Source organism: Triticum aestivum, chromosome 4B (genome assembly GCF_018294505.1).
Source record: "Triticum aestivum cultivar Chinese Spring chromosome 4B, IWGSC CS RefSeq v2.1, whole genome shotgun sequence".
Classification (NCBI taxonomy): Eukaryota; Viridiplantae; Streptophyta; class Magnoliopsida; order Poales; family Poaceae; genus Triticum; species Triticum aestivum.
Window position 1 is genome coordinate 267,594,205 of NC_057804.1, and position 144,179 is coordinate 267,738,383.

Consider the following 144,179-nt stretch of genomic DNA (forward strand, 5'->3'; position numbering starts at 1 on the left):
ATCTCTTCTCCCTCCCCCATTTCTCTCTTCTCAGTCGACGCCCGCCGAGCGATTAGATTCTGGCTATCCGATTTATTCAATTACAGTCCCACATGGCAGTGAAATTGCAAGACAATGCGTGTCCCCTCTGGTGGGCGGCGTGCGAGACGGACTGTTGGGGGTGCGATGCGTACGAGTCGTAAGTGTGGCGCCTTTTCCTTTAGAACTTGCGAAGTGTAACATTTTCGCGCGATCAATCGATAGAAATCTAGAACAAAATGACGAGGGTGGTGCTTTCCCGCTCGTTAGGCGGGCTAGTTTGAGTGATATGATGTGCTATAGTGCCGTCCACTTGCTCCATTTTTATGTAAGGAAGAGTTTACACTCTTACGCGGGAGGAGTGCGAGACACCGCAGATCTGATTTTGATCGAGGGATAACTGTTCCCTGCCTAATAATGGAGGACTGTTAGCGATTATAGCATGATAGTTAGGGCATCTCCAGTGCTGGCCCACAAATTTACACCGACATCTATCCTAGGACACAGATGGATGCCATCTGATGCTTCCCGCATACCTTTCGACAACTATATGAACTAACCGGACGAAATTCATTACATTTTCGCACAAACCGTACTAAAACCTACTATAAACCTAATCTAAACGATCACCGGCGCCCGCCCACCATGTCCGGCCATGAACCCGAGAAAGTCGGCCATTGCCTTTGCCTCCTCCTCACCCTCCTCGATAACCTCCTCCTCCGGAGCACAAGGTTCTGAATATTTCCTCCTCCACGTCGCTGTCAAGCGACTAATCGGCCGCCGATGTTTACCCCATCAAGCTTGGCGTCGACTGAGTGGAGTAGCGGGGGCCTTCCTGGGACCAGAGCAGTGGCGACCTACCATGTACTACTCTTCCTTGCTGCCAGCTGCGCCCGCGCACGCGCGCTGGCTTCGTGGTCGTGGCGGCGGAGGGCGGCCGAGGGGGGGGTGTGCCGGCGATCTCCTTCGTTTGCTCCTGCGACAGTACATCGAAGAGAGCTTCGGAGCGCACCCGGAGCGGAGCCGCCGATGTCCCTCATCTGCTCCTGTGACAGTACGTCCAAGAGAGCTTCGGAGCGCCAGGAGGCCATGGTTGGAGTGGTGCCAATAGAAGGAGGGACTAGGGGAGAATAAGTGTTGGTCTTTGGCTATGGCTGGGAGCTGGGGCTCAAGTTAATATAGAGGGAAAATGGAAATGAGCCGCGGCAGATGGATGGACAACTGGCGTCGGAGTAGGTTCGTCGGGCGTGAATGCGAACGCTGCTTTAGTGACTTAACTGCAGATGCGTTGTGTTACTGACATGTGGGACCAACGGGCATCCGACACGCATGTCAGTGACACACCAATTGCACCTGCAGTTAAGTCCGGTGAATGCGGCATTGACATTCTGGAGAGACGGTGACCGTTTCAGGCGGGAAGGGCGCGCTAGCGATGGAAGGGGTTTCGGTAGGCCAGGGCGGTCAGACACTGGCGTGGTGGTAAAGTGTGAACTCATGGATGACGAGCCTTTGAAGCATATGCGGCACGTATTGACAACCGCTCGTGTCGCCAGCTAACCTTCGACGACCACCATAGACACCACACAACCATGCATATATTGCGAATAATGGACGAATCGATCAGACACGCACTCGTGTGTAGTGGCACTAAGATCGGTCGCTCACGATAGTACATACTCCGTACCATACTACCATAGTACCCTCTCTATCTAGGTTGTTTTATAGATTGTCGTTGTGATGGACGATATACATGAGCAAGGCGCTCCGAGTATGACCGTTGGTGTTGACCTAGGTGAATACATGCTCGGCGTTCACGTAGGCCTCCATCAAACGTCTAAACAGTAATGTCAGGCACCGCCCGGGCGTGCAGGTGATGGGATCGCCGTTTGCGTTGTGCCATGAGCAGGACTTTGATTTAGAAGGTGACGTGCATGCATTAGCATGCTTTGACAGCGTGAGCATGAGTGTCTGACACGAAGTATTTCATTTTCATTTGGCTGACGAGGGTGCATTGCAGCGACGAGTCCGTGGTTTGATTCCCCACATACGCATAATTTTGGTTTTTACAGTATTTCTTTCTCCATTGACAGGTAGGCCCGCGTAGATAGATAAAGAACACGAGCTGATGAGGCGCATGCAGACTGTTTGACTGGTCAACCAGGCAAATACGGAGCTATACGCTGAGACAGTGACCGTATAATCACCATATCTCGTATACACTGATCAAAGTGAGCTACAAGACAAGTTCGATAACCGCCAATGCTTTTTACTTGGTAATAAATGACCAGGATTTAATGGGAATCCAAATTTCCTTCGTCTTCTGTCCTTGACCTCTTGAAAAACCAATGGACTATACGGTTGTCGGGCCACTCCACCCCAGAGCTCTCACGAAGCGTCATTCTTGCCACCGCGCCACACACTAACCGGTAGTGCAGCGATGGCATCCCGCCACGCCGAGTTCCTCGCCGCCCACGACGGCACACAATATGGTAGTGAAGCGATGGCATCCCACCGTGCCGAGTTCATCGTCGCTCGCGACCTCACAACTATGTGGGAGGAATTTGAAGATGTGAAGGCCGAATAGGCGGTAGAGCAAGAGGCGGCCAAAGCCGCACATAGGGAGCGGAAAAGTCAGAAAGCACTCAAGAAAAGATAGGCCTGCCACCGCAAGAAAGAAAAGGACGCACGCGCTACTGCGGAGAGGTTGGTGAAGATCCAAGCATAGTGGGGTGTCGCCAACAAAGCCGGGAAGGAGAACGACGGCATCTGACCAGCATGTGAGAAGTAGTAGTACTAGTAGTTACTGTGTGTGTCTATGTCTGAGTACGAGCATGTATCAGTAGTACTAGTTACTACTGTAGTTTTTAGAGAAAATTACTGGTACATTAGCCTAGACTAAATGGAAAAATTCCTATGCTATGGATCAAATGGCATCTCTTTCTCTAGAGGAATTGAGATGCATCTCATCTCACTTCCTATGATTTTCATATTTCTATAAAATTCCTATCCTGTGAACGAAAGGAGGCCTCTGTTGGAGTAACTATTGTAGCTAGTAGTACTGCTAGTACAATAATTTTCTTCAAGAAGCGGAATTCAACGAAGTCATGATGGTTCCTTCGTCCGAGCAACTTCAAAGTGGGAAGTGGGCCTGTGATTTGACGGCTCATTAGTCATTGTTACTGCGGCGCGACGACCGGGGTGACTCTCCCTTGGAGTTCTGTGTGCATGGCAAGTGGACCAGGATGGTCGACGTCCCACATGTTGGAAAACGGAAGTATTCTTTCCGATATAGAGGAGCAAGGAAACCACATGGTATAGTATCACTGCTGATTGGTTCTCAAAAAAATAGTATCACTTCTGATTTATAATTATTTTTTATTTCTGATGAATGCTAGCGTTTCAACTCTTATGACGAAGAGTGCAAAACACGACACGTGCTGGATGTCCCACACATCAGCGAAAGGAGTGGGACATGAACAGCGTGGTAGAGCCCAGCGTAAAAAAACAACATGGTAGAGCGTCTCCACTTCTTCCACTTCTGGGTTGGAGACCACACTTAGTAGTACTTAGTGGTATGAACGATACAACGTGCGACCTGGAGAGAAAGACACGTCTAGTTGGAAGGTCTCGAGGCATACACGTAAACAAATATAAAAGTTAATATGTGCCTCCAACTAATATAGTAGTAGTAGAGTACTTAGGCATGTACTCCATAACATCACCGTGCAGTACGTAGTAAGAGACAAATGTCGCCCAAGAGTTCCCTTCTCGACCTACTTTTGGGTGTTTGGTAGAGTGTATGAGTCCACACTTGTTTAGCACAAATACACTAGAAGCATGCATGAAGAGAGCATGCATGAAGAGGGGTGTTGAGTTGATCATGCATGAAGAGGGAACAACTATGCTGAGACGAGAACGCAACCAAACACACCCTATGTTCCACGCATGTTCATACCATTTGTGCCTTTCTACTTCACTTACTGTGCTACATTACTTAGGTCCGTCCACTACTGGGTACATATCCGTCTTGTAGTTCCAGTCCCACATGTTCTTCATATAAATGGAATGATCCTTGCATAACACGTGCACCTTGATGCTAGATGTCTCGCATGTTGGCAAAAGGATGAACAAAGCTCATGTAAAAAAATAGAGTGGAAGAACATAGATTCCCGACAATCGATAAGGAGCAAGGAACCTCGTGGTGGAGCGTCTGCACTCACAATATTTAATATTATTCAGCAAGATAAAATCAACCAATCATCTCCACAGTGGACTGGAATAGTACGAAACACGGCAGTCTAATGTAGTTACATCATACTAGTACATGGCTAACCCAGGCTATCACCATATCTCTTGGATTCCGTGTGACACCTATCTCTTGTAATCCAGCAGCATGTATCGCTTCTCGCTCCTCGTCTCTCTCAAAGTGCGGCGGGCTAGCATTTTTGCCGGCTATTGAGGTCGGTTAACACATCACATGTTAGCGACATGCCAAGAGCATTCTAAAAAAAATTCCTTTCACGTTCCGTTTTCAAAAAGAAAAAGAATCGTTTCACGTATGAATTTAACTGTATGCTTTGAGCAATTTGCATGTCCGATGCTGCTCCTGTTTGATACTCTAACTTAGCTAGAGGTTAGACTAACTCATGACTAACCCTGAACTAACTGTAGCCAAAGAGGTGTTTGGGTGACAGGGTTACATTGAAATAAATGCACTTGATGTAGAGAGAAAAATGATTTTTTAGTGGTCCCAATGAGAACTATCTCCAGTTAGCACCTATTGGGTGGGATAGTTTTTTTGGTGGGTTCGGTGCAAGTTGCTCCAATTTAAATCTCATGCTTGCATACTTTAGGGCTATTTGAGCCCCAACTAGCTCAAACTAACTCTAACCCATGGATCCAAACAGGGCCTATGGCCAGTCTCGACACGGAGCAGTAGCGTGCACCGGGAAGCGGCGCTCTTTCAGCCGTCGCGCCACTTCAAAGCCAGCGCCAGTGAGAGGTCGCCTCCGCTCTGGCCGGGCATTAATGCGGCACTGATGCTCCAGGGCGATGCTGACCATTTCACGCGGGAAGCGCACGCTGGCAAGGGAGTATAGGTTTTGAACCGTTTCAAGTGTAGTACTGGTAGTTTGCAAAACTACTCAATTATTGCACTCAGTTTCCTAAGAAATTGTGGTAAAAAAATGTTACTCTGCAGCCCGATTCCCTTCTCCTTCCTTTTCCACCTCCCGCGCACATTCGCGGGAAGCGACCGGTCAACTCTTATATAGGAGTGCTAGCACAAAAAGATGCATGCATGACCACTAAAATTTCCATATTAAAGCGCCGCTCCGGCAGGAGTATGGCGTATGTTGTTACCTTTGGCCGGGCCATGGCTACCCGGCGACGGCGACCAGAGAAGAGGCGGTGGGAGGGGAATGAATGCGGCTACTGTTTGGGTTCGCCTTCCGGCTTAAATAAATGCGCAGCATCACCTGTACCCGCGGGTGCACAAATTGTAACATACAGGTCTGCTTAAGTGGGCGTCACGTAACTGGTGTGTGTGAGAGAGATTCTGAGAGACTGAGTGCATGTGTGTGACTCTACTCTTCAGACATGTACTCAACCTTTTGGATCGGGATATAAGTATAATGGTATTTACTTTAGCTAGTGATTTACGTGGCCATGTTAATGTCATTGTGTAAAAAAATGTCACTTTCTGCTCGTGATTTGCATTATATAATTACAAGCAAGATGCTCGTGCATTGCACAGAAAATCAATATGCATTTTTTTTACAGAACATCTGTTGTGATTGACCCATGCAGGAGTAATCCCATGTGTAAAAACTAATGATATCTTGAGAATTTTATCGGAAAACTGGTATCTCGAGAATGTCATCAAAATAATGGAAGATGAGAGATAAGCTGAGGAGGAGTGGAGCGTGGTGGTGACTGGTGGTCGGAATGGGCGGAGGCATGGGGATGGATGGTGCTGGCAGGCGGCAGCGGCCACCATGCTAGATTGTTCCAGAGACTTCCTTTTTTAATTGCTGGGCAATGAGGTTGTGGGATATAAGGATGTGGAGAGTGGTGCGGGTATCTTTTGTAAAATTATCATAGTTTGCTTTCTATCCATCAGATATAGATCAGATGGTCTGTATTACAAGATGGCAGTCACACCATCATCGCCAACTTGTTTTTTTATAAGGGTACAAATGATATGTTTGCTAGCTACTAAAGTAAAGTGGAATTTGTCCATGTTATGCAAGTAAATTAAGGTGATTGTTTATCATACGAGTAAGGTTGGATGAAGGGTGGTAGGAACAAATGGTCCGCCTAGAGCATGTGTGTGTGAGATGGAGTCTTAGTGTGTGTGTGTGTGGGGTGTGTGTGTGTGTGTGAGAGAGAGAGGTGATGTGTATGGCAGAGGCCACCAACGATGGGGTGCGAGAGAGAAAATGCTCGTAGAGAGGGAAGAGAAGGTGTGTGAGCGTGAGAGGAGTCGACATCGAGAGAACGTGTTTGTTCGAGAGACACCGAGGAAGACGACTATATATCGATGATGCATGTAGGCGGGAATTAAACAAAGGGATGGTCTTATTGGTTTTGGGGATATAGGGGAAGAGTGAGATTGTTATGTGGGAGTGTGTGTTTTACCCATCCAGGCGGAAGTTATGTGCACACAAGAGCAGAACGATTCGATGTGGCATTAGGATTGAGGGTAATTAACTACGTATGGAGACCTAGAGTCCTTGAACGTGCATGTGTGAGAGGTATACATGTATACGTGGGATGTGTGTGTGTGCGCACGCGCATGACCAAGATAAAAGAAAGAAGACATAAGTCATAAGATCAACGACATGGGAGAGACGGATCGGTATGACAACATGCATGCATGTGAGAATGCAGGGAAGAAGGCACAACAATTGAGCATGTGTTTTTGTCTTTAGGAGACAGTGGCGTGGGCTGGAGCATGCATCTATGGCGAGCAGAGGGAGTGAGGCACAAAGATTGTGCAAAAGAGATCAACCTATAAATGCATATGTATGGAGAGAGATATATAGTGTGGGTGATAGGAAGCAAGACTCCGTGCGAGAAAGAAATGTTGATGGAGAAACTATAGATAGATACAGAGATGGAGATGCCAGCTAGAGGGACATCCGCTAGTTTGGTTGTTAGAGATGACCGCCGGGTGGTTTAGAGGGTGAAGTTATATATGTGTGTGTGAGAGAAAAATAAAAAGAGGGCACTTGACTGCATGTAGAGAGAAACATATGTAGTGTGCATGACAGGAATCAAGAGTGAGGGCGAGAAAGAAGGTTGATGGAGAAACAGATAAATAGGAAGATAAAGTGCTAGCTAGTGTGCGTTGGAGATAGGAGTCGAGTGGATCAGAAGGCTGAGTTATGTGTGTGGGTGTGAGAGAGATAGAGAGAGGGTGCATGTGAGTCACATACAAATAGATATCAGAGAGAAACGAGATCCCGAGAGACGGAGTTTTGTGTCTTAGAGAGAGAAAGATATTTCACAATGAGAGTGGTAGCTAGAGAGACATATGAGGGAACGCAAGATATCTCTAGGGAGAGAGAGTGTGTGTGTGAGCGACATGCAAGAGAACAATGGAGAAATATGAGACCCTGGGGGAGAGAGTTTGTGTTTGTGTGTGAGAAAGAGATATTTAAGAGGAAGAGTCGTAGGTTCTCATATCTAAGGAGCTAAAGACATCTCTGTATGAGGGGCGTGCGAGTGTCACACATGGGAATAGTAGAGAGAAATGAGACCCTGGGAGACAAAGTTTTGTGTTTGTGAGAGAGAAAGAGATTCCACATGGAGAATCATAGTTAGAGACACATAGCAGGGAGCGAGATATATTTAGAGAGAGATAGAGTGATGAAGGTCGAGGGAGAGCGTACCATCAGTGTGTTACGAAAATAAAAGATCATTATCGACATATACACGTAGCACGTGAGATACCTGAGAGACGATGAACGTGTATAGGTCCAAAGAGATAGTCCTATATAAGCATGAGTGATAGCTATATGAGACGAATATCTAGATTAAACGGGATTCAAATATTTAAAATGGAGATCACGACATCGATAATATCATAACGCAAATTGGTGTATCAAACATGCATATTCATGTGAATTTGGGAACACGTGTAATGTTGTATAGTTTATCAATATTGGTGATCCGTAGATTCTTTAATTACAAACAATGCATGGTTTTTATGCAATTAATGTCTAAACGGGATTACACTATATGTTGCATGTGTGAAACACATTATACATGTTTGAGAAGTAAAAAACCCGCATGAAACACACATTAATTGGAGACAGTTAGCGAGGAATGCATACATTGGATTTCAACATAAAGTGGTTTCAAATATTTGAAAATCCAAATTGATGGATACAACCTTATGAATCTGAGATCGTGCCATTTGTAAACCATATTTATGTATAAATGGTGTTGTCCTTTTGAAAGTATATATATATATATAATGATGTATATAGAATATAATTCCAATTGAAAATGGATACTGCCCGGAAAAAAATAGAATACAAACGGGATTCCAATTGAGTTGGCACGGTAAACGTGCACTCTGCAAAATTTGAATGAAGCGGGGAAAGTCGCAGTAACCGCCCGAACCCAAAATCTACAAGATGGAAATTACTACTGCCTATTCCTGCCACGCTAAGCCTATCTGATGGATTTCTATAGGTTTCGATAGGGGTAGGTTTGTAATTTCACCCAAACGTGACAAAACCGCCTCTCACCTAGATTCATACACCGTGGGCGCCAAAAACAAACTCTAGTAGGCAAATATTTGGTGTATGCGAGATTACCGTGCTATCCCCAACCGACTAATATTGCTGTGATGTAGTAGAAATTTGAAACGGGGGCTTAGTTTGTAAATTTCCTCGCATTTGTGACAAGTGCGCCCTGAATACATGGTTCCCCCCTTCCTCTCTACCTCCCTTTTCCCCATTCATACTCCGTGGGCGCAAAAACACCCTCTCCACCCCACCCTCCTCCGTCCGCCGTTGTACGCCACCCCATCCACCGCCCTCCTCCTCCACCATGCCGGAGCTGATACCCCGACGCCGCCGTCCATTGCAAGAGATCGACCTCTCTCATCCACGACTTCGGACCGGGATCCTTGCATCCCGTCCTCTCACTTCATCCCCACCGTCGTCCACCTGGCCGACACCGCTCCTATGACCATCTCGTCCACCGCACCCCGCCGCCACCGTCTACCCTCCTAGATCCGCTTCCATGCCGCCAACAACCATCACTACTACAACACCGTCAAATTCTCAGCAGATGCATGCATGACGCTGCACCAGAGGCGGTACTCTTTCATATCTGCTCAAATTATTTATCACAGCAAGAAAATAGATCACCACTGCTTTACTCCGATTTCTTGTCTTGGTTGCAAATTTGCCTTTGTCCGGTTTGCACCTTCAGATCCGCCATTACTCCCAATGCTTATGGTTTTCCCCTTTTAAATTCCACACTAGTTAAATCATAGTGGACTAAATTTCAAAATTGGTCAGTCAATTTTTCAGAGCTCACCGAAGTTCGCCAATGCAAACGAAGGGGCTCAGGTGGTTGTGGGGCCTCGCCGAACGAAGAAACTCGACGTGGGTGGGGGTTGAAGTGGGGTTGGGCGGTTGGGGTGGCGGAGGAACACAGGCGGTGGTGGCCGGTGGTAGGGCCGGCGGCCCGTGCGGTGTTCTGTATGGGAAGAATCAGAGACGAGGAAGAAGAAGGGTTAGGAGATGTAGGCTCTTCATCCAACCGCCTGAAATGGTCGAGAGACAGCTGGGAGTTGCATTCTTAATGTGCTATGGTTCATCATGTGTGGGCACTGCGCAACCAACATTTTATTATCCAAAATCTGCTTGCTCTTCTTTACCATGTTCCTCTTCCGTTCTTATTTAATATGTACTCTCTCCATTCCTAAATACAAGTCTTTGTATAGATTCCACCATGGACTACATATGGAGCAAAATGAGCGAATCTACACTCTAAAATGTATCTGGATACATCTGTATGTGATCCATAGTGGAAACTCTACCAAGACTTATATTTTGGAATAGAGGGAGTATGATAGTAGTACAGTATGTTCCTTGTACTGAAGATGAGCAGGGACATTTGCAGTGTAGAGGTTTATACGGTCAGTTGTGATGGACATTTTGAGCCTCTTTGATTCGTAGGATTTTGTAAACATAGGAATATGATTTGTAGTGGCCTGCCCACTTGAATCCTCTAAGAATAGCAAGGAAATGCGGGGAGTTGTGTCACCTTTGAGAGTTACACTGATATTAACAGTACCGCATCTTCACTTGAAGAGAGCTGGTATCCGAAGCCTTTCTAGCCGTACCAGCAATACTAGCACATATATTCCAGCAAGTTACAATTTGCTAATTTTACTCTAATGCTTAAGGATTTCCCATTATATCTACACTATGATCTGTGTAGCTGCTTTGGGTCGCACTAGCAGCAGTCCACTCTTGAAGCTAAACACTGAAATGACTTACAAAATTGGCACCAAGGCATTGAGTGCCATTCTGGATGCAATGAAACTCATACGCTCCCCACCTGTTGACTCTTGTTCAGAATATGATCCTAATGACTCTTGTTCAAAATTGCCACATATAGAGAGACAGCATGGAATTGTATTTCTTTGGGCGCTGTGATTCATCATGAGTAGGCAACCAACATTGTATGCAATGAAGCGGAACCTCAAGAATATGCTTCCTCTGCTGTTCTTTAACATGTTCCTCTTTGTTTACTCTGTATTTAGTATGTACAGTATGTTCCTTGTCAGGAAGGGGCACAGGGACATCTACAGTCAACAGCTGATAGAGCTGGCTATACGTGATCGATAGGCTTTGAATTACTAGAGGCAATACAAAACTGTATTTTCAAGCCATTTCCACTTTCCCGATTTATATATCGTGGTTATGGTGTACCCCTGTTATGTACACTATGATCTGCCTAGTTGCTGTGTGCTCTTGTTATCATGGTTTCGCAATACACTCTCTATACAATATATTATGAACCTATCATCTGCCAACTATCCTTAATTCTAGAGCCTATTTTTTGTGTACTTGTGCCAGATTATATAAATGCACGCACCATATTATAGCACACATGAGCTCTCTCATCAGAATCTAGCGATAGCACACAAGTGTTTATAGGGGCGCCCCTATATTAGAATATCATCTGCACTACAAAGATAATCTCACAACTATTTATGTTTTCATGCTTCTCAGATATTATATGCAATTACAGTGAAATATCAGAATCCGCGCATCAGAAGAATATTGTGGAACACTACAATGACTTACAAAATTGGCACCAAGGCATTCAGTGCCATTCTGGATGCAATGAAACTCACACGCTCCCCACCTGTTGATTCTTGTTTAGAATATGATCCTAATGACTATTCTAACCTCGAGGAGTCAAAGATGGTCTATCCTGTTCACCCATCAAGATGCCTATTCTAATTTGGCGAGGTTTTATTGATTGTGCATATCTTGCATATGTTGTCTTGCATTTCTTCTACTTTGTTGCACCGCCATCTTCTTAGTTTACTCATCATATATGTCGAGATGCCATGCCCATCCTTTATCAATACATATTCCATCTCTCATCATACCATGTTTTTCCACTCAAATGTTGTTCTTGTGCATCAAACATCAAAAAGGAAGAGGGTGATTGCCGAACCTGAAGGAGCACCAGCAAAGTCCTTGAAAAACGTGGTGGTGCCGAAGAAATCAGACAGCACCCCACTTATATTGGATGTACAACCAGTGACACAAAACGTAGGACCGACTCCAGTAGACTATACCCATATTTCACTAGCCACACCACTAGCCCCACCACACAGGACCTGCACTCCAGCAAAAGGTATACCGATTTCATTTTCCATAGCACCATCCGTAACACAAAAAAATCCCACTCCAGCAAAAAGTACAGCAAGTCCACTAGCGGAAGACCTATCCCAACTGTAGAGACGGCCAATTCCTGCAGATTGGAACCCCATTCCACTTATTCCCAGTTTAAAAGACAATGCTTTCAATGTTGTTAGGGACTACGTGCATATATTCCCATCATGGGAAGATTATAGTGAAGACAAACACCATTTTCACGTCTTCCTGTCCAACTTACGTGCATGTGCTATTATTCATGGTTATTATTTTCCTGTTTTCTACTAATTGAACACATCAATGATTTACATTACATTGTTGTAACTAGGCGAGGGTCAATCTGGATAGTCATGACGAGAAAAGCTTGCTTGTGCTTTTCAAGGAAGCATTGCAGCAGTATCGGTGTTACCTGAGGAAATCACACTTTGATGGCAAGTCTATAAACGAATTTCCGGTGAAGTCTCATCTGCTAAATTTAGAAGACATTGAATGGAAAAATCTTGTTATGCACTGGTCTCATTCCCAGGATGAGGTACTGTCTATGAAATCACATGACAATTTGAACTTCTACTTTTCCGCATGTGCCTTACAGATCTTTTTTGCAGGAAATCTGCTCGAAGAAGAATTCCTGTTTGAATAGAGCGAGATGATATCGCAAATATGCTGCCCGCTGCTTTGGTCTTGTTAGTACTTGTTGTCCTGTATCACCGTACTTGCATACATACCTGGTTCATTATGTGACAACATTATGCATGATAGCTTGCTTATCAATTGTTCGCTCCAAATTATCTGATCTGTATGAATGGTTACATTAGTGTAGAATATATCCAATGCCAATGAATTTTTTTAGCTCTGCATTATTCTTGTAAGTACATGATGTCCTTTATCAGTGTACTTATATTAACAGGTAGTTGTTCATGTACCATCACTCTGCAGCTTATTTTCCTTTGCCCTCCATTTTCTACACATCAGATCTTTATTTACTCTTACCATAAGGTTGGTACTGAAGAAGTTTAGCTGTGCATTGCTCTTGGCTGTGCCTTTTGCCTGTATTGCTGCACATACATTTATAGCTACTTGGTTATGTAGCATGACTCTTCATCTTATCTTAAATATTCTCCATTTTTCGTATATTATCACATCTATATTTACTCTTAACAAAATGTAGAATAAAGACAATGCTTATGAAGAAGATTCTATGGTAAACTTCTTGAATTGACCCCCCATCAGCATGGACAAGGGCTTTATAGAGCATGTCTTCACCAGTAATGTAAGTTTGTCCTTCTCAATCCTTCAAACTTTGTTGTGTATATTTGGTTAGGCATGAATGCAACAGCTATTTATTTTTGGTGTTTCCATCAAATTGCCTGTTTAAAGTTTATTATGTAGTTCATAAACAAAAGTTTGTCCTCCTCAATTTAAGTTTTCAGTTGTACAACCAAGTTCCTTCTTCATACCATGTAAATTAAACTATACAGAGCAAGTGATCTTCTTTTGCACTACATGTATGCTTCTGTTCTTCATCTGTAATCCAGTGGTGTGGTGAACCTACCCACTACAGCACAATGTCATATTCTGCAATGTCTTAACTATGAACAATGTCATATCATTCTACTATTATTTGAACCTTCTCTTTATTTGCCAATCTGAAATGGGATAAATTGACAACACACTAACCATTGATACTTATGTGTTCTTGATCTATAGTCCAGTGGTGACATGAAGCTGCCAACTCCTTCACAATGTCATTTCCTTCCATGTCTTGACCTGAACAATACCGTATTGTGTTAATGCAATTTTCAATTGTGTCACTTTATTCGTCAGTAAGAAATGTGATGAATTGTCAGCACTGATACTTTTATGCGCAAAACCTGTCATCTGCATGCTCGTTTATCTTTCAGAGTGAGGAAAACATAAGTGTTGAACAAGCGCAGTATCATCAGCTTGCTCAGCTGCTTGCGCTGCAGCTCCCCAGCAGGGCTAACCTTTCTTGAACTCTATTGAAGTGATGTCAGTTTTGTATATTATTTTTTCGGCGTGTTTATTTGCACTGGTGGCGATCTTTGATGCCCTGTGTATGTAATCTGTTGTCTGCTTGTGCTTTATTATAAAAGCGGCGAACTTTGATGCCCAATGGATGTAATATGTCGTAATTTCATTATTGTATAGTCTAGGTTTTTTCTTATTCACGATCCTGTAGTTATTTTACTGTATATATATCATGTCTTCGCAGTAAACCGGCCAAATCGTAAAATTACGGTACATAATCGGGCCGTCATGCAATCACGATGTATGATCCGCATCATGGGCCCTGTCATCTTGGTCCGTTAAAATTCCAAAAGTAAACTGGCCAACTAGTAGATTTGGGCCTTTAATAGGCCGAGTAAGCCCCGACCCTCTTTTCGCAAGAAAACTCAATGGGCTTTTAGGAGGCTGAGAAGTAGGTTGGGCCTGAAACGTGTCGAACAGCTCACGGGCTGGCAGCAGCCCAAAATGGACCCCGGCCCATGATTGTGCGAATCAAATCACAGTCTTTTAATAGGCCAAAATTGTCTCGGTCCTTGTTTAGCCCAATCAGATATCATCTACGAGCAGGCCGGATGCAAACCGGGCCGTAGTTCGGCCCAACTATATGACGGGCTTTTAACAGGCAGAAATTAATATAGGGCAGAAATGTTAAACGGGCCCTTAATAGGCTGAAACTAATATCAGGCTGAATTACTAAATGGGCCTTTAGCAAGTGTGTGCAAAAGCATAGCGTCCAGTTGACGGGCCGAATCTGATATGGGCCATAATTTAGCCCAAAGCCTCTTAAAGGGCCGAACCTGATCTGGGTCGTAATTTGGCCCAGAACGTGGTAGGCTTTTAACGGGCCGGATCTCATATGGGCCATTATTAGGCCCGGAACGTGGCAGACCATAAATGGACCGGATCAAATATGGGCTGGCATTTGGCCCAAAACATGGCAGCCAGTTAATGGGCCGGCCTACTAGGGTCCTCAAAATCCTGTAGGCCTACAGTTGGGCCGGCCCATTAATTTTGGCGAAATCTCGTGGCCCTTTAGCTAGGCCGGCCCATTATGATCCGCAAGAATCTTGTGGGCCTTTACCTGGGCCGACCCATTATGGCACAAAAAAATCTTGTGGGCCTTCACCTGGGCTGGCCCATTATGGCCCGCAAAATCTTGTGGGCCTTTAGCTGGGCCCACCCATTATGGTCCGCAAAATCTCATGGGCCTTTAGATGGGCCGACCCATGATGGTCCGCAAAATCTTGTGGGCCTTTAGTTGGGCCGGCCCATTTAAACTTGATGGTCCGGTCCACGTGTCAACATATCATAGGCGCGTCTCGCCCATTGGATGAGTGACACCTGTGCCAATGCGGAGCTGACATGTGTCTCCTCCAGCCAATGATGATTTTACACATGGAAAATCCCCATTGGTCGGGGCTGTTAACGGGTTATCGGATCCAAAACTCGACCCGATAGCTTAACAGTGTTTCGTTATGGTGGATGCCATGTGTCAGTCACCCTTGATGAAAGCGCTCTGTGATGCGCGATTTATCATCATGGAAGTGGACACTTCCGTGATGATAATTTTGGTAATGTCATGGAACACTTCTACGACATCATAGGTATGACTATCTTGATTCTGTCATAAACTCATCATGGATGTACATACATGAAAAAAAATGCGACCTACTGTGACAAACACGTATCATCCAGGAAGTGTATTTTTTTGTAGTGCAATATGTATAAGGAACAATGTACTAGCGGCAAAAGGCCATTCTAAGTTGTGTTGTACTACTAGTGGGGGGAGTGTATAGCTCGTTTAGTGGGTTCCATCCCAGCAGCATGCGCAACGGCCTTTTTTAAAATATTAACCTTGCTGCGAACCAATATTGTACACTAGTAGTTTGACTTTTGAGGTTCGACAGATGTGTCGCACCACAATCTGGGTACACTAGATAGCCCAGCCATGTGAACGGGTTTTATCTCCCATCATCTCGTAGCTCGCGTAATAGAGGAGTAGTATGTATAGTACTACTTACGTAGTAGTACTCCTACATATCAATTCACTGTGCAACGTTTCTCGCATGTGTGCTCCCCTAGCCGCACCTTGCTTGCTGCATCCTCATCAGATACCATCTTTAAACTAGCGCCTCCCAATTAAGCCCGAGGATCCAGAAAAGCCTGGCACCACATTGGGAACTATGCAATATGGCTCTGGATGTAAAGTACTAGTACTACTCTGTAGCTTCTGGCGTTGCACGCATGGACTTCGCTCCATTATTGGCTCTAAACTCTATAAAAAATTCCTCTTGACATGATTTGTTGTTTTGAAATGGAGGCAAAAGCTTTTCGTTATCTCATTAATTGTCAGGACCCCGACTCAATGTCAAACTGATCTAGCATGTAACACATCATATCACTTCGCGGCCTCACGCACAGTATTCCCACGGGTGCCACCTTACCTGGCCCGGGACCGTTTGCACCTTTTGGCTCACATATATGATAGTGTCGCTAGCATCCATATGATAAGGAGCCCGGGCTGACATGACTAGTCATAAACCCAAAGTGGCACAGACTTACAGGGACAGGCATCCATGACCGAGCTTCGAACGTGTCGGTCATCAGCAAGTGGGTCCGGGCTGTAGCACTGGGCTAGCAGGACTCTGGTAAACCGGGCTGTAGCGGGCTAACAGGACTCCGGTACTCAAAACGTGACATTTCCCCGAAGGGACAGACACAGGAACAAAGAAGGACACATGCCGGCCAGCCTAAGTGTTCCGGAGCAGTAGCAAGCTACCAAGGCTCAATGGAAACACTAGGAGACATTTCCCGGTAAGAGAGGCTACTAAAGATAAACAACTAGATAGTCAGATCCCACACATACCAAGCATTTCAATAACATACACACAATATGCTCGATATGTGCAATACAACATGGCATCACAAAAAGACTCTACGACTCAAGTATTTATTCAATAGGCTCCGAGGAGCGAGATATTACAAACAGGGGTCTCACGACCCAACATTCAGAGCATACAAGTCAAAGCACAAGCGGAAGCTATCATGTCTGAGTACAGACATCTAGAAATGAAAAAGGCTGAGAAGCCTGACTATCTACCAGATCCTGCCGAGGGCTCAAGATCGTAGCTGAGGTAACAAGCTAAATGTCGAAGTCCCACGTGGAACTACTAGTGAGACTGGAGTCTCTCTGCAAAAACATAAAATAGGCAAACGTGAGTACAAATGTACCCAGCAAGACTTACATCAGATCTATCTACATATGCATCATTATCAACAAGGGGACGATGGAGTTTAACTGCAGCAAGCCAGCTTTGACTCGGTGGCTATCCTGAACTACGACTGCAAGTAACTCTTTTGAGGTGGCGCACACGAGTCCACATATTCACCATATCAATACACCACTATGGATCCGCTCCCGTCTCCCTACGAGAATGCCATCCATAGCACTCACGCTTATCTTGCGTATTTTAGAGTATCCACTTTCACTTGTCTATGAACTATGCAAGGGGTCCAAGTTTCCATATCCGAGGAATCCGGCTATTCGAATAGATGATGTTAACCCCGCAGGGGTGTACTTCTTCACACACGCTCCCGCCACTTACCGCCCTGTACACGTCATGTACCTCGGCAACCTTCAAGCGGAAGCCGGGCGAGGGAGTCGGCCACGACCTGACTAACCGAACAAGTCTCTAGTCCAGGTTTATCGCCTATTCGGGTTCCATCCGCAAGGAGATCCGGCCGGGGTTCCCAAGCCCACCAACCGGGTGCCACTTGGTACACCGGGCCACTGTGCCTAGTCTGTCCCAAGCCCACCTGTACCGGGTGCCACTTGGTAGACTACTAACACTACCTACAAACACCAGAAACTAGTTGCAACTCCTGGACAGAGATCATGTTGATTAATAAGTCGAGAGGGGTCGAGTTACCGGAACCCAATGTGTGGTAGTAACTGGTCATGGATCACAAACACAGAACTCAGTTCCTGAAGACGGCTGCAATGAGACAACCCACCATGTACTCCTACATGGCCTCTCACCGCTACCTTTACCAAATCGTGTTCACACACTTAGCTCACACACAGTAGGACATGTTCACACGCCTCTGATTCATCCCCGATGAATCAGACCTGACTCAACTCTAAGCAGTAGCAGGCATGACAAACAAGCATGAATGAGTAGGCACATCAGGGCTCAAACAACTCCTACTCATGCTAGTGGGTTTCATCTATTTACTGTGACAATGACAGGTCATGCAAAGGATAAAGGGGTTCAGCTACCGCAGCAAGTAACAAATATGTCGTTGTTGTCCTAATGCAGTAAAAGAGAGCAGGAGCGAGAGAGTGGGATTTTATCGGAATGAACAAGGGGGTTTTGCTTGCCTGGCACTTCTGAAGATAATATAGCTCTTCATCGGTGTCATCGATCACATCGCCGGTACACGTCTATCGAGAGGGGACAATTACCGGCAAACAAGGAAGAACACAATCAATGCAATGCGACAATATGATGCATGAATGTGACATGGCAATATGATGTGATTTGAGCTAATGCAACTAGCTATGATTTAAATGAAGTTGGTTTGAATACAAGATTCAAATTCAAACTCCATATATGATTATTTAAATGCCTTTAATTTGTTTTTTCCAAAACAGAGGACAAACATTGTTCAAACATGCATGAAAATGGTACAGATGGATTCCTTGAATTTTTCTGATAATTTTTCATATATAATTTATTTAGTTTGGAGCTACGGTTGAATTTCTATGAATTTTTAGAAGTTTATACAATTTTCTGGAATTTTCTGAATAAAAATAATCCAGAAAATGATTTATTGCGTCAGCACTAGGTCATGCTGATGTCAGCAGGTCAACTGGGCGCCCCAGGTCAAACCTGACCTGTGGGCCCTGCGTGTCAGTGTCTGGACTAACTAACCTAATTAAGATTAACCCTAACTAACTTGGTTAGCCGGGCGGGGCCCCCATGTCAGTGAGTCAGTGGCTTAACTAGAATTAGTTATTAATTAACCAAAAGTTAGCAGGGGCCGGGCCCACCTGTCAGTGAGCCTGGGGAAGTCAAACAGGGTCAAATCCCGGGTCAGTGGGGTCAAACCCACCGGCGACATGACGCCGGCGAGGCCCGAGACGGCGGCACGAGCCGGAAACGCGCTACAGGGCACGGGCGAGGCTGTGCTTGGGCTCGTTGGAGAGCCCTTGCTGGTGCGCATCGAATGGTGGTGGTGGCCGTGCCTGTGGTGGCCGGTACCGACGACGGCGAGCTCGTGAGCGGTGGCCGGAGTTCGGCCAACGGCGGGTTAGGCGATGCAGGGCGCTAGGGGAGGCGTTGGTGCGTGCTACGTGCTCCTGGTGAGGTGTGGAGCACGGTGGTGTGCCCGGCTTCGAGCCACAGTGGCTCTGGCCACGACGGCGACGAGGCACGGCGGCGGCGAGCTTCAGCCGTGGTGGAAGGTGGAGCTAGGGGACGGGAACAGAGGGAGCGAGCAAAGAGAAGGCAGCAGGAGCTCACAGGGAGAACGATGAGGTGGTCAGCGAGCTCGGGGGCGTCTTCGGTGCTGCGAATCGAACGGCGGCGATCGCTGGCCGTGGCGATGAAGATGGCGGTGATGGCGTGGCTTCAGGGCACCCGGCGTCGCGTGCGTCGTGGTAGAGCTTCCCGGACCCAAGGTGGAGCTCGTGGCCTAACTGGCTGGGCGTGGGAATGCTGGTGGCTCCGGTGGTGCTCGTCGGCGGTCTCGGGTGCGTCCGGGGATGAGCGAGGGAGAGAGACAGAGGAGGGAGAGGGGATGCAGCGGGTGAGGGAGAAGAGTGAGGGGACACGGGGCGTCGTCGTGGCGTTGCTAGGAGGGCCAGGGAAGCAGGAGGTGGCCGGGGCGGTGTCGGCGCTCGCCACCGAGCTGCTTCGGTGCGAGGGGAGGAAGACGACAGGGGGGAAAGCGGCGGTGGGCTGGGCCGCTGGGGGAGCTGGGCCGGCTGGGCTAGACAGGTAAGCGCCAGGTAAGTTGCTGGGCTTCTCTCCTTTTTTTGTATTTCTGTTCTGTTTTCTTTATTTAATTCTTTTGCCACTGTTTTGAATTTAAAATAACTCAAACAATGCCAAAACTCCTGTGAATATTTTTATTTGGCTAGATGGACTTTTCCAAAAGCTCATAAAATATTTCAGGGGTATTTGAAATTATATTCTAGTTATATGAATATAATTCAAATTCAAATAGCTAATGATTTAAATTCAAAGTCCCAAAAATAAATCCTTTTAAAATGTTCATTATTTTTGGTTTGGATCAAAACCCTTGCCAAAAATATTAAACATCTAAGAAGAGCATTTTGGAACAATGAATGAGATTTTAGGGTTTTTGCCCTTCTTTTATTTAGGGTTTTGAGGCTTCTGAATTCCTCAGTTCAAGTTTCAAAAATTTAAACATGATGCACAGATGGAAGCAAGCATAGGACAGGCCAGAACTAGGGATGTGACAACTCACCCCCACTAAACAAGAATCTCGTCTCGAGATTCAAGCGTAGGGTAAGATGAAGGGGAAACGCAAACTAGTATAATCTTCACGATCCAGGTTGCACTTCGAATGAATGTTGATTCGATCACCATCATTGTCTCGAAGTCTTGCTCTGAGAAATCCTGCCAACATAACATGGAGAGAAGAAGGAGACTCTAGAAGGGTCGATCTTCTGGAAGATCGAACAACTCAGGATTAACTCACGGAATGAGACATAGCAACCTCTCTCGAGCTAAGACACTAAACATACATCCATGGGAATGGAGTGAAGCAGATGACGAAGGTTCACTAGGTAGACAATAATTCCACACTTAAGAAGGTGGTAAACGATTGTTAACGTAGCGAGGAGTTGAGTTGCCACAATACCATAACGGGGCACCTTAGGGAAGGTGACTTGTGGAAATATCCCCTTAAGTGGCAAAAAGAATTACCTTTGATTCAGAGATCATTGAAACTCTTTATACCAGCCTAAGGAAAATCTCGAGCGATCGTTTGGAGGGGTTCGGTAGAATGGCATACTCGGACTTGGATGATGTGGATTACCTTGTTGAAGACAACGTAATGGATGAATTTTCTTACCACCGGAAATGGAAGAGACCCATGGTAGAATGGCACATTGGCGGTGCAAGCTGGGAACGAAATGCAAATGCTGGGAATGATTCTGGTAACTGGGGAAGAACCCAACAATAGAAAGTGAATTCACTGTTTGAGAAGTTATAGCATAACCGAGGAAGTTGAGAGCAACCCTGGTTAATGCCTATGGTAACACCTAACGCTTGTGCGTGCTCTCAAGAACTTGAGCATTTCCACAATCATCAATGTTTTACCAACATCGGTGTCAAGGATCCTGGCAACACAACTTGCTACCATGATGAATGATGATGGATGATGCAGATGCAAAGGAAGATAAGACTTTCTCAGATTTCACCCTTGGCGGGGCCAAGGAAATAAAATCTGGATAATCGACCGAGAGACATTTAGCACTCCGCTTCTAATGTTCTCCTTGATGTGCTAGTGTATCCCATTCATAGATATGGTTTGATAACTAGAACATCAAGTAAAAGGTCGGACTTCGGGAGCAATAGAATCCATAAGGAATAGTTACGGAGGTAAATCCTACGAAATCCTTATGGGGATGTGGCCAATTTCTTCAATCAAGATACTACAATAATAGGTCTTCTGGCTGGGTGTGTTGGCCATGATATCCACTTAAACGGTTATCGAGGGACCAATATTATAGTTCTTGGGAAATGTTCCAACCATCATATCTGCCTGAGATTCAGACCTGGTTGGTGTCAGAATATTCCAGACTCATCGAGTCTAGGAAGAAAAATGAAAGTTTGCAACATAAATCGACGAGATAACGTTGCAAGATTCTCGGGGAATGAACTACGATAGTAAGCTCCAAAACATGAGCTGGTTCTGCTACAAACATGCGAACACGCTGTCCCAGACAAACATGACCACGTGGTAGTCTTATAATAAAACACTACCGAGTTCAGGTGGGGAACCATCAACGAGGATATCAAAATCCTTGCAGAAGGCATGCTCTTAAGAAGGAACTTCTTCTCCTTGAACAAATCAACCAGTGGCTTGGTGTGCTAGGGACCCATATAGAATGGAGGTTGCAAGTCTCCGAACCACAGAATACTTCGCACGTATGCATGACTGATTTGGGATGATTCCAAAGGAAACAACATTGACTTTCTCGAATCCACGGCGGAAACTTGCATCAAATGCACATGGGCTGGAGGAAGTGACTTCTTACATCGGAACATATGCTTCATGAACTAGCATGAAGAAATGCTTTCAAAAGTTTCCAACACTAGCTTAATGTTCAACAAAATCATGGAGGAGATAAGGATGTTGTCAATGGGCTCAACAACAATTCATCTAGGTTTCCTTTTAAAAGGAATTCCATAGTTAAGTGAACACGGTGATAGCATTGGTCAGACCAAAGATGTAATGGTGCATGCTCGGGGGATCAACCACGAATAAGACAACATTACGAGCATCGTTGGTACTGATTTGATTTGACGATAGCCCACACTCAAATCAAAGGATTGATAAGACAATAGGTCCAGCAACTGATCACAAGGACCAATCGATGAAGATATCATCTTTCTTCAACACACACTACACAAGAATATCCCTTTGGAACGAACTAAGTCAGGCAAGCTTTTATCTTCCAACTCTCCAAGTTGTTGTCTAGCTTAACCAACTAGCTCAGGGATATCTAACACCGATTCTTGGAGAGAAGGTGGTTCACAAGAAACCAACTTGATCACGAGCTCAACATAACAGTCATGGAACAACCTGGTAATACTCCCGAGAAGATATTCAGAAAATCACGAACCACCGGTATGTTACTAAGCTCGAGAACAATCTCGCTTTTGAGGGCAAGACGATATGATCAAATGAGTGAGGACTTGACAAGATCCTAACTCATCAATCGAAGGGTGCACCGAAATAAGGACTAGGTAGCACGATCAGTCTTAGAAGGATGATTCAAAAACCAACACGCTAAGAATGAAACTATTATCCTTTAACTACCAAGCAACGAAGTTGCTGGGAGTATTGATTTCACACATCACAATTCATTTGTCGGTATTCCGGTTGCATCAACACGAGGGCCGAGGAATGACTAATGATGGTGAGAAGTATCACTACGTCAAAATTCATGAGAGTTGGTGCAGTTCTCATGACAATTCTGACATAAAGGGGGTAATACTCCAAGGTAGAACAGAACCAAAAGCTGGATTGGCATTTGATCTGTGGAATACAACTACTTTGACCCAATCCTAGATATGGATGAGGTACTGGAGTTTGTTTCTCCAAGTCATTCAGGACAGAATGGCTTGACGGACCACAAGAGTAATAGGCATCGATAAACGAACGCACGCATACTCTTGACTATTAATTGATAGACGAGGGTCAGAATGCAACTAAGGAGAACAACTCAAAGGAACATATAATTTTCTGAGTTGTGGATGCATAGATTAGTATGTCGAACCAAGTTCAACATATTTCTTCCGGATAACCCATGCAGAAAGGTAGAACTGGCAGAGTCACGATTTATGAATGGAGAACTCCTCAAGAGTACTCTAATTGTGATCTTTTGATCCAATAAACATCTGCCATAAACGGGTCATAGTATTTGGAAGAAGGAAATACCACGGACCTCGAGGACTATCGCAAAGTTACTAATATCCTGAAGGAACTAGCAAACACTATCAACATGAAGTAAGTAGAGTGAATCTCGGGTTCAAAGCCCAAGGAGTAGAATACCTACTACTAAGTAGCATCACGGAATGCTTTCGAGAATAAAGGCCAGAATTATCACGCTAGGACACAAATCATGGCTAGACCACTAGATGATCCCTTGAGACACCTAGGGTCATAATAATAATTCCAACATAAATGTCAAGGCAATAGAATACCTCAGCTCAACAATTAGTGTGATTGAGCTGGCATAAAGGAACATTGAAACCAAAGGGAAAGAATTTTGCAAATGCATCAGACTATTTAGAAACCTGGGATGACTCGGACAGCATAACGACTGTAAATGCTCAGAAAAGATTTGAGACATACTACAAAATGGTGGCATAACCACTCAGAAGCACAATATCAAGGTTCCGAGATCAACAATTAACATACGGAAGTAGTAGGAACTGAACTGAGACTTAAATCCAACAATCTTATAAGTCTACTGATTAGTAACACGTGATCCTGATAGAAAGAAGAGATAGGCTAGTTCTTAATCACCGTAGGAAAGATAAGATGACTCAGATCAGAAGGGCATAAGGTATAAGGAGTAAAAGAGCCTTACGTTCCATCCCACAATCAATTCCCTTATATAACTAAAGAATTTCTAGACTCAACTTCGACCAGTTTGGCTTGGTAAACCTACAGGCAGTCAAGCTCTGATACCAACGCTGTCAGGACCCCGACTCAATGTCACACCGATCTAGCATGTAACACATCATATCACTTTGCGGCCTCACGCACGGTATTCCCATGGGTGCCACCTTACCTGGCCCTGGACCGTTTGTGCCTTTTGGCTCACGTATATGATAGTGTCGCTAGCATCCATATGATAAGGAGCCCGGGCTGACATGACTAGTCGTAAACCCAAAGTGGCACAGACTTACAGGGACAGGCATCCATGACCCAGCTTCGAACGTGTCGGTCATCAGCAAGTGGGTCCGGGCTGTAGCACTGGGCTAGCAGGACTCCGGTAAACCGGGCTTTAGCGGGCTAACAGGACTCCGGTACTCAAAGCGTGACATTTCCCCGAAGGGACAGACACAGGAACGAAGAAGGACACATGCCGGCCAGCCTAAGTGTTCCGGAGCAGTAGCAAGCTACCAAGGCTCAATGGAAACACTAGGAGACATTTCCTGGTAAGAGAGGCTACTAAAGATAAACAAATAGATAGTCAGATCCCACACATACCAAGCATTTCAATAACATACACACAATATGCTCGATATGTGCAATACAACATGGCATCACAAAAAGACTCTACGACTCAAGTATTTATTCAATAGGCTCCGAGGAGCGAGATATTACAAACAGGGGTCTCACGACCCAACATTCAGAGCATACAAGTCAAAGCACAAGCGGAAGCTATCATGTCTGAGTACAGACATCTAGAAATGAAAAAGGCTGAGAAGCCTGACTATCTACCAGATACTGCCGAGGGCTCAAGATCGTAGCTGAGGTAACAAGCTAAACATCGAAGTCCCACGTGGAACTACTAGTGAGACTGGAGTCTCTCTGCAAAAACATAAAATAGGCAAACGTGAGTACAAATGTACCCAGCAAGACTTACATCAGATCTATCTACATATGCATCATTATCAACAAGGGGACGGTGGAGTTTAACTGTAGCAAGCCAGCTTTGACTCGGTGGCTATCCTGAACTACGACTGCAAGTAACTCTTTTGAGGTGGCGCACACGAGTCCACATATTCACCATATCAATACACCACTATGGATCCGCTCCCGTCTCCCTACGAGAACGCCATCCATAGCACTCACGCTTATCTTGCGTATTTTAGAGTATCCACTTTCACTTGTCTATGAACTATGCAAGGGGTCCAAGTTTCCATATCCGAGGAATCCGGCTATTCGAATAGATGATGTTAACCCTGCAGGGGTGTACTTCTTCACACACGCTCCCGCCACTTACCGCCCTGTACACGTCATGTACCTCGGCAACCTTCAAGCGGAAGCCGGGCGAGGGAGTCGGCCACGACCTGACTAACCGAACAAGTCTCTAGTCCAGGTTTATCGCCTATTCGGGTTCCATCTGCAAGGAGATCCGGCCGGGGTGTCGCTCACGGCCCCAAACAATGTGTGCAGGGTTCCCAAGCCCACCGACCGGGTGCCACTTGGTACACCGGCCACTGTGCCTAGTCTGTCCCAAGCCCACCTGTACCGGGTGCCACTTGGTAGACTGCTAACACTACCTACAAACACCAGAAACTAGTTGCAACTCCTGGACAGAGATCATGTTGATTAATAAGTCGAGAGGGGTCGAGTTACCGGAACCCAATGTGTGGTAGTAACTGGTCATGGATCACAAACACAGAACTCAGTTCCTGAAGACGGCTGCAATGAGACAACCCACCATGTACTCCTACATGGCCTCTCACCGCTACCTTTACCAAATCGTGTTCACACACTTAGCTCACACACAGTAGGACATGTTCACACGCCTCTGATTCATCCCCGATGAATCAGACCTGACTCAACTCTAAGCAGTAACAGGCATGACAAACAAGCATGAATGAGTAGGCACATCAGGGCTCAAACAACTCCTACTCATGCTAGTGGGTTTCATCTATTTACTGTGACAATGACAGGTCATGCAAAGGATAAAGGGGTTCAGCTACCGCAGCAAGTAACAAATATGTCGTTGTTGTCCTAATGCAGTAAAAGAGAGCAGGAGCGAGAGAGTGGGATTTTATCGGAATGAACAAGGGGGTTTTGCTTGCCTGGCACTTCTGAAGATAATATAGCTCTTCATCGGTGTCATCGATCACATCGCCGGTACACGTCTATCGAGAGGGGACAATTACCGGCAAACAAGGAAGAACACAATCAATGCAATGCGACAATATGATGCATGAATGTGACATGGCAATATGATGTGATTTGAGCTAATGCAACTAGCTATGATTTAAATGAAGTTGGTTTGAATACAAGATTCAAATTCAAACTCCATATATGATTATTTAAATGCCTTTAATTTGTTTTGTCCAAAACAGAGGACAAACATTGTTCAAACATGCATGAAAATGGTACAAATGGATTCCTTGAATTTTTCTGATAATTTTTCATATATAATTTATTTAATTTGGAGCTACGGTTGAATTTCTATGAATTTTTAGAAGTTTATACAATTTTCTGGAATTTTCTGAATAAAAATAATCCAGAAAATGATTTATTGCGTCAGCACTAGGTCATGCTGATGTCAGCAGGTCAACTGGGCGCCCCAGGTCAAACCTGACCTGTGGGCCCTGCGTGTCAGTGTCTGGACTAACTAACCTAATTAAGATTAACCCTAACTAACTTGGTTAGCCGGGCGGGGCCCCCATGTCAGTGAGTCAGTGGCTTAACTAGAATTAGTTATTAATTAACCAAAAGTTAGCAGGGGCCGGGCCCACCTGTCAGTGAGCCTGGGGAAGTCAAACAGGGTCAAATCCCGGGTCAGTGGGGTCAAACCGACCGGCGACATGACGCCGGCGAGGCCCGAGACGGCGGCGCGAGCCGGAAACGCGCTACAGGGCACGGGCGAGGCTGTGCTTGGGCTCGTTGGAGAGCCCTTGCTCGTGCGCATCGAATGGTGGTGGTGGCCGTGCCTGTGGTGGCCGGTACCGACGACGGCGAGCTCGTGAGCGGCGGCCGGAGTTCGGCCAACGGCGGGTTAGGCGATGCAGGGCGCTAGGGGAGGCGTTGGTGCGTGCTACGTGCTCCTGGTGAGGTGTGGAGCACGGCGGTGTGCCCGGCTTCGAGCCACAGTGGCTCTGGCCACGACGGCGACGAGGCACGGCGGCGGCGAGCTTCAGCCGTGGTGGAAGGTGGAGCTAGGGGACGGGAACAGAGGGAGCGAGCAAAGAGAAGGCAGCAGGAGCTCACAGGGAGAACGATGAGGTGGTCAGCGAGCTCGGGGGCGTCTTCGGTGCTGCGAATCGAACGGCGGCGATCGCCGGCCGTGGCGATGAAGATGGCGGTGATGGCGTGGCTTCAGGGCACCCGGCATCGCATGCGTCGTGGTAGAGCTTCCCGGACCCAAGGTGGAGCTCGTGGCCTAACTGGCTGGGCGTGGGAATGCTGGTGGCTCCGGTGGTGCTCTTCGGCGGTCTCGGGTGCGTCCGGGGATGAGCGAGGGAGAGAGACAGAGGAGGGAGAGGGGATGCAACGGGTGAGTGAGAAGAGCGAGGGGACACGGGGCGTCGTCGTGGCGTTGCTAGGAGGGCCAGGGAAGCAGGAGGTGGCCGGGGCGGCGTCGGCGCTCGCCACCGAGCTGCTTCGGTGCGAGGGGAGGAAGACGACAGGGGGGAAAGCGGCGGTGGGCTGGGCCGCTGGGGGAGCTGGGCCGGCTGGGCTGGACAGGTAAGCGCCAGGTAAGTTGCTGGGCTTCTCTCCTTTTTTTATATTTCTGTTCTGTTTTCTTTATTTAATTCTTTTGCCACTGTTTTGAATTTAAAATAACTCAAACAATGCCAAAACTCCTGTGAATATTTTTATTTGGCTAGATGGACTTTTCCAAAAGCTCATAAAATATTTCAGGGGTATTTGAAATTATATTCTAGTTAGATGAATATAATTCAAATTCAAATAGCTAATGATTTAAATTCAAAGTCCCAAAAATAAATCCTTTTAAAATGTTCATTATTTTTGGTTTGGATCAAAACCCTTGCCAAAAATATTAAACATCTAAGAAGAGCATTTTGGAACAATGAATGAGATTTTAGGGGTTTTGCCCTTCTTTTATTTAGGGCTTTGAGGCTTCTGAATTCCTCAGTTCAAGTTTCAAAAATTTAAACATGATGCACAGATGGAAGCAAGCATAGGATAGGCCAGAACTAGGGATGTGACATTAATAAAGAAGGAAGGTCCAACAAACAAAGTTTGATTAGATACATTAGACCTCCACAAATGGAAGCAAAAATCCTTGTCTCGTTGTATTAAAGAACTCAAAAAAATGAACTCAAATGTTCTTCCCCCGTAGTAACCCTCGCTAATAAATAGGTTGCAAGTGTGTGCGTGAGAGGAGCGGCTGAGTAGGCCAACAACGCGCTTGAATAGAGCAGGGAGAGAGTACGCATGTGTACTTTCCCTGCATTGATAGTACAACGATGGTTCTAGAGAACAGTAGTACCCTCCCTTTGCAACTGTAGCACATTGGCCTAGAGATTCAAGAGTACAAAACTGGTGCACTATAGAAGTACAATATATAGAGAAAGTACTACTGCTACAATACTATGTACTATAGTACTAAATAATAACCGCACCATCACACTACAACTATGCGTGCCCGCATAACTTCCTTAATGAATGGACGAGGCCCTGCGGTTACGCTCTTATCTCTTCCTCGCCAGTTCCCCTCCCACCGAAGAGACCAAGGTAGTTCGTCGTTGTTGCCATGGATTTTCCAGACGGTTCTCCTCCTCATCAGGGCTGAGAGACCTTGGACGATGATCCTCTGGAAGAAATTGCACGCATCTCTAACTTCCTCACCTCCGCAAGACTTGGTGGTTAATGCACCAAATTTTTTTAAGATGGTTTGTAAATAGGCTTGAGAGAAGGCCATGCTTGTTGGTCTTCCATGCTTCCGCAAGGAGAAGGTTATTCAATGAAGCAATCCATTGAATTGTCCACCGCAACATGGTCGTGCTTGCATGTTGACTCCGCTAGAGTTGTCGATGTTGAGAGGTAGTCAGATTTTGTCTGATGAGCGTGTCAGTCATGGAGTTTGACCATGTAGTGTATATTCTAAATATAGTACTTAGTTATTCCATCCTGTAATTTGTCCTCTGCCCACGTCTTATATATAGGTTTGGGTTGGTGCCAACGGAGATTGGCTTACATACCTCTGGTCGCATACCACCATCATTTTGCACAACATCCACATCAGTGCAACCGTTCTCGTAGACCCCTTCTCCACCATTGGGATGGGCCTTCTAGACTGGCTAGGCTTGAATACATATGATGATGCCTGCATGAGATCGAATAAGATAGAATTTGTGGACCCACCGACAAAGCGACGCAACTACGATGATTACTATCTCATCACAATGTTCGACATAAGGATTGCCATCAATACAAATGGCCGTAATAGCAGATGCTGGAACATGTTGGCCGTGGCAGATTTGTACCCCTACACGTTCGAAGACATCGTGTGCCATGTAGGCCGCATCCTCACAGTCACAAGCCCGGGGACTTGTTTCATATGGATACCAGCCTACGGTACGGGAGATTACAAATGGAATGCACAAACCATCATTCGCATCCCTAACAATACTGCATTATTTTGCAGGGACCAGGCATCCCCTAATCAAAATAATATCACTGATCCTGGATGTGCATTTGCATCTGCAGTTCAGTCTAACCTGGAACCTTGTAGCTAACTTTGGCAGATTGCGATCAACTATCTCAGCAGTCATTACCCATGGTACCACTGATGTGCAAAAAGGTCACACGTTCTACCATGATCAGACCATCGCCATCTACCCGGGTATTCCATTTTCTCATTGTTGTGTGTTAGAGTATAGTAATTGTTAGTTCTTTTCTTTTGTTGACTGGGACATGTTTACCTACTAGTACTACAATTTAATATTAGATTTTTTAACCCTCTCGCCTTCTCTTTCATTGTAGTACTCGTAGTATGTCGCATGGATCGTCGGGAGTAGGAGTACTTTTTACCTATGAGGAAGCGTATAGCTAGACCCTTGAAGACTTGATCCCACTAGCTCCCACCATTTTTGTTTTTCCATGTCTTACTATCTCATCCATGTAGCCAAGAGTGGCTATACATAATAAGATGGTTATTGTACTTTCTATATACTGGAGAAGTACTACTTGCTGCACAATATTATTGAGTGCCATATTTGTGCATAGCATTATCATGCATGGACCTTGACCATATACGTCACCATGTGTCCAGATCTAAGATGTCTCGTGTACCATATGAACGGTGTCGAGTTCGACCCCCGCGATGCTATGTGGGAGCCGAGGAACACTCTTGGAGAGTACTCTCTTTTCATTAGGGACATCTACCCCATTGTGAAGCAGATGCCACCACTACTGCTGTATGCTACGAACGCGACACTACGATCAGAGAACCCTCAAGAAATTGTGTGCGATGCAATAATTGCAAATGGTGGTGTAAGAGAACCGTCTAAAATGTGCAAAACTTTTTGCGATGACGGATGCATCAAACACGGTTCATGTTTTTGTTGGGTGTGTGATGCAGGGCATATGGTTCTGTTCAATTAACTGTTTGCGATGAGGAGGAACCAAAGAAACGGACAGCCAGATGAAGGCGTGTGTGACAGACAGCAATACGGTTCACTCGGATGAACTATCTATGATTAGGCAACACAAAAGAAATGGTTAGCCAGATCAAGGTGTGTGCGATATACATCATGTGGTTCACTCGGATGTATTGTTTGTGTTGAGACAAGAGAACATAAACGGTTCAATATAACAAGATGTGTGTGATACGCGACAAACAGGTCTGTAATTAGAAATATGTTGGAAGACTGATAATAACACAAACGATTCCAGTTAACAAGTGTGTGTGTGGTGAGAAAAATATTGTTGGTATACAATTTTCAGCGATTGATGAAATCAGCACTGATGGGTTCCCTTGTTTAGTCCGCGTGCGATGTGATTTGCTTTGTCTACAGAGCATCAACATGTATACTTAAAAAGACAGCATTGCATAACCAAACTAAGCATACAATTACACAAGTGACTACACAAATAGCATTTTCACACACCAAAGAAAGCAATTACATGCATACTAAACTGGGAGAAACGGGGATCTAATCATAGGCAAAATTGTCCTTGTTGCAGGAATCCTTCATGTCTCTCTCCTCCACATAGGCAAAATTGCCATGTAATCAGGCTATAAGCCCACTATTGTAGTATTTCTCTTAGCAGCGTGGCGGACATACCTTGTGGGGTGGGAAGTGGCTTCGCTTGTGTGGGCGACAGAGGCCATCTCGGGTGGGTGCTAGGTTTGAGAGGACGGCCTTGTCATCAGTGTGTGACCTCTCTATGCCAACCGTTCTCTCCCCACTAGCATCTACGTGTACCGTGGCAACCGTCCACCACCTCTTCGCCTTTCCCTCTCGATTTGGAACTGTTGTCGCATGCTCTTCCTCCCTCCATTTGCCTTCACCCTTCCTTCTGCCATTGTTCATTCGTCTTCTCCATGGAGGGAATAGGCCAGAAACGACCCCGTTATTCTTGCCCCGATATGAAAGATAACGTGGTGGAGGAACTCATTGATCGGTGCAACGTCATCACCTCGGCTAGCATGGCCAGTTCGTTCATGTCCATTCTCGACTCTATAAATACGTTTCAGGCGCGGTTTGATCTCCCCTATCTTCTTCTCCATGACGCTGGCTGATACGTCTTGATCTTGCGTTGGTTTTCCTCGAAGAGGAGATGCTGATGCAGCAATAGTAGCGTAAGTATTTCCCTCTGTTTTGTATAACCAAGGTATCAATCCAGTAGGAGGCTCCTCAGAAGTCCCACACACCTACAAAAACTAACAAAGAACACGCAACCAACGCAATAAAGGGGTTGTCAATCCCTTCACGGCCACTTGCGAAAGTGACATCTAATAATGATAGTATGATAAGATAAATATATTTTTGGTATTTTATAATATAGATGCAAAAAGTAAAGATGCAAATAAGGGTAGATTGGAAGCAAATATGATAAGAGATAGACCCTGGGGCCATAGGTTTCATTAGTGGCTTCTCTCAAGATAGCATAAGTATTATGGTGGGTGAACAAATTACTTCCGAGCAATTGATAGAAGAGCGAATAATTATGAGATTATCTAGGCATGATCATGTATATAGGCATCACGTCCGCAACTAGTAGACCGACTCCTGCCTGCATCTACTACTATTAGTCCACACATCGACCGACTCCTGCCTGCATCTAGAGTATTAAGTTCATAAGAACAGAGTAACGCATTAAGCAAGATAACATGATGTAGAGGGATAAACTCAAGCAATATGATATAAACCCCATCTTGTTATCCTCGATGGCAACAATACAATACGTGCCTTGCAACCCTTTTTGTCACTGGGTAAGGACACCGCAAGATTAAACCCAAAGCTAAGCACTTCTCCCATGGCAAGAAAGAGCAATCTAGTAGGCCAAACAAAACTGATAATTCGAAGAGACTTGCAAAGATAACTAAATCATACATAAAAGAATTCAGAGAAGATTCAAATATTTTTCAAAGATAAACTTGATCATAAACCCACAATTCATCGGATCTCGACAAACACACAGGAAAAAGAGTTTACATCGAATAGATCTCCACAAGAGAGGGGGAGCACATTGTATTGAGATCCAAAAAGAGAGAAGAAGCCATCTAGCTAATAACTATGGACCCGTAGGTCTGTGGTAAACTAATCACAACTCATTGGAGGGGCAAGGATGTTGATGTAGAAGCCCTCCATGGTTGATTCCCCCTCCGGGAGAGTGCCGGCGTAGGTTCCAAGATGAGATCTCGCGGATACAGAAGGTTATGGTTGTGGAAATTGTGTTTCGTCCTGCCCCTAGATGTTTTTGGGTGAGGGAGTCCAAGATTACAGGGTATCCGGACAGCCGGACTATATACATCGTCCGGACTATTGAAGCGTGAAGATACAAGAATCAAGACTTCGGCCCGTGTCCGGATGGGACTCTACTTTGCGTGGAAGACAAGCTTGGCGATCCGGATATTGTGTTTCCTTCCTTGTAACCGACTCCATGTAAACCCTAGCCCTCTCCGGTGTCTATATAAACCGGAGAGGTTGGTCCTTAGAAGGCCGAACACAATTACAATCATAATCATCATAGGCTATCTTTTAGGGTTCAGCCTCTACGATCTTGTGGTAAATGTACTCTTGTACTACTCATATCTTAGGTATTAATCAAGCAGGAAGTAGGCTTTTACCTCCATCGAGAGGGCCCGAACCTGGGTAAACATTGTGTCCCTAGCTTCCTGTTACCATCAGCCTAGACGCACAGATTGGGACCCCCTACCCGAGATCTGCCGGTTTTGACACTGACATTGGTACTTTCATTGAGAGTTCCTCTGTGTCGTCGCTGCAAGGCTCGATGGCTCGTCTCGTCATCAAGGACAACATTACCTCGGGGGGAGCTCTAGCTGTAGGCCAAACTCTCTGACTTGGCGGCTTTATCATGGCCGCCCCATCAGCGGTAGCACCGACGATGGCCTCTTAGGTCATCAATCGTAACCTTCGCGTCAGTTCGGAACTCACCGAACAGATAGATCCGATGGAGCTCTCGTCCCTTAATGATCTCTTGGATCGCATCGCCGCTCTGGGAGTCCCTACAGACTATGACCGGATCGGGCTTAAACCCGACCAAAGGGATATCAGATCCCCGCCGGCCACCCATGAGATAGCGGTAGTGGAGGAACCACACACGGATCGCCCATCGACAGTGAGGATGAATTATGTCCGGATCACCGAACTCCTTGAGCCGAATACCTGCTCAAAGGAAGACATGACCCTCCCGAACATAGAACCGGGCATTGGGCCAAAGGAATTGGGCAGCACTCCGGATCCCGAGCTGTCTGGCTCAGAACCTCCCACGCCCCTGGGTGTTAGATCAGATCAAAATCCGGATTCAGCTAACAACACCCACCAGGACTTAAACTGTCTCTCCCGCATCAGGAAAGAGCCCCAGGAGACTGTACATCACTACTGGGCCAGGTTCCTCCTTGCGCTTAACAAGGTCAAGGACTGCCGCGAGGAGGACGTAGTCTTACTCTTCTGCAAAAACTGCACGGACAAAGGGCTCCTTAACGCTATAAGCCGCCGTGACATAGTACACTTCACGGATTTGGCAATCATAGTATAGAAGTACTGTGCGATGGAAAGCGCCTGGAAAACCCAAACAGAATTTTGGGACAGTACGGCTCTCACCAAGACCTTTGTCCGAACTAAACAGGTGTACTCTCGTAAGTCGACCGATCCTGTTCCCGAGAAACCAAAGCGCACCCCAGGGCGGGGAACCGTATTGGAAGAATGGCTCAATGGACCATGTAAACTCCACAGCACTACGGACACGACACCAACTCATAGCCTTAGAGCATGCTGGATACTCCTGCAGGTTGCAAAAAGTGGCGAGGATCTTCTTGCAAGCCATAAAGCAGAACAACATCCCGCCAACGAACACAATGCGGTATTAACAGTCTTTGAAACTTTTGCCTCAAACAATAGGCGCAAGCGAGCTCATCGAAGCTCCGCTGAAATTTGCCATGTGGCAAACATAAACCCCTAGAACGTCACTACTATAACTTTCAACGCCAGTGATGAACCTCAATTCCAGACTGTCCGGGCACCGGCCGCTCTGGTCCTTAGCCCAATCGTGGATGGCTTCCGGCTCACTAAAGTACTCATGGACGGCGGAAGCGGATTAAACTTTATCTATGAAGAAATGCTCAACAAGATAGAAATTGATAAAGGCTGCATTAAGCAAAGCGGCACCACCTTCAGGGGAATCATCCCTAGTCGGGAAGCGCGGTGTGCGGGAAAATTACACTTGATGTGGTATTTGGCACCCCGGAAAATTATAGGTCCAAAGAAATCACATTCCAAGTGGCTCCTTTTAGCAGCGGATACCACACCCTTTTAGGGAGGGATGCATTTACGAGCTTTCAAGCCATACCCCATTATGGGTACATGAAGCTTAAAATGCCGGGGCCCAATGGAATCATCACTCTAGCCAGTGATCCGGACGTCGCACTTCGCGCCGAAAACAAAACTGGAGCACTGGCTTTGGAAGCATTATCCAAAGCCCTAGCAGCCGAAGAATTAACAACGCTATCGGACACCATGGACAGGGACGACGTGATACTCGACAAGTGACCCAAGTCCACCTCATTTAAACCCGCAGACGAGATAGTCAAATTCCAAGTCCATCCAACGAACTCCACGAAGACAGCTTCCATCGAGACGCAGTTGAGCCCTGCAATGGACGCCGCACTACGAGACTTTTTACGCGAGAATTGGGACATTTTTGCCTGGCACCCATCAGACATGTCGGGCATCCCGCGTGGATTGGCCGATCATAGCCTTAACATACTAAAGGGATATAAACCTGTCAAACAGACCCTAATGCGATTCTTAGAGCCCAAGCAACAAGCAATGGGGGAAGAGCTAGCCAAGCTACTTGAGGCCGGATTCATCAGAGATATTAAACATCTGGATTGGCTGGCAAATTTGGTAATGGTACCAAAGAAGGAAAAATCATGGCGCCTATGCGTCGACTTCAAAGACCTCAACAAGGCTTGCCCCAAGGATCCCTTTCCCCTCCCTCGCATCGATCAAATCATCGATGCCACAGCTGGACACGACTCGCTGTGTTTTCTCGACGCATACTCTAGATACCATCAAATAAAGATGGCAGAGTCTGACCAAGTAGCAAAAGCTTTCATAACGCCATATGGCCCTTTTTGCTTCAACACTATGCCTTTCGGGCTTAAGAATGCCGGTGCAACCTATCAACGCATGATTCAAACATGCCTGGAAAAACAAATCGGCAAAGCAGTGGAGGCATATGTGGATGATGTGGTCATAAAAACAAGGCACGTCAAAACCCTAATAGATGACTTGAGGCTTACATTCAATAACCTCCGGACATACGACATCAAGTTGAATCCAGAAAAATGCATTTTTGGCGTCCCTCTGGGAAATTGTTGGGCTTCATTGTTTCCAATAGAGGAATTGAAGCGAATCCGGCAAAAATTGGAGCGCTGTCGCAGTTGGCTATACCAACAGACCTCAAGCACATCCAGAAACAAGCCGGATGCGTGGCTGCTTTGAGCCGCTTTATCTCCAGGTTAGGAGAAAAGGCATTACCTCTTTACCGCCTCCTTCAGCGCACCGAACACTTCGTGTGGACGGATGAAGCCGCGGTCGGACTCGAAGAAATAAAGACCTTACTGGCTAGTAATCCAGTCCTAATAGCACCGAATATCGGCGAGCCTATGCTACTATACATAGCTGCAACACACCAAGTCATAAGCGCAGTGCTCATCGTCGAACGAGATGTTGATGGATACAAATTCCCGCTCCAAAAGCCGGTTTATTATGTATCCACGGTCCTCACTCCATGCAAATCCCGATACCCACACTATCAAAAAATAGCATATGTGGTCTTCATGGCATCCCGGAAGCTGTGACACTACTTTCAAGAGTGTTCAATTACAGTGACCTCCGAAGTACAACTCAATGACATAATAAATAACCGTGGCACCACGGGGCGGATTGCCAAATGGGCTATCGAGATCCTTCCGTTTGACATAATATACAAACCACGGCGGGCCATCAAGTCGCAAGTACTGGCTTACTTTGTCGCCGAATGGACGGAAGCCGAACACCCTAAAGAGTACGGCGCGTACTCCAACTGGATCATGCACTTCGACGGCTCTAAAATGCTGGCCGGATTGGGAGAAGCTGTAGTCCTGACGTCTCCCAGCGGAGACACGGTCCAGTACATCCTCCAAATATTATACACACACTCCAACAATGCGGCCGAATATGAGGCTCTGTTGCATGGTCTTCGGATGGCAGTCTCTATGGGCATTCAACGCCTGGAAGTGTGCGAGGATTCGAACCTCGCAATATCGCAAATAAATGGAGACTTTGATGCTAAGGATCCGAAAATGGCGGCCGACCGTAATGTCGTCCTCAAAATGTCAGCTCGGTTCGAGGGGCTCGAATTCCACCATGTGGCTCGAGAAAACAATCAAGCGGCGGACGTCCTTGCCCGCATCAGTGCTAAACACGACCCTGTCCCACCTAACATATTCCTGGAAAGGTTGTTCAAGCCATTTGTAGTATGGGAACGGGAGTCCAGCCATACAAGCACGGATCCGAACACACACCCAGATTCCGAACCATCAGACACAATCGGAGGCTCTGCCACCGAAATAACATCTTCGGCCCATGACATCATGGCCGTAATCGCCCCATGGAATGAGCCTTTATTGGCCTACCTAAATAGGCAGGAGCTCCCCGAAGACCAAAATGAAGCACACTGCATTGTCCGGTGTTCTAAAGCTTACAAAGTCCATGAAGGGGAACTCTATAAGAAAAGCCCGACCGGAGTGCTCCAAAGGTGCATCTCCGAAGAGGAAGGACGACAACTCTTGGCTGAAATGCATGCTGGACTGGGCGGACACGACGCCGCGGCTCGAGCGCTAGTCAGCTAGACCTTCCATACAAGCTTCTATTGGCCGACGGCCCGAGCAGACACACAGGACCTTGTCCAACATTGCGTCGGTTGCCAGCTCTTCGCCAATCAAAGTCATATGCCCCCTACCGCTCTCCAAACAATTCCCATAACTTGGCCCTTCGCGGTCTGGGGGCTGGATATGGTCGGACCTCTTAAAGGGGGAAGCCATAAGAAAAAATACTTATTGGTCATGGCGGACAAGTTCACCAAATGGATAGAAGCCAAACCAGTCAAAACGGCCAAATCCGGACCAGTAATAGACTTCATATCCGGGGTCGTACACCGATATGGTGACCCCCACAGCATCATCACTGATAATGGCTCAAATTTCACAGCCGATGAAGTGAAAACTTGGTGCGGTAAAATGGGCATTAAGCTCGACTACGCTTCCGTCTACCATCCCGAAACAAACGGCTAGGTCGAACGGGCAAACGGTCTCATCATGAGCGGCATCAAACCCAGACTAGTGCGATCTTTGACAGAATCGGATACGCACTGGGTCGAGGAGCTCGACTCCGTACTCTGGGGGCTGCGAACCACACTGAATCGCACCACCGGATATACACCATTTTTTATGGTGTACGGTGCAGAAGCAGTACTACCCTGCGACATAATACATGATTCGCCACACGTACGTATGTACGAAGAGAAGGAATCCGAGTTAGATCGGCTGGACAATTTGGATGCCCTGGAGGAGGAGCGCGATGTTGCAAAAGCCTGTTCCACATTCTATCACCAGCAGGCTCGACGATATCAAAGCAGAGAAGTGCGGTCCAAAACTTACAATATCGGCGAGCTCGTTCTACGCCTACCGGAGAAGAAGAAGGACAAACTCAAACCCAAATGGGAAGGTCCCTTCGTCATCGACAAAGTTCTCACCGGAGGAGCGTACCGCTGGTGTAACGCATCTGATAACAGACTCGAGCCGAACCCATGGAATGCGGCCAGACTCCGGAGATTCTACGCCTAATGCCGAACTCAGTGTTCGTCTCCTTACTACCTCCCTTTTATTTATGCTCCCCCCCTTTTCCTTTCTCGACCCTTTTTCTCTTCACACAAAGTACTTAATACAGTGCGGACTCCTGGATTACTCCGGCCGCACTATGTGTGTAAGCAATACCTGGGGGCTTCCTATACGGAAGCTAAAAATAATTACTCAAATGGCTTTTTGCCCATCACATATGAGTTTGTTTTTCATATGTGCCTTTTCTTCACCATTATATGCATCGATATGACTTAAGATGTGGCCAAGCTGGGTTGCCTGGCTCTTGTGTTTATGCCCTACGTTCCCATTAATTTGGCTAGGGCATAAGGGGAGCACCTCTGCGATTGTTACTGCCGGTTCAGCCGGATGTGTACCTCAGACTAGGTGAAGCCGAAAGCTAGTTTCCTTAAGAAAATATTCGATCGCTGAACAAAAGATGTATTTGTTTATTACAACATAAATCCCCAGAAGTCTTGTATCCTGCGCCATCATTCGCAGTCCGGACATGTGCATTGTCACATGCGTACCCAGGGAAAGGAACCCCTAACGGAACTATTCTCCCTGGAAGATGTTTCTTACTATCCATGTAATATAACATAACTAGTTGGGTACTTGTCTATTAAAGCACTTATGACCCCTACGTCTTGTCTCCACGCATACCCCGGTCTTGTATAACTGAGCGAGTATTCAGACACACCCCAAACTATAGGATCCGGGGGCTGAAGCAAAAAGGTTCGCCATGACAAATGATTTTAATCCAGCTAGGGACTAATTATGTCCTTTAAATTACATAGTCACTTGGACTGACTATATTCTTCCTCTATACCATCCAACAGGCTATCTAGCTTACAATCCCGTTGAGAATACTTGGTGGCTAATGCTACATGGTCATATACTAGGCTCACGGGAATTTCTTGCCCATCGGGCCCCGCCAGTCCGACTTCGGCCATATGGTTCGGGTCCAGCTTGGTGTAGCGCGTCTTCACCATAGCCCAGGCTTCTATTGCACCTTGCTGGCAAGCTGACATCTTCCACAATCGGAAGCGCCGCCGTGCTCCTTGAAGCATATCCACAAGCTCCCCCATGTCGTTCAGCAATAAGCTTGATGGCCACAAGGCCTGAGCAACACCCTGCATCACTTGCCGAGCTCGCTCGTGCAGTTGCGAGAGGTCTTGCAGTAAATCGCTTGCAGATGAGGGCATCTCCTCTTCAGGCCGACCCGTTAACATTCCTGCAAGCAAAATTCTTTCAATATACTTCCTCGCCGAACTATCATATAGTTTGTCTGGGCACTCACCATAAATGTCGCGTCGAAGCCTTTTGTTCTCCTTCAAGGAGTACGCTAGTTGAGTGCGGACGTCTTTTAATTCCACGTCCAGCCGAATGTTGGCATCTTGAAGATTGTTCTTCTCTTGCTTAACTTGCGTAAGGATGCGCTCGCCAGCCTTTCGCTGCGTCTTAAGATGCGAGTCGTCATCCGTTACGCCCTCCGGATTCACCCCGGGATTGTCTGCAGAATTTTCTGTTAGACTTGTCAGACCAGCCATTTACTAACTGGTGAATCTTCATACAATTGATACAAATGTTACCAGATGAGGCCTTCTGGGATTCCTCTAACTTGGCAACCGTGTCCCTTAGCTGGGCCTTGCATTCCTCCAGCTCCCGAGCCAATTGTTCGTTCTTCTCCACAAGGACCTGTGTATGAATTGATCCTTCAAACAGTTGTTCCAACTATTTCAAGTCTCAGGGGCTATTGTTATACATACTTATCAAAGCTGCTTACACGTATATCTTTGGTATACTGGTTCATCGCTCGGGCAAGCCCGCCTTGAGCAGCTCAGATGTATGCATCTGCTGAATTGAAGGCATTAAATGCCTCTTCGGAAAAGATGTTGTTCCGAAGCACGGCCCTCCGGCGCTGGTGATTCCTGGCGCTCTCCACTTCGGAGTTTGCGGCCGAAAACATATCTGCATCCTCTGTCGGAGAACTATGCAGAACTGGCCCCGTGTCCGCCTCCACCCTCGAAGCTGGTTCTGGAACCCGGCTGGTGGAGGCGTGATTGGCGGGATCCCCGGATATAGTCCGGCTGCTTCTTTTCCTGCCAGACAGAAAGGGTGCTGTTATATTTCAAATACTATAATCGTAGGACAGGTTATTACTTTACCTCTGCAGCGGTGTGTTGACCCTCACTGCCTTCCTCTTGAGCCTGCCCGATCCGAACGCCCGGGGTCGACGAGTCCCTAGGGGCTCGGCCCCGCGCTCCGACCGTCGTCTCTGCAAACAGCACGACGCCTCAAGGGTAAAGCATAATACCCGAGGGAAGTCCTCTTCGGAGGATAGGGTTTTTAGATCGCCTTACAAGCGACACAGGGAGCAGTCCGGGATAGTCGGTCGTAATGGCCACTGAGGCACCATCCCAGCTTGCTTGATAAAATACCCCGTTGACAAGCTCCACGGTAATATCCGGATCTTCTTTCAGTCCTGGATCTAGGGCCCTTCCGGGGTCCTCTGGCTGCGGGGAGGGGCTGAAGATTCCTTCTACGGCCCTCCTCGGTTCCTGCTCGGAAACATCGATGCAGGTAATCTTAGCAGAAGAACGCTAAAGTAAGTAAAACAGGGAAAGGAATGACGACTTACCCACCCTGGGGGTTGTACATGGAGAATCTGTCTCGCGGTTTAATGCGAAGGAATTCCTCCTCTTCCCCTTGGTATAAATCGGACAATATCCTTGCCAAAGCAGTGGTGGAGTCTAGACCCTTACAGCCGCAGCGGGTTGCATCGTCTTCCCCGTTGAAGTGCCACATGGGCTTCTCCCTATATCGAAGCGGTTGCACTCCCCGCATTATGCATATTTCCATGACCTCGACTATCGTCAGTCCGGATTTGGCCAGTAACTTTATCTTGCTCATCAGGAAGTGTATTTCCCTCGTATCCTCTTCTTGAGGGCCCCAGGGGCGCCAGCTTAAGTGTGCCCTCGGCGAAGCGTTACTAAACTTGGGGAGACCTGTCCGGACTGGATCCGGAAGGGGAACGTCATCAATGTAAAACCACTCTGAAGGCCAGTTTTCTGGTGCTTTTTAGGAGTGTCGGATAGGTATCCGGTCTCGGCAATGCGCTATACTTCGGCCCCGCCCACTTGACATAGGGATTCTCCCTAGGTGCGGGGGACAAGGCAGAACAGCTTGCTCCATAATCTGAAGTGAGGTTCGCAGCCTAAAAACAGCTCGCAAAGGGAGACGTACCCCGCTATATTCAGAATGGAGGTAGGGGTAAGGTTGTGCAACTGGAGGCCGTAGAACTCTAGGAGCTCGCGGAGAAACGGGTGGATGTGAAACCCGACGCCCCTTAGCAGATGAGGGATGAGGCATATACGCTCCTCTAGAGATGGATTTGGAGATCCCTCCGCTTGTTCCCCTCCATCATAAGTGGCTATTCCGGCTCGGACAGGGACCATGAACGCCGGTGGGAGAAACCCTTGGGTTTGTAACTTTATCAAACGGCTATGAGGAAATGAACACTCTCCCCAATCCCCCGACTTGGAACGAGGAGGGCGAGCAGAAGAGCTGCGATGGTCGGCCATTTTGGAATGCTTTTTCGCGGAAGCGCTCTGTTGATGCTAGCTCAGGGAGGGAGAGTGAGGTTTGGATCTGAGAATCCCCGTCCCTTTAAATAGACGGTCAGCCCGGAGGATTGAGGGTGGCAAATGCAAAAATGCCTCGGCTCCTCGTATTCGCTCGACACGTGGAGATGGATATTATTGAGGCATTGAAGCCGAGGAGTACAACATTGATGGAAAGCCGGGCACTATTTGTCGTAATAGATACTTTGGAGTACTGGGAGATGGAACCCGCCTTGCAATGCCGAAGATAAGACTGCGCGCCGGACTCATCATCATTGAAGCCTGGTTCAGGGGCTACTGAGGGAGTCCTGGATTAGGGGGTATCCGGGCAGCCGGACTATTGAAGCGTGAAGATACAAGACTCAAGACTTCGGCCCGTGTCCGGATGGGACTCTCCTTTGCATGGAAGACAAGCTTGGCGATCCGGATATTGTGTTTCCTTCCTTGTAACCGACTCCATGTAAACCCTAGCCCTCTCCGGTGTCTATATAAACCGGAGAGGTTGGTCCTTAGAAAGCCAAACACAATTACAATCATAATCATCATAGGCTAGATATTAGGGTTCATCCTCTACGATCTCGTGGTAGATCTACTCTTGTACTACTCATATCTTCAGTATTAATCAAGCAGGAAGTAGGGTTTTACCTCCATCGAGAGGGCCCGAACCTGGGTAAACATTGTGTCCCTAGCTTCCTATTACCATCAGCCTAGACGCACAGATCGGGACCCCCTACCCGAGATCCGCCGGTTTTGACACCGACATCGGGGTACGTAGGTATATATAGGAGGAAGAAGTACGTTGGTGGCAGCCCGAGGGGCCCATGAGACAGGGGGCGCGTCCTATAGGGGGGGCGCCCTCCTATCTGGTCGGAGCCTCGGCTGCTTCTTGACTTGCACTCCAAGTCCTCTGGATCCCGTTCGTTCCAAAAATCACGCCCCCGAAGGTTTCATTCCGTTTGGACTCCGTTTGATATTCCTTTTCTTTGAAATACTGAAATAGGCAAAAAAACAGCAATATGGGCTGGGCCTCCGGTTAGTAGGTTAGTCCCAAAAATGATATAAATGTGTAAAATAAAGCCCATAACATCCAAAAGGGGTAATATAATAGCATGGAACAATCAAAAATTATAGATTCATTGGAGACGTATCAAGCATCCCCAAGCTTAATTCCTGCTCGTCCTCGAGTAGGTAAATGATAAAAAGAGAATTTTTTATGTGGAATGCTACCTAGCATAATTCTCAATGTAATTTTCTTTATTGTGGCATGAATGTTCAGATCCAAATGATTCAAAATAAAAGTTCATATTGATAAAATAAATAGTAACACTTCAAGCATACTAATCAAAGTAATCATGTCTTCTCAAAATATCATGGCAAAAGAAAGTTCATCCCTACAAAATCATATAGTGAGGCTATGCTTCATTTTTGTCACACAAAGATGTTCCCAACTTCTATACCCCCGATTACAAGCCAAGCAATTGTTTCATACTTAAATAATCTCTAACTTTTTCAACATTACATGAGCGTGAGCCATGGATATAGCACTATGCGTGGAATAGAATATGATGATGGGGATTGTGTGGAGAAGACAAAAAAAGAGAAAGTCTCACATTGACAAGGATAATCAAAGGGCTATGGAGATGCCCATCAGTTGATGTCAACATGAGGAGTAGGGATTGCCATGCAACGGATGCAGTAGTGCTATGAATGAATGCTCAACAAAAGAAAACTAGTGGGTGTGCATCCAACTTGCTTGCTCACGAAGACCTAGGGCATTTGAGGAAGCCCATCGTAGGAATATACAAGCCAAGTTCTATAATGAAAAATTCCCACAAGTATGAAAAAGAAAACTTATGAGACTCACTATATGATAAACATGGTGCTACTTTGAAGCACAAAAATATGAGACTCACTACATGAAGAACAAGGTGCTACTTTGAAGCACAAGTGTGGAAAAGGAGATAGTAACATTGCCCTTTTTATTTTATTTTTATATATTTTATTTTTATTTTTTGGGCCTTTTTTTTTGGCCTTTCTTCCCTTTTTTTCTTTTTTTTCTTTGGGCAATATTCTAATAATGATGATCATCACACTTCTATTGATTACAACATATGAATTACAACTCGAAACTAGAACAAGATATGACTCTATATGAATGCCTCCGGTGGTGTACCGGGATGGCGCAATGAATCAAGAGTGACATGTATGAAAAATAATGCATAGTGGCTTTGCCACAAATACTATGTCAACTACATGATCAGGCAATGGCAATGTGACAAAAGTAAAGTATGTCATGCTGAACGGAACGGAACGGTGGAAAGTTGCATGGAAATATATCTCGGAATGACTATGGAAATGCCATAATAGGTAGGTATGGTGGCTGTTTTGAGGAAGATATAAGGAGGTTTATGTGTGATAGAGCGTATCGTATCACGGGGATTGGATGCACCGGCGAAGTTTGCACCAACTCTCAAGGTGAGAAAGGGCAATGCACGGTACCAAAGAGGCTAGCAATGGTGGAAAGGTAAAAGTGCGTATAATCCATGGACTCAACATTAGTCAAAAGAACTCATATACTTATTGCAAAAATTTAGAAGTCATCAAAAATCAAGTACTACACACATGTTGCTAGGGGGATAGATTGGTAGGAAAAGACCATCGCTCATCCCCAACCACCACTCATAAGGATGCACAAGCCAGGTACACTTCATGTTTCAAATTTGTTACACAACTTTAACCATATGTGCATGCTACGGGACTTGCTAACTTTGACACACGCATTCTTTAAATTCATAATCACCCAACTAGCATGACTTTAATATCACTACCTCCATATCTCAAAACAATTATCAAGTATCAAGTTGATCATAGCATCCAATTCACTTCCTATGATAGTTTTTATTATACCCAACTTGGATGCCTACCATTCTAGGACCAATTTTATAACCATAGCAAATACCATGCTTTTCTAAAAGACTCTCAAAATAATATAAGTGAAGCATGAGAGACTAATAGTTTCTTCAAAATTAAGTGAAGCACTAGAGCAAAAACTATCAAGCTCAAAAGATATAAGTGAAGCACATAGAGTATTCTAGCAAAATCTAATCAAAAAGGCTTCTTCCAAAAGGTGTGTACATCAAGGATGATTGTGGTAAACTAAAAATCAAAGACTAATATAATACACGACGCTCCAAGCAAAACAGATATTATGTGGCGAATAAAATATAGCTCCAAGTAAAGTTACCAATGAACGAAGACGAAAGAGGGGATGCCTTCCCGGGGCATCCCCAAGCTTAGGCTTTTGGCTATCCTTGAATATCTTGGGGTGCCTTGGGCATCCCCAAGCTTAGGATCTTGCCACCCTTTATTCCATAGTCCATAAAAGCTTTTACCCAAAATGAAAACTTCACAGCACAAAACTCAACAGGAAATCTTATAAGCTCCGTTAGTGAAAGAAACAAAACCACCACATAAGGTACTGTAATGAACTCATTATTTATTTATTTTGGTCTTAAACCTACTTTATTCCAGCTTATCTATGGTTTTTAAACTATTTTACTAGCCATAGATGCATCAAAATAAGCAAACAACACACGAAAAACAGAATCTTTCAAAAACAGAACAGTCTGTAGCAATCTGTAACTAACGCAAGCTTCTAGAACTCTAAAAATCCTACAAAAATAGGATGTCCTGGACAATTTGTTTATTGATCAGCATCAAAAATAATCAACACAAAATCACGTTCCTATGATTTAACAAAATTATATTTGTGCGCTCAAAGTTTCTGTTTTTCAATAGAATCAAATCAACTATCATCATAGGTTATCCTATAGGTTCTACTTGGCACAAACACTAATTAAAAGATAAAAACACATCTAAGCAGAAGGTAGATGCAACATTTATTGAATAACAGAAAGGAAAAATATTGGGTTGTCTCCCAACAAGCGCTTTTCTTTAAAGCATTTTAGCTAGGCATTGATAATTTCAATGATGCTCACATGAAAGATAAGAATTGAAGCGCAAAGAAAGCATCATGAAACATGTGACAAACACATCTAAGTCTAACATACTTCCTATGCATAGGCATATTATAAGAAAACAAATTTGCAAGGCAAGCGAAAGCTAGCATATGCAAGGAAGAAGAAAGAGACGATAGCAATCTCAACACAACGAGAGGTAATTTAGTAAGATAAATATTTCTACAACCATATTTTCCTGTCTCATAATAACTAAATTTAGGATCATAGTAAAATTCAACAAAATAGCTATCACATAATATATTCTCAACATGATCCACATGCATGAAAAGTTTACACTCTTCCAAGAAAGTGCGATTAACATTAACTAAAGTCATGAACTCTCCAAACCCACTTTTAATAATATTGCAAACACTATTATCAATCTCATATTCATCATGGGGGTTAAATAAATTTTCAAGGTTATAAGAAGAATTACCCCAATCATGATCATTGAAACAAGTAGTAGACATAGCAAAACTAGTATCCCCAAGCTTAGGGTTTTGCATATTATTAGCACAATTGACATCAAGAGAATTTATAGGAAAATCATTGCAATCATGATTTTTATTCAAGGAGTTATCGTGAATCTCTTCAAAAATTTCTTCATCATAATTTTCAGATTCACAAATTTTGAGAAAAGCTTCATAAAGATAATCTAGTGCACAAAACTCACTAGCAATTGGTTCATCATAACTGGATCTCTTAAAAAGATTAGCAAGCTTATGAGGATCCATAGATCATAGGTTCTCTGTTTAGCAATAAATAAGCATCGATTCCAACCAAACGAGCAAACGAAAGGGCAAGCAAAAGGGAGCGAAGGAGATTGGGAAAGAGAGGGCGAATAAAACGGCAAGGGTGAAGTGGGGGAGAGGAAAACGAGAGGCAAATGGCAAATAATGTAAATGCGAGGGAGATGGGTTTGTGATGGGTACTTGTTATGTCTTGACTTGAGCGAAGACCTCCCCGGCAATGGCGCCAGAAATCCTTCTTGCTACGTCTTGAGCTTGCATTGGTTTCCTCGAAGAGGAGAGGGTGATGCAGCAATAGTAACGTAAGTATTTCCCTCAGTTTTTGAGAACCAAGGTATCAATCCAGTAGGACGCTCCTCAAAAGTCCCATGCACCTAGACAAACAAACAAAGAACTCGCAACCAACGCAATAAAGGGGTTGTCAATCCCTTCACGACCACTTGCGAAAGTGAGATCTAATAAAGATAGTATGATAAGATAAATATATTTTTGGTATTTTATAATATAGATGCAAAAAGTAAAGATGCAAATAAGGGTAGATTGGAAGCAAATATGATAGGAGATAGACCCGGGGGCCATAGGTTTCACTAGTGGCTTCTCTCAAGATAGCATAAGTATTACGGTGGGTGAACAAATTACTGTTGAGCAATTGATAGAAAAGCGAATAATTATGAGATTATCTAGGCATGATCATGTATATAGGCATCACGTCCTCAACAAGTAGACCGACTCCTGCTTGCATCTACTACTATTACTCCACACATGGACCGACTCCTGCCTGCATCTAGAGTATTAAGTTCATAAGAACAGAGTAACGCATTAAGCAAGATGACATGATGTAGAGGGATAAACTCAAGCAATATGATTTAAACCCCATCTTGTTATTCTCGATGGCAACAATACAATACGTGCCTTGCAACCCTTTCTGCCAGTGGGTAAGGACACCACAAGATTGAACCCAAAGCTAAGCACTTCTCCCATGGCAAGAAAGATCAATCTAGTAGGCCAAACCAAACTGGTAATTCGAAGAGACTTGGAAAGATAACGCAATCATACATAAAAGAATTCAGAGAAGATTCAAACATTATTCATAGATAAACTTGATCATAAACCCACAATTCATCGGATCTGGACAAACACACCGCAAAAAGAGTTTACATCGAATAGATCTCCACAAGAGAGGGGGAGAACATTGTATTGAGATCCAAAAAGAGAGAAGAAGCCATCTAGCTAATAACTATGGACCCGTAGGTCTGTGGTAAACTACTCACAACTCATCGGAGGGGCAAGGATGTTGATGTAGAAGCCCTCCGTGGTCGATTCCCCCTCCGGCAGAGTGCCGGCAAAGGCTCCAAGATGAGATCTCGCGGATACAGAATGTTACGATGGTGGAAATTGTGTTTCGTCCTGCCCCTGGATGTTTTTGGGGTACGTAGGTATATATAGGAAAAAGAAGTACGTCGGTGGTAGCCCGAGCGGCCCACGAGACAGGGGGGCACGCCCTATAGGGGGGCGCACCCTCCTATCTCGTGGGAGCCTTGGTTGCTTCTTGACTTGCCCTCCAAGTCCTCTGGATCACGTTCGTTACAAAAATCACGCTCCTGAAGGTTTCATTCCGTTTGGACTCCATTTGATATTCTTTTCCTCAAAATACTGAAATAGGCAAAAAAACAGCAATATGGGCTGGGCCGCCGGTTAGTAGGTTAGTCCCAAAAATGATATAAATGTGTAAAATAAAGCCCATAAACATCCAAAATGGGTAATATAATAGCATGGAACAATCAAAAATTATAGATACGTTGGATATGTATCACTAGCCGCCGTCGTGGGGACGACGGAAGCCTCGCCTTCTGCAAGTTGATGCCACTTCATAATGATACGTGTGATGATAAGATGCCATCGCTTGAGGGTAAGGCTTGGGAAGGTGCAAATGGAGATTGGGTTGTTTATATTGGGTCTAACTGAGAGTGGGAACTTGTGAATGTGTACACTCGTCACCGGGTTCCACTTTAAAAAATCACAGACTACCCTGAGGTTGAGCACACAGATGATGTACATACGTTCAAATATGATCATGCTAACTGTCGTCTATGGAATATAGCAATTTTTCACGTTCCCAACCGCTCTTGGAATTACAAGAACTATGAAGTTGTTGCTATCTTCGACAAGATTGTTGCCGTCCTGACTTCCATGCCTAGATGGATATTGCTCAAGAATCAATTTCTATACACGGATGAGTACTATGATGCAATTCAATATGAGGGTCTTGTGTTTGCTGCCACCACTCGTGGCACTGTTTTTGCATGGAATCCTTATGATTTCTGTACCTTTGTCTTCGACCATAATTATAATTGTTTCATACACATGCATGCGGGTTAGCTAGTTTCCGTTTACTAATTCACCTTCTTGTGTTTCCAAGGTCCTGTGAACATTCCAGCACATATAATTGAAAAAAATTATAACCAAGGGGGAGGTGACGATGGTGATGATGATGAGCATGATGACGAGCATGACCTATATACTCAGTGGCGCTTGGCAACTTATTCCGATGGATTACCTCTTCTTATATCTATACAGGGCACTGTTGATGTTACTAACGAAGAAGGTGTTGTCTCCCATGGTCGCACCCTCCGGACCTATTCCAACATCCATTGCAGGGTATTAGGGATGGATACTCGTGTTCTAGCACGAACACATTCTTCCTGGTTCAGTATTGATAGTCTTGGAGAAAACTCGCTCTTCCTTGGGCAAAACTATCAAATGATGGTGAAAGGCGATCCAGCTGTTGTTGACACAACAGTACTACCGTTTATGAGAAGCAACTGTATCTATACCTCAAACATTGATATGGTTCCTTACCGTGGCTATCACAATATGCGTCCTGATAGGCTGCTTCAGCCTGGATGATCAGTCCTACGTTGGTCTCGAGATTGACAATAGATGGCCCTTCACAGAGAATCAGTTATGGTTCAAAGCAAGCGTTTCCAACACCGAGGATTGGTTGAGCTAAAGTTCATTTCATCGCTTTGTTATTTGTTGTGTGAGAAAAACTTAAGTATGTACTAGAATGTTTTGTTGGAAATAATCTATATCCAACATGTATCCTCGTTGTTGTTGAGTGTTGATGACTTGTTGTGTATAATCCAAAGTATATCGTTATTCTATTTGGATGATTACTTTTTCCACTTTATTGCTTAACAGATGCATGGCACGTATCCATTGTTGGTCTAACGCTCATGGTTTGAATAAATAATCCATTTGGGATATTGGTTCCCAGTTATTAATAATCTCCTGTTTGTAATTAGATAAATACTAGCAAAAAGGCCCATGCGTTGCAACAGGAGGAAAAAAATACCACATACTCTTAATTTACGAAAAATGGTCTATAACATGAGAATTTGTAGCTACGACACAAACAAAGATGGTCTTAGCCTAAAAAAGCGCACTTCTAGATTCCACATGTATTCTAATTCAATAGGGCTTGCATATAGATTTAATCCTTCCAATGAAACGGGCAAGTGATCATGCATTTATTCATGTCATGTGTGAAATGGGGTATTGTTACGGGCCGGTAAAAAATGACAAAAATAGACCGATAATGCATTATTGATTAAGATTGCACCATAGGTCTCACTTTGCATACAGGTGTTCTATCTAAAACATTTGTGATGAAGAGCTGCACAAATCCTGCTAGGCACATTTTCCCTTGGCTTACTGGGAAGCTGTCAGTGGACATACCGGTGTTCTATCTAAAACATTTGCGATGTTAGAGTGGCAGCTATTTGTTTCAAAATGCCTTTGTTGACTGTTATTCGAGTGCACCTTCTTTCAAAATGGACACGAAACTTACCAGAGCATGTCGAGTGCCATTCCATGATAGCATGCAAAGTTTCATGAATTTCAGATAAGTTTTGGATTTACTAGAATTTAAAAACAAAGTATCTCAACCTTTTGCCGGCAGTCAATAGTGCCCTGGTGTTTGAAATTCATTCCCATTTCTTGCATGGGACCTAAGCATGCACCCAGGGACACAAATTTGATTTTTCAACCAACATATATGCACTGGAGCAGGTGCATGTAGTTGAAATTTGAATTATGCATATAAAATGCCTAGAAAACCCAATTAATATATAAAAATGTCCAAACGAACCCTGAAAAATTCCAAAATTTAACACAACACTCCTGTTGTTCTATGTTGACACTAGAAATCTTTTGAAAGCAATAACAGGCAACGGGTATCGTTTCGTCCCCAAAGGTGGCACGTTCCCTACCGAAAGCATCAAGCTTGTGTTGAGAAGCTCTGGTTTGTGAGAAGCTTATACCCAAACCAGCCCCAAATGGGGAATTTTTTTTACCATGGCATGTCGGGTGCCATTCCATGATAGCATGCCAGGTTTCATGAATTTCAGACGAGTTTCGGATTTACTGGAATTTAAAAACCAGGTATCTCAATGTTTGCGGCCGAGTGATGGGGGCAGGGTGTTTGACATTCATTCCCATTTCTTGCATGGGACCTAAGCATGCATCCAAGGACACAAATTTGAATTTTCAACTAATTTATATACATTAGAGCGTGTGCATGTAGTTCAAAATTGAATTATGCACATAAATGCATTGAAAACTCAGTTAATGCATGTGAAATGTGCTAACCAACCCCGAAAAATTCCAAAATTTCACACAACACGCATGTTGTTCTATCTTGACACTAGAGAAACAATTGAAATCAAGAAGAGGCAACGGCTATCGTTTTGTCCAGAAAGGTGAAATGTTCCCTACCGAAACCATCAGGCTTGTTGTGAGAAGCTTTGGTTTGTGAGAAGCTTATACCCAAACCTACCCCAAATGGGACCAGAGATTTACCACGACATGTTGGGTGCCATTTCGTGATAGCATGCTAGGTTTCATAAATTTCAGATGAGTTTTGGGTTTACTAGAATTTAAAAACTAGGTATCTCAATGTTTGCGTCCGAGTGACGATGGCAGGGTGTTTGACACTCATTCCTATTTACTGCATGACACGTAAGCATGCAACCAAGGACACAGATTTGAATTTTCAACCAATTTATATGCATTAGAGTATGTGCATGTAGTTCAAATTTGAATTATGAACATAAATGCATTGTAAGGTCAATTAATGCATGAAAATGTCCAAACAAACCCTGATAAATTCCAAAATTTAACACAACACTCACGTTGTTCTATGTTGTCACTAGAAAAAGAATTGAAATCAAGAAGAGGCAATGGATATCGTTTTGTCCAGAAAGGTGAAACGTTCCCTACCGTAACCATGAGGCTTGTTGTGAGAAGCTCCGGCTTGTGGGAAGCTTATATACCCCAACCTTCCCCAAATAGGACAATATTTTTACCACTGCATGTTGATTCCGTTCCATGCTATCGTGTCAAAGTTCATAAATTTCAGACGCATTTTCAATTTACTACAATTTAAAAACCAAGTATCTCAATGTTAGCGGCCGAGTGACGGTGGCAAGGTGTTTGAAATTCATTCTCATTTCTTCAATAGGACTTAAACACATAACCAAGGACACACATTCCAATTATGAACCACTTTATATGCACTAGAGCATGTGCATGTAGTTCAAATTTGACACAACACTCGTGTTGTTCTATGTTGACACGAGAAAAATTTAGAAAGTAAGAAGAGGCAATAAATATCATTTGTCCCCCAAGGTGGCACGTTCCCTATCGAAACCATTTGGCTTGTTGTAAGAGAAGCTCTGGTTTGCTACAAGCTTATACCCAAACCTGCCCCAAATGGGAAAATATTTTTACCACGGCATGTCGATGCCGTCAAGTTTCATGAATTTCAGCCGAGTATTTTATTTACTAGAACTTTAAAACCATATGTCTCAATATCAGCGGCTAGCTAACACTACTTCAGGATGCTGCTAGCATGACACTACAATCAGAGACCCTTCGAGAAACTGGGTGCGATGCAATAATCGCAAACGGTGGTGTAAGAGAACCGTCAAAAATGTGCAAAACGTTTGCGATGACGGATGCATCAAACATGGTTCAGATTTTTGTTGCGTGTACGATGCAGGGCATATGGTTCAGTTCAATTAACTGTTTGCGATGAGGAGGAACAAAAGAAACGGGCAGCCAGATGAAGGCTTGTGTGATACACAACATACGGTTCACTCGGATGAACTATTTGTGATTAGTCAACACAGAAGAAATGGTCAGCCAGATCAAGATTTGTGTGATATACAGCATGTGGTTCACTCAGATGAACTATTTGTGTTGAGACAAGAGAACAGAAAAAGTTCAATATAACAAGATCTGTGTGATACGCGGCAAACAAGTCTATAATCAGAAATATGTGGGAAGACCGATAACAACCCACATGATTCCTGTTAACAAGCCGTCTGTGTTGTGAGCAAACGATTGCTAGTATACAATTGTCAGTGATTGATGAAATCATCATCGACGGGTTCCCTTGTTTAGTCTGTGTGCGATGTGATTTGCTCTGTCTAAAGAGCATCAACATATATACTGAAAAAGATAGCATTGCATAACCAAATTAAGCATACAATTACACAAGTGACTACACAGATAACATTTTCACACACCAAAGTAAACAATTACATGCATACTAAACAAGGAGAAATGAGGATCTAATCATCTACTTCTTGTTGCGATGATGTTTGCCATTGCTCTACTTCCGGCTGGATCCCTGGCCGTTTTGGGGAAGGAGGCACTTCCTCATGTCAATGATCCGCCTGTACATGTCATAGCATGTGTACACCTCCTTGGCCACATACACAATGTGAGCTTTGTCGAGTTTCTCCATCCAGGCCGAGTGCCAGGCACGCTTGTCATTGTTGGAGGAATCCTTCATGTGTCTTTAGTAGGGGTCAATGATGGCCTCGGTGAGGTGAACCAGTGAGGCCTTCTCATGCTCCTTGCTGCCCTAGTTCTTGTATTGGCCCTGGATGTCGACAAGATTCTGGCAGGTGATGCCCGAATTCTTGAGCACCTCGACATCGTTGGTGATGTCGACAGTAGCAAATATGTAGTGGGGGCTGTTGACAAACCTGGCGAAACGCTAACAAGGCCTTGTGGCCAGGCAGTAGTGGTAGACAAGGACCCTGCACGAGCGCGGGTGTGCTCACTGTCCAACCCGGCCACCTTGTACTTCTCGTCGGCAAGCAACAACTCCATGATGCGGATGGAGTGCTCCACCCAGACCGGGTGGTTGGTGTACACCACCAAGAGCTCCTCGAACCTTCGGTGGGTGTCCACCACGGCATGGATGGTGAACTACTGCTCGTCGTTGGCAGCCGCTCAGAGTGCCATTGGAGCCACGCAAGATACTCTCTAAGAATTTGTCGTGGTGGGTGTCCTTCTTGCAGTGGTGGGGCGCGATCTACAGGTTGAAGAGACACAAGGGTTAAATTCATGTCTTGGCATGATGTTCATAGCGGAGGATTCCAGTGGATGCTTGACCACACCGCACTGCAGTGAGGATTCCAGTGCATGCTTGACAGCACCGCACCGTAGTTTGACCACATGTGGGCTCAAAGAGGTGCCAAATGTATCGTCACTGAGCCTGTTCCCGCGCTACCACGCAGTTTACCGCGCAGGCTTCCCGCGCGGCTTGGTTTGCCATGCGTTGGCTAGAAGATGGACAAATCGTGGGCGTTTATTGGCAAAAAGCTTTGTAAAAACAAAGTGTGTGGAATGACTTCGGTCGTAAGTTTACCCGTGGGTGATGAGGTCAAAGTTACATAGAAGGGTGATGATGGACACTCGAGTGCGATAATTAATTCTACATTATACACGACACACGATGGAAGAAACCAATTGTGTGCAATAATGGCCAAGATCGAGTTAGCTATGTAGATCGTGTGTTATGGGATCGACAAGGTAAGCAGATTCAAGAATGGATAATAAAATGAAATCTAAGACCATTGCATATTAAGTTCAAAGTAGTGCTACCAATATATGAGTCTCATAGATGCCATTCCAACGATTGTACCACAAAGGCTCGAAATATTACAAGGTTCAAATTCCAGAGTTATATGGCTCAAATTCGAAGATTACAAGGTTCAAATTGATATTAGAAATGAAATTCAGCTCATCATCTGCAAACACTTATGTTGATCCGCTGAACATGGATATCAGAGAGGTTCAAACTAATATTATCACTTCTAAGTCTGGTTTCGAAACCTCACAACTTTTGCAAAGGGGTCAGCCACTGAGAAGTCATGTATGGGGTTGACAGGATGAGTTCCGATTACTCTGTCATCTGAAGTTCCAAAATGAAATTCAGTATTTTTGAAGCCTATTCCATTCCGTCGTAGGCGCCGACACGGATCAACAAACCATTCATTTTTTCGAAATAAATGTAGGGCAAACCTCATTACCTTCAACACCCTTGCTCTGACAACAAAGAACCTGGCGAATATAATCTCTGGTAAGGTCCCTCGGTAGGAGTTCAAAGTAATTTCCGAGAGATGCAGATCTAGGCATTCAACATGATTGTTATATTGTATCACATTATCCACCACTGGGCCTAATCTTATCTGCAAAAGAAGAAAACATGTTAGTGCCTAGATGCAGTTTTGAACACTACTACAGGCCTATTTGGTTTGCAAGATTTGTAAAATGCACTGACATGCCATCTTTGATCTGACATAATTAACATGGGCATTAACATGCCATCTTCCATCTTCACAAGATGTTGGAGTGGATGAAAATTTCCCTAAGAAAACTAGTACACATGAATCCAAAGGAGAAATACATATGGATTGTAACCATATGGATCAAGCATTGTCATTGTAAACTTGGAAAAGGAGACATGTATGTACTGAAATCCTCCAAAAGAATCCTTCAGAAATCGTAGTACATTGTCATTGTAAACTTGGAAAAAAGTGTCACAAATTGAACTCCCTTATGGTTACCATTTAACAGGAAAGGAACATCACCTCAATATATAGCTTCTCCAGGCATGGAAAGCATCTCAGGAAAGTGACAACTTGCTCCAGGTTGGGGCCAATAGATTCTAGTGACAAGACCTTCACTGCACACAGTTTCGCGGTCAGGCTTGTCGGAATCATTTTCTGAATGACAGATGAACAAACATCTTCAAAATTAGAAATAATGTTAATTTGGAGAAGGAAAGGTAGAAGGCGGCTGTTGTACCTGAACGGGTGTGGATCCAATAACAAGTTCGGTGTAATTGTTAGACGAGTAGCCCAGCACTTTCAATTTCGGCGCAGAAATGACATTGATTCTTTTTGGACCTACTTGATCAAGTACAAGTAATCTCTCAAGTGCAGGTGTGTCGTCATTGACCATACCGTGGTACACATCTTGTGATGTATTCTCGCCGAACCAGCAACACACATAAATAGTCGGGAGAGTCATCGAGGTGATGTAGAATGTACTCAACCCATCGATCGCCTGAAGACGAAGGTACTCGAGTGCAGTACAGCCATGGAGCAGGCGCTCCATGTCACCGGTTGAGAGGCAGACCGTGACGAGCTTGAGGTGCTTAAGTGGTGGTATAATAAGAGCGGGTACGTCATTAAGGGGGGGGTGATATGGCAGTTTCTGAAGTTGGCGATGCACAGGATGGGCGCGAAGCGGAGCGCGAACGTTGGCAACGAGCGCATATGCCCATCATCAAAAGTGAGCTCCTCGAGATGATCTAGGGCGGGGTATCCGAAGAAGTCATCAAGCTTGGCTCGGTCCCTGCCGTTGGAATGGAACTTGCCCTTTCTAAGGCCTCTGGTTGGGCCAGGGTGACTGCCGTGGATCATGGAGAACGCATCCAAGATTTTGCGATAGCCATGGCAGAGCTCGTGGGTGTCGATGAGGTCGAGAGGGGTGAAGTTACATAGGGGGCGCCACCTCCGGGAAAGGACGGTTGTCCATGCCCCACATTTTATTGGGAGGAGGGAGATGATGACTGTCAACATATCATCAGGGAGGCTTCTGATGAAGTCTATACCTGCTGGAGTCGCTTGCGGTTTTACCTCGCCCTGCCTCCGCTTGTTGGCAGCCCCATTGTCCACCTCTGGAATCTCCTTGTTAGCGACACTTTCTGATAGAAATGAGAGTACATGGAATATTTAGTTAAAACAGGGCAATAGAAAAGTGTATTGGTAACTAGAAGTTATTAGGTAGAAATATAGTAAGAAAAGGGAATAACAATTGGTTGCTTAAATACTACACAATTCATTTAACATTGCTTGGTAAGTCAACATGTAGATAGTTGAAAAGAAAGCTTACTTTGAACAAACTCAGGATCGATGATTTTGTCAGGGAACTTAGCATATATCTCAATGACCAGGCCCTTTTATGTGCAGTCCAATTTTAGTGAGAGCTTTCAGTACATAAAACTTAGAAATTTCATTCCAAACGCCAGCGCAAATAGGAGTCACCATGTTCATCAAGTATTACAGTAGCAACGATTGTAAAATCCATGTTTGGTGTGCAGTATGACGTTCGTGCAGCCTTGATCTATGTAAAGGGAAAAATTGTGCACTACATAATCTGTTGCATAGCAAGGGATGCATTGCAGAAAATGGTAGGATTGTTAAAGAAAATATGGTAACATGCAAATATGGGCCCAAATTGAAAGAACTGTACAGTAGTTGAAATCGAAGGACAAAAATCTATAATTAAACAGATAGGGTAAACATGGTGTCATGGAAATATGAGAGTAATCGACAGAACAATACATCATTAATTAGCCTAATATAGAAAGAAGAGGGGGGAAAATCCCCATTGACATATATGGTGCATGTGGCACCATTTATCCAAATGTAGAAATATTTAGAATATCTTCAAGAAAGTAGGCCATGCCAACCGATTTAGGGTGAGATTGAACATACCGCGCACATGCTCAAGTCATCTGGTACAGTGAGATAGAATCTCTGGCGGAGGTCGCAAGGTCCTGATGTGTCGGCGCACTGTATGTTGGTATCTATGGTAGGGTGCGTCCACTGCAATTTCAAATTTTCCTACGCACAGAACAACAAGAACATGCTACGGGAGATGGATCACAGTTCATTACCACTAGACGCGCAGTGCCGTGCAGTGGAAGAAGAGTTGGGGCAACGCGTCCGCGTGTATTGTCTCCTCCTCGTCTGATCTCCCTCGAACAGTCGATCGTCTGATAACACGTACAAGTTTGCCGGAGCGGCGCAAGTGCACCGCCTCTATCGGTATCCGCGCATGCAGGATGAACACCGTGCGGCGGACTGCTAGGTCCGATCACACATTCGGCGGCGAGTGGAGGTGGCTATTTGCAACACATGCAAACCCTATTGACAGCGCCGAAGTGATCAACCGCATGAGTGTGCTACACCTCCACTTTATATAGGCGTCCGTCTCAGGCTCAACACTTGGGCCTCGCACGGACCCTCAAGCCCACAAGTCTACTCGGCCACAATTCGAAAACAGCTCGGATCACATCCGACCAGTGTCCTCGGATCCGACCTTGTAGGTTCCTTCCCTTAAGAGCGTTACCCCTTAGGCTCAAGTCGGCTTGGTCGCAGTTTGGATCACCTCCGAACTGCACGGTTGGTAGCGGCCTCTAGCAAGGCGTGCCAACCACCAAGCAGATTATGAAGCTGGTTAGGCGAACCTGTACAACGTGTCACACTTATGTTCCCTTTTCCACACGATATATGTTGTCGGGCTCAAGGCGAGACTGCATCCTTGTTCTAGCCAGACCTCTTTCTCATTCCAGTGATACCGACCACAAACCGGATTATCTCATAATCCCTGTCGCATGGCCATGCTTATCCTGGTCAGATCACACAAGGGGCCCAGAGTATATCTCTCCTGATCGGAGGGGCAAATCCATCTTGCTCGGCCATGTCTTGTAGCATGGGACTAGACAAACCTGAAACCTACCTTTGTAACTACCTAGTCATGGAGTAGCGTTTGGTCGGCCCAAAGCAAGTCTGTCACCATCCCGAGTGCATGCGTCAGCTCAGGTCTTAGGACATAGAATGTATGTTGTTCTAGAGACTCACAGATGACATATCGTTGCGTCTCATAGTTGGGTCTGTCCGACTCGGACCTTATCTCGACTCGAATCCGACTACATCGAATCCGACCATACCTTTCCAAGTCCGTATTATCTGGTTAGCATCCAATGCTTCATGGCTAGTGAGACCAAACCATCAACCATGTCATGTGCTAGTCTAGTCGGCTGCGCGTCCACACAACCCTTTCGACTAGGGACCTTTTAGGACAGTCATCATACAATGCATAGTCCCACAAACAAGTCACGTACTTGCTGATACACATCATTGATAATGTCCAAGGACTATATTTATTCATAAACACATAGGAAATATCATCGTACATGATTACCTCTAGGGCATATCTCCAACAGTCTCCCACTTGCACTAGAGTCAATCAAATAGACATCAAATGCCCATAGCTCTAACGTTCCCCTCATGCTTGGGTTGTGGAAGTGGCTTAGTCAACAGATCTGCAACATTTGCATACGTGTGAATCTTGCATAACTCTACATCACCATTCTTTACAATCTTTCGTATCAGGTGATATTTCCGATCTATATGTCTGACCTTGTGGTGATTCCTCGGCTCCTTGGCTTATGCGATGGCACCAGAATTATCATAATAAAGGTCCAACAGTTTCACCAAGGCTGGGAAAATACCAAGATCATCTAGAAAATGCCGGATCCAAACACCTTCCTTTGCAGCTTCACAAGCCGCAATGTATTCGGCTTCTGTGGTAGAATCGGCCACCGTATCCTGCTTGGAACTCATCTAGTGCACTGCTCCTCCATTCAGGACATACACGAATCCGGACTATGATCGACAATCATCTCTATCGGTTTGGAAACTAGCATCGACGTAACACCTTACGACGAGCTCTTCCTCACCTAACATAGACTAGGAACATCTCTTTAGTCCTTTCAGGTACTTCGAAATAGTCTTTACCGCTGCCCAGTGACTCTCACCTGGGTAGCCCTGGTATCTACTTGTTAGGCTTATTGCAAAAGCAACATCAGGCCTTGTACATATCATGGCATACATGATGGATCCGATTGCCGTGGCATACGGAATCCTACTCATCCTTCTTCGCTCATCAGATGTCGAAGGACTCTTAGGCTTATACCATGTGAGAGTGGCAAGAACCCTTTCTTATCCTCACTCATGTTGAACGGTTTCAACACATTACCTATGTACGTGATCTGGCTTAACCCGAGCAGCCTCCTCGATCTATCTCTATAGATCTTAATGCCTAAAATATAGACTGCCTCACCAAGGTCCTTCATCGAAAACTTGACATTCAATGATTCCTTGACCGAGTTTAGCATCGAAACATTGTTCCCGATCAACAATATGTCATCCACATACAAGATCAAAAACACTATCAATCTCCCACTTAACTTCTTGTATAAACAAGAGTCCGCTTCGCTTTTGATGAAACCGAGACCAGTGACGACCTCATCAAAATGAATTCCAGCTCCAAGATGCCTTCCTCAACCCATAAATGGATCTCTTGAGCTTGCATACCTTACTAGTGCTAGTCGGATCGACAAAACCCTCAGGTTGTATCATATACAAGTCCTCGGTTAAATTTCTGTGAAGGAATGCCGTTTTGACATCCATCTGCCATATCTCATAATCGAAATATGCAGCTATAGCTAGTACGATCCTCACCAACTTTAGCATCTCTACCGGCGAGTAAGTCTCGTCGTAGTCAATTCCTTGAACTTGTCCATAACCCTTAGCGACAAGCCGAGATTTGTGGATCTGAACATTTCCATCCACATCGGTTTTCTTCTTAAAGACCCATTTTGCAACCAATGGTCGTTACGCCAGGCGGCGGATCAACCAAGTCCCAGACTTGTTTCTCATCCATGGACTTTAACTCAGATCTCATGAACTCCGGCCATGCCTCGGAATCTGGGCTCACCATTGCCTCCGCATACATGGACGACTCGTCGCTTTCTAGCAATAATACATCACGCACTCTGTGCAATATTTCCGACCTCCGTGGTACCGGTGCCGCTTCCACTACGGGTTGCCTGACCGACTCCATATGTTCTCATCACCAGCCGAGCCGTCCTAGAGTGGTCCTCGAATTTCTTCGAGTCGAACCGCCATCCCACTGGCCTCCTGACTGAGAAACTCTTTCTCAAGGAAAACCCTGTTCCGAGCAACAAACACTTTGGTCTCTTCCCGGTTGTAGAAGCTATCTCCCAAGGTTTCCCTAGGATATCCCACAAATATGCATTTATCCGATTTAGGTGTAAGCTTGTCTGACATAAGTCACTTGACAAATGCTTCACAACCCCAAATCTTTAGAAAAGACAAACTGGGACTCTTCCCGGTCCACATCTCATGCGGTGTCTTGTCTACGGATTTTGATGGTACCCTGTTAAGTGCGAAAGCTGTAGTTTCTAGAGCGTAACCCTAGAATGACAAGGGTAAATCCGATTTGCTCATCATTGACCAGACCATGTCCAACAAGGTCCTATTCCTCCGTTCCGACACGTCGTTTCTCTATGGCATACCCGGAGGTGGGAGCTGAGGTACTATACCTCGACCTTTTAGATGATCATCAAATTGCTGGCTCCTGTACTCACCTCCACGATCTGATCGTAGAAGCTTTATTGTCCTTCCGAGCAGATTCTCGACCTTGTTCTGAAACTCTTTGAACTTTTCAAAAGTTTCCGACTTGTGCCTCATCAAATATATATATCCATATCTACTCAAGTCATCGGTAAAAGTCACGAAGTACTGATAGCCACCTCTGGTGGTTGTGCTCATTGGACCACACACATCACTATGTATAAGTTCCAATAGCTCGGACACCCTCTCGCAACTCTTTGCGAAAGGAGACTTAGTCATCTTGCCGAGAAAGCATGATTCGCATGTCTCAAATGACTCAAAGTCGGACGAAGTTAGGAGCCCATCATCATGGAGCTTCTTCATGCGTTTCAGACTAATGTGTCTTGGCCGGCAATGCTAGAAGTATGTCGGATTTATCTCATTAGGCTTATGCCTCTGGACATTCATGTTATAGACCGGTTCCTGTTCTAGATTCAATATAAATAGCCCATCAACAATGGGTGCATAGCCGTGGATCATACCATTCAAAAATATTGAACAACCATTGTCCTTTAAATTGAATTCATAACCTTGACTCATCAAACATGAGGCAGAAATAATGTTCTGACTAAGTGCAGGAATGTAATAGCAATTATTCAATTCCATAATGAATCTGGAAGGAAGATGGAGCTGCATCGTGCCAACCTCCAACGCAGCAACTCTTGCTTTATTGCCGACCCTGATGTCAATCTCCCCTTGTGCCACACGCCTAGTTCTTACCAGCCCCTGCATCGAGCTGCAAATATGAACAACCGATCCAGTATCAAATACCCAAGAGCTACTAGGTATATCAGGAAGGTAAATGTCTATAACATATGCAACAAGTGTACCTTTGCCTGAAGAAGCATTTCCAGCCTTCTTGCCATGCTCTGCAAGCCACTTGCTACAGTTCCTCTTCCAATGACCGGTCTCCTTGCAGTGACAACAAATGGTCTTCGAGTTTGGTCCAAACTTCGGCGCAGCGGCGAAGGTTACCGTCTCCGTGCCCTTTGCCTTAGCCTTTTTCTTGGACGAACTCTTCTTGAACTTAGCCGATTTCTCCACCATCAACACTTGATGTGTGCCTTTCTTAATATCCTACTCTACCACCTTGAGCATCCCATGCAATTCAGTGAGCTTCTTATCCATGCCATGCATATGATAGTTCGAGATGAACGTCCCATAGCTGGGCGGAAGAGAACCCAGAACAGCATTAGTAGCCAGCTCATCCAAGAGCGGGAAGCCCAAACGATTCAAAGCTTGCACATATCTGATCATCTGGATCACATGTGGGCTCAGTGGATCACCTTTCTTAAGCCTGCAATCCGTCAAGGAATGCCAGGCGTTGAACCTTTCGGTCCTAGCCTATGTCTGAAACATGCTCTTGAGACTCTCGATCATATCGTAAGCCTCAACATTTTCGTAATGATGTTGCAAATCGGGTTCCATACAAGCCAGCATCAGAAAGCTGATCGCCGTTGATTCATCAACGAGTTTCTGGTAGGTATTCTTAGTTGTGGGATTAGCATTATCGGCAGGTTCCTTTGGAAGTGGATCCTCTAGAAAATGTTCCTTTTTATCATGCTCGAGAACAATTCTCAGATTTCTATACCAGGTGGTAAAGTTTGTTCCATTCAGTTTATCCTTTTCCAGAATTGATTTCAATGCAAAGTTGAGTTGAGCAGGTGGTGCCATTGATCCACAACAGAAAATTGGCAATCACTAAGCAATGTGTTTATGTAGAGTAATTCTAGCCTAAACAGAAAAACTCCCACGGAAGTTGGCATCCCTCCACAAAATCTCAGTGATTCAGGATCCGACTAGCGCATGCGACTAGTGAGCTTTAGCATCACTGCTAGCCAACATACCTATCTCGTAAGCAACTCCTTGCTAATCATATGTATATACGACTCCTGTCGGTCGGGAAGGTATCTCATACCTGGGCTCCCAACCTTCTTTGCCACAAGGCCAAAAACTGTTTTGATAACTTTGTCAAGTTAACCTGACGCACAGCATGTCAGTGTCCGACACGAACCCTTCATTTCAAGGACATCTAGCAGCACCCCAATTTTATGAGCCCACTACTAGATGTACTTGACTTGCGAAGGTGCAACATCGGGAATGGAAATTTACTTGATATTCATGAGGGATCTTTCTACCATTTTAACATGCATAGAAACAAGGAAGCACCACAATCACAAATAAACACATATTGTGAAATAGTATGGCTCCTTCGTGGAAGTCCTTCCAGGTCGGCTCCGACTCTGATGACCATCTAGGAACTCCATCCTGTTTGTCACGCCTGGACGCTAAGCCACCAATCTGATCTCTATTATCCAACTACTACAACTAGTAATGAATTTTACATAGAGTCACAAGTCGACACGTAGGTTGTTATACAATATAATGACAGCATTTTGGCTCCTGTCGGCTGACAAACATGACATGCAGGCCATGTATAATTTACACACATGCATCACATACACATGAGCCATACTATTCACATCAAACCTACAAAACAAAGTTATGCATAGAATTGTATTCTACCGGTTTGTGTGTCGGGTACGAAATACAAGGCGCTACGCACACGGCGGTCCCGCCGAATTTTCTGATCTGACCGATCTTATCGATCAGAGATCACATATCACATCTGAACTCCGATCACGCCAAATTTTCTGATCTGACCGATCTTATCGATCATCGCGAGTATGATTCGGGTTTACGTTTCACTGTTAACCCAGATGGCGGATGACCAACCGGTAGGGGTTGTCGGTGTACAAAAGTAGGGGCTCTACTTTTGACCCCTTTACTTGTGCACAAGTCAGAGCCACCCGCCACTGCCACACATAACAGGGCAGGAAAAGGAAGCCAGAGAGAATCCGAAGGCACAAGACAAAACAAAGCAACAACAAGGACCAAGGCCACAAAGATCAGATGGACGAAGTAGGTTTCCCCGGCAAGGACCCTTGCCGGGGGGCCTCAGCGGCCCGGCAAGACCCTTGCCTGGGCAGCTCACACACACCAGCCGAGCCAGCCACCTTTGATCCCACCAACACTAGACAAACGCATTGGGACAGGGCTTGGGAGGCACCTCCGTGGTGGCATAAAGATCTTTGTGAAGACAAAGAATAATAAAGATCAAATGAGGATAGGAAGGCAACAATCCTCGGCAGGGTTCTTACCGAGGAAGCCCACGAGACCCCCGGCAAGGTCCTTGCCGGGGATGACGGCGTGCCGCGGCAAGACCCTTGCCGGGCCACCCGGAAAGGCCCTTGCCAAGCGCTCCAGCAGGGCTCGCAGGAGAGCTCGAGCTCAGGGACGGTAGCCCGCATCCTGCCTAGCCGACCTACGGCTTTCTGCTCGATCGTGGAGTGTGTGGGAGTGGTGGATGATACTCGAGAAGGCTGCGGATGGCCCTATTTATGGCCGAGCGTCAAGGGGGGTTCGAGCTCCGCTGGTGGACACCTGGCCATGGCCCCCGGCGACGAACAACGTCTATGAGATGGGGAGAAGAAGACACATCAAACAGGGACGAACACAGGGAGGAGAGGAAGACGACGACGAGCACAGGGACGAGAGGAAGACGACGAGCATAGTGCGACGCACACTATGGCGTTGGCCGGACCGTGCCCGTGCCCGCTGCGGCGAACTCCGGCGTTGACGAGTACCAGGGTGGAGTTAAGGTGGTTGAGACGATGATCGTGGCGCGGTTTGGCACGCTCAGGCAGGCGGGGCAGCGAGCACGCGCGCAACAGAGTGCTTGGCGGCACCCAGAGCGCGTCATTCTCATGCCAGCACGCCTGGACGAACGCGGTCACCGCGTGATCTATGACCTCAGGCCGACCTAAGCCCACACCTCATGTCTGGCATGTTGTTCGTGGTAGTTATGAATTTTACCACGCTTGGGTTTGGGTTCAGGTGCAGTAGAAATGATTTTACACTCCTGGTAAGTTTCTGGACAGCAACTTTGAGAGTTTACCGTGGTCAAACCATTGGAAGTGGAGGGCTGGGCTTTGGAGGCTAGCAATCATCTACTAAGGTGATTAAGCAGAAGAAAATCCAGCCACAAAAGAGCAAGTAAAATGGTAGTTGCTGTAAAAACTACTATTTCTGTCCAGAACAGAAAATATTTTCTGTAGCAAAAATATTCCAAAAAGTGATGAAACATTTTTGCTCAGAAAGGTGTCCTATGGTTCAAACAATAATTGGGATTTTTCTCAGAATTTTATGGGAAAGAAAAATTGGGGTTCCTTTGGAGCACATTGAGCTAGCTAGGGTTTAGGAGGGGAAAATGAATATTTTTCATTAAAGAAAAATATTCCAAATATTATTTTGGGTTTAACCAGAGAGGGAATGATGGTTAGGGATAGAAATGAGGTGAAAGCAAAGGGGTACCCAAGTGGTTAAGTCCAAATGGAAAGACTTCAAAACTCCAAATTTCAAATTCAAACCAACTGGAAATCAGACAAAGAAGAGGGGGCAAAAACTAGGCTGTCACCACAAACTTTTAAGTCCGAACATCTGCTGGGACCTCTTCGGCGTCCCGGATATTTCATTATATGCATCGGCTCAGAATCATGTCTTTGGTCTACAGTTGGGTGTCCGGCTCATGTGTTTGCCACCTTACGTTCCGCAAGTTCGGCAAGGTTGTAATGGGACAACAACTATGATTGTATTTCTGGTTCGTCCGGTTAAGTACCTCAGTAGAGAAAGCCGAAAACTGACTGTCATGATATGCGAGAGCAGGTCATCGATCCGATGACTAGTGTTATACTACAAATCGTTCGCGATTTTTGCCGTGTTATATGAGGGGCTGGGCTTTGACCAAGCCACGTTGCAAAGGCACCATACTCCGGATCGTCGTTCATGCAACAACGGGTTAGTACCTAGCCCCGCCAATGGACTCTTATCGCTAAGTGAAAGTACTAAAGCCGCATAGTCTGACTGCCTAGTTCACCTCACAAGAAGCCTCCTACATCGGACCAAGACGTTGGATAAAGTGCAGTCATGCATTCCCGAACACCCCTGTAATATTTACATGGGGGAAGAAGCAGACGACTGGTAAACTTTCAGACTTATAAACTAAATGGCCAAATAGGAAGATAAACTAATCATAAAGAACAAGCATAAATATTTTACATCATGAGTTCATTACATGGTTCTTACAAACCGGACCCTACTAATCAAATATGATATCCTTTGAGCACTTGTCCTCTACAATGCAGGCTCCCTCGAGGACCTCGCCGAAGTACTTCTCCGGCCGCAGGTGATCCTTGCCTTTAGGCTGCCAACGGTGGCCTTCATCTTCGCCCATTGTACCTTGACTCGGGCGAATGCCATCCGGGCACCTTGTATGCAGGCCGACCGCTTGATGGCATCAATCCGAGGACGCGCCTCGACCAGCCACTTCACAATTGTGAAGTAGCTGCTGTGTATGGGCTCGGCTAGCCAAAGACGGACTATTACATCCTTCGTGGCCAGTGCCGCCACCCTGTGCAGCTCCGACAACTGTTTTAGCTGATCGCTAAGGGGCGTTGGATAATCTGGCGCAAGGTACTACGTCTAGAATAGCTTCTCTGTTGAGCTCCCCTCTTCGGCGCGGAAGAACTCGGTGGTGTCAGCAATACTCCTCGGCAGATCCGCAGATGTGCCTAGAGAACTCCAGACCTGGGTCAGCAAAATGTATCTCTTTTTTGTAAATTTACTCTGCATAAGAAAGGCCTTACCAGCCTCTTTCTTCCTTGCCTCTTGGATCTCCTGGCGTGCGCCCTGGGCTTCACCCCGGGCTTCCATCACGCTCTCAAGAGCTTTCGTGAACTCGGAGGCTTGTTCCACACTCTTCTGCTCCAAGGACTCGCGCTTGGCAATGGCGTCCTTGACCTCCTGTTTGACCTCGCCCACCCACAACTCGTGTTGTTCACGGGCACTTCGCTCCACCTCCAGCTCCTTGGCCGCTTTGTCACCCGCTGCCTTACTCACCTCCGCCTCCTTCTTGGCTTGGCTGAGGGCCCTCTTAAGGGACTCAACCTCGGCTGTGCCAACTATGAGTATAGTCATAACAATTAGTAAATTTAAACAAATCAGCACACATGTCACTTCAGGTATGTAATAGTGCTGCATACCTTGGGTTTCGTCAAACCTCTTATTGACGCGGTCGAGTTCCTCATCGGCTAGCCAAAGCTTCCGATCAAGCTCGGAAACCTCTGCGGCTTGGGCAGTAGCTGCCAGCATAGATGCCTATCCAATAAGATAGTACGATACATTATCAACTTGTTTTTGATCCTCTGTCCGGATTGTTCTAATTTGAACAGAGTTTCAGGGGCTACTGTCAATGCATGGGTTCAACCGTGCATATAAAAAACTTGTAAGAAAATTACATCACATACCTCGAATCCCATTAGTAGTCTATTGAAGGCTTCAGTCAGTCTGCTCTTCATGGACCGAACCTTTTCCATAACCGCACCCATCAGGGTGCAATGCTCCACCATGATGGAAGCGCGTTGCAGCACTTCCTCCAGAGTATTAGCAGCCTCCGGATTAATAGAGGCCGACGATGGAGCTGCTGCTCCTCCCCCCTCTATTGAAGTGGGTGTTTGTCTGAACCCAGAGCTGTATTGGTCTCCGGGGTGGTGTTCAGCAAGGGCCCGAATGGTTGAGGCTCCCCACCCTTGGTGGTAATGGGGGTCGCCGTGCCCGCTCTACGGCGTCCAAGGTGTTACCCTTGGGCGTCTTCTGGACGGCCTCGTATGCCAATCCTCGGCCAGGAGAGGTCCTTTAGGACGACACCTCGGTGTCCTCCATGGCTGGGGGGAGAAGGATCGCGATGGTCCGTCGCTCTCCGCCTCTTCAGGCGGTAGAGAATTCCCTGATAAGTTTGAGGGAATCAGAATATCGCGCGGAAGTGTGACATGCAAATAAATATATGATTTATATAACAGAGGCAGAGTAAGCAAAAACTGAACAAGTAAGCTTTCGATATTAATGTTTCGGCTAGGGGCTTCTCCCTTTGGGCCCTCTTCGGGCTGTGTTCGGACTCTGAGTCCAAACGAAGCAAGAGGGTTATCTTCCCCCTCTTTGGGGTCGCTCCCTCCGGATTCTGGGAGGCTATCCTCTTCCTCCTCCTCGTCTTGCATGGGGAGTCGCTCTCCACTTCCTCCTCCACCTCCTCTTCGTCCTCATCTTCCTCATGAGAGGAGACGACCTCGGTCTCCCCGTACACTTCGTTTGAAGGACCTTTGCAGCGAGGCCCGTCCTTGGGTCCCTTGCCCTTCTTCTTGGTCTTCTTCTCCGGCGCCTGATAGGGCGCCGGGACCAGCATCTCCTCTAGCGTAGGAGTGACTGGGTCTTTGGGAAACGGAGCCGGACTCTTAATCCGATCCGACTTCTTGGTCCAGCCCTGTAGAGAGGTGGGATGATAAGTTTTGTATTGATCGAATATATATAGACCAGATATATCTTCGGAAAATTAACACTTAGTGGAGTGGCCGGATTCTTGGCATCGTGGCTGATGTCTTCGGTCTCCATGGGCCGGCTCTTCTACGCCTTGAAGAGTACCTTCCACATTCCCTCGTTCGTCATGCTGAGGAAATGCTGCAGAGTCCACGGCTCCTTCGATTGAACTCCCACATGGGGGAAGTCTGGCGCTGGCAGGGGAGGTTGCGGCGGAAGAGCATAATTTGCACTATGGTGATTAGACCAACGTTTTTGCTCAGCATGTTGGTGATACGCGTCTGTAGTGTTTGCACCTCCGTCTAAGACCCCCAGTCGAGGCCCTTTGTGGTCCAGGAGATGAGCCTCATGGGGAGTCCAGATCTGATCTCCAGAATCGCCGCCCACTTGGTGCGGCGCGGCTCAGTGATATAAAACCACTCTTGTTGCCAGATCTTGACGGTCTTGACTAAGGCCCCCTTGGCCCACGTGGCGTTGGCAAGCTTGCTTATCATGGCCCCGCCATAGTCCATGTGTTGCCTGTCAACCACCTTCGGCTTCACATTGAAGACATTCAGCCATAGGCCGAAGTGCGGGTGGATGCGGAGAAGAGCCTCACACATGACGATAAACGCTGAGATGTGGAGGAAAGAGTTTGGGGCTAGATCATGGAAATCCAGCCTGTAGTAGGACATAAGTCCACGGACGAAGGGGTGGAGTGGAAAACCTAACCCTCTAAAGAAATGGGGGAGGAAGACGACCCTTTCACCAGACTCCGGAGTGGAACGATCTGACCCTCGGGGGGGGGGGGGACTGTGCATGATGGTTGCGGCGAGGTATCCCGCACTTTGGAGATCCTTTATATACTTATCTCTTACGGAGGAGGACTCCCACTTGCCCTTGGAACCGGATCCGTCCATGGTCGGAGGAGGTGGTGGTGGTGGTGAGGAAGACAGGAACTTTTCGGGCGTTGAGATCTTGGGAGATTGGAAGGCTGAGAAGACTGGAAGGAGTGGGGAAGAAAGGAGAAATCCATTGCCCTCTTATAGGCAGTAAAAATGCCAACCGCACCCCCCCCCCCCACTTGCGCCTTGAAGCTCGCCTATTCCCAATGAAAGCGTGCGCCATAAACGGTTGGATTAGCCAAATTTTATTGATGAGCAATCCCGTATTAAGTGGGCAGGATCTCTGTTTTGACAAGACAAGCCAATGGGGCTTGGCCTCGAAACACAAAACACGGGATGTGAAATGGTTCAAAATGCTGAAGGGTCAAGTCTAACGCTTCATCGAAAAAAGTTGTGAGTAGAAGAACTATTCTTATTTTTTATATATCATGCCTTCGCGGCTAAGGGTTGTGTTAATTATGCAAAGCCAGATACAATTATTTTACAAAGGAAAGCTAATGTGTATTATTCAAGGAACCTGCCTTGCAATGCCGAAGATAATCCGCACGCCAAACACGTCATCATTGAAGATTGGTTCTGGGGCTACTGAGGGATTCCTAGACTAAGGGGTCCTCGGGAGTCCGATCTATTGGATATGGGCCGGACTGATAGGCCGTCAAGATACAAGACAGAAGACCACCTCTCGTGTCCGGCAGGGACTCCCATATACGTGGATGGCAAGTTTAGGTGCCCGGATATGCTATTTCCTTTCTGTTAAATCGACTTTGTACAACCCTAAGCTCCTTTGGTATCTATATAAACCGGAGAGTTAGATCGAAGGCAGGACCATAACATTGATAGGCTAGCCAAGCTAGGGTTCAACCATTATGATCTCGAGGTTCAACTCCTGTAATCCCTATACTCATGGAATATAATCAAGCAGGAGTAGGGTTTTACCTCCATTCAGAGGGCCCGGACCTAGGTAAACACTGTGTCCTTTTGATCATAGTTACCATCGGTCCTTAGACATATAGCTTGGGCCCCCTACCCGAGATCTGCCAGTTTTTAACACCGACACCAAGCTGCCCTACTGAGACCTTCTTGACAGGAGGTGCAACAACCTTGGATCTCTTACTAGTGGAACACTCTGGCAAGTCATCAACAGGTGCAGTGCACTTTGGAGAGGGGCGCTTCCTGGATTCCTTGCCGGTATCCTTGCCAGCTTTCCACCCTTGTTTGTTTTTCTTGGCGGGTACTACGACTTCCGCGGCCTCGGCAGCGACCGCATCTCGGCACACCTTATCCACACATACAATTGCGTCCTTCTTGTTCGATGGGATAGAAATGATGCCCATTGGTCCTGGCATCTTCACGGTGTTGTAGGCATAGTGGGATGCCACCATGAACTTCGATAGGGTAGGTGGTCCAAGTATCCCATTGTACAACAACAGAGACCATGTCGAACACAATCTTCTTAGTCCGGTAGTTCAATTCACCTCCAAATGTCATCGGTAGTGTGATCTTCCCCTTTGGACGACTCCTGCCGGGGTTGATCCCTTGAAACGTGCCATTAACCTTGAGCTCTTCATCATCTATCTAGAGCATGTTGATTACCTTCGGAGAAATCAGATCCAACCCGGCCCAGTCGTCAACCAACATCTTTGTGACCTTGAGGTCGCGGATTGTTGGCGATACCAAAATTGGAAAACTCCCTATCATGGTGGGACGGTCAGGGTGATCCTCTTCATCAAAGATGATGGGCGTGCGAGATTATTGGAGTAGTTTTTGGGAAGCTGCCACTGGCTCCACAACATTGACCTCACATGCCCACTATTTCAGCTGGCAGTGAGAGGAGTGCATGGATGCACCCCCGTCAATGCATAGGGCGTCAGTGGCTTTCTGAATCCTTTGCTCGCTTGTTTCCTCTTCATCCCCTTCATCGCGTTCATCCCCACATTCCTTCTTCTCATGGCCTTTAGCGGGTTTCCCTTGATGTTGCTGGACCTTGCTGGGGCAGCCTCCTCGGCCGTCTCGGTCCTTCCCGCCAATGCCATCTTGGTCTCTCTCCTTGTCACGCTTCTCATACTCAGCTTTCTGCTTCTTGACGAGTAACTCAACTTGATGACATTCTTGGAGATCATGGCCCATGGTCAGATGGATCTTGCAGTACGGCCATCAGCCTTTCCAGCCTTCTCGGCCCCAATAGCTTCCCGGCATTCAGTGCACGCGAGAAGTTCCTTGCCAGGGTCTTCGGTCATGACCTTCTTGCCGGTACTAGGAGTGCTTGATCCCTCGATAGATGGCACTACTTTCTCCTTGCGCTTCTTGTTGTATTTCTTGTTCTGGTGGGCAGCATCATAATCATCTTCTGAGTCAACACCGACTCCATCTTCTTCTCCGGGTAGCCGCCTCCCCTCCTCCGTACGGGCACACTTATCTTCCAAGGTGTAAAGCTCATTCACACTCTTGGGAAACCGGACGTTCATCTTGAAACGTATACTACGGTTGCGTACGTTGGACCGAAACGCCGCAACCACAGCTGCCGGGTGGATATCTTGAATATTCCTCTGCACCCGGCTAAATCTCTGCATGTACTTTCACAAACTCTCTCCTTCCTTTTGTGGAAGGAGTTGCAAATCACTGGGCCGCCCTGGTTCTTCATGGACGCCCGTGAAGGCACTAACAAACTCGTTGCACTGGTTTTCCCAAGTCAAGAGTTCTCCGGCAAGTGCATCAGCCACGACCTCATGTTTGGCTTGAGTGCCAAAGGGAAGTAGTTGGTGAATACGTTTTCATCTCTCCCTCCGGCAGCTTGAACGATGATGGTGTAGATGCTCAAGAACTCTGTCGGGTTAAGTATTCCATCATATTTTTCTGGTATCTCTGGCTTAAACGTACGGGCAGATGGCCAATGGACTTGCCACAACTCGCTATTGAAGGCAGGACACCCAACCTCAAAAGGTAGGTATATGTCTCCACTAGACACGGGATCATCGATGTTGGGGCCATTGTGCCTGTCAGACTGGCGGCGGGATTCGCGACGTTGTTCTATGGTGATGCGCGCGTCTTCCCTCCGTCTGTCTTCTAGGACCTGCCACTGATCCTGACGGGCTCGAGGATGAGACGAAGCCATCGACACCTCGTCGGGTTCTTAGTCGCGCGGCTTTGGCTGCAGCCTCTGTGCTAGTTGTCATGGATGGGGCTGCACCATAGGAGCGGCCACTTCAGCATGGCCAGCGGCTCGGGCCGTTGTTGCTGCCTGTGGATGTCGTGGTGGGTCTGCCCATTGTGATCCCCCCTCCTTAGGGAAACCAATCCGACTTTGGATGGTGGCTCTCCACTCATACATTTGATTGGTCACTGGTGGGAATCTCAATAGGAGCTAGGCTCGCACCATGGCTTCTGAAGCAGAGCTTAGCATGGACGACGATGCAGATAACTACGTCGCCCCTGACGGTACGGTAGTGGCTGCATTGTGTTCTCATTGCTACGAGCCAGTCACCAGGGTGGCACGACGAAGAGAAGGATGTGCTTGGGGGTTGACGACCCCATTCGGCGCTTCATCTTGATTATCTTGCCCTGGGGAAGGCGCGTGCCCCGTTGTTGTGCCTGTGCCTCATCTTGCGATTCGTGCCAGAGTGGGCGCCGTCGATGCGGCTGCGTCCTCCAGTGAGGTGGAGAGGCGGAGATTGAATATTATCCCTAGCCTCATCTTGTGGAGCATGGCTGCTAGGGTGTTGTTGATGATATCCTCCTTCGGTGCCTCCTACTCTCACTTCAGCATAGGGGGAACAGTGACGGCGCCACCCGCGCCGCTCACGTTCCCCGTGGCATCCGTGTTCCCCGTGGCCACAACAACTCCCATGGTATCAGTGGCTGCATGCGAGGGGGCCTTCGAGGTGGAAGGGTGAGTTGTTGCGCCTATCTTTTTCTTGGGCGGCGTGGACGATGAAGCCGTCAATAAAGAAGATGGTGATGACGATTTGACGTGCTGTTTACAACCTCAGGTTTGTGCAAGCGTTCCCCCTACCTGGCGTGCCAAAGATGTCGTGGTTCAACATGATCACCTATGGGTCCATCGGCCCCTTGTGGTTTGGCAAGGGGGAAAGGCATGTTGCACAAAGAGCGGATACCGCTGAGCAGCACGACAACTGTGACTCGGGGGATTTTTACCCAGGTTCAGGCTGCCCTGAAGCATAAAACCCTACTCCTCCTTTGGTGGATTAGATGGAGGAGCGTGACGAACACGCAGTGCTCAAGCCCGGCAAGGTTGCCTCGGGGAGAGCAGCTACGCGTGTACGAGTGTACAAGGGTCTGAATCCTATTCTAGGTTGTCATGGCCCTTCTTTTGTAGGTAAAGGGGTACCACAGTGGCAAATCAGTCATTATACACTTATTAGATAGCCAACAATGATATCATACCTAACTCTGGCTGTTATGACAAAGTGCATTAAATGCACTGCTTGGTGTCACACTGAGGATGAAGCCCGTCGCTCAACCACCCTCTTGCCTGCCTGCTCAACACACCTCTAGACGGATGTCAAGCAAGGTGAATCTTCTTCCCAAATGGCTGCCACATGCCAAACGGCAGCCACTTAATCACATGGGGGCTCGACACCGCATTGATATGTGACTTGCGTCGCTGTGCGGTGGAGCGGTGGAGTCTTGGTGGGGTATTTTGCCCTTGGCGGCCCCGGCAAGCCTGCCAGGGAAATCTTGGGACTTGTCTTTAGTGAAGCCTCGACCTGAACAGGCTCTCCCTCTCGGCAAGGAAGGTTTTCACTCGGTGATATCTTGTTCCTTTGGTTTGTCTTGGTCTTCTTTATCCAACCTTTGATTTCTCAAAGAGCTATATCTCCAGCTTGGTCTTGTTTTACCACTGCAACCTTGCCCTTGTGCCTGTGTACAGTCCGGGAAACATATGCCAAGGTTGGTTGTACCGACACCATATCCTGATTTTTTTGAAAAAGTGTTGTCATTCGACATTTAATATTATTGCTCTCTAGTTGATTATGCCATTGATATGACTAAATGTGAGACCAAAAAGTAATTATGAATATTGTTAGTTCATAATCTTTGCTAAAACCCTGAATGTTGGGTAGACATATTTGCATCAACAGGATCAAACAGAGTTTGTAAAAGTTTTCATTTGTCACTTTCAGTTTGTCAACTGAATTGCTTGAGGACAAGCAATGGGTTAAGCTTGGGGGAGTTGATACGTCTCCATCGTATCTACTTTTACAAACTCTTTTCCCCTTGTTTTGGACTCTAATTTGCATGATTTGAATGGACCTAACCCAGACTGATGTTGTTTTCAGCAGAATTGCCATGGTGTTATTTTTGTGCAGAAATAGAAGTTCTCGGATTAACATGAAAAATTATGGAGAATTTTTTTGTAATATATAAAAAATATTGGTGCAAGAATCAACCACAGGGGCCCACCCTAAGGCCACAAGCCCTGGGGGCACGCCCTGCAGGCTTTGTGGGGCCCCTGGAGCTCCTCCGGCCCTAATTCCAACTCTATAAGTACCTATTCACGGAGAAAAAAATTATAGAGAAGGATTCATACCGTTTTATGATATGAAGCCGCGGCCACCTCCTGTTCTTCATTGGGAGGGATGATCTAGAATCCGTTCGGTGCTCCGGAGAGGGTGATTCGTCGCCATCATCATAGACAACCTTCTTCCATCACCAATTTCATAATGCTCACTGCCGGGAGTGAGTAATTCCATCCTTGGCTTGCTAGACGGTGATGGGTTGGATGAGATTTATCATGTAATCGAGTTAGTTTTGTTAGGGTTTGATCCTAGTATCCACTATGTTCTAAGATTGATGTTGCTATGACTTTTGTATGCTTAATGCTTGTCACTAGGGCCTGAGTGCCATGATTTCATATCAGAACCTATTGTGTTTTCATGAATATATTTGTGTTCTTGATCCTACCTAGCGAGTTGTAGACACCTATTACGTGTTATGATCTGCATACCAACGTGACAATAATTGGGATTATTTCCGGTGATTACCGTAGTTTGAGGAGTTCATGTATTAACTAAGAGCCAATGCTTTGGTCCGGTTCTCTATTGAAAGGAGGCCCTAATATCCCTTAGGTTCCATTAGGACCCCGCTGCCACGGGAGGGTAGGACAAAAAATGTCATGCAAATTCTTTTCCATAAGAATGTATGACTATATTCCGAATACATGCCTACATTACATTAATGAATTGGAGCTAGTTCTGCGTCACCCTATGTTATAAATGTTGCATGATGAATGTCGTCTGACATAATTTTCCATCAAGGATCTGTTGCCTACGAGCTTTTCACATATTGCTCTTTGCTAAGTTACTTTTCCGTTTGTACTGTTACAATCACTATAAAACTACTATTATTACTTTTGTCACCGTTACCGTTACTTCCATACTACTTTTCTACTAAAAACTTTGCTGCAGATATTAAGTCTTTTAGGTGTGGTTGAATTGACAACTCAGCTGCTAATACTCATGAATATTCTTTGGCTCCCCTTGTGTCGAATCAATAAATTTGGTTGAATAATCTACCCTCGAAAACTGTTGCGATCCACTATACTTGTGGGTTATCCGCTTCCGCATGCATCCCTCAAAAATATCTCGCCCTGTGGTGGTTTTTTCTATTTGATAACGCACAATTATTATATTTCCACCATGTGTGATGTTTGTTGTTCCCGCTCCAACCTGCAACCCTCAAAAATATCTTCCCAGTTGGAGGGTTTTTCTGTTTATGAACACAGGGTTGTGATTTTAGATCGTGTGTGATGTTTATAGCTCACTCGTTTCATCCAAATTTTCAATGGTCTTGGCATTTTACTCCCATGTAGTAAAATTTTTAGTAGCCGCGACATTTCCTCAAACACCACCTTGGCCCCCCTCCATACTTACCCCCCACAAAATCCACAGGCGCGCACACACACACCACCACCCCTCCCTCACTCAAAACCCTAGCCACTGTGAGTTTTTTAGATGATGCCTGCCAAATGCCCACTTGCCCAGCCATCCCCGTCCTCCACTCCAGAGTGTTGCAGCCTAAGCTTGGCAACAGTTCTTGTGGAGCTCGAGGAGAGAATGGCCCAAAAGAAGTTCGTCACAGCCTCTTCACCCGATAGCACTGAGGTGGCCACCGAGGAAGCTGACGAAGATTATTGGCCATAGGTTCTCAATCAGTGGGCTAGTGTATGCTAGTAGGTCCCGAATGCCGGCTACAACATCGAGCTCATCAAAAACAATGGCCTGACATGGGCTTTTTCACATGTTAAGTGTCACACCCCAACCCCTCGGGTTCAACCACCGTTGATCTCATACATGGCCCCGCCACTGATCTCCTCTGGCTCGCCGTCAAAAATTCGACATCCTATATCACCATTGAGCCCCTTTTGTCATATCTAAAGGACACGTTCTGCGACGCTGTCTTGGGATCCTCAGCTACCAAGTTAGACCTCATCGACATTGACCACGAGGAGGGCACCCTCTTTGGTCATCCAAGTGGAAAGAGCCCATCTGTGGCATTAGGAAAGGCACGCTACAACCATGCTCTTCCGAGGGGAAGGAGCCTATGTGGAACAACATGGAGATCACCCAGAGTCCATGCTATTCCCATGGGAACGAGCCGATCTATGAAAAGTGAGGAAACCCATGATTTATTTTGCCGTGCCTCTTCACATGGGGAACCCATGATTTGTTTTGCCGAGCCCATTTTATAGTGTAGTGAGAATATGTCCACTTGTAATTGCTATATTTGGTTGTTTGCAATATGCCTTGTTTATTTTAGTTACTCTCAATGTCATGCCCTATATGTGCAACAATTTACTGTGCGGTACAATTTCATTAATACCAGTTTCAACAATACCAATAGGAATGACTATATTTGTTTCCTGTTAAGCCTGTTATAAGTAGCCTATGCCTCTTCTAACGTTTTTTGGTTGTTTGTAGTTAGCATATGTCCAGTTTCAATTGCTATATTTGGTTGTTCGTAGTATCCTTGTTTATTTCAGTTATTCAGAAAGTGATGCTCTCTATGTGCAACTATTTACTGTGCAATACAATTTCATCAATACCGATTTCAACAGTACCAATAGCAATGACTATATTTAGTTGATGTTAAGCCTGTTGTACCATGCATATGCCTCTTTTAGCGTTTTAGGTTATTCGGTTGTATGTAGTTAGCATACTTCCAGTTTCAATTGCTATGTTTGGTTGTTCGTACTATGCCCTGTTTATTTCAGTTATTCACAAAGTGATGTTCTATACGTGCAAGTATGAACTATGCAATTCAATTTCATAAATACCGGTTTCAACAATACCAATATGAATGACTATATTTGGTTGTTGTTAAGCCTTTTGCAGCGAGCATATGCCTCTTTTAACAGTTTTTGGTTGTTCAGTTGTTTGTAGTTAGCATATGTCCAGCTTCAATTGCTATCTTTGGTTGTTCATAGTATGCCTTGTTTATTTCAGTTATTCACAATGTGAGGTTCTATATGTGTAAGTATGAACTGTGCAATTCAATTTCATCAATACCAGTTTCAACAATACAACTATGAATGACTACATTTGGTTGTTGTTAAGCATGTTTTCGTTAACACGCCTTTCCATTTTTACTTAGAAATAACTAGTGAACTTAGACCTGCACAATACCAGTTTGAATGACTAGATTTGCTTATTGTTAAATGTTAGGCCTGCTATAGTTAACACACCTATCCACTTCTTATTTTTCTTAACTAGTGTGCTTAAACCTGCACACTGAAGCTATCGGTTGGAGATTATGGTGTCTACCATGGATTTATTTCGTTGATGGTTAGCATGTTGTGCTTAACATGCCTTTTAATGTACTTACACATGGCAATATTGGGAGCGAATGCTGTTTTCCATCGAGGATAGTTTCATCGCATGGCTTATATATACTCACTGTTCATGATATCAGTAGCTGGTACCATATAGGTTGGGGGCTGATAAGGAATTAATCGATGAATCGAACAATTAACTGAATATATATGTAACCCATTTATTGGTAGGTTAACTAGGGCCCATCTAATTTATCTGAGGCTACCTAGAAACATGCATCAAATAATGCATTGGTTGTTGAACCTGATGGATATGAATAAAGTAATAGCCTACTTTCAAATACAAATTCGGTAAAAATTTAGATAGCAGCAATTAAACTAGGGTGAAAATATGCTCTGCAGGTCATAATCCAACATGGTTCCCAGAGAGGAAATATGTGTAACCATGCACACAATTGCCATTTGCAAAGCGTGTGTGATGTCAAACACTATCACAAACGATGCGAAGAAACTAAATGTTTGTTATTGTCGCCTTATCATACATGCTTTACAGTCATAAATTGTTTCTGATGTCATACGCATCGTAAACACTACACCGCAGAATAGCATGCACAATAGTTACCCTATACGACACTGGTACAACTGTCCAATGTTTTGTAATCCTATACGACACTCGTATGATGATTAGCTAATCTTCTTAATTATATATCGCATACGATTTAGGAGAAGTCAATGTGTGTGATTGTCTTCTAAACATACATGTTCTATAATCGTGAACTGTTTGTGATGGGGTGTGCATCGTAATCGTAGCACCATAGAATACTGACTACAATGGTATAGTGAGCACAAATGAGTAGCAATGATGGAGTGTTTGGGATATTCAAGATATCAAAAACAGTTTTCTAAAAAGTCGCATGTGGGATAGATGTCAGCATCGCATATGCTTAGTTATGCAAAATGTATGAATTGGTACTCCCCATCCCCAATGATTTATGGGTCGTGTGGGAAGGGCCCCACTATTTCACACACAAGTAAGGTGACAATTTAAAATTCTGTCACAGAAAGGGGTTAAAACCATTTATATAACTGTTGTAGTGATATATTGATCATTGATGATCTACAAACCAAAAATTCTAAAGTCAAGTTTTGAAAGCATAGTATAACGACGAGACAATGCATCATCAATAATATTTTATTTACCCTTCTTGTGTTTAATGACATAAGGGAAAGTCTCAATGAATTCAACCCATTTTGCATGTCTATGGTTCAATTTTGCTTCACTTCTAATATTTTTCAAAGATTCATGATTAGAATGTATAACAAATTCTTTGGGCCATAAATAATGTTGCCGTATTTCCAAATCTTGAAGAAGACCAAATAATTTCTTATCATAAGTAGAATAATTCAGACTAGGCCCACTCAATTTTTCAAAAAAGCATGCAATAGGTTTACCGTCTTGTAGTAACACACCTCCTAATCCAATTCCACTAGCATCATATTCAAGCTCAAAAGTCTTACTAAAAATGAGTAAGTTGGAATAAAGGAGCATGTGTTAACTTATCTTTCAATACCATGAAGGCTTCTTCCTGTGTGGTACCCCAAACAAAAGTCATATCCTTCTTTTTAAGCACATTGAGCGGTGCAGCAATGGTATGAATGTTTGGGGAAACAACGAATCATTGGGAGGAATAGTTTTTTCAAATAACAAGGGGGCACTTTCTTCCATGCGAAGATACAACCGGTGGGTCCCACCTGTCAGCATGAGCAATCATTTTTCGAGTAATCAGCAGGCCCTTGCTAGTTTGGGTCCCTACTGTCAGCCTGTCCACTTACATCCCTCTTCCGATGGTAGTTGTTTGTTGACCATATTGACCATGCCGCGCTGGGAGCACAAACATGGTGGACAATGGCGAAGCCCAGTAAGGGAACGAGCCAGAGCTAGCGAAGCCACAACAACGGATGCCCACACTAAGGGGAGTACGAGGGTTGACTGGCCAACTGCGAGGTGAGGCTGGCATCCCCAAAAAATAACAGGAGGTGCTGGTGGGTGGAGGGATGGCCTGGTGGCAGCATAGCCGGACAGATGAGGAGGGAGTAGGCAGTCCCAGCGCTAGTTTGGGTGGCTGGAGCAAGAAGATTAGAGATTGAAGAAGGAGATAGCGGTTGGATGGACATCCAATAGTCACTGCTCTATGTTGACTAAGTTGACAAAGCCTTGCATACACGTCAAATTTTTTTAGGACTCCGTCATCGTCAACCTAGTAGGCCCACAAGTCAGCATCCAAATCTGTGGAAAACAACATACAACCCATTTTCCATTATTTTCAAAAATTTACAGCCCATTTGCTAATCTTTAAGGTTATTTTGAAGCCCATATTCTTTTTATTAGCGTTACAAACCATATTCTGGCCACTCTAAAAAATCAATGAAAATTTGAATATTTCGGAGGGGATCCTAACTCTTTTAATCATGAAATTTTGAGTCACATTAAAAATAATTGTAAAAAATTATAAATAAAATACAAAGAAATTCTCTCCGCAAAAAAAGAATGAAATTTAAAATCTTGAAATCCTGAAAAAATGAAATTTGAATGTAATTGTCGGTTGGCTTTGGTTTTAAAATTTACATCCCATTTCTTACTACTTATAGACCATTTTCTGGGGAAGCCGAACACATCCCTCCTTGTCTTGAAAGATTTGCATCCTAGCAGGGCTGAGAAAAGCAAGTAGGCCTTGCTTGGGATTCTCCCGAAAAATAGAAGTAGGCTAGCCATTTTCAAAAAGGAAAAAAATATAAACTGGGCTCGTCATGTGCTTAAATAAATGCGTGGCCACAGCCGCCACATAGCACGCAATTGAGCTCTGTCTCTAAAACTAAAAAACAACTGGGCGAGTTCCTGGGTCCCTGTTGTGTTAGCCTCTTGTTGTGTAATTTTCTCGTTCATTTACTACAGTGACAATGGCGTGGGACCTAGATGTCAAGCCATTAGGAGGAAGTATTTTTTCGATTGTAATAACGAGGCACCTGCTACCGTAATGCCATGACCCTGGTGAGTCCCTACTGTCAGACTCTCCATGCATTGTCATCTCCTGATTCCTCTCAGTTGTTGACCATGTTGACAATGCCAGATGGTGGCAGACACACCACGAGAGAACCAAGGCAGAGAACAACTGTGAGGCCTCGGACAGGAATGAACAGGAGCCGCGGAAGATGCAGGAGTGTAGTGGCGGGCAGAGGGGAGTACGAGAGCAAAAACATGTAACTCAAGCTAACAAACGGTACAAAAGCCCAAGTATTAATTTTTCATCAAATTTAGACAAAACCCAGATTGGACATGGCAATAACATCTAACCCAACCATTGTTTTTGGCAGCCACAAACAAATGGATCAGTCTGATCCATAAAATCAATATCCCGTGCCAAAGAAATTATTGGAACATGACCACAAGTTGTTGTAAATAGAAGCCGAGCATGTTCAGAAGCACATTTGTCCACCTGAAACTTCTTTTTTTGCTGTTCAACATGTCCGTCTGTGAGAAATTTCTTGTTTAAAGACATAAGCCTCATGGACAATGGTAACCTCGCATTCAACAGGAACAATGTGACAAAGCTTCTGTTTGCCTAGTTGGATGCATATCCTTCCATCGTTATTGTCCTCAAATGAATGTCATGAGAACTGAGAAAATCCCGGTGCTTATTACACCACAAATTGGTTATATGTTTTTCTCCATGTGTTAGTGCCTAAGTAGACATGATGATTGAAAATAGTTAAGGTCTAAAAAAAGAGTATGTCAAAAGAGTGATAGCTGAATGGTTAATTCCAATACAATATATATGGGCTTTCAATGTGCATGAAATCATCACTTTTATATATAAATTCCCCATAAATAACATATAAACATGATAGATTTCATTACATTTACATTAAATAAGTTGTGCTAGTTCGGAGCTAAAGGTAGAATAAATATACCTTATCTAAATGGTCGCCGGCCGATCTCTTTGTCCTCCTCCATCATCCGACTGAAGAAGACTCATGCAAGACACCGGCTATTTTTGCCGGCGTTGCCTCGGCGGTGGCCTTCATGGGATACAACCAGGGGTGGCCTCCCATGTTCTACCTCTCCTCGAGGATAGCGGTAGGCAAGGATGTGCTGGCCATCACCTTGTCAACATCCGTGAAGCCGCATAGCCGCGTCACCTCGTCGACATTCGCAATGGCTTCTTTCTCTGCCTGCATGGCGTGGCTACACGCGCGTCGATGGCGAATGGCGCTATCGCAGGCACTAGATGGGATGTACAATGAAGTGGTGTCGACGGTAGCGATGATGCCCGTGCCGCCGTGCTCCTCAACAAGACGTTATGGAGCAACTCGGTACTCTTCCTCGAGCTGGATTGGAGCGGCCAGCTATGGAACCACGCGCTGGCTTAGGGCGACAACTGGCTCTATCGGGCTAGGTTAGGTAGGTGGAGCAGCGAGCTGCCTCGCTCGTAACTGCCGGGCTCGGTCGGCCACCCAGACGGCTTTTATGCGAGAGAACTGCTCTTCCTGCTTGTCGCATCCCGCCAAAAGAGTGGAGAAAATGGTGCAAGGAGGTGCTTTGCCGGCGTCTCGCTCCTGAACGAACGTGTGGCCGGAGTGGGTTTCTGGGATTCCGCGCGGGTTTAATGTAGGTGTTTGTCGGTGTACTAGAATAGGGGTACCCTAGTATCCCAAACTTGTGCACGGGCAGTTGCAGCACCCCGCGGCAAGGCTTGCTGGGCGACCGCCAAGGTCCTCCGTGGTTCCTTTGGAGCCATTCAAGAACAAAGTATTCAAGCCAAGGAGACAAGGCCCCGGCAAGAGGATCTTGCCGGGGAGGCCAACCAAGGCATCGCAAGGAACTTGCCGCGACGCACCATGCGTCCCGACAAGGCCCGGTGGGCGACAAGCTTCCGGGCGCGGCAAGGCAACGGCCGCGGCAAGGCACTTGCCGCGGCAGGCAACCACTCTGTACCCACGCTCCAGCACATCCACCAACGTGTCGCCTTGGGGCCTTTACAGGCGTGCGTGGCGAGAGGCTGTGCAGCCAGCGGTGCGCGGTGGCATGCGACGGTGACAAGTTTTCCATCGTGGCGAGCGGTGGCGTCCCTGACGGTCCTTTTCTGCACTGTTTGGGCGACGCAAACGGGCATTTAATGCCCTTGTCCCCTGCCGTCAGGGTTAGGTAGGATGTACTGTGCAGGTAGTTGTACCAACCACCCCTCTTTTTCCATTTTTACCCTTATCTACGTTGCCACCTATCGGTGACCCCTTGTGCGTATAAAAGGAGGCCCATGCGCAACATAGAGGGGGTTCGAACCCAGAAAATCACACACGCTCGGTCTCGTTAGCGGCTAGAGTGTACTGTAGTACTCAGCACTCTTGAGCAAGAACACAATACAATCAGACAAGCAGTAGTAGGAGTATTATCTCTCCGGAGAGCTCCGAAGCTGGGTAAACTGCTCGTGTGTTTCGCCTCAATCTTCTCTTCGTGCGATCTCTGCCCCCCGCCGAACCGAAAGGGGCCCAGTCCGCCGGCCGCATAGGTGTTCGTGGATCAGTTTCCCCAACATCTTTGGCGCGCCAGGTAGGGGGCATCGAGATTGTGTGAACCTGATCCGGTGTGCACACGAGCTAGATCTTCATCTTCTTCATCGACATGCCACCGAAGAAGAAAACTTCGGCGGCAGCTGCTCCGTCCACGTCACTTCCACCACCACCGGAGCAAATGGGTGGTGGAGTAGAGGCCGGCAGAAGAACGGACGTCGACGAGGAAGCTCACGATGCTGCCAGGTCCAAGGACAAGGCTGCACAGACCTCGGCGTCCGTACATGTACCGCGCCCATCTCAGGAGGCGCAGGACCGACAGCGTCATGGTACTCGCGGTACCATACGTCTGTTGAGCCAAGATCGAGCTGGTGGATCTCGGGGTGCTCAAGACCAGCATGCAAGCCAACATGCTGGCACGAGCGAGGCACGGTCGCCTGGACGGGATACTGCTCCTTCTAACATAGTTAGAAGTCCGAGCATATCCCGCTCCTCGCACCGTTCGCCACTGCCTCCCACCACTCCAGCAGAAGCTTTGGCGCAAGCTCAACTTCTCTTGGATTACCCTCCAACGGAAGACAAGATCGACGGATGGAGGGCCACCATTCAGAGTCTCATCGGCTTCGCCAACGGCGACACTCCGCGGCAACCGAGTGCATCGCTGCCGCGGCAGGACCGCCAGGCACGAGCCGGTGGCGACGAAACTGGTGGGGGTGCAACCACCATGCACTCTCCACCCCGAAGGCCAAGATCGCCGACCCGCCGAATCCACCTCGACAGCGACTCCACTGCATCATCGGATCCGCGAACTCGTCGCGATCAGCGCCAAGTTCTTCACGAACGACAGCAACAAGACGCTAGTACTCGCATCGAGCGCCGAAGAGTAGCGCGACGTCAATCCGACAAGCGCGTTGGGCCCTCTATTGACATGCATGCGCCAGGGGAACCAGGCGACTTGCCGTACGCAGTAGGTTGCCCTGCGTTCACTCGTGAGCTGCGGCAAGTCCAGTGGCCTAGCACGAAGAATTTCAAATCAGACGTACCAGAGAAGTACGACGGCAAGTCGCATCCGTCGGAGTTCCTCAGCATCTACACCATCACGGTGCAAGCTGCCGGGGGACGGGACGACAAGATCCTTGCCAACTACTTCCCGCTGGTGCTCAAGACCAATGTCAGATCTTGGCTCATGCACTTGCCGGACAACTCCATATCCACCTGGGCAGACCTATGCCATCAGTTTGTCGGCGCCTTTACGGGCGGCCACAAGCCTCATGGCCAAGAGAGCGACCTTCATCTGCTCGCCCAGAAGGAAGGAGAGCCCCTGCGCAAGTACATTCAGAGATTCAGCTACGTACAGCACAACATCCCAGAAGTCCACCCTGCTGTGGTAATCAGCGCATTCCATCAGAACGTGCAAAACCATAGGATGCGGGAGGAGATGGCGATGTGCAAGATCAGAGACATTAGTGAGCTATATGCCCTGGCCGACAAGTGTGCACGTGCTGAGGAAGGGAGGAAACTCCCCGGAGAGAATACAGGAGCAGGAGGATCTGATAGTGAGGAGACTGCCCCGGCAAGGAAGAACCGGCGGCGGAACAACAGGAAGAAGAAAGGCAAAGATGTGCTAGTTGTTGAGCAGTCCGGCAAGAAAGCCGAAGCTGGTAGCTCCGGCAAGGAGGTTGCCGCAGCTGTGGTGATCGCCGACAAGCAGGACAGCACCAACAAGCAGTACTGCAAGATCCACCGTACCAAGGGCCATGACCTCCAGAGCTGCAAGAAGGTCGAGCAGCTTGCTGAGCAGCAAAAAGCTGAATACGAGCGACGCGACAAGGAGAAAGCCCAGGAAGGTGCTGGAGGAGCTGGCAAGAAACGTATCGGCCGAGGAGGACGCTGCGGCAAGGCCAAGCAGTGGCAAGGAGACAGACCTCCCCGCGGCCGCGACAAGGATGAAGATGACGAAGACGATGAAGATATGGATGATGACGAGACCGACGAGCAGGAGTTCCAGAAAGCCACAGAGGTCCTGTGCGTTGACGGTGGTGCTTCTCTACATACTTCACACCGCCAGCTCAAGCAGTGGGTGCGGGAAGTTAATGCGGCAGAACCACCCATCGAGTCACGCAAGCCTCTGAAATGGTCCAGCACGCCTATCATCTTTGATATTGAGGACCACCCTGATCGCATAACTGCGGTCGGGTGCTTGCCGATGTTGGCTTCACCAACTATCCGCAACCTCAAGGTCACTAAGATGCTAGTCGACGGCGGGGCCGGCTTGAACTTGATCTCCTCCGCGGTACTCCAGAAACTCCAAATCCCTGATAGCGAACTCGAAGAGACCGGCACATTCCAAGGAATCAATCCGGGAAGGAGCAAGCCGAAGGGGAAGATCACGTTGCCGGTAACATTTGGCAGCGAGTTGAACTTCAGGACTGAGAGGGTCACTTTTGACGTTGCTGATTTTCCATTGCCTTACAATGGGATACTCGGTCGTCCAGCGCTCGCCAAATTCATGGCAGCCTCTCAGTATGCATACAACGTACTGAAGATGCCAGGCCCGATAAGTGTCATCTCTGTCCCTGGCGACAAGAAGGATGCTCTTATTTGCACCGACAAGATCTACCGGGAAGCAGCAGCAGCAACAGATCGCAAGTCACTTGCCGTTGAAGCTCCCGGGGTGAAGAAGAAGACCAAGTCCGGCAAGAGCTCTGATGCCCACTCCGGCAAGCGCACCTCTTCGGAGTGCTGCGCTACCGTCGAGGACGCACCATCGAGCTGCACCGGCAAGTGTAAGAAGACAATGGCAGCTCCACCAGAGACCAAGAAGGTGTCCGCCAAGGAGGACGGCACTGGTGGTACCTTCACCATCAGTGCCACTCTCGACCCTAAATAGGAAAGCGCGCTCGTTGCTTTCCTGCGGGCGAACGTCGACGTGTTTGCATGGAAACCGTCTGACATCCCCGGTGTTCCCAGGAAAGTAATCGAGCACCATCTTGCCGTCTGTCCTCATGCGTGGCCCATCAAGCAGAAAGTCAGGAAACAGTTAGTGGAGCGCCAAGAATTCATTGCAGAAGAGATCAAGAAATTGGAAGCAGCAGGCCTTGTCAGAGGAGTGCTTCATCCTACGTGGTTGGCCAATCCTGTAGTTGTGCGTAAGGCAAACGGGAAATGGAGGCTTTGTATTGACTTTACCGATGTCAATAAAGCTTGTCCCAAAGACCCATTTACCTTGCCGCGCATCGACCAGATTGTTGACTCCACAGCCGGATGTGACTTGCTATCATTTCTTGATGCATACTCAGGATACCATCAGATCTTCATGGCAGAAGAGGATGAAGAGAAGACCGCATTCATCACCCCATGTGGCACATACTGTTTCGTACGGATGCCTTTCGGTTTAAAGAATGCTGGTTCAACATTTGCAAGGGTAGTCCATGATGCTTTTGAGCCACAAATGCACAGAAATGTGGAAGCCTACATGGATGACATAGTGGTCAAGAGCAAGGACAAGGCGACTCTGATTCAAGATTTAGACGAAACCTTTGCAAGTCTGCGGAAGATCAACCTCAAGCTTAACCCCGAGAAGTGCGTGTTCGGAGTCCCCTCCGGCAAGCTTCTCGGGTTCTTCGTGTCTCAGCGGGGAATTGAAGCCAATCCCGACAAGATCAAGGCCATTGAGCAGATTGAAGCACCGAAGCGCGTCAAGGATGTACGAAGACTTGCCGGTTGCGTAGCTGCTCTCAGCAGGTTCATCTCTAGGTCTGCTGAGCGCGCCCTGCCATTTTTCAAAATATTGAAAAAGGCGGGTCCAATGAAATGGACTCCAGAAGCGGAGGCTGCGCTGTAGGACTTAAAGAGATACCTGTCCTCCACTCCAACACTTGTCGCACCTAAACCACAAGAGAAGTTGCTGCTGTATATAGCGGCGACCAATCAAGTGGTTAGTGCTGCGTTAGTAGCGGAGAGGGAGGCGGATGATGAGCCAGCAACCCCGGCAGATGCATCCAGCGACAAGCAGAGGACTTCACCGGCAAGCTCTGGTCCCGACAAGGATGGATCTGCGCAGGAGCATGAGAAGATACAAAAGAGAATGGTGCAGCGCCCAATTTACTTTGTCAGTTCCCTTCTGTAGGGGGCTAGATCAAGGTACTCTGGTGTGCAGAAATTGCTTTTCGGCCTCCTCATGGCCTCGAGAAAGCTACGCCATTACTTCCAAGCACATGAGATCACAGTCGTCACTCGCTTTCCGCTGAAGAGGATACTGCAAAATCCAGAAGCAACAGGCAGGATTGTCGAGTGGGCACTGGAACTATCAAGCTTTGGCCTCAAGTTTGAGAGCACTTCAACTATCCAAAGCAGAGCATTGGCAGAATTCATAGCGGAATGGACGCCAACACAAGATGAAGAAATTCCAGAGACGAGCTTCCCCGTCAAGGAAGCAAGCAAAGAGTGGCTGATGTACTTTGACGGTGCTTTCTCGCTGCAAGGCGCTGGTGCGGGCGTGCTACTAGTTGCACCCACCGGAGAGCACCTCAAGTACATAGTCCAGATGCACTTCCCCAAGGAGCAAGCCACAAACAATACCGCAGAGTATGAAGGTTTGCTTGCCGGTCTCAGGATCGCGGCAGACCTTGGGATCAAGAAGCTCATTGTCAGGGGTGACTCACAGCTTGTCGTCCGCCAAGTGAACAAGAATTATCAGAGTCCGTTAATGGAAGCTTACGTTGATGAAGTGAGAAAGCTAGAAGAGCACTTTGACGGCCTACAGATGGAGCATGTCCCGAGAGCTCAGAACGACATTGCTGATGGCCTGTCAAACTGCACCGCACTTAAGTTACCTGTGGAACCAGGGATTTTTGTGCTCAAGCTGACTCAACCATCCGTAACGCCATCAACTGGACAGAGCAAGAAGAGGAAGTTGATTTCTGGTGACTATTTTCCGGCAGAGCTCCCTAAAGCCGCCGCCAAGAAGGTCATCAAAATTAACACCAAGGGTGCTGAGGAGCAGTCTGCTCCGGCGAGCCCTAGGGTTTGTTCCGTTGAAGCAGACGCTCCCAACAAGTTTTGCTCCAGTAAGCTTGCCGGGGAACATCAAGCTCCGGCTGAGCCACAAGTTCTTGCCGTAGAAGCGGATGTTCCCGCAGCAGCAGATGTGCCTTTAGTCCTTGTTGTCGAGCCGCACGCTCCAACATGGGCACAGCAGATTGTCCATTTCCTTCAGACAGGAGAACTTGCCGAAGAGCAAGAAGAAGACTGTACAGAAGAAGAGTAGCCCGGTAGTCAAGTATGTACCAGTTTGTTGACAACACACTGTACAGAAGAAGACTCAACGGCGTGAAATTGAAGTGTATTCACCGGGAAGACGGACAAAAGCTGTTGGCAGAGATACATGGAGGCATATGTGGTCACCACATTGGTGCAAGAGCACTTGCCCGCAAAGCGTTCCGGCAAGGTTTCTTTTGGCCGACAGCCCTCCAGGATGCAACTGCACAAGTAACCAAGTGTGAAGCGTGCCAGTTCCATTCCAAGCAGATACACCAGCCATCTCAAGCTCTCCAGACGATTCCTTTATCCTGGCCATTTTCGGTCTGGGGGCTCGACATCCTCGGCCCTTTTCCCCGAGCTGTCGGGGGCTTTGAGTACTTGTACGTTGCAATCGACAAGTTCACAAAGTGGCCGGAAGTGGAACCAGTGAGGAAGGTGACAGCACAGTCAGCAGTCAAGTTCTTCAGGTCGATTGTTTGTCGCTTCGGGATCCCTAACAGGATCATCACCGACAACGACACACAATTCACGAGCCGCACCTTCATGCAATACGTCCAAGATCTTGGCGCCAAGGTCTGCTTCGCTTCTGTTGCTCATCCGACAAGCAACGGTCAAGAAGAAAGGGAAAATGCTGAAGTGCTGCGCGGGCTCAAGACCAGAACTTTCGACAGGCTGCGCAAGTGCGGAAAAAATTGGATTGAGGAGCTGCCGGTGGTTCTTTGGTCGATCAGGACGACGCCAAATCGAGCCACTGGCCAGACACCTTTCGCTCTAGTCTATGGAGCAGAGGCAGTTCTCCCCACGGAACTCGTGTACGGGTCACCTCGAGTGCTCCCTTATGATGAGCTTGAGCAAGAGCAGCTGCGACAAGATGACGCGCTGTTCCTTGAGGAGGACCGTCTTCAGGCTGCTGTACGAGCTGCTCGATACCAGCAAGCTTTGCGCCGCTACCATAGCCGCAAAGTTAATGCCAGAAGCTTCGAGGAAGGCGACCTTGTTCTTCGGCGCGTTCAGTCCGCCAAGAATTCCAACAAGTTGACGCCAAAGTGGGAAGGCCCTTACCGGGTAAAACGAGTCACTTGGTTTCTTGTCGGAAGCGGCACCGCCAGCAGGCTGCTGACGTCCCGCACTCAGCGCTTGCGGCTCAGGTGCCTGCGCCGACAAGTTCCCTAAAAGCGTAGGGCAAAAACATACGAAGGAAGGAATCAAGTAAAGGGAATAACATAATAAATCTCTACCCAAGATAGAGTTATATTACAAGATAGCTTGTCGCAGCTCTAACAGATTGTTCTCATGACATGACCAGCAGCGACAAAGAAAAAGAAAAGACGGGCGGCCTAATCTACGCGATCGCCCTCAACCCTCTTGATCTCGCTCACCTTGTCCACAATGGGTGCGACAAGGGCCTTGAGCGCTTCCAGATCAGCATCTGGAGGCAGAGACTTGAGGATGTTGGTGAGGTTGAGGCCTGGGTTGCGGAAGGCCACCTTCACCAGCACCTTCTGAAGAACCCCCGCGCAGATCCTGCGCGACTCGTCGGCCAGCTGCTTTGGGATCTTCTCCCGAAGTCGCTTGAGGGCCGTCGCCACGCCTTTGAAGAACAAGCTGAGCTTGGCGCTGGGTTGGAGGTGCTCGTCGGAGGAGTACCCAAGATCCTCCATCCCCAGCTGCGCCAGCTCCCCGTCGATGGCGGCAGCAATATTCACCAGACCCTCGGTCCAGTGCTCCACTGTCTCCCTAAAAGCATTTTGGGAGGCAGCAGCTCTCGCCAGCAGCGCTTCGTTGGCCTTGATCTTCTCCGACAAGGCCACCTCCCACTCCCTGGCACCGTCCAGCGTCTGAGTCAAAGTGGCCAGGTTCAACTCGAGATCTGCATTGGAATCCTTGGCGGCGCTGAGCTCCTTGCTCCTCTCAGCGAGAAGACCCTGCAGCTCACCATGAGCGGCAGCGTCCTTCTCGCGCTCACGCTTGAGCACGGCAAGCTCCTCGCCGCTCGCCCTGGGATCAGCCTCCAGCTGCGCTGCATTTGTCTCCAGCTCCTTCTTCGCGGCCTCGGCAGCTGCGGTAGCATCCTTTGCTTCCTTGAGAGCCCCGCCAATTGCTTGCTCGCGCGCAGCAAGCTCCTCCTCGTGGCTGTCAAGGTTGACCTTGCGCTGCGCAAATAGATCTTCGGCAACAAGCCGTTGCTTCTCTTCAACTTCAGCCTTCTCGAGGAGGAAGGCTTTCCGCTCCTCGAGAGTTTCCTGCTTGAGACCCCGGAGCTCCTCAGCGCGCTTCTCAATAGCCACTCCCACCCTCACGACAAGTGCTTCTCAAGACGCCAGCTTGGCTTGTCGGGCGCGGTAGAGCGACAGCAGCTTCCGCAGCAGCCGCTCCTCCTCAGGCTTGTCGCTGCTGCTGCTTGGCGCGTCGACCAGCATCAGCCCAGCGGAGGCGAGCACCTCTTCGTCAAAAGTTTCTCCTTCGACCGGCGCCCTGAGGCTCGACGCCCAGGGGAGCTTGATGAAGACGCCATCGCCGGCCTTCAAATAGGCGCCGGGCTGGGGCTCTTCGGAGCTTGGCGCTGCGGCAGCGGCAAACGGATCGGCGGTCGGTGCAGCACCTGGCGCTCCTGCGGCCTTGGGACCGTCAGTGCGATCGCCGGATTCCTCACCAGCTTCTATGGCGGCAGCCTTGGCGGCCTCTTCGCCGGCGGGATCATCAGCACCGGCCTCATCCTCGGTGGCGGCGGCATCGTCGTTGTTGCCGCACGCGTTCTCCTCGCCGGCGGCCTCAGTTTCCATCGGCTCCACGGCAGGTGGATCTGATGACCGAAGAGGGGAGAAAAGTCAAGCAAACACTCAAAAAGAAAATCAGAAGAAGAAGAACCCAAGGGAAGTTTTCAGGCAAAAGGGTTACCTGTGCTATGGTCTGCAGTCGTGGTCTCAACCACCGGAGGATCACTGGCGCTGTTCCTTGCCGGAGAACTGCCCCTTGCCGGAGAATTCTCCCTTGCCGGAGAACGCTCCCTTGCCGGGGAATCCTCCCTTGGCGGTGTAGTCGAAGCAGATGGCACTTCGGGAGCGGCCTCCGGGCCGTCCTGGTTAGGCTCCTCTGCTCCTACACAAACCAGCAATCAGATATTAGCAAGGAAGAGCACCCATGAGCGCCTGACAGCAAGAAGTAAACCATATACTTACGCTGGGGGCTGCACTGGGGGTGCTTTGAGGAATGGTTGCCTGGTCCGACAAGGTGGTCTCGGACATGTCCTCAGCCGTTGTGGTGGGGTCGTCCTCGATGACGATCACCGGGGCCTTGGCTCTCTTTGCCGCTCTCTGGGCCAGAGTTCTGAAAAGGAACAGGTTCAGAAGCAAATCAGACACAAGACAAGACAACAAGAATTGAAGAACTACAAGTACAGCAAGGAATCTTACTCTTCTTCTTCCTCGTCGGAGCTGAGCGCGGAGAGATCGAAGTCCGGCTCGCCTCCGGTGCGACGAGGCGGAGGAGTAGGCTCCCTTGTCCGCTTGGCACGAGCAGTAGCGGTGGACCGGGAAGACCCAGCTCCGGTTGCTGCAGCGGCGTGAGGCGCTCCCGCGGCAACAGTACTTGCCGCGGTAGAGCGTGTCGCGCGGCTCGGCGGCTGTTGACCCGTCTGCCCCCCCGCTGCGTCCCCGGCCTTGCGGAGACGCCTTCTTGGCAGAGCTGGGGGCTCCGTTTGCGGCAAGCTGCCTGAAGGTTCGGGCCCGACAAGATCTCCCTCGCCGGGCTCGCTCGACTCATCCTCGGGCCCGGTAGGCCCTTCCTCGCCGGCAAACTCCTCGCGCTCGGCAAGGCTTGCCGCCTTCGCTGCCTCTGCCTCCTCCACAGTGAATCCAAACTCACCCGCGGCAGCGGCTGCCGCCGCCTCTTCCAGCCTGGTGGCGATGCGCTGCATCTCCGCATCGGTGGTGTCGCGGGTGAGGCTCTTCTGCTCATCGGCGCGGACCGGCACTTCTACTAAGCCATCGAAGAACTCCTGCACGATGGTGTCTGCCGGCTCTTGCCAAGTTGGAATGATTCCGTGAGAGTCGCACAGCGGCATCATTGGATGGATGCGGTCAAGCGAAGAATTGTTGCACGGTGGAACGACATCCCGCGGCAACATGAATGGATGCTGAGGATCGCGCTTGAACAGCTCCAGGAGCATCGCATCCAGCTCCAGGACAGTGAAGTTAAAGTTGAGGCCCGGGCGCAGCCTCATGATATCCACCGAGTTCTGGAACTCCCAGGCGGGTCTCCCCCTCTCTTGCAGGGGGGCGATGCAGCGGCGAAGGAAATCTGCAACAACGGCGCCTACAGTGAGCCCGGCAAGCCTGAGGCGTAGGATCCGGGTGACGGCGATCTTCAGCCTGTCGTCTTCTGGGGCCACGTTGCTCCAATCGTTGCCGCGTACTATTGGGGCTTGGCGCAGGGCAGTGAATGGCTGCGGGTTCTCCTTGAAAATCCAGCACCACTCTGCTCTCCATTCCTCCCACTTGCTGCGGAGCTCCCCCTCTAGATAGGCTTCCTTCTTGCCGACTCTCGAGATCCAAGCGATCCCGCCGGCAACGGGATCTCCTCTCTCAACCCGAGGCATAAATAAGTGGCGAAAAAGGGCTATGTTTGGATGGACTCCGACAAAGTTTTTGCACAGATGTGCGAAAACTGCCATGATCAGAACGGCGTTGGGGGTGAAGTCAAGGAGGCGGAACCCGTAGGTGTTCATGATGTCGCAGAAGAATTCAAAGAAAGGCTGGCAGAGCCTGCAGTAGAAGAACAGCGCGAAGAAGGGATACTCGTTCGGAGCTAGTCTCGAAGCGGTGGCCGGGAGTACCTTCGTGCGCGGATGCGCTCGCGTCTCCGTCGACCAGAAGAGGTAGTAGTACTCCCTCATCTCTTTTGCGTCGAGCTGAGGGGGGAAGATGGCCCGCTCCTTTCGCAGCGCCGCGAGCCGATGCGCCTCAACCGATTTCACGCCCTTCCCCTTGTCGGCTTTTGGAGCCATGGCGGAGGTGGTGGGGGAGATCGACGGCGTTGGTGGTGCTGGTGGCAATGGGGGGCGGAGCGCTGCTCTCTTTCAGCTTTGGGAAGAAGGGGGGGAGCGGCGGAGGTTAGTGAAAATGGAGTAGCAACCGGCGAGGTGGGTGAACTGCCCCTGTTTCCCCTGCTTATAAAGAGGGAGGGGGCGGACGTTTCCTCCTTCCAAATAAAGAAACCACCCACGATCTCTCCCACGACGCCGCATTCAACGCGTGCCGTTGGGGGACGGCGCGGTGGATCTGGAGTAAGATACGGCATAACCCAGGCCGCGTGTGCCCGTGCCCTGTTCTAAGCCTGGCCCAACAGCGCTTGACACCGTATGTGGCCCAGGCACGGGGGATCCTGTCGGTGTACTAGAATAGGGGTACCCTAGTATCCCGAACCTGTGCACGGGCAGTTGCAGCACCCCGCGGCAAGGTTTGCCGGGCGACCGCCAAGGTCCTCCGTGGTTCCTTTGGAGCCATTCAAGAACAAAGTATTCAAGCCAAGGAGACAAGGCCCCGGCAAGAGGAGCTTGCCGGGGAGGCCAACCAAGGCATCGCAAGGAACTTGCCGTGACGCGCCGTGCGTCCCGGCAAGGCCCGGTGGGCGACAAGCTTCCGGGCGCGGCAAGGCAACGGCCGCGGCAAGGCGCTTGCCGCGGCAGGCAACCACTCTGTACCCACGCTCCAGCACATCCACCAATGTGTCGCCTTGTGGCCTTTACAGGCGCGCGTGGCGAGAGGCTGTGCAGCCAGCGGTGCGCGGTGGCATGCGACGCTGACAAGTTTGCCATCGTGGCGAGCGGTGGCGTCCCTGATGGTCCTTTTCTGCACTATTTGGGCGACGCAGACGGGCATTTAATGCCCTTGTCCCCTGCCATCAGGGTTAGGTAGGATGTACTGTGCAGGTAGCTGTACCAACCACCCCTCTTTTTCCATTTTTACCCTTGTCTACGTTGCCACCTGTCGGTGACCCCTTGTGCGTATAAAAGGAGGCCCATGCGCAACGTAGAGGGGGTTCGAACCCAGAAAATCACACACGCTCGGTCTCGTTACAAGCTAGAGTGTATTGTAGTACTCAGCACTCTTGAGCAAGAACACAATACAATCAGAAAAGCAGCAGTAGGAGTATTATCTCTCCGGAGAGCTCCGAAGCTGGGTAAACTGCTCGTGTGCTTCGCCTCGATCTGCTCTTCGTGCGATCTCCGCCCCCCGCCGAACCGAAAGGGGCCCGGTCCACCGGCCCCATAGGTGTTCGTGGATCAGTTTCCCCGATAGTGTTTGAATGCGGCGAGGAGGCGGGTATAGCTGGGAGTGTAGTGGGCGGCACCCTCGGCTGGTGCGCTGCTTCAAGGGCGGATGCAGTGAGGCTAATCATAGTGGAGGGTAACTTGGCCTAGTAACATGGATATGTTACTATCATCATAGTGGATAGTGTCATATGTGTGGTAACGTAGATGTCTTCATTTATTACTTTATGTACCCATTTTGCATTGGGAAGTGCTATGTGATGGTAAAATATCATCTTACTCTGTTTGCCTCTCTCCTCATTAACTACTTGCCACCTCAACATTTTTTCTTATATAGCATCTATGTTACTACCCATGTTACTCCCACTATGAGCAGCCCGAGAAGTCGTGTCTGCCCTCACCCCCTTGACCGTGTATGTCCGGCTTTGAGCACAAAATTATCCGTAATGGACCTTGATGGTGTATGTCACCTTGTGTCCAGATCTGAGATGCCATTACCACGTGTACCACATGAATGGCTCCAAGTTCGACCCCCGTGATGCTCCAGCAGAGGAACCATGTTGGAGAGACCCCCCTCATAATTTTCGTACATTGGTCGTTTCATTTATAGGATAGAATGTTATAGGAATTTTTCCTATGTAATCCTGTGTTCATTGGCAATCTAGCATCCACTTCATCTTTTGTCCACTTCCTTTATTTTTCCTGTGGCATCAAACATTATGATAATGCAATGGGATTCAAGTGGACATGCCTCTCCAATCCTTTGTTTTTCCTATTCCCGCGTTTTAAGAAGAGTAATGCTACACCTACGTAAACAGTTTTACGTGATTAACATAATGATCTGCGTGGCAGTTTTTTGTTGGACGATTAGGGGAGGGGGCCCATCCACTTGAAATCAGGGGGTGGAGAGGTTTGTTAGGAAGGTTACGTAAGAGGACAACATAACTTTACCTAGTTCTAGCATTTTCATTTTAAGAATCCTACGAATGAAAGAAAAGAAATGGAGGGACTACTTGCTCTAAGGCTACTCATAGTGGGGAATATCATATACTAGTACTATCATGCATATGGTATTAGTGTATGATACTGCCTTAGTGCATAGTATCATAGACTAGTACTCATAGATGAACATATTTAGTGCCATGCATGACACAAAGTAGCATAACATTTAACATGACAGGGTATCTTCCTATGTTACTCTAACCCTCTCTCTACTCTTTAATTCTCTGCCACATCAGCGTGTTTGCTATTCCCAATGCATGCAATTTCTGCGGCGTGCTATTAGGATTTGAAGAGGTCTACTAATTAATATCATTCTTTTAGTTGAGAAAATAATGATGTGATTGGCTTCCCGCGATTCAAATTTTTTACTAGTCCAATCTCTATGCGCCTAGGTTGCATTGCACCTAGACAAAGGGAGTACTAAAAGGTGAGTAGATGACCTTGCACTTGGCTCTTTGCCTCTTCCGGAATTCGAACAATGATGATGGTACTATGGTATATAATTCTGGCAATCTGACACCAAATGAACTGCTACATGTCCACCGCTTGTATAAAGCCCACTATTGTAAGCAAAAGCTTCTCCTGATGCTGTGAGCCACCGCGCACGTGTGGGCGAGGGAGAGGGCGTAGTAAGCAAGCTTCTCGTTGTTCTCTGAGTTGACGGGACACATCAAAGTTATTTAGTACTCTCTCAAAAAAGGGCCGACCATGTCCATGGCTACCATCCCATGCTTCGTCTACATGCACGATTCATCTGCCATCAAGGAGAAAAAATATTGCGTAGTAGGTGCCATCTAAGTGCACGACTAACTTACGCACTACTTGTCTCCATTTTCTGGAATGACACGTCAACCTTGATGCTAGATGTCCCGCTGTTAGCAAAAGGATAAACAAAGCTCATGTCTAAAAAAAGGAGTGGAAGAACATAGATTCCCAACAACCGAGAAGGAGCAAGGAACCTCGTGGTGGAGTGTCTGCACTCATAATATTTCATATTATTCAACGATATAAAATCAACCAAATCTCTCCATGTTTAACCGAAAGAGTCTAAAGCACATCATACATGGCCCACCTCAGGCAATATTCCTTGGCTTCCATGCGACACCTAGTTATTGTATATCCAGCATCCCGTCGCTTCTTGCTCCTCGTCCTGATAGCCCGTGCGACACCTGGGTATAGTCTAACAGAAATAGTACATGCTCTTTGAGCAAAAGGCCTCCCTAAGCATGCATTAATTTCCTGGGCATGATTTTTCTACTCAATGTTGCATGCACTTTTAGCATGTTCGCAACTCCAGTACAAGTTTGGTGGCTCATCTTGCAATTGGCGCCGACCCATCGCAGCACTCCTGCAAGGCCTAGAGATTAATTTGAGAACAAGTACCTCAAAGATAATTTGACAGACATGACATATAACTTAACAGAGGTCATATCACTTCTTTTGGAAACATGTCATAAAGTAACATGATAGACCTTCTTTCAAGTCAATTAACATGTGTTCAAAAAACAAAAAATATCAAAAAGTAACACGATAGACCTTCGATTAACATGTTGTCGTAGGAAAGCACGACCACCTATGGGACAAATGAACCTTGTTGGTTCGGTAGGGGGGGTGTCACGTTGCGCAAAGAGAAGAGGAGCATGGGGAGGCATGGAAGGGGATCACACGAGAAATTTAACCTAGGTTCAGGCCGCCGTGAGGCATAAAACCCTACTCCTACTTTGGTGGAATGATGGTGGAAGAATGGTTGTGGAACGTAGTACACTTGCCCGGCAGGGGCGGCAGTGGCTACACGCGTATGAGTGCGTGGGTGTCTGACTTTCCAACCTCGCGCACCCTTTCTATGGTTTCCATGGGCCTCCTTTTACAGATTAAGGGGTCACCATAGTGGCAATTCAGTCATTATGCACTGATAAGATAGCAAACAACGCTATCATACCTAACTCTATAGGCTGACGGAGCGCATTAAATGCGCCGCTCAACGTCACATCATTGCTCGCCGGGCAAGCCTTGCCGACTTATTTTGCCAGCTGCACACCTTCTTGTTCGACACGTCGCAGGACGGATGTCATCTGTAGGCTTTCCTGTAGAAGAGACTGCCATGTGGCGAAGGGCTGCCACTTATTCACTTTGGAGCTCGACACCGTATTGATTAATGATGTGGGTCGTGGGGGAGTGGTTAATGAGGTGTTTCTTGCCTCCGTGACTCCCGGCAGGCCCTGCCAGAATGTCTTGGTCGTTCTCTTCCGTGAGTGGATCTGCCCTTGCCTTGCCTGTTTTCCAAGCAAGGGAGGATTTTCTCCTTGTGGTATCTTGCTTCTCTGGCTTGATCTTGATTCTCTTGTTCTACATGTTGGTCCTTTGAATATCTTGGTCCCTTGTTCTCTGCCATGGCCTGGTGCCATCTGTGCCCAAGTCAGGGGAAAATATATACCCCTATCTGTTTTCCCCGACATAAGCCCCCGGGCCTGAGCCACACCTGTCGGCGTGGCACGTTTGGTTAGGCCCCAAACAGTGCACAAACACGTGGCAGGAAAGGGCTGCACATGTTGGTTCTCCGCGGCGACCAGTCAATCCAACATCCACTTTGCACAATTACTGGGCATCGTGGGGTCATGGGATTGTTGCAGTTAATGGTAAAACAGTAAATTTCTGAAGCGTCGCGCCTAAAAAACAGGGAAAAGAGGAGCGGCGCGTTTACCTTTCGCTTGCTTCGCCCTTCCATCATCTTCCTCTTCAAGCCAAGCGATAGTTGCCCCCTTTCTCCCTCCCGTCCCCTGCCGCCCCTCTCGCCGACCCCTTTCCCCTTCTACATCCGCTTTGCCGCCACAGAAAATGGGGAAGAAGATCATGGAGAAAGGTAAGCAGGCGTCCGCGATGATGGAAGTGGCCGCCGAGGGGAGTAAGAGGGTAGCCGAGCTGAACAAGAAGTGGAGGGAACACGTCGTCTTTCTTCAGTCGACCTGGAGCGGCCCAGTTCTTTAAGCGGGGTATGGATATCTGTGGGTAAGGCCTATCTCGAAAGGGCACGGAGCGCCCAAAGTTTGTGTGGATGGGCAGGAAGATTCGCTAGACTCGTATCGATTCTTCTGTGCTTACTTCATCTGCAGCCTCTATCCCCCATTCTCTTATTTCTTCAAGGCGATCATGACCATCTATGGATTCCACCATCTTGACTTCACGCATGAATGCAATGCCCACCATGGAAATTTTGCGCACATGTGCGAGAATTTGGTCGGAGTCTTCCCCAATGTGGATCTGTTTTGACACTATTTTGTTCCGCGGGTGGAAAACAAAGGCCACCATTCCGCGATATTAGTTGGATGTCGCGGTCAGTGAGGAAACTATGGGATTATATCCTTGGAAGGTAGCGTGAAAGGTCGTATGGTTGGAGAGGGGATTGGTGCAGGATCCAGGATGAGGAAGCTCCCTATTTCTGTGAAGCACGGATGACATGTGTTTAGCGCGGCAAGGAAACTTGGCTGCCAGGCTAACAGTTGAGCATGTGGGGTCAGATTTTCTCCTCCGTCGCATTTTTCCGCTCCAAGAGAGGGAGTGGCCCTCCTGGTTGTATGGCGACGCTGTTGACAGGATGAGGTTGCTCCTAGGATTCACCAAAAACTTGTCAGTTTATGGCCATGCCTAGTTATGCGACCAGTTATTTGGCCGCTTCGAGTTGCTCAAACTCCCGGAAACCGTCATACCTCTTAATGTCAATCTAGCCCGGTATCAGGTATTGAAGTGGATGCCAAACTGCAACACTCATGGGGTAGCAAGTGATTGGTAGCTGCCCTCTTCTGATGAAGAGCTCCAGTGCTCGAGCACCTTGGTGGAGAAGGCCACCAAGGTTGAAGGTTGGATGTATAAACACACCTCCTCTATGGAGGTGGCGTATATCTTGAGGAGGGTCGAGAAGGACAAGGCGGCCTTCCTTGCGGATGTGGCAAGGGCCGCGAACCCCATGAAGGGCAAGGGGACAGCTGAGGTTGAAATCTCTTCTCATGGGGGCAGCGAGGCGCAAGTCATGGAAGGGGTATCCGGGGAAGAACTTACTGGGGACAACCTTGCCGGGCTTGAGGCCTTGGCCGCAGTGCCAACGAAGCTTTAGGAGGAGGAGGTTGGCGAGGTGGCAGGGCTCGAAGAGGAAGAGTGGCTGGCGGCTGGGCCTCAAGGCCCCGAGCCAGTCTCGGACCAGCGCCCCCGTAGGTGCGCTAGTAATCGGGGGGCAGTGTTGGTGTCAAAACTGGCGGATCTCGGGTAGGGGTCCCGAACTGTGCGTCTAAGGCTAATGGTAACAGGAGGGGGGGGGACACAATGTTTACCCAGGTTTGGGCCCTCTCTATGGAGGTAATACCGTACTTCCTGCTTGATTGATCTTGATGAATATGAATATTGCAAGAGTTGATCTACCACGAGATCGTAATGGCTAAACCCTAGAAGTCTAGCCTATGAGATTATGATTGTTGTCCTACGAACTAAAACCTCCAGTTTATGTAGACACCGGAGGGGGCTAGGGTTGCTTAAAGTCGGTTAGAGAAAGGAATCTACATATCCTAATCACCAAGCTTGCCATCCATGCAAAGGAGAGTCTCATCCGGACACAGGAAGAAATCTTCTATCTTGCATCTTCATAGCCCAACAGTCCGGCCCAAATATATAGTCCGGCTGTCTGAGGACCCCTTAGTCCAGGACTCGCTCAGTAGCCCCTGAACCGGGCTTCAATGACAATGAGTCCGGCACGCAGATTGTCTTCGGCAATGCAAGGCAGGTTTCTTCTCCAAATACTTCAAAGTAGATTTCGAACACAAGAATCGTGTCCGGCTCTGCAAAACAAGTTCCACACACAACTGTAGAGAGTATAATATTTCACGAGTCCAATCCACTGACAACTTTTTGTAGTGTGACATCACGCCACTGACCAGTCAGTATCTGAACCGTTTTTTAGTCTGTCGCTCCATATTTTGAGGTGCGGTTTCATTGGCATGTCTTGTCAAAGCAGAGATTATGTCCCCTTATCACGGGATTCTCATCAATGCGGGCATGGGCAACCCAACTGTGTCCTCTGCATGGCACTTAGGGAATAGGCGAATTTTAAGGCGAGTAGGGAGGCACATGACTTTTACTGCCTTTATAAAGGGATAAGGATTCACCCTTTCTCACCCATGCCTTCTCCTTCCATTCTCGAGCTCCAGCGCCCAAGCTCTCGCCTTCTCCGCCCAAAAAAGCACTCCAATAATGTCCGGTTCCAGAGCAGGAGGTAAGTTGATGGCCTCCTCCATCAAGGAGAAGGACATCAAGAAGCTTCGGGAAGCCAGGTACCTAGCCAAGGAAATCGTCCATCGACTTCTAGCTAAGGGATAGATCATTCCCACCCCGGAGCCCCAGGAGTGGGTAGTGTTCCTCACACACTTCGTCCGTGGGCTGGGATTCCTCCTCCACCCGTTCGTCCATGGACTAATGTACTACTACAAGATGGACTCCCATGATCTGGCCCCCAATTCCATCCTCAACATCTTGGCATTTATTGTCATCTGTGAGGCCTTCCTCCGTATCCCACCTCACTTCGGCCTATGGCTGAAGACCTTCAATGTGAAGCCGAAGGTGGTGAGAGGCCAACAAGCAGAAGGATCCTTTGTGGGCAAGATGCCCAATGTCACCTGGCTTGAAGGATCCTTTGTGGAGACTGCAAAAGGGTGGAAGTCGGGGTCGTTCTACATCACCGAGCTGCGCGGAACCAATTGGGCGACGGCCCCCGCATTCCGATCCGGAGTCCCTATGTGGCTCACCTCCTGGCAAGAGAAAGGCCTGGCCTGGGGCTCTTCGGACGAGCTGACATGGCTCCAGACGTGCATCCAGAACATGATAAACAAGAGAATCAAGCTCGTCAACGTGATACAAGTAATGCTCGTTCGCCGGATCCTTTCGTGCCAACGCCGGACTTGCTATTTGTGGGAGTTCGATCCGGCCAAGCACCAGACGCTACTAGAACTCTTCGGCACGACGCACGAAAATATCTGGAAGGTGCTCTTCAAAGACGGCGAGATGCCACCGCCCACGACCGAGGATCGTGGGCATATCTCAACTCGCCAGCCTAATCCGGTAAGTTCTTTCATGTTTTCAAGGTATATCCTTTACTGCCATATTCGAGGAAGGAATCTAAGCCTCCCTATTAATTTTTTTAGGCCTGGAGAAAGATGGCTGAGCTCCGCTGTCTGAAGGCCCAGAAATCCCGCTTCTAACAAAGATGCTGGTTCTGGCGCCTTATCAGGTGTCGGAGAAGAAGGCCAAGGGGACCAGAGATCGCCTCCGTCGCAACGGCGCTTCGGACGGAATGTCCAAAGACGCCGAGGATCACTCCTCCGTCACCGAAGACGACGAGGAAGAGGAGGAGTAAGAAGAAGGAATCCACCACCCCCCCTGCAGCGGGGAGAAAGAAGAGGACGGCCTCCACGCATCTAGAGGCCGAGGCGTCTAAGAAGGGGAAAGCTTCCCTTCCGGACAACTCCGCAGCGGCCACCAACAGCAGCTGGGAGTGGGAGCCCACGGACAAGCCCCTGGCCAAATCGTAAGTGTCCGGACACGGTAATATATCCGTCCTTTTTACTTTATTGTTTTTAATGTACTGGATCATGCACTTGCAGTCCGGCTCGGTCCAACATCGAGCTAGCCTCCTCTTCGGAGGGGTCGTTGGACCCGTCGGTGATGGACAGCGGGTCCCTTCCGACGTCCTCCTCCCCCAAGGCCGTGGACAACATAGAGTTATTGTCCCAAAGGATCCCATGCTAGGGAGAGGTTCAGGAGGCCATCCTGGTGGTGCTGGAGGGTGAAGCCTCAGTTGCCAAACACATGGGGGAGCAAATCCCCATGGACACCGATGATGGGGGCCGCATCCAATTCGGCCCCTAGCCGAATACACCTCCGGAGGCCCATGTGGCTCCGGGCTCAGACAAGCCAGCTCTCTCTAAAGAGAGGGGTGAGCCAACTCCACTGGTGACCTCTCTCCATCCATAGGCACCGGATTGATTGCTGGAAGCGTTGCAAGGCGCTTCCACTGTTGAAGAACACCGTACCATTATGTGTACGGCGATTGAAAAGATCCAGTCTGCGAAAAGCGGACTGACCAAAGCATGCACGGGCCTTGTAACAGGCTTTGAGGTAAGCAATGCAATTATTAAAAGTATAGACAGTAGCCCCTGATAGTCCGTCCGGTGTTCGAAATGAAAAACCAAACAGAGGATCAAATAATTTTCGCAGGAGTCTAATCTGAAATGTCTATGTGAATAAGCAGACCTCGCTGCGAGCTACGTTTGCTCATACTGCGGAAGTCTCCGGAGTGAGGCAGAGTCTGAAGCAGGCCGAGGAAGAGCTCGACCACGTGAAGAAGCAGCAGGAGGACAGTCAAGGTATGTAGTAACCTTGTATATATTTAGGAACGGTAAGTGATTCGTGCTGACCAAAGTGACATGAAATTTTTTAGGGGCAACAACCGAAGTAGCGGCCCTCAAGAAGGCATTGGCCGAGGCAGAGGACAAAGCGGCCAAAGAACGAGCCGCGTGCGAGAAGCAGGAGGCCCGGGTCAGTGAGGTCCAGCAAGAGCTCCATGACACCGTCAAGAAGTGTGAGTCCTTGGAGCGCGACTTTAAGGAGCAAGAGCACACAAGATGCCTGGGCCGAAGCCCAGGGCACTCTCGAAGAAATCCAGGCGGCCAAGAAGATCGTGGTGGGTAAGGCTTTTATTATGCACAGCAGATATGTGAAGGAAAGGTTCCTTTTACTGACCCGGACTTGGAGCTCTCCAGGGGCGTTTGCGGATCTGCCATGCAGCGTGTCAAGTGTTGTGGAGTTCGATCGAGCCGAGGAGGGGATCTCTACGCAGAAGTTGTTCTGGTCACAATACCTTGGACTAGAACATCCGGTGCCCTTTAGCGATCAGCTCAAACAGCTGGTCGAGCTGCATAGGGCAGCCGAACTAGCCATGAAGGACTTAATAATCCGGCTATAGCCTGCCGAAGACCTTCCCAGCAGCTACTTCAGACTCGTGAGGTGACTTGTCAGTGCTAGCCCTTGGCTTGATGCCATCAAGCGGTCGGTCTATATTGAAGGCGTGCGAATGGCCTTTGCCGGCGCGAAGATGCACTGGGCGAAGATGGATGCCACGAAGCTGATGACCGAGGGGCTGCCCGAGGGCAAGGAGCACCGCAGACCCCAACTGTATTTTGACGGTGTCCTGGAGGGATCCCACCTTGTGGCGGAGCAATGTGCTAAGGAAGTCATATTCCCATGAATACACTGACATCATCTTGTCCTCTAATATGAAACAGATCCATTATGTAATATAATGTCTGTTAAAATTTTACCTCCTATGAGGCCGTTTTATTAAATCTGTGAGTTGGGCAATCATCGGCTTCTGCCCCAATGTAGGTAGTACATGGGTGTTCAGGATAAATCTAAACACTCTTTACTCCAGAGTTTGGTCCTTAAAGGAGGTGATTAGCACAACAAACAAGGCAATCGGACTATACGGCTTTATCACCCTCACTTAGCCATAGGAGTTTGACAACAATATTTTAGGCGCATCCCGTAGTGTTCGGATGTCCGGACTTGGGATGCTGTAAACACCTGATCGGATAAAAACCGATCCATCACATAATGCGGAAAAAATCTCTAAGGATTTGAAACCTCTCGAACAGCTGACCACCTCTTGCCGCATCATGACAGTCAGTTTTCGGCTTTCTCTCTTGAGGTGCAAGTCCGGAAGAACCGGGACATAATCATAGTAGTTCTCCCTTTACTACCCTAGACGATATAGTAGAACATAAGGTAGTAAGTGCAAGAGCCGGGGAAACCAACTATTGACCAAAGACATGATTCGGAGCCAATGCATATAATGCTATAACTTCGGGGTGCCGAATTGTACTATAAAAGTGTTCGGACTTTTATTGTCGTGTTATGGGGTATGGTGAAGACCCTGGCAAATTAAGGCGTACCAAAGTGTACGGGTGCAATTGATAAAAATATAAAGATAAGGGAAAAACAAGTAATAAGCTGACGCTGCAAAAATTGAGCCACAAATTATTTTCCATTGTAATTTGATTAATACGTCCAGGCGTACTTATACAAGTAATGTGATAAGCAAATAAGGTTGTTTGACATGCCACAAAAAGGGCGAGCTGAGTGCGGGTTTTTAAAACAGGCATAACGATCGTTAGCAGAGACCACCTGGGGGTTCCCTTGTACGTCAAATCACCTTGCCTTATTGGTGTATCCGTCCCGTGATAGGTCCGACGATCAGGTTAGCAGAAAAGCCTCGAGAAGAGAAAAACCTGAAAGAAAAAGGAAAAAAAAGTGAAGGTACGCAGGTCCTGGAGAAGTTGAGCCACATTACAGACCGCGGTCTAGCTGTTCCTTCGTCCATGCCCATGGTATTTTGAGTGCGTAGTTATGTACGCGCGGTACGAGCATCGCCGCTTTGTTGGGACTGGGGCGGAGGCCAAATTGCTAGTCAAGGTATGGACGAGCTAGACTGTCGTGCTGCAGAGTAGTCTGGACTCGCTTGACGGTGTCCGGGAACTTGGCTGTTTAATTGCGCTTATGCCTGAAAAGGCTGCTCTGTACTTCTGCTGCAAGGGCCCCGGTGTTCTCCGTGGTACGGAGAGAGCGTTCCGTGTTTCCATTGACTGTTATAACACCGCATGGTCCTGACATCTTGAGCTTGAGGTAAGCGTAGTGCGGCACCGCATTGAATCGAGGGAATGTGGTTTGTCCGAGTAGTGCGTCATAGCCACTACGGAAGGGGATGATATCGAAGATCAGTTCTTCGCTTCGGAAATTATCCGGGGACCCGAAGACCACTTCCTGTGTGATTGAGCCCGTACAGCAGGCCTCTACACCTGGTATGACACCTTTAAAGGTGGTTTTTGTGGGCTTGATCCTTGAGGGATTGATACCCATTTTGCGCACTCTATCCTGATAGAACAGGTTCAGGCTCCTGCCACCGTCCATGAGGACTCGCGTAAGGTGGAATCCACCAATGATTGGGTCAAGGACCAGTGCGGCTGAACCACCATGACGGATACTGGTCAGATGATCCCTACGATCGAAGGTGATGTACTTTGGGACGACTGGCTCCATCGCGTAGACGTCCCTTAGTGCGCGCTTGGGCTCCCTCTTGGGGATATGGGTAGCATATATCATGTTCACATTTTTGATTTCGGGAGGGAACTTCTTCTGTCCCCCCGCGTTCGGTGGCCGGGGTTCCTTATCATCGTCCTTGCTTTGTGACCCCTTCTCCTTGTTCTCGGTGTTTAACTTGCCGGCCTGGTTAAAAACCCAACACTCTCTGTTGTTATGATTGGCTGGTTTATCAGGAGTGTTGTGGATTTGACATGGACGATCGAGTATGCGGTCCAAACTGGACGGGCCCGGATTGCTTCTCTTAAATGGCTTCTTCTGCTGACCGGACATAGAGCCACTGAATCCTGTGTTGACAGTTGTGCCTTCGGTGTTGTCACCGTTGCTTCGACGCTTGTGTCTGTTGCGTCATGGCTTGCTGTTGATGTTCCTGGCTTCAGAGGTACTAGGTTCGCTTGCATAACTATTGCTACTGGCTAGCCAGCTATCCTCGCCTGCGCAAAAGCTGGTCATAAGCTGTCAGGACCCTCACTCAATGCCACATCGATCTAGCATGTAACACATCATATCACTTTGCGGCCTCACGCACGGTATTCCCACGGGTGTCGCCTTACCTTTGCCTGGGACCGTTTGCGCCTTTTGGCACACGTATATGATAGTGTCGCTAGCATCCATATGATAAGGAGCCCGGGCTGACATGGCTAGTCGTAAACCCAAAGTGGCACAAACTTACAAGGACAGGCATCCATGACCCAGCATCGAACGTGTCGGTCATCAGCGAGTGAATCCAGGCTGTAGCACTAGGCTAGCAGGACTCCGGTGAACCGGGCTGTAGCGGGCTAACAGGACTCCAGTATTCATCGCGTGACATTTCCCCGAGGGGACAGACACAGGAACAAAGAAGGACACATGCCGGCCAGCCTAAGTGTTCCGGAGCAGTAGAAAGCTACCATGGCTCGGTGGAAACACTAGGAGACATTTCCCGGTAAGAGAGGCTACTAAGGATAAACAACTAGATAGTCATATCCCACACATACCAGGTATTTCAATAACATACACACAATATGCTCGATATGTGCAAATACAACATGGCATCACAACATGACTCTACGACTCAAGTATTTATTCATTAGGCTCCGAGGAGCGAGATATTACAAACATGGGTCTCACGACCCAACATTTAGAGCATACAAGTCAAAGCACAAGCGGAAGCTAACATGTCTGAGTACACACATCTACAAATGAAAAAGGCTTAGAAGCCTGACTATCTACCAGATCCTGCTGAGGGCACAAGATCGTAGCTGAGGTATCAAGCTAAACGTCGAAGTCCACGCGGAACTACTAGTGAGACGGAAGTCTCTGCAAAAACATAAAATAGGCAAACATGAGTACAAATGTACCCAGCAAGACTTACATCAGAACTAACTACATATGCATCATTATCAACAAAGGGGGTGGTGGAGTTTAACTACAGCAAGCCAGCTTTGACTCGGTGGCTATCCTGAACTACGACTGCAAGTAACTCTTTTGAGGTGGCGTACACGAGTCAAAATATTCACCATATCAATACACCACTATGGATCCGCTCCCGTCTCCCTACAAGAACGCCATCCATAGCACTCACGCTTATCTTGCATATTTTAGAGTATCCACTTTCACTTGTCTATGAACTATACAGCCAACCTAGAAGTCCTTTTCCGCGGACACGACTATTCGAATAGATGATGTTAACCCTGCAGGGGTGTACTTCTTCACACATGCTCTCACCACTTACCGCCGTTTACATGACATGTACTCGGCAACCTTCAAGCGGAAGCCCAACGTGGGTGTCGGCCATGGCCTACCTAAACACTCAAGTGTCCAGTCCAGGTTTATCGCCTATTCGGGTTCCATCCATGAGGAGATCCGGCCGGGGTTTCGCTCACAGCCCCAAACGATGTGTACAATGTTCCGTGACACCAAACGGGCGCCCGGTATACCCGGCCACGTGCCTACCGCATCACAGCCCACCCCTCCGGTCAGCGCTGCGCACGGCCTCCAGCATACTACAAACACCAGAAACTACTTGCAACTCCTGGACAGAGGACAAGGGTGATTAAGAAGCCGAGAGGGTCCATTGGTTTCGGGCCCAATGCGTGGTAGTATCTGTTTCATGGATCACAAACACACAACTCAGTTCCTGAGGACGGCTGCAATGAGACAACCCACCATGTACTCCAACATGGCCTCTCACCGCTACCTTTACCAAATCGTATTCACACACTTAGCTCACACACAGTAGGACATGTTCATACACCACTGATTCATCCCCAATGAATCAGACCTGACTCAACTCTAAGCAATAGCAGGCATGACAAACAAACATGAATGAGTAGGCACAACAGGGCTCAAACAACTCCTACTCATGCTTGTGGGTTTCATCTATTTACTGTGGCAATGACATGTCATGCAAAGGATAAAGGGGTTCAGCTACCGCAGCAAGTAACAGTTGAATCGTTGTTGTCCTAATGCAGTAAAAGAGAGCAGGAGCGAGAGAGTGGGATTGTATCGGAATGAACAAGGGGGTTTTGCTTGCCTGGCACTTCTGAAGATAATATAGCTCTTCATCGGTGTCATCGAACTCATTGTCGGAACACGTCTATCGAGAGGGGGCAAATACCGGCAACAGAGAAGAAATACAATCAATGCAATGCACAATATGATGCATGATCATGACATGGCAAAATGAGTGTGTTGGGCTAATGCAACTACAAGCAGGGTGGTTTGAGTTCATTTGAATCAAGGATTCAAATGCAAACCCAAAATATGAACTCATATAAGTGCATTATCTTGTTTCATCTAAACAGCAAGGTTAGGTTGCTCTAACATGCATGATAATGGTACAGATGGATGGATTGGATTTTTCTGATCATTTTTCATATATAATTTATTTCATCTGGAGTTACGGTTGAATTTATATGATTTTTAGGAGTTTAGGGCATTTTCTGGAATTTTGTGGATTAAATTAAATCCAGAAAATGACTAACTGCGTCAGCATGACGTCACTATGATGTCAGCGGTCAACAGGGCCGGTCCAGGTCAAACTGACCAGTAGGGTCCACTGGTCAGTGACATAGTGCTCTCTGGGTCACAGACATGTGGGCCCAGTCAACAGCCACGTCAGCTTGGTCAAAGCTGACGCATGGGCCCATGGTGGTTAGGTTAAAACTAAACAGGGGTTACCCCCATGGTTAATTAGAGTGGTGGGGCCGGTCTGTCAGTGACACAGGGAGAGGTTAACGCGGTAATTAGCCTCAGGCTAATGACGCCACGTCACCTCACCAGAGTTGGACGCCGGCGAGCACATCCGACGACGGTTGTTCATCGGAATCGATCTACGGGCAACCATTTGCCTCGCCGTTTGTTTCTACGGGTTCCTTGAGTTCGCGCGCATCCAGAGGAGCAGGTGAGAGGAGCTGGGGTGAGCTGTGGCATCAGCGATGGCGAGCAAGGCGGTGGCCGGAGCTCGGGTGTCGACGAAATTGACGACACGGCGCGCGGGAAGACCAGCAGTTTGCACCTATGTGATCTACGAGAGATCCCGAACCCAACGGAGGCACACACGGGACCATTTGGTCACCGGAGCCTCGTCGGCGACGAGCTCGTGCGGCGGCGGCATACGGGACTCGCGGTCATCGGCGTTGCAGCGAGAAATCGACCAAGGGGAGAGGGGGAGATGACGGCGGGGCTCACAGTGGGGTCGGAGACGGTCTTACCGAACTCGGGGAGGCGAAGAAGGCGGCATATCGACGGCGGCGATCCTCGGTGGCCGAGGAGGGGAACAGTGGAGCTGGCGGCATCCAGGGCTTCCGGTGCCTTCCGTCTTGGTGAGGAGGAAGAGGGGGATGAGGCGGGGCATCTTGGCGCATCGGCGAGGCGAGGGGAGCACGGTGGCTGTGGCAAACGGTGTTGGCGACGACGAGCTCCGCTCGGCGCGTGCAGGGAGAGAGCAGAGGAGGGGGAGAGCGTTCGGGAGAGAGTGAGCGGGGGCTAGGGGGCTGCGTGGCGCCAAGGAGAAGATGCGAGGCGTCGCGGTGGCCAGGCGACGCAGGCAGGCAGCCTGGTGGCGTGGCGCCCGCGCGCATGCCATGCGTTGTCCCTCCTCTGCCTACTGGCAGAGGTTGGGGATGACTGGCACCAGGCCAGGTGGGCTGGGCCAGCACAGGTGAGGCCCACGTGGGCTTGGTGGGTGCCAGGTAAGTTCCAGGTGAGCCTCTGTTCTTTTCCTATTTTTATTTTCTGTTATTTTGTTTTGATTTAGTTTGAGAACTAAATCATTTTAAAACTTTCTATAAATTTTTGTGTGAGCTCAGAGAGATAGTCCAAGGCCACAAGCAAATTTACAAAAATATTTGAACATTATTTCTTATATAGCAGAAATAATTCCAACCCAAATATGTTATTGATTTAAATCAAAGGCCCAAAATAAATTATTTCCGTGCCTCCAAAAATATTGGTTTGAGTTTTACCTCATGCCAATATTTCACAGAATAACAGGAACATTTTCTTGGACTCATTTGATGAGATTTAAATGTTGGTTATTTTTAGTGGTCTTCTGAGGTTTCTGAAAATTCCTCAATTCAAATTTCATTAGAATTTAAACATGATGCTCACATGAAGGGCTAGCCTAGTGCATACCAGAACTAGGGACATGACAACTCGCCCCCACTAAACAAGAATCTCGTCCCAAGATTCAAGCGTAGGGTAGGATGAAGAGGGAACGCAAATTAACATAATCTTCACGATCCAGCTGGCACTTCATCAGAACGTTGAATCGATCACCATCTTTGACACGATGTCTTCCTCTGAGAACTCCAACTAACATGACAATTAGAGGAGAAGGAGACTCTAGAAGGATCGATCTTCTCGAAGATCGAACAACTCAGGATTAACTCACGGAATGAGACATAGCAACATCTCTCTAGCTGGGACACGTAGCACACATCTAGAGGGTTGGAGTGGAATAGATGACGAGGGGTGACTAGGTAGACAACAATTCCACACTTAAGGAGGTGGTGAACGATTGTCAACGCAGCGAGAAGTTGAGTTGCCATGATACCATAACGGGGCACCTTAGGGAAGGTGACTCGTAGAAATATCCCCTTAAGTGGCAAAAAGAATTACCTTTGATATAGAGATCATTGAGACTCTCTATACCAGCCTAGGGCAAATCTCGAGCGGTCGTTTGGAGGGGTTTAATAGAATGGCATACCCGGATTAGAATGGATGATGTGGATTACCTTGTTGAAGTCAACACAAATGACGATTTTAGTAACTAGGGAAAAACTCAATAGTAGAGAGTGAGTCCACTGTTTGAAAAGTTTTAGCATAACTGAGGAAAACTGAGAGCAATCCCAGTTAGTGCCGATGATAACACCATGTGCTTGTGCGTGCTCTCAAGAACTTGAGCATTTCCATATTCATCAAGGTTTTACCAATATCCGTGTCACGGATTCTGGCAACACAATGTACTACCGTGATGAATGGTGATGGAGGATGAAGATGCAAAGAAAGATAACACCTTCTCAGATTTCAGCATAGCGAGGCCAATGGATCAAAATCTGGATGATCGACCGAGAGACATTTAGCACTCCGCTTCTAATGTTCTCCTTGATGTGCTAGCGTATCCCATTCATTGAAATTGTTTGGTAACTAGAACATCAGATAAAAGGTTGGACTTCGGGAACACCAAAATCCATAAGGCACAACTAGGGAGTAAATCCTACGAAGACCTTAGGGGGAGGTGGCCAACTTCCTCAATCAAGATACTACACTAATAGGTCTTCCGGCTGGGTGTGTTGGCCACAACATCCACTTTACCGGTTTACCGAGAGACCAATAATATAGTTCTTGGGAAACGTTCCAACCATCATATCTGCCTGAGATTCAGGTCTGGTTGGTGTCAGAATATTCTAGACTCATCAAGTCTAGAAAGAAAAATTAAAGTTTGCAACACAAATCGACGAGAAGACATTGCGAGATTCTCGGGGAATGAACTACGGTAGTAAGCTCCAAAACATGAGCTGGTTCTGCTACACACATGTGAACACACTGTCCCATACAAGCATGATCACGTAGTAGTCTTATAATAAAACACTACCGAGTTTAGGTTCGGAACCATCATCGGGGATATTGAAGTCTTGTGCATTACCATGGATTAGCACTTAACTCCTTTTCCTGAACAAATCAGTCAGTGGCTTGGTGTGCTACGGAATACATATGGAGTGGAGGTAATTAATCTACCAAACCATAGTATACTTTGCACATGTGTGACTAATTTGGGATGATTCCAGGGGAAACAAAACAAACCTTTCTTGAACTCACGGCGGCAACTTGCACCAAATGCACATGAATTCGAGGAAGTCACTTCTTCCATCCAACATATGCTCCATGAACGGGACATTAAGATAATGCTTATACAAGTTTCCAACACCAGCTGGATGTTCAACACAAGTCATGGTGGGGACAAAATGTCGCTGATGGGCTCAACAGCAACTCATCGGAATTTCCATATCACTGGACTTCCACCATCATGTGAACAATGTGATAGTATTGGTCAGACCAAAAGATGCAATGGTGTATGCTCGAGGAAAAACCATGAGTAAGACAACATTACGAATATCATTTGTTCTTATTCGATTTGACGATAGCCCATACTCAATCAAAGATTGGATAAGATAATAGATCCAACAATTGACCATGAGGATCAACCAATGAAGATATCATCTTTCTTCAAAGCACACCAACACCAGGATATCCCTTTGAAATGAACTAAGTTAGGTAAGCTTTTATCTTCCAACTCTCCAAGTTGTCGTTTAGCTTAACCAACTAGCTCAGGGGTATCCAACACGGATTCTTGGAGAAAGGGTGGTTTCGAAAACCAACTTGGTCACGAGGTCAACATAGCAATCAGGTGACAACCTGGTGATACTTCCGAGAAGATAATCAAAAAATCACGAACCACTGATATGCTATTAAGCTCGAGAACAATCTTGCTTTTCAGGGCAAGACGAGATGATCAAATAAGCAAGCGATTGGCAAAATCCTATCTCATTGATCGAGGAGTGCACCAGGGAAAATGGACTAGGTAGCACGATCAATCTTAGAATGATGATTCAAAACCGAACACGCTAAGAATGAAATTATTGTCCATTAACTACCAAGCAACAAGGTTGCTAGGAGTATTGAATTCACACATCATGGTTCACTTGTCAGCATTCTGGTTACAACAACACAGGAACCGAGGAATGAAGAATGATGGAGAGAAGTATTACTGCGTCAAGAATTCATAAGAGGTGGTGCAATTCTCATGACACTCTTGACATAAAGACGGTAATACTTCAGGGTAGAACATAATCAAAAGCTTGATTGTATTTTGATCTGCGGAGTACAACTGCTTTGACCCAATCCTGGATATGGATGAGGTACTGGAGTTTGTTTCTCCTAGTCATTCCGAATAGAATGGCTTGACAGACCACAGAAGTAAAAGACATTGTTGAACACGGATGCGCGACTACTCCTGACTATCAATTGATAGACGAGGTCAGAAGACAACCAAAGAGGGACAACTCAAAGGAACATATGACTTTCTGAGTTGTGGATGCATGGATTAGCATGTCGAACGAGTTCAACATATTTCTTCCGGATAACCCATGCAGAAGGTTAGGACTGGCAGAGTCACAATATAGAATGGAGAACTCATCAAGAGCGCTCTGGTTGTGATCTTTCGGTTCAAAGAACTTCTGCCATAAGTGGGTCATAGTATTTGGAAGAAGGAAATACCACGAACATCGAGGACTAATGCAAAGATTACTAATATCCTAAAGGAACTAGCAACACTTTCAACATGAGGTAAGTAGGGTGAATCTCGGGTTCAAAACCCCAGGAGTAGAATACCTACTACTAAGTGGCATCACGGGATGCTTTCGAGAATAAAGGCCATAATCATCACACTGGGAACACAAATCATGGCTAGCTTACTAGCTGGCACTCTAAGACACCTAGGGTCATAATAATAGCTCCAACATAAATGTTGAGGCAATAAAGTACCTCAACTCACTAATTTGTGTGATTAATCTGACAAAAGCGACATCGGGAACAGGAAGAAGGGATTTGCAAACGCATCAGACTGTTTAGAAACCTGGGATGACTCGGACAGCATAACGGCTGTAAACGCTCAAAAGGATTTGACACATGCTACAAAAATGGTGGCATAACCACTCAGAAGCACAATATCAAGGTTTCGAGATCAATAGTTAACATACAGAGGTAGAAACTGAACTGAGGCTTAAATCCAACAATCTTATAAGTCTACGGATTAGTAACACGTGATCCTGATAGAAGAGGAGAAAGCCTAGTTTCTTAACCCCGCAGGAAGATAAGATGACTCAGATCAGAAGGCCATAAGGTAAAAGGAATAAAAAGAGCCTTACGTTCCATCCCACAATCAATTCCCTTATATAACTAAAGAATTTCTAGACTCAACTTTGACCAGTTTGGCTTGGTAATCCTACAGGCAGTCAGGCTCTGATACCAACACTGTCAGGACCCCGACTCAATGCCACATCGATCTAGCATGTAACACATCATATCACTTTGCGGCCTCATGCATGGTATTCCTAGAGGTGTCGCCTTACCTTTGCCCGGAAACGTTTGCGCCTTTTGGCACACGTATATGATAGTGTCGCTAGCATCCATATGATAAGGAGCCCGGGCTGACATGGCTAGTCATAAACCCAAAGTGGCACAAACTTACAGGGACAGGCATCCATGACCCAGCATCGAACGTGTCGGCCATCAGCGAGTGAATCCAGGCTGTAGCACTGGGCTAGCAAGACTCCGGTGAACCGGGCTGTAGCGGGCTAACAGGACTCCGGTATTCATCGCATGACATTTCCCCGAGGGGACAGACACAGGAACGAAGAAGGACACATACCGGCCAGCCTAAGTGTTCCGGAGCAGTAGCAAGCTACCATGGCTCAGTGGAAACACTAGGAGACATTTCCCGGTAAGAGAGGCTACTAAGGATAAACAACTAGATAGTCAGATCCCACACATACCAAGCATTTCAATAACATACACACAATATGCTAGATATGTGCAAATACAACATGGCATCACAACATGACTCTACGACAAGTATTTATTCATTAGGCTCCGAGGAGCGAGATATTACAAACATGGGTCTCACGACCCAACATTCAGAGCATACAAGTCAAAGCACAAGCGGAAGCTAACATGTCTGAGTACAGACATCTACAAATGAAAAAGGCTTAGAAGCTTGACTATCTACCAGATCCTGCCGAGGGCACAAGATCGTAGCTGAGGTATCAAGCTAAACGTCGAAGTCCACGCAAAACTACTAGTGAGACGGAAGTCTCTGCAAAAACATAAAATAGGCAAGCATGAGTACAAATGTACCCAGCAAGACTTACGTCAGAACTAACTACATATGCATCATTATCAACAAAGGGGGTGGTGGAGTTTAACTGCAGCAAGCCAGCTTTGACTTGGTGGCTATCCTGAACTACGACTGCAAGTAACTCTTTTGATGTGGCGTACACGAGTCCACATATTCACCATATCAATACACCACTATGGATCCGCTCCCGTCTCCCTACGAGAATGCCATCCATAGCACTCACGCTTATCTTGCGTATTTTAGAGTATCCACTTTCACTTGTCTATGAACTGTACAGGTAACCCAGAAGTCCTTCTCCACGGACACGGCTATTCGAATAGATGATGTTAACCCTGCAGGGGTGTACTTCTTCACACACGCTCTCACCACTTACCACCGTTTACATGACATGTACTCGGCAACCTTCAAGCGGAAGCCCAACGTGGGTGTCGGCCACGGCCTACCTAAACACTCAAGTCTCCAGTCATGGTTTATCGCCTATTCGGGTTCCATCCATGAGGAGATCCGGCCAGGGTTTCGCTCACAGCCCCAAACGATGTGTACAGGGTTCCGTGACACCAAACGGGCGCCCGGTATACCCGGCCACGTGCCTACCGCATCACAGCCCACCTCTCTGGTCAACGCTGCGGACGGCCTCCAGCATACTACAAACACCAGAAACTACTTGCAACTCCTGGACAGAGGACAAGGGTGATTAAGAAGCCGAGAGGGTCCATTGGTTTCGGGCCCAATGCATGGTAGTATCTGTTTCATGGATCACAAACACAGAACTCAGTTCCTGAGGACGGCTGCAATGAGACAACCCACCATGTACTCCAACATGGCCTCTCACCGCTACCTTTACCAAATCGTATTCACACACTTAGCTCACACACAGTAGGACATGTTCATACACCTCTGATTCATCCCCGATGAATCAGACCTCACTCAACTCTAAGAAATAGCAGGCATGACAAACAAACATGAATGAGTAGGCACAATAGGGCTCAAACAACTCCTACTCATGCTAGTGGGTTTCATCTATTTACTGTGGCAATGACAGGTCATGCAAAGGATAAAGCGGTTCAGCTACCGCAGCAAGTAACAGTTGAATCGTTGTTGTCCTAATGCAGTAAAAGAGAGCAGGAGCGAGAGAGTGGGATTGTATTGGAATGAACAAGGGGGTTTTGCTTGCCTGGCACTTCTGAAGATAATATAGCTCTTCATCGGTGTCATCGAACTCATCGTCGGAACACGTCTATCGAGAGGGAGCAAATACCCGCAATAGAGAAGAAATACAATTAATGCAATGCACAATATGATGCATGATCATGACATGGCAAAATGAGTGTGTTGGGCTAATGCAACTACAAGCAGGGTGGTTTGAGTTCATTTGAATCAAGGATTCAAATGCAAACCCAAAAATATGAACTCATATAAGTGCATTATCTTGTTTCATCTAAACAGCAAGGTTAGGTTGCTCTAACATGCATGATAATGGTACAGATGGATAGATTGGATTTTTCTGATCATTTTTCATATATAATTTATTTCATTTGGAGTTACGGTTGAATTTACATGATTTTTAGGAGTTTAGGGCATTTTCTGGAATTTTGTGGATTAAATTAAATCCAGAAAATGACTAACTGCGTCAGCATGACGTCACTATGATGTCAGCGGTCAACAGGGCCGGTCCAGGTCAAACTGACCAGTAGGGTCCACTGGTCAGTGACATAGTGCTCTCTGGCTCACAGACTTGTGGGCCCAGTCAACAGCCACGTCAGCTTGGTCAAAGCTGACTCGTGGGCCCATGGTGGTTAGGTTAAAACTAAACAGGGGTTACCCGCGTGGTTAATTAGAGTGGTGAAGCCGGTCTGTCAGTGACACAGGGTGAGGTTAACGCGGTAATTAGCCTCAGGCTAATGACGCCACGTCACCTCACCGGAGTTGGACACCGGCGAGCACATCCGACGACGGTTGTTCATCGGAATCGAGCTACGGGCAACCATTTGCCTCGCCGTTTGTTTCTACGGGTTCCTTGAGTTCGCGCGCATCCAGAGGAGCAGGTGAGAGGAGCTAGGGTGAGTTGTGGCGTCGACGATGGCGAGCGAGGCGGTGGCCGGAGCTTGGGTGTCGACGAAATCGACGACACGGCGCGCAGGAAGACCAGCAGTTTGCACCTACGTGATCTACGAGAGCTCCCGAACCCAACGGAGGCACGCACGGGACCATTTGGTCACCGGAGCCTCGTCGGCGACGAGCTCGTGCGGCGGCGGCATACGGGACTCGCGGTCATCGGCGTTGCAGCGAGAAATCGACCAAGGGGAGAGGGGGAGATGACGGCGGGGCACACAGTGGGGGCGGAGATGGTCTTAGCGAGCTCGGGGAGGCGAAGAAGGCGGCATATCGACGGCTGCGATCCTCGGTGGCCGAGGAGGGGAACGACGGAGCTGGCGGCATCCAGGGCTTCCGGTGCCTTCCGTCTTGGTGAGGAGGAAGAGGGGGACGAGGCGGGTCATCTTGGCACGTCGGCGAGGCGAGGGGAGCACGGTGGCTGTGGCAAACGGTGTTGGCGACGACGAGCTCCACTCGGCGCGTGCAGGGAGAGAGCAGAGGAGGGGGAGAGAGTTCGGGAGAGAGTGAGAGGGGGCTAGGGGCTGCGTGGCACCGAGGAGAAGACGCGAGGCGTCGCAGTGGCCAAGCGACGCAGGCAGGCAGCCTGGTGGCGTGGCGCCCGCGCGCGCGCCTTGCGTTGTCCCTCCTCTGCCTACTGGCAGAGGTTGGGGATGACTGCCACCAGGCCAGGTGGGCTGGGCCAGCACAGGTGAGGCCCAGGTGGGCTTGGTGGGCGCCAGGTAAGTTCCAGGTGAGCCTCTGTTCTTTTCCTATTTTTATTTTCCGTTATTTTGTTTTGATTTAGTTTGAGAACTAAATCATTTTAAAACTTTCTGTAAATTTTTGTGTGAGCTCAGAGAGATAGTCCAAGGCCACAAGCAAATTTACAAAAATATTTGAACATTATTTCTTATATAGCAGAAATAATTCCAACCCAAATATGTTATTGATTTAAATCAAAGGCCCAAAATAAATTATTTCTGTGCCTCCAAAAATATTGGTTTGAGTTTTACCTCATGCCAATATTTCACAGAATAAGAGGAACATTTTCTTCGATCATTTGATGAGATTTAAATGTTGGTTATTTTTAGTGGTCTTCTGAGGTTTCTGAAAATTCCTCAATTCAAATTTCATTAGAATTTAAACATGATGCTCACATGAAGGGCTAGCCTAGTGCATACCAACTAGGGACGTGACATAAGCGCCAGCCATGGACTTTGGCTTTTCTTGGCCAAGGTGTCGGGCGAGCCATTCGTCACAGATGCTGTGTTCAAAGGCGCTAAGGCTTCAGCATCCGGACAATCGACGATCTGGTTCTTTTTAGTTAAGAACCTAGTCCAGAATTTCTGAGCTGACTCTCCGGGCTGTTTAACTATGTGACTTAAGTCGTCGGCATCTGGAGGTCGGACGCATGTGCCTTCAAAGTTGTCGAGGAAGGCATCCTCCAAGTCCTCCCACCTGCCGACGGAGTTTTCGAGCAGGCTGTTTAACTAGTACCTGGCTGGTCCCTTGAGTTTGAGCAGGAGGTATTTGATGGCGTGAAGATCATCACCGCGGGCCATGTGAATATGGAGAAGAAAATCCTCAATCCATACCGCGGGGTCTGTTGAGCCATCATATGATTCGATGTTCACGGGTTTAAACCCCTCTTGGAATTCATGTTCCATTACTTCATCAGTCAATCAAAGGGGGTGTGTGGCACCTCTATATCGGGCCAAGTGGTGACGTAACTCGGATGTAGTTCATCTGCGGTTTTCGGCCCAGACGTGGTTATATTTGTCACACTCAGCCAGATGGCCATCATCGTGCGTCGGGGCACGCCCCCGTGATCCATAAATTGATCTTGTCTGACCTACTCTATTTTCCAAGTCATGCCGCAGGTCATTTGTCAGGACCCGTAGTCAATGCCACATCGATCTAGCATGTAACACCTCATATCACTTTGCGGCCTCACGCACGGTATCCCCACGGGTGTCGCGTTACCTTTGCCCGGGACCGTTTGTGCCTTTTGGCACACGTATATGACGGTGTCGCTAGCATCCATATGATAAGGAGCCCGGGCTGACATGGCTAGTCGTAAACCCAAAGTGGCACTAACTTACAGGGACAGGCATCCATGACCCAGTATCGAACGTGTCGGTCATCAGCGAGTGAATCCAGACTGTAGCACTGGGCTAACAGGACTCCGGTGAACCGGGCTGTAGCAGGCTAACAGGACTCCGGTATTCATCGCGTGACATTTCCCCGAAGGGACAGACACATGATCGAAGAAGGACACATGCCGGCCAGCCTAAGTGTTCCGGAGCAGTAGCAAGCTACCAGGGCTCAGTGGAAGCACTAGGAGACATTTCCCGGTAAGAGAGGCTACTAAGGATAAACAACTAGATAGTCAGATCCCACACATAGCAATACACATTACACGTACGCATAACATGCAAGTATGTGTTGTACAACATGGCATCACAGCATAACTCAACAACTCATATAGATAAAGCCTCAGAAGAGCCATCATAGCATTATTACAAACAGGGTTCACATGACCCAACAGTCAGAGCAATCAAGCAACAAGCGGAAGCATTACATGTCTGGGTACAGACATCTACAAATGAAAAAGGCTGAAGAGCCTGACTATCTACAACATCCGATCAAGATCGTAGCTGAGGTACTAGCTACTAGTCGAAGTCCATGAGAACCCTAGTAAGACCGAAGTCTCTGCTGCAAAAACATAAATGAAGCAACATGACTACAAAGGTACTCAGCAAGACTTACATCAGATCCTATTATACATGCATGTGTATCAAGAGGGTAATGTGGGGTTTAGTTGCAGCAAGCCAGCTTTGACTCTGTGGCTATCCTGTTCTACGACTACCAGAAACTCTGGAGGTGAGACAACGTACACGAGTCCACTAAGCACCACACAATACACTACTATGGAATCATCCCCGTCTCCCTACGAGAAGGCCATCCATAGCACTCACACTTGTCTTGAGCATTTTAGAGTATCCACTTCAAGTTGTCTATGTACCATGTAAGCATCCAAGAAGTCCATAACCGCGGACCCGGCTATTCGAATAGATCATGTTAACCCTGCAGGGGTGTACTTCTTCACACACGCTCTCGCCACTTACCGCCATGTACACGTCATGTATCTCGGCAACCTTCAAGCGGAAGCCTGGTGAGGGTGTCGGCCACGACCTGACTAACCACACAAGACTCTAGTCCAGGTTTATCGCCTATTCGGGTTCCATCCGCAAGGAGATCCGGCCGGGGTGTCGCTTACGGCCCCAAACGATGTGTACAGGGTTCCCGAGCCCACCATCCGGGTGCCACTCGGTACACCAGGCCACGTGTGCCTAGTCTGTCCCAAGCCCACCCTGCCGGGTGCCACTTGGTAGAAAGATAGCACTACCTACAAACACCAGAAACTAGTTGCGACTCCTGGACAGAGACCAAGTTGGTTAATAAGTCGAGAGGGGTCGAGTTACCGGAACCCAATGTGTGGTAGTATCGAGTCATTGGAGAACATACACAGAACTCAGTGCTTAAGGACGGTTCCAGTGAGACAACCCACCATGTACTCCTACATGGCCTCTCACCGCTACCTTTACCAAATCGTGTTCACACACTTCACTCTCAGCATCAGAACATATCATAACACTCCAGTTCATTCCCAATGAACCAGACCTGACACACTCTAAGCAATAGCAGGCATAGCATGGTAGGAACACATCAGTGGCTTCAATCAACTCCTACACATGCTATTGGGTTTCAACTATTTACTGTGGCAATGACAGGTCATGCAGAGGAATGGGTTCAACTACCGCAGCACAAAGTAGCAGATGAATCGTTGTTGTCCTAATGCAATAACTGAGAGCAGGAGCGAGAGAGTAGGGTTTTATCGAAATGAACAAGGGGGTTTGCTTGCCTGGTAAATCAACAGAGGAGGCACTGCTTCACAGACAGGTACTCTGGAACGGTCTCCGGAGCAAGACCTATCGAGAAGGAACGGTGCCGGCAATCAATACACAAACATATGCAACAATATGATGCATGAACATGGCATGAAGATGTGATGTTGTTTGAGCTAATGCAACTAGTATTCATTTGGTTTGAAGTCCATTTGAACCAAAGGTTCAAATGCATCTCCAAATTAAGCTCCTATATATGCCATAATGTGTTTTCTCATATTCAGCATGTATAAGTTGGTTTGTCATGCATGAAGCTAGTACAGATGGATAGATTACATTTTTCTGATAATTTTTCATATATAAATTATTTTAATCTGAGCTACGGTTGAATTGTTATGAATATTTGAAGTTTAAATCAATTTCTGGAATTTCCTGATTTAATTTAAATCCAGAAATCATATATTGCGCCAGCATGACGTCAGCACGACGTCAGCGGTCAACTGGGCTGGTCCGGGTCAAACCTGACCAGTGGGGCCCACTGGTCAGTGACTACGGCTAATCTTAATATAATTTAAACCTAACCTAGTTTAATTAGCCAGGCCGGGCCCGCATGTCAGTGAGTCAGTGGCTAAAAAAATTAGCAAAACTAAAATAATTAACAGGGGCTGGCCCCACCTGTCATCGACCCAGGGGGGTCAAACCCCTGGTCAACAGGGCCTAACCCGCCGGCGGAGAGTCGCCGGCGAGGCCGAGGCGGCGGAGGCCTTCGGGTTTCTTGCTCCGGCGACCAAACGGATGGAGGAGGGGCTCTACGGATAGCTGGAAGGGCGCCGCGTCTTCCTGTGGAGTCGGTTGGGGTCGGGGCGGCCGGAATCGGCACCGGCGTCGACCTAGGTGGCTGCCGGAGTTCGGCCGAGGTCGAGCACGGCGCTGCGGTGCACTAGAGGGGAAACGGAAGGGCTCTGTGGGCTCCTGGGAGGGCGGCGAACTTGGTAACATGCTCGAGCGCAAGCTGGGGTGACCCTGGCCACGGCAGCGCCATGGCCGGCGGCGAGGAGCAATCGGCTCTGGTGAGAAGGGCGGCTAGAGTGCGGGAACGAGCGCGGGGAGGAGGGGGAATGGAAGAGGAGCTCACAGCGAGGTCGATGAGCAGCTCGGTGGTCTCGGGGAGGCGTCGGAGGTGGCGAATCGACCGCGGCGATCTTCGGTGGCCGGCGACGGAAACGGCGATGGTGGCGGTGTTGTAGCGCGTCCGGGACCTCGTGGCTCGGTGGAGAGGAAGAGGGGGTCGCGGCGGAGCTCGGGGACTCTACGGAGGGGCGAGGGAACGGCGGGGAGCGCGTCGGTGGTGAGCTGCGGCGGCGGCAGTGCTTCGGTGAGAGAGGGAGAGAGAGCAGGGGGAGGGAAGGAGGGCGAGGGAGAGTGCGAGGGGGTCGGGGTGGCTGCGTGGCGTCGTCCGGGGCATCGAGACGAGGAGGGAAGAGGCAGGCAGGCAGGCGAGCTGGTGGCGTGGCGCGGTGGCGCGCGCGCGCCCCGGGCACGCTCCCCTCCCTCTGTCGAGGACGAAGACGACAGAGGAGGAGGCGGCCTGGGCCGCCTGCTGGCTGGGCCGGCCTGCTGCAGCTGGGCCAGAGGCGCCAGGCAGAAGCCCAGGTAAGGTTCCCTCTTTCTTTTATTTCTGTTTTCTATTTTTTTCTGACATTTGTTTTGATTTAATAAAATACTAAATCAATTTATTACCTTATGCCAATTTTTGCAGGAGCTAGATATATTATTCCAGAGCTGCTTTATAATTGGCATAATTTTTGAACCATATTTCATATATATAGAAATATATTTCCAATGCAAATATTTATCGAATTAATACAAATGGCCAAAATAAATATCCATGAGCTCCTAAAAATATTGTTTTGATTTTTATCTCTGTCCAATATTTTCAGTAGGCAACATGAGCATTTTCTTGGACCCTTTTGGAGAAATTTTTATTTGGGTCATTTTCAAAAATGATTCTGAGGGTTCCACCAATCCTTATTTCAAATTTAAATGAGATTTAAACATGATGCACAAATGACTAGCTAGTCTAAGTCATACCAGACTAGGGATGTGACAACTCGCCCCCACTTGAAAAAATCTCGTCCCGAGATTCAAGGGTTGACGGAAAGAAAGCGGGGTACTCCAGTCGAAGACGATCTTCTCGCTCCCAAGTAGCTTCTCTCTCGGAATGATGAGACCACTGAACTTTGAGAAACTTGATGTTTTGACGTCGGGTAACACGCTCTGCTTGGTCAAGAATGCGAACCGGGTACTCTCGGTATGTGAGGTTATCTTGGAGATCAAGCGTTTCGTGGTCCACTCCGCGGATAGGATCCGAGAAGCAACGCCTGAGTTGAGAGACGTGGAAGACATCATGAACTCGAGAAAGATGTGGGGGTAGTTCCAACTGGTAGGCAACCTCTCCTCGTTTAGCGAGAATGCGAAAAGGACCAATGTAACGAGGAGCCAACTTGCCCTTGATACCGAAACGATGGGTACCCTTCAAAGGAGTAACCCGAAGGTAAGCTTGGTCGCCAACTTCATAAGTCATATCCTTATGATGACGATCGTACTGGCTCTTCTGACGAGACTGGGCTGTTTTCAAATTCTCACGAATGATGCGAATTTGCTCTTCTGCCTCCTGGATCATGTCCGGTCCAAAGAATTGTCTTTCACCGGTTTCTGACCAGTTCAAAGGTGTTCGACATCTTCGTCCATAGAGAACCTCAAAAGGAGCTTTCTTGAGGCTGGATTGGTAGCTATTGTTATAAGCAAACTCGGCGAAAGGAAGACATTTCTCCCAATCCATACCGAATGAGATAACGCAAGCTCTGAGCATGTCTTCGAGAATTTGATTGACCCGTTCCACCTGACCACTCGACTGAGGGTGGAAAGCGGTACTGAAGGAAAGATGGGTTCCCATGGCAGTTTGGAAACTCTCCCAGAAATGAGAAGTGAAAAGACTGCCACGGTCTGAATTGATCTCTAGTGGAACACCATGGAGTGATACTATTCGAGAAATGTATAAGTCAGCAAGGTGACTAGCAGTGATACTCTCTCGAACAGGAAGGAAGTGAGCCACTTTGGAAAGACGATCAACGACTACGAAGATAGCGTTATTCCCTCTCTTGGTCCTGGGAAAGCCGGTGATGAAGTCCATACCAACTTTATCCCATTTCCATTCAGGAATAGCTAAAGGCTGAAGGGTGCCAGCAGGTCTTTGATGCTCTGCCTTAACATGACGACAAACGTCACATTTAGCAATGAACTCAGCGATTTCTCTCTTCATCCTAGTCCACCAGAACTTCTGGCGTAGGTCTTGATACTTCTTAGTGCTACCGGGATGAATCGTGAGAGGAGATTCATGCGCCTCCTTAAGAATCAACTGCCGAAGATGTTGCTTCTTGGGAACCACCAAGCGATTCTCAAAGAAAACAACACCACGATCATCCATAGCGAAACATCCACCAACTCCCTTCTTAATGTTTCTCTTGATCCGGGTAATCCCCGTATCATGCTTCTGGGCTTCTATGATAAGGTCCACAAGGGTAGGTTTCGCCACCAAGGTAGAAAGAAATCCGCGAGGAGCTATGTGAAGATTAAGCTTACAGAATTCCTCATGGAGAATTGGTTGGCCTTGCTGCAACATAAGATTGTTGCAATAAGATTTACGGCTTAGAGCATCAGCCATGACATTGGCTTTGCCTGGGGTGTAGGTAATTCCTAGATCATAATCTGTGATTAACTCCAACCAACGTCTTTGCCTAAGGTTCAGATCCGGTTGGGTGAAGATATACTTGAGACTCTGGTGATCGGTGTAGATCTCGCAACGTTTACCAAGAAGGTAATGTCGCCAGGTCTTGAGTGCATAGACTACGGCTGCAAGCTCTAGATCATGTGTAGGATAATTCTCCTCATGTGGATGCAACTGTCGAGATGCATAGGCAATCACATGACGATCCTGCATAATAATGCAACCTAGTCCCTGTCGTGAGGCGTCGCAGTAGATAATAAAGTCTTTAGTGAAATCCGGTGGCACAAGTACGGGAGCAGAAGTCAGGTGTCTTTTCAGTTCCTGAAAACTGTACTCACACTGTGGGGACCACTCGAACTTTTTATCTTTCTTGAGAAGTTCCGTGAGGGGTTTGGCTACTTTGGAGAAGTTTTCAACAAAGCGGCGACAATAGCTGGCTAGACCGAGGAAACTCCTAACTTGTTTAACGGTCTCAGGTGGAGTCCAATCGAGAACGGCTTGAACTCTCTCGGGATTGACAGCAATGCCCTTACCAGAGATTACGTGACCTAAGTAGGTCACTTCTGACAACCAAAATTCACACTTGGAGAACTTGGCATAAAGGCGGTGCTCTCTGAGTTTTTCTAACACAAGTCTAAGATGTTCAGCATGCTCTTCCTCGTTCTTTGAGTAAATAAGAATATCATCGAGGTAAACCACGACGAACTTATCTAAGTACTCCATGAAGATCGAGTTCATCAGGCGGGAGAAAGTAGCTGGAGCGTTGGTTAGACCAAAGGACATGACGGTGTACTCGTACTGGCCATAACGAGTAACAAAAGCTGTCTTAGGAATGTCCCCATTTCTGATCTTGATTTGATGGTAGCCTAACCTTAAATCCATCTTGGAGAAGACTGAGGATCCAGCGAGCTGATCGTACAGGTCGTTGATCCTGGGAAGCGGATACTTGTTCTTTATCGTGACCAAATTAACGGGATGATAATCTACGACCATCCGGTCCGTACCGTCTTTCTTCTTAACAAAGAGGACGGGGCAAGCCCAAGGAGAAGAGCTAGGACGGATGAAACCCTTTTGCAAAGACTCATCAAGTTGTTTCTTAAGCTCGGCTAGTTCTAAGGGTGCCATCTTGTAAGGTCTCCTGGAGATTGGAGCAGTTCCTGGAATAAGATCTATGACGAACTCTACATCTCTGTCAGGTGGAACACCTGGCAGTTCCTCTGGAAAGACATCCAGAAAGTCACGGACTACCGGGATATCTTCCAGGTCTGGAAGAGGGCTGGCATTAAGAGAATAGAGCTGACGCTTTGCAACTCTAGTGGAGACGGTGACTATCTTGCCAGATGGGTGTGTAAGCTGAACAGATCTTGTGTAACAATCAATCTTGGCATGATGAGCTGTCATCCAGTCCATACCCAAGATGATGTTAATATCTGAGGACTTGAGGGCTACAAGTGATGCAAGGAATACCAGTCTATCAACAAGGATTTCGTTACCATGGCTGATTCTGGTGGTCTTCCATCTAGACCCTGGGGTTTGGATTTCAAGCGGACTTGGCATATCACAAAATGATATGTCGTGCAAACGAGCATAGCCTTCAGAAATGAAGGAGTGAGATGCTCCAGTATTGAATAGAACTGATGCTGGGTGACAATTGACAAGGAGTGTACCAAGAACGACATCCGGATCATCATGAGCGTCTTTGGCTGAGACGTGATGCACACGTCCACGTTCAGTAGGGGATAACTTGACACTGATCATCTTGCGTGATGGCTTAACACAGCCAACAGTCCTCTCGGCCTTGGGTGGAGCATAACTAGTCTGAGAGCAGTCACGTGCATAGTGTCCTGGCTTCCCGCATGTGAAGCAAGTCCCTGAGGTTGGACGTGGACCCGCACTGACAAGCGGTCTACCAGTAGTCAAGGGTGGAACATACGACTGAGCTGGGGAAGGCACCACATAGGATGGCCTCGGTGTATATCCGGAAGGAAGAGCGGAGTTTGGAACCCAAATCCGGCGCTTCTGGGAACTAGAGCCAGAGGAAGATCCCAAATTATGGGTGTGCTTACGAGACTCCTCGTAAGTGAGCTGAGCTGTCTCTGCATTGATGGCCTTGTTCACAAGGGCTTGGAATGTGTCACAATGATGCAGGTGGAGATCACGGCGCAACTTGGGGTTGAGACCCTTTCGGAACATAGCCTGCTTCTTGGCGTCCGTGGACACTTCTTCTGTGGCATAACGGGCGAGGTTCTCGAACTCTCTGCTGTAAGCATCAACAGCCATCTTATTCTGGGTGAAACTACAGAACTCTTCTCTCTTGCGATCAATGAGGGCCTGGGGAATGTGATGCTCGCGAAAAGCCTCAGTGAAATCTTTCCAGGTAGGAATCTGGCCAGCTGGAAGCAAAGCCTCACAGTTCTGCCACCAAAGACTAGCAGGACCTTCCAGGTGGTATGTGGCATAGGTGACCTTGTCATCTTCAGCTACGCTCGCGGAACGCAGCTTATTAGTGATGCTACGGAGCTAGTCATCTGCATCGAGTGGCTCGATGGAATGATGAAAGGTGGGGGGATGCAAACGAATGAAATCATGAATGGTAGCAGACCCTTTGAACTGATGTGCAGTGTTCTCCTCGATACGTGCCAACAAACGGTTAGACTCATGCTTGTTCCTCTCCATCTCTAGCATGAACTCGGTCAACGAAGGCTGGTCGGGAGGATCCTCATCCCTACCATCTCCGTGGTTCTGGCTACGAGCAACGGAACTTTTCTTAGCTGATGACATCCTGAGAAACGAAACCAAGGACGGAATCAGCATCAACTATAGACTGTAGAATGTAGGACAAGGAATTAGTATCCCTCGAACTCCTAGGGAAATTCCGACAGCATAACGGCAGTAAAATGCTCAGAATGAGACATCCTACTAAAAAAAAATGGGGTAGTACAACAACTCAACATCACCACTCAAGGTTCTGGGATAGTACTAAACAGACTACACCGGAAGTACTCGAAACTGGGGTATGACTTTGATCAACCAATCCTATGGGACTACGGAGTAGTAACACGTGATCCTGATAGACGGAAGAGAAGCCTAGTTCCTTAATCCCGTCGGAAAGATAGGATGACTCAGATCAGAAGGTCATGAGGTTTAAGGAGTAAAAAGATCCTTACGTTCCAATCCACAATCAATTCCCTTACATAACTAAAGATTTTCTAGACTCAACTTCGACCAGTTTGGCTTGGTAATCCTACAGGCAGTCAAGCTCTGATACCAGCGCTGTCAGGAGCCGTACTCAATGCCACATCGATCTAGCATGTAACACCTCATATCACTTTGCGGCCTCACGCACGGTATCCCCACGGGTGTCGCCTTACCTTTGCCCGGGACCGTTTGCGCCTTTTGGCACACGTATATGATGGTGTCGCTAGCATCCATATGATAAGGAGCCCGGGCTGACATGGCTAGTCGTAAACCCAAAGTGGCACTAACTTACAGGGACAGGCATCCATGACCCAACATCGAACGTGTCGGTCATCAGCGAGTGAATCCAGACTGTAGCACTGGGCTAACAGGACTCCGGTGAACCGGGCTGTAGCAGGCTAACAGGACTCCGGTATTCATCGCGTGACATTTCCCCGAAGGGACAGACACAGGATCGAAGAAGGACACATGCCGGCCAGCCTAAGTGTTCCGGAGCAGTAGCAAGCTACCAGGGCTCAGTGGAAGCACTAGGAGACATTTCCCGGTAAGAGAGGCTACTAAGGATAAACAACTAGATAGTCAGATCCCACACATAGCAATACACATTACACGTACGCATAACATGCAAGTATGTGCTGTACAACATGGCATCACAACATAACTCAACAACTCATATAGATAAAGCCTCAGAAGAGCCATCATAGCATTATTACAAACAGGGGTCACATGACCCAACAGTCAGAGCAATCAAGCAACAAGCGGAAGCATTACATGTCTGGGTACAGACATCTACAAATGAAAAAGGCTGAAGAGCCTGACTATCTACAACATCCGATCAAGATCGTAGCTGAGGTACTAGCTACTAGACGAAGTCCATGAGAACCCTAGTAAGACCGAAGTCTCTGCTGCAAAAACATAAATGAAGCAACATGAGTACAAAGGTACTCAGCAAGACTTACATCAGATCCTATTATACATGCATCTGTATCAAGAGGGTAATGTGGGGTTTAGTTGCAGCAAGCCAGCTTTGACTCTGTGGCTATCCTGTTCTACGACTACCAGAAACTCTGGAGGTGAGACAACGTACACGAGTCCACTAAGCACCACACAATACACTACTATGGAATCATCCCCGTCTCCCTACGAGAAGGCCATCCATAGCACTCACACTTGTCTTGAGCATTTTAGAGTATCCACTTCAAGTTGTCTATGTACCATGTAAGCATCCAAGAAGTCCATAACCGCGGACCCGGCTATTCGAATAGATCATGTTAACCCTGCAGGGGTGTACTTCTTCACACATGCTCTCGCCACTTACCGCCATGTACACGTCATGTATCTCGGCAACCTTCAAGCGGAAGCCTGGCGAGGGTGTCGGCCACGACCTGACTAACCACACAAGACTCTAGTCCAGGTTTATCGCCTATTCGGGTTCCATCCGCAAGGAGATCCGGCCGAGGTGTCGCTTACGACCCCAAACGATGTGTACAGGGTTCCCGAGCCCACCATCCGGGTGCCACTCGGTACACCAGGCCACGTGTGCCTAGTCTGTCCGAAGCCCACCCTGCCGGGTGCCACTTGGTAGAAAAATAGCACTACCTACAAACACCAGAAACTAGTTGCGACTCCTGGACAGAGACCAAGTTGGTTAATAAGTCGAGAGGGGTCGAGTTACACAGAACTCAGTGCTTAAGGACGGTTCCAGTGAGACAACCCACCATGTACTCCTACATGGCCTCTCACCGCTACCTTTACCAAATCGTGTTCACACACTTCACTCTCAGCATCAGAACATATCGTAACACTCCAGTTCATTCCCAATGAACCAGACCTGACACACTCTAAGCAATAGCAGGCATAGCATGGTAGGAACACATCAGTGGCTTCAATCAACTCCTACACATGCTAGTGGGTTTCAACTATTTACTATGGCAATGACAGGTCATGCAGAGGAATGGGTTCAACTACCGCAGCACAAAGTAGCAGATGAATCATTGTTGTCCTAATGCAATAACTGAGAGCAGGAGCGAGAGAGTAGGGTTTTATCGAAATGAACAAGGGGGTTTGCTTGCCTGGTAAATCAACAGAGGAGGCACTGCTTCGCAGACAGGTACTCTGGAACGGTCTCCGGAGCAAGACCTATCGAGAAGGAACGGTGCCGGCAATCAATACACAAACATATGCAACAATATGATGCATGAACATGGCATGAAGATGTGATGTTGTTTGAGCTAATGCAACTAGTATTCATTTTGTTTGAAGTCCATTTGAACCAAAGGTTCAAATGCATCTCCAAATTAAGCTCCTATATATGCCATAATGTGTTTTCTCATATTCAGCATGTATAAGTTGGTTTGTCATGCATGAAACTAGTACAGATGGATAGATTACATTTTTCTGATAATTTTTCATATATAAATTATTTTAATCTGAGCTACGGTTGAATTGTTATGAATTTTTGAAGTTTAAATCAATTTCTGGAATTTCCTGATTTAATTTAAATCCAGAAATCATATATTGCGCCAGCATGACGTCAGCACGACGTCAGCGGTCAACTGGGCTGGTCTGGGTCAAACCTGACCAGTGGGGCCCACTGGTCAGTGACTACGGCTAATCCTAATATAATTTAAACCTAACCTAGTTTAATTAGCCGGGCCGGGCCCGCATGTCAGTGAGTCAGTGGCTAAAAAATTAGCAAAACTAAACTAATTAACAGGGGCTGGCCCCACCTGTCATCGACCCAGGGGGGTCAAACCCCTGGTCAACAGGGCCTAACCCGCCGGCGGAGAGTCGCTGGCGAGGCCGAGGCGGCGGAGGCCTTCGGGTTTCTTGCTCCGGCAACCAAACGGACGGAGGAGGGGCTCTACGGATAGCTGGAAGGGCGCCGCGTCTTCCTGTGGAGTCGGTTGGGGTCGGGGCGGCCGGAATCGGCGCCAGCATCGACCTAGGTGGCCGCCGGAGTTCGGCCGAGGTCGAGCACGGCGCTGCGGTGCACTAGAGGGGAAACGGAAGGGCTCTGTGGGCTCCTGGGAGGGCGGCGAACTTGGTAAGATGCTCTGGCGCAAGCTGGGGTGACCCTGGCCACGGCAGCGCCATGGCCGGCGGCGAGGAGCAATCGGATCCGGTGAGAAGGGCGGCTAGAGTGCGGGAACGAGCGCGGGGAGGAGGGGGAATGGAAGAGGAGCTCACAGCGAGGTCGATGAGCAGCTCGGTGGTCTCGGGGAGGCGTCGGAGGCGGCGAATCGACCACGGCGATCTTCGGTGGCCGGCGACGGAAACGGCGATGGTGGCGGCGTTGCAGCGCGTCCGGGAACTCGTGGCTCGGTGGAGAGGAAGAGGGGGTCGCGGCGGAGCTCGGGGACTCTACGGAGGGGCGAGGGAACGGCGGGGAGCGCATCGGTGGTGAGCTGCGGCAGCGGCATTGCTTCGGTGAGAGAGGGAGAGAGAGCAGGGGGAGGGAAGGAGGGCGAGGGAGAGTGCGAGGGGGTCGGGGTGGCTGCGTGGCGTCGTCCGGGGCATCGAGACGAGGAGGGAAGAGGCAGGCAGGCAGGCGAGCTGGTGGCATGGCGCGGTGGCGCGCGCGCGCGCCGGGCACGCTCCCCTCCCTCTGTCGAGGACGAAGACGACAGAGGTGGAGGCGGCCTGGGCCGCCTGCTGGCTAGGCCGGCCTGCTGCAGCTAGGCCAGAGGCGCCAGGCAGAAGCCCAGGTAAGGTTCCCTCTTTCTTTTATTTCTGTTTTCTATTTTTTTCTGACATTTGTTTTGATTTAATAAAATACTAAATCAATTTATTACCTTATGCCAATTTTTGCAGGAGCTAGATATATTATTCCAGAGCTCCTTTATAATTGGCATAATTTTTGGACCATATTTCATATATATAGAAATATATTTCCAATGCAAATATTTATCGAATTAATCCAAATGGCCAAAATAAATATCCATGAGCTCCTAAAAATATTGTTTTGATTTTTATCTCTGTCCAATATTTTCAGAGGGCAACATGAGCATTTCCTTGGACCCTTTTGGGGAAATTTTTATTTGGGTCATTTTCAAAAATGATTCTGAGGGTTCCACCAATCCTCATTTCAAATTTAAATGAGATTTAAACATGATGCACAAATGACTAGCTAGTCTAAGTCATACCAGACTAGGGATGTGACATCATTTGTATATCCTCGAGCTGTTGTATTTCTCTTTGTTCAGTGAGGTAGTGCGGGCTGGTGTTTGGCTCGAGGTGCCGCTTTGTCCCGGCCACGTGGTGGTCGGTCATCAGCATTATGCCTTGGTAGGACGGGCTTTATCGCCTCGTCATCGAAATGTGGTAACAGTTTGCGCTTCGGGTAGCTTTTGGTTGGGCGCACGAGGCCATATTCTTCGGCTGCCAGGACATCAGCCATCTTTTATTGAGCAGATCTTGATCAGCTTCAAGCTGCTGTTGTTTCTGTTTCAGGCTCCTTGCAGTGGCTATTAGCCGACGCTTAAAGCGCTCCTGCTCGGAGGGCTCCTCAGGCACGATAAAGTCTTCGTTGCCGAGGCTCACCTTGTCCTCAGAGAGCGGAAGGTAATTACTATCCTCCGCGCCTTCACTCGTGGCATGTTCATCAGGGCTAGGATGGCCATCTTCCCGTTCGTCCTGTTCGGAGGTTGGCTCAACGGGATCTTCATTGTCTTCGGCGTCGTCCAGAGTATTGCTTTCTCCTATGATCGTGTTGCTGTTTTTACTATGGCGTGGCTTAGAGCGGCGCCGCTGACGCCGGCACTTTGGTTGTATGTCAGGAGGTTTATCCTGGACTGGATTTCCATTGTCGTCATTGTTTTCTTTGGGTGTATCCATCATGTATATGTCGTACGAGGAGGTGGCTGTCCAACACCCTATATGCGATTGTTCCTGCTCCTCTCCGGATTCGTCGTCCATACCTTCGATGTCTTTGGAGTCGCAATCAAGCATGTCGGTTAAGTCGTCGACAGTGGCTATAAGGTGGGTGGTGGGTGGGAAACGAAGTTCTTCATCCTCCGCTTCCCATTCAAGCCAGACATAGTTCGGTCGAGAGTTCCCTGACAAGGAGAGGGATTTCAATGAGTTTAACACATCGCCTAGAGGTGAGTGCTGGAAGATGTCCGCGGAGCTGAACTCCAAGATCGGCGGCCAATCATGTTCGATGGGCGCGGATGCACGCGGTCCTGAACCTATGGCCAGAGACGAGTCCGAGGTTCCGGTGACACAAGCCCAGCTAGATGTTGGGTTTTGTAAGCGGCTTGAGGGCCGCTGAGTCTGCGGCTTCTGTGGCAGGGTTAAGCTTCCCGTCTTCGAACGACGCGATCTACTCCGGACCTAAGGTAAAAGAGGTTACGGGCGCTATCTCCTCAGCGCGGCCATATGACAGATTTAGGTCATGTTCATCGCAGTGGGAGGGGACAACCGTTATGGGCTCGAATCCGTTGAAGATCAAGTCTCCGGGGATATCGGCCACAAAATTCAGGTTTCCAAATCTGACCTGATGGCCAGGGGCGTACCTATCAATCTGCTCCAGACGGCCAAGCGAGTTGGCCCATAGTGCGAAGCCGCCAAATACGAAGATCTGCCCGGGGAGGAAGATATCCCCCTGGACAGCGTTGTTGTAGATTATTGATGGAGCCATCAAGCCTTCTAGTGACGACGCAGCGGAACTCTCAATGAAAGCACTAATGTCGGTGTCAAAACCGGCGGCTCTCGAGTAGGGGGGGCCGAACTGTGCGTCTAAGGCTAATGGTAACAGGAGCCGGGGGACACAATGTTTACCCAAGTTCGGGCCCTCTCTATGGAGGTAATATCCTACTTCCTGCTTTACTGATCTTAATGAATATGAATATTACAAGACTTGATCTACCACGAGATCGTAATGGCTAAACCCTAGAAGTCTAGCCTATGAGATTATGATTGTTGTCCTACGGACTAAACCCTCAGGTTTATATAGACTCCGGAGGAGGCTAGGGTTACATAAAGTCGGTTACATAGAAAGGAATCTACATATCCGAATCACCAAGCTTGCCATCCATGCAAAGGAGAGTCCCATTCGGACATGGGAAGAAGTCTTCTATATTGTATCTTCATAGCCCAACAGTCCGGCCCAAATATATAGTCCGGTTGTTTGAGGACCCCTTAGTCCAAGACTCCCTCAGGCAGCAGTCCCTAATCCAGGGCCAGTTGCCAAGAGGGTGAAGAAGACCACCACTAAGGTCACCAAGCTCCATCACCACCATGCCGTCATGTTGCCGGAGTTCTCCCTCAACTTCTCCTCTCCCCTTGATGGATCAAGAAGGGGGAGAATTCCCCGTCTGTATGTGTGTTGAACACAGAGGCGCCATCCGTTTGGTGCTTGGATCAGATCTTCCATGATATCAATCGTCGCGAGTACGACTCCATCTACCGCGTTCATGTAACAATTCCGCTTAGGGATCTTCAAGGGTATGACGATGCAATCCCTCGCTCTCGTTGCTAGCATCTCCTAGATTGATCTTGGTGACATGTAGGAATTTTTTTGAATTATTACTACATTACCCAATAGTGTTATTAGAGCTAGGTCTCTGCATAGATTCTATGCACGAGTAGAACATAAGTAGTTGTGGGCGATGATTTGTTCAATCTGCTTACTGTTACTAGTCCTATCTTGATTCGGTGGCATTGTGGGATGAAGCGGCCCGGACCGACTTCACACCACTACAAAAAAAACACTTCTGTGATGATACGTGTTTGTCACAGTAGGTCGCGTTTTTTGTAATGCTTGTACATCCATGAATATTTTATGATAGAATCAAGATAGTCATAGTTATGCTGTCGTAGAAGTGTTCCTTGACATTACCAAAATTATCATCACGGAAGTGTCCACTTCCATGACGATAAATCACGCGTCACCACAGTGCTTTCGTCAAGGGCGACCGACACGTGGCATCCACCGTAACGGAACACCATTAAGCTATCGGATCCGGTTTTGGATCCGATATCCCGTTAACAGCCCTGACCAATTGGGATTTTGCACGTGTACATCATTGGCTGGAGGAAACATGTGTCGGCTCACCGTTTGGACAGATGTCATCCACTCATTGGACAGAAGGCGCCTATGATACGTCAACATGTGGCACGGCCCAATAGAGGCCCATTCCTGTGAGAAGGCCGGCCCGTTTGACTTGGTCAAAAGGTGGCGGGCCGGCCCATGGAAAACCTGTTAACGGCCTATTCGCATATAGCCCATTTACAACCCGCTAAACTAGGGCCCGTTACGACCCACCCGAATTAGTCCCAGTAGCGTCATATGGGCCGTCCAATATGATTCTAGCCCGTTTTAACTTCCGGCCCATGAATGGCCCATGACGTCTTTCGGCCCATATGAGGCCCTTTGTAACTATTGGCCCATTAACAGCCCATGGTGAAACTGGCCCCTAATGAACAGTGTATCACTTTATACCCAATAACGTCCCATCATTCCATTGGGCCGTTTCCAGCCCATGTTATATTTCGGCCTGCTCAGGTCCCATTTATTCTTGGCCTCATTTCCAGCATTTGGTAACTTAGGCCCGTTACTGTCATTTTCTGCTTGTGGGCCAAATTCAGCCTGTTGTTACAGTTGGCCCATTTGGGCCGTTTTCATAGCGTCATCAAATATGTCCTATTAACGATGGCCCGTTATGGTCGGCCCATGAACGAACGATTCCAACTCTAGCCTGTTTACGGCCATAATGTGGTCTGTTATTGGCCCATGTTTGGCCAATCAATCATATGACCCGTATAAGGCCCATTGATGATACGGCCCGTGGAAGGCCCATTGTGTCTATGGCCCGTAGAAGGCCCATTGTTTCTACGACCCATAGGAGGCCCAGTGTCACTATAGTAAATATGTTGCCCATGGTTATTGCGGCCTAGTTTTGAAAAACAGGTTATTGCAGCCACAAGCAAACCGCGGTAAAAGAACTGCACTGACTACAAGCAAACAAATAAACAAGAAAACAAGGAAATAAATAAGCAAGCAACTTACGCTAGGCTATCACGGCTATTACAGATATTACATCCATTGGGCATCAAAGTTTGCCATCAGTGCAAATATAGGGAACAACGTAGCATACAAACGCCGCAGCAAAACAAGTCTAGAACTGAAACCACTTCAGAAGAGCTCCAGAAACAATATCTTGTGTACCCATAATGCTGGCAAGATGCTTAGCAAGCTTATTAACTTTCTCCTTCTTTGGCGCTTAAATCCTCCAGCGCTTGCTGTTGCACAAGAAAGTATGCATCTGAATTCTGCAAGGGACTTCCTTAGTCCTTCGGCTTCTTGCCGTAGCACAACTGAATGATGCCTTTCAGCTTGTAGCTGATACTGAAGAAGCCGAAGTGATTCAGGTAGCGAGTTCGAAGAGCTGGTGCCAGTGGTACTGGCCAGTAACTCGAACACTACATCAACGCAGGACTATGGGGTTTTCTCACTGTCTACAAGATCGTTTTTATCTTTCTTGGAGACCAACAGGGTTGTCTCACAGTCTTGAACCTTATCTGCATTACTTTCTCTACCATTGCATAGTTGGGTGCTCTTCTCCTATATTTTGTTTGCATACTACAAGACAAACAAGCAGACACATCACAGGTTTAGCATGTAGTATATGAAACTCATTTTGGTAAACCACTTCAGTAGCAAGGTGGACAGGATAACAGCATGAAACAAACACATATCTATGTACTATGGTCACTATATTGCCCATATCATTCTACTTTATGTTGCCTAATCAAGACAGAGACACAGTTCAACTCATATATTTTGAAGACACGGCAGCATAGACAGAATATAAGTGTGAGAAACTCCACAACATTGGCAACATGTGTAATGTGCATCACATGAGAACATAATTTTTTATACAATTGAAACTGAAATCAACATAGAGCAAGAAGTTAGAACCGAAATCTAGTTAAAGAAATAGGTTTAAAACATACATGTTGCACCATTGGAGTTTCAGTTGGATCCTTCAAATTCGAAAGTAGTTGGTATGAGTAAATACAGTGATGCAACAGCAAAGGAGTATGGACCATACCTACAGAATCTGACCTGAGAACAGTTGCTCTTCTGCTATAAACGTGGAGTTTGGGTTAGCTGTGGTGGTCTTCGTGCTTTGAGCACTGCAGTTGCTTTACAAACTGCTCGTGTGTGGATACTCTATGGTGGACATGGTTCTTTGTCAACTAGAAGTCGGTTACTATCCGCTGGGGTTGAGGTTAGATGGGTTGTAGATGGTTTGCTTCCCAACGGTGTAAGTGCGCAATCCGGAAGAGTCTCGATTATGTGTGGTGGGGCTAGTTTGTGAGCCAGTACAAACATGGTTCTATCTACATTGATGGGTATCACTTTCTTTTGTGAAGAACGGGTTTTTGGACCCTTAGATACTGCCATCAACCCCTCCAATTCAATTGGCTGATAAAAAAGAAAATAAATTGAACGTACAGACATTGTATGATAGACAAATGTGGTAATTCACATACATGTTGTCTAACCAAACAGGACAACATGACATAATTTCACATATATGATGCCTAACTAAACAGGATAGCATGACACAGTTTCAGATATATGATGGATTACTTAAAAGGATATAATGGCATAATTCAACATATGATGAGTATCTAAACAGGATGAAATGACAAAACTATATGATGTCTTTCTAAAATAGGTTGGGATGAAATAATTCACATACATGTTGTCTAAGTATACAGGCTGGCATGATATAGTTGACATAATTGATTCATATACTAAGCAGCTGGCACTCGCATGTATGATCTCTAAACTAAGCAGATGAAATTCAATATCGTGCATATGATGTCTAGACTAAGCAATGCAAGACACCGTATGCATGATATGAGAAATATAAACATTGCAACTTAGAGCATACACCTCAGGTGGCATATAGGACTGGTCATCTGTCTCTGAATCCTCCTCTGAGGACCTCCCTATAACCATCGAGATATATGCTTCAACATGTACCATTACCTGCTCTGAAGACCTTGTTTTCACTGCAGATTTTTCTATAACCGGCTCAAATGGTTGATACACATAAAGAGTAGTTCAATATACACATATATGATGGCATGAGATAATTCACATAATGAAAAAAACTATGGCATGAGATAATTCACATATATGATGCTTAGCTACATATATGATGGCATGAGATAATTCACATATATGATGCTTAGCTACATGGCTGTGCATAATTCACATATATGATAACTGGCTGAAAAACATGGCATTGTATAATTCACATATCTAATATAGAAAGCAAATAGGAGGCATTCACACAAAGCATGTCTAATCTAGGTAGATGGCATGGAAATGCAAGACACCATATGTATGATATGAGCAATATAACCCTGTGAAGTTAGAGCATGCACATCGGGGGGGATAAGACTGGTCATCGGTCTCTGAATCCTCCTCCGTGGAGCTATCTGTAACCAGCAAGAAATCTGCATCGACAGGTAGAACTGACTGCTCAGAAGACCTTGTTCTCACTCCAGATTTTCCCATGACCGACTCAAATGGCTGATGCACAGGAAGAGTAGATGAATGCATAAACATTGTTGACAAATGGAATACATTATGAGAAAATATGGCACAATACAATTCACATATATGATGACTGGCTAAACAGGATGGCATTGCATGATTCACGTATATGATGCCTAGCTAAAGAAGATGCCATTACATAATTCCCATATACTCCCTCTATTCCTAAATATTTGTCATTTTAGATATTTGAAATGGGCTACCACATACTGATGTATATAGACATATTTGAGAGTGTAGATTCACTCATTTTTCTCCGTATGTAGTCACTTGTTGAAATCTCTAAAAAGACAAATATTTAGGAGCGGTGGGAGTATGATATAGAAACCAAACAGGTGGCATTCACACAAAGAAAATCTAAACTAAGCTGATGACATATAAGATGTATAATGTAAGCAATGTGAGGCGCCATATGCATGATATGACCAACATCAGCATGCCAGGTTAGAGCAAACAACTCAGGTGGTAAACAGGAGTGGTCGGCTCCCTCCGAATCCCCATCTGAACAGTTATCTTCCTCTAGAATACAATCAAGAATCGCGGGAGGGGGCGGCACTTTGCCCACCATGGAGCGGCGTCTGCATGACATTATATTCCCACGCAATGGTCTTCTCTTTTTCTCTACATGTTCAGTACGATTGTGTACAATATCTGACATGCATAATAAAAAAATAGTTTGATTTTGTAAGTCCTAAGGGGTGCATGCAAAAATCAAGACTGATGGTAGAAAACGAGTGGACGGATCCAAAACTAATGATCGCAGGTAGATTATAGCTTTAGTTTAAAAAGATAGACAATGGATCATCTATTGTTTGTTGCCCACCCAACATGAACCACATAGAAGACCCCAGATGAACCAGGTAGTAGACATATACTATTTGTTGCTGCCTCGATATGAGACCCACCAGAATTTTTAAAATCAAGTTTGAACGATAAAGTAGGAGGTAATAATAACCGATGTATAACGTAAGCAAACACGAAATACTGTGACCTCTCTTCCAGAACTTTGTAGTCCTTAGGTTCATCTGCTCAGTCAATGATGGTAATGTAGTTGGCATGGCTGTCGGCAACAGGGAAGATGATCTGAGGCGGTGAAAGAAAGTCTGCAGGGGGAATCTCTACTGCAGTCAATGCTTCTGTCGATGGTGCACCTCATGTGGGGTGGATGACAGCACGGCAGGAGCAGGACACAACACACAGAGTTTTCTTTGTTACCTATCTGAAAATGAAGTAAATCTGTAAGGGCTCCATCGAATTGGAGGATTCTATAAACGCAAGGACAGGCAAAACACAGGAATATGATAGGAATGCACGTGCAAAACAGAGCATTTGGAAACATAGGATTTCAGTCAACCTGGGTGTTTGGTCCACATGAATTGGTAGAACACGGGAATGGAGAAACATGGTCAAATTAAAGTCAAACCACGTGAAAACAAAAAAATAAGAATGTTTTTATGCCAGTAATGCAATTAGTTCTGTTCTTCATGCATATTAATTTGAAAAGGACGTCCAAGTGAATATAAAAATGTCATATCCCTAGTTCTGGCCTGTCCTATGCTTGCTTCCATCTGTGCATCATGTTTAAATTTTTGAAACTTGAACTGAGGAATTCAGAAGCCTCAAAACCCTAAATAAAAGAAGGGCAAAAACCCTAAAATCTCATTCATTGTTCCAAAATGCTCTTCTTAGATGTTTAATATTTTTGGCAAGGGTTTTGATCCAAACCAAAAATAATGAACATTTTAAAAGGATTTATTTTTGGGACTTTGAATTTAAATCATTAGCTATTTGAATTTGAATTATATTCATATAACTAGAATATAATTTCAAATACCCCTGAAATATTTTATGAGCTTTTGGAAAAGTCCATCTAGCCAAATAAAAATATTCACAGGAGTTTTGGCATTGTTTGAGTTATTTTAAATTCAAAACAGTGGCAAAAGAATTAAATAAAGAAAACAGAACAGAAATATAAAAAAAGGAGAGAAGCCCAGCAACTTACCTGGCGCTTACCTGTCTAGCCCAGCCGGCCCAGCTCCCCAGCGGCCCAGCCCACCGCCGCTTTCCCCCCTGTCGTCTTCCTCCCCTCGCACCGAAGCAGCTCGGTGGCGAGCGCCGACGCCGCCCCGGCCACCTCCTGCTTCCCTGGCCCTCCTAGCAACGCCACGACGACGCCCCGTGTCCCCTCGCTCTTCTCCCTCACCCGCTGCATCCCCTCTCCCTCCTCTGTCTCTCTCCCTCGCTCATCCCCGGACGCACCCGAGACCGCCGACGAGCACCACCGGAGCCACCAGCATCCCCACGCCCAGCCAGTTAGGCCACGAGCTCCGCCTTGGGTCCGGGAAGCTCTACCACGACGCACGCGACGCCGGGTGCCCTGAAGCCACGGCCATCGATCGCCGTTGTTCGATTCGCAGCACCGAAGACGCCCCCGAGCTCGCTGACCACCTCATCGTTCTCCCTGTGAGCTCCTGCTGCCTCCTCTTTGCTCGCTCCCTCTGTTCCCGTCCCCTAGCTCCATCTTCCACCACGGCCGAAGCTCGCCGCCGCCGTGCCTCGTCGCCGTCGTAGCCAGAGCCACTGTGGCTCGAAGCCGGGCACACCACCGTGCTCCACACCTCACCAGGAACACGTAGCACGCACCAACGCCTCCCCTAGCGCCCTGCATCGCCTAACCCGTCGTTGGCCGAACTCCGGCCGCCGCTCACGAGCTCGCCGTCGTCGGTACCGGCCACCACAGGCACGGCCACCACCACCATTCGATGCGCACCAGCAAGGGCTCTCCAACGAGCCCAAGCACAGCCTCGCCCGTGCCCTGTAGCGCGTTTCCGGCTCGCGCCGCCGTCTCAGGCCTCGCCGGCGTCATGGGTTTGACCCCACTGACCCGGGATTTGACCCTGTTTGACTTCCCCAGGCTCACTGACAGGTGGGCCCGGCCCCTGCTAACTTTTGGTTAATTAATAACTAATTCTAGTTAAGCCACTGACTCACTGACATGCGGGCCCCGCCCGGCTAACCAAGTTAGTTAGGGTTAATCTTAATTAGGTTAGTTAGTCCAGACACTGACACGCAGGGCCCACAGGTCAGGTTTGACCTGGGGCGCCCAGTTGACCTGCTGACATCAGCATGACCTAGTGCTGACGCAATAAATCATTTTCTGGATTATTTTTATTCAGAAAATTCCAGAAAATTGTATAAACTTCTAAAATTCATAGAAATTCAACCGTAGCTCCAAATTAAATAAATTATATATGAAAATTTATCAGAAAAATTCAAGGAATCCATCTGTACCATTTTCATGCATGTTTGAACAATGTTTGTCCTCTGTTTTGGACAAAACAAATTAAGGGCATTTAAATAATCATATATGGAGTTTGAATTTGAATCTTGTATTCAAACCAACTTCATTTAAATCATAGCTAGTTGCATTAGCTCAAATCACATCATATTGCCATGTCACATTCATGCATCATATTGTCGCATTGCATTGATTGTGTTCTTCCTTGTTTGCTGGTAATTGTCCCCTCTCGATAGACGTGTACCATCGATGTGATCGATGACACCGATGAAGAGCTATATTATCTTCAGAAGTGCCAGGCAAGCAAAACCCCCTTGTTCATTCCGATAAAATCCCACTCTCTCGCTCCTGCTCTCTTTTACTGCATTAGGACAACAACGACATATTTGTTACTTGCTGCGGTAGCTGAACCCCTTTATCCTTTGCATGACCTATCATTGTCACAGTAAATAGATGAAACCCACTAGCATGAGTAGGAGTTGTTTGAGCCCTGATGTGCCTACTCATTCATGCTT